The following is a 110,984-nucleotide window of genomic DNA, read 5'->3' as shown; positions in this document are numbered from 1 at the left end:
AATAAATCAACATGATACATGGATACTCGGACGGAAAAATCGCTCAAAACGTCACTCTAACTCTCAGATTTTGCTAGATGAATCTTTTCATCTTTCACTTGCAAATTTTAAGTTAGTAAAATTTAGTCCCAACCTAGATTTTCTAACAACTTTTTAATCCGAAATTACCACGTGATTCACATGTGATCAATTTTTAAATACAAAAAATTCATATCCCACTTGTTTAGGTGCAAAAATGAACATGGATTAGTTTAGATCTTAGTTTTTTAGGAGGAAAAAAAAATGAATATAATGCGGGTCAGATTCCATTTTTTTAGAAGTAAAAATGAATATGGATTGAATCATTTGTTTTAACTCTAAATATATCTAATCTTTTTGCTCTTTAAAAATGACCATGTGTAAATCACGTAACGGATTCAAGATAAAAATAGTGATCGAAAATCCAGATTGGAACCAAATTTTGCACACTTGAAATTGTAAGAAGCGTAAAATTAACATTGTAAAAGTGAAGAACGAAAAAATTCACCCGACAAAAATGTAAGATACATTTTGAACAATTATTCCCGTTCGAAGGCACATTTAGTAAAATGATTTGATAGATTTTGTTGGGGAGGGCAAAGTAAACACTCATATCTTAGACTAGGAAGTGGCACATGCCTCACACGTGTTTAGTTATATATTAGTAATTAAACTTATATAGAACTGTATATATATATATATGATCACACCCGCGTACCAAAAAGAGTATCATGCATAAATTTTGTGCGTTTCTTATCACCTCAAGTCATGTTGCTTGTCTATTCGACCCTTATCCTTTTCCTCTTTTTGGCATGTTCATTTTTAGTTGATTTTGGTTCCTGTCGCTTGCTTTTAATACCTTGTACATTGACTTCGATTTTGTTTTTAGCATATCATGTTTGCTGGGATCCAAATCCATCTAAGTTTTTGATCTTTTTTCAACAAAGAAAAATCCACTTTCGAATCAGATTGAATAAGGATCACAGTTTAAACGACTTGAATAGGCTATCCGGCGAGTCGAAAATTTCAGATTTCAGTGGAAGAGTCTAACTGCATCTTTGCCCAGAAAAACGACCACCATCACTTGAGTGTAATTTTCTTTACATACATGTTTTCCCATCTCTACATATTTCTGATCTGATTCTAGTAGCTACCCTTTATACAATGTCAAAGAAATGAAAAAAAAAAAAAAAGTACTGTATAAATCCTTGAGGAGAAGAATCATTGACGCATGGAAGGATAATTAATGCTAAATAATCAAAACTGCTGCTATGAAGTTGAATGAATCCCAGATTACAGGGAACAGAACTTCAGATCAGTTGGATGCTGAAGGCAGCTTCCACAAATTTTTTGTTCCGACCAGAATTTTCTCCCTCCCATTTGATTCGGGCTCTTTTTCATGTATAGCAACCCTCCATCTTACTGCACGAGCAATGCGAGCAACTTTGTCGATCATTTCCGGTGAGTCTCTGACCACAACTGTACCTTCTGGGCGCAACATCCTATCGATCTCAACCATTAAATCCACAAGGTTACATCTGCAACAGAGTCGCAAACCACCCCACTGATCAGTTTTAAACGAAGACTGCAATTTTTTCTTTGATAACGGTGGATGGTATAGACATTTCAGAGTTTAGCAGCACAGGCACGAGAGTCAAATTTAAGCAGTTTTATCAAGTAAAACAAGTTTAGGTAACTAAAATAGAGTCAATGCTCCCAATTACAAGAAATCTAATGTAAATTTGATGCCCCTGAAGCTTGATAGCTTACAACTAGCCTATATCAGATAAGGACACTTGAGAAACAGAATAAGCACCAAAAACAAATGAGCAAGGTAAAACTGCGGCAGAAGACCGGTTCCAAGTTGTTGCATCATTGATGCATATGACATTACTGTCTGCTCATAACTAAATAAAACAACTCTTTTAAACTTAAACCGCATCAACATGCTAATTCTGCATTTTTAATCTCATTCAGTAAGGCCTATCCTAGAAACATAAATACAAACTTAAACTGTACTCAATAATGATAAATAAACCTTACACAACCATTCATCTCTAAATCTAACCATGCAAAAACGAATCCATTCTTTTTCCTTTCTGGGGTTGGTGACTCCCAATTATCACCAAGTATTCTTGTGACAGTCAAATTCAAGAGCAATTGGAAACCAACAAATGTTCCATAAACAAATAAAAGACGGGAGACTTCACTTAGGGGTTAGACCCCTTTGCATAATGCACAGGATATGGGAATTTGAGGTCTCATAATTTACTAGTAACAGCCTATTTTTATTTTTGTTTATGGACAAACCACATCCAGAGGATTGATCCTTTAGAAAATCTAGGGCCAGCCCTGGCCTGTTGGACGAGCACAGGCTTCTAGGCTTCCCTATGCTCAAGCAATTAACTGGCACCAGTTAGGATAGGTGAAGAAACACTTTCAAAAGAAAGCCTGGAGCCTACACTTTCAAGACAACTATAGGTTCATAAGGAATTAATGTCGCGAACTCATCAGCCCATGTCTTCTCCCTTTGTTGTGTGGAACTAGAAGCAAATCACGTCTGGTTGGTAGCTTATACTAACTGCTGTAAAACCTAAAATTATTCAGATGAATATTTGCTGATAAGTTGACCTAGAGGTTTTTAGGCATGATCTTAAAGAATATAAAGTGCATCTGAACAATAAATATCAAAGATCTCATCAAATGTCATCAAGTGAAAGCATGAAAATGTTTATAGCAATTCCACTATTTTCTTAAGTGCCACCTTTCTTACTTTACCCCCCCCCCCCCAAAAAAAAGTAATACCCTTCTCTCCACCAATGTCTCGATATATGCATCGCAAGTAAAATGTGAAAGCATGTGTATATTTATGAAAACCTTCGTTGCAGATTTACAGGATTTGACCACATATTTACCCTGACAAAGACATTTAGCTCTTGAAATTTTCGCTATCTCCATGTATCTTGAGAAAATAGAACATCCCATAAGGAGCAAAGTCTAACCAAATGGTGCTTCAATAAATAGAGATGTAGCCTTGGGTTTGACATAATGCAAGAGAAGGGACCTCTTTCAGGCTACAACAAATTTCATCAATATAACACAAATAGCAACATCAATAATATCAATAGACTGAAATCATCAGCAACTGCCATCAAACAAGACTGAGGAAAGATTCCTACTCAAGGAAAAGTATGATGGAAAGAAACAGAATCAACATACCTCAGCTTCCCAGAACTAGAATCCTTTATAAGAGATTCAACAGACACTGCGTGAATGAGATCATAAGTCCGGGGATATGTGGAGAAAGGTTCACACCTGTTGATAATCAATCACATGCATAGACTATCAGTTACAATTCAACCATGCATCAGCCATCCTCCTTACTATTATAATTACTAGTGTTTTTACTCTGTTGACAATCCCTTTCCTTGTGTTTCCTTAACTTCTTTAATACAGTTCACCTTAATATATTTGTTAAAGACAAATTAAAATTTTTTTTTCTGCTCGAAGTTATAACAGAAGCGAGACAAATTCTTGCATAATCAGATACGAGAAGAATATAAAGTTTATATTTAAACTTTCTCTTCTTTGAGATAGAAATGAAAGTCAGAAAGATAAAACTACATACCAATCATGGTACATTCCAATAAGGCCTCTGTCATAAATGACACCAAGCATCGAGTGTTGGCGAGCAGGAACGACATTCATCACCCAGACAGGATCAGAAGTTAATGCAGCAGCAAAGCCCCCAAATAATGCATTCATGTCCATGACATTTCTAATGGATGATGTTCCTAGCTTCACATTTAATGATTTTTTATAGTAAGCAACTCTCCTCACCCATCGTCGGGTATCAGCATCAAAGACATCCATTCCATTTCTCCGTGACGTGGCCCTTGAAGGAGCTTTTGTCAACCTTTCTGGCCATTTTGGAATTCTACCAATAGCAAACTCTCCCTTTACAGCAGAAGTCTGGCTAATGCATTTCTTCATTTTGAAGTACCTGCAAATTAGTTCAGTTCAGTTCAGCTCCAGAAATGTAACTTGTCATTTACAGCAAGATTTCATCAAGTGATTGAAAATGTGAATACAAATCTTACTAAATATTGAAGCTGCACTACTTTTGCAATTTAATTCTTGTTTCAAGATAACAGAGCAGAACATGAAAAGTAAAAATAGAATGACAGACAGCATCGTAACAAGTACCATGCAACATTTGGGTCATCAGATTCATCACAAAATCCCAGCCCAAATTCATTTTGATTTGCAAGACATGATTCCATAGGCTTTTTCCAGATGACAGTGTTCCCATCCACAACAATCAGTTCATAACACAGTGCTCTGGCCACTGCCTGGAGGTCTGCCCATTCCTTATCTTGTTTAGGCCACTGTACAGGGGGGCCAGAGATGACCAAGTACCCTCCTGGGCGAAGTAATCGATCAACTTCCAGGAAGTATGTTGCATCTGCAATATAACATTTTCTTTGTCATAAACAGATTCAACTGGTAAGAGAATAACTCCATGAAAAGGACCATATAGAATGACACCTACTGTAGGCAGTGAAAGGAATCAAGCATCGAGAACAGTGCATTAGATCAAATGAAAAAGCTGGAAATGGAAGTCTGCGAGTGCCAAGCATGGCAACAAATGCTGGTATTCCTCTTTCCAAAGCAAACTGTATTTGTGCTTTATGTGAATCCCTTGGAGCAAATGAAAGAGTTAAAATGTCTTCTGCTAGTAGGTAACCCCCGAAACTTGCAACCTACAGTTGAAATTGGAAATATTGTATCGATAAGGGTCAACTTTCACATAAGAGCAGTAACAAGTACATAGATACATGCAGAGAACAGAAGTTGATACCCCACATCCCATGTCAAGAGCTGTTCTCAAAACTCCACCAGCTATAGGGATGTACTGTTTAAGTTTTTCGATATATTGTACAGCTCCATCTGGGAACATAGTGCCACCACCAGGAAAGATGAAGTATGGACCTTCCTTTTTCATCCATCCCTGGTGACCTTTTCTATCAGCTATTTTATTGTACGGCATATTATCGTGCCATATCTGCAGAGAACAAAATTTATCTTAAGGAAAGAAATATACACACATGCATGTGTAAAGTAAAGAAACACAGGCACACAACAATACCTATGTAAACATGAATATGTAAACAGAAAGAAAGGCATAATGCTGCATGGTACTGATTTTTCACTTGATCTCAGGATATAAGAGTGCAAAATGACCCTAATTTGTGCAAATAGTCCTTTGCAAATTGAAAAAAATCATCAGCAACCTTTCAAAAACTAAATTGGAAACTGACAATCTGAGAATAAGCTAGCAAAATACAGACAGAAAGAATGATTCTAAAAAAGGATATCTACTAAAATTCATCACAATGAAATTATACCTTTCTGCTGCAGGACTACAAATTCAAATAAACAAATACAGCAAAAATTACGATTTCAAAGGACTTGAGTGTCTTACAAGTGTAACGACATTTATACCTATCTCCACAAAACTTAGATGCCTCTTATAGTGGAACTTACAGCCGGAAGAGAGTACATTCTTTAGGTAACTGAAATGCTAATATGGAGGGATTACTATGTTATGAAAATTTAAAGAAAATGTAAAAACTTGAAATGCACTGTATCTCATTAGGATGAACTTTTCATGCTGCTGTTAACTGTTAGATCAATCTGCAAAGAACAACAAAAATTAGAAATTTAAGAGGCCCAAGTCATGAGAAAACTCCAAAACAGCACAAATATGGTCAAGAACAACTAATTAACATAGCCCTTTTTTCCATTCGTATTGTTGAAATTCAAGGCCTTTTTTCCATTTGTATTGTTGAAATTCAAGGGTTTGTTAAAAGTGGGATCCAAGCTTGAAGCCGAGCCAGGTGAGGCAGGAAAGTGAATTACCTGATTTATTCCGCTCAAACGCTAGATTGCTATCACTGCAATACCTCATTATATAGCTCCTAGTTTATCACTAAATGTAACATTATTATTTCAGGACCATGTTTCTGTTTATAAAATAAGATTTAGCAGAAGCAACAATATGAAACAAACAACAAGAAGCCACATGCATCCCCTTGGTCCAACATCAAAATTATTCAAGGGGAGAACAAGGCTAAAATATTAAGACTACTTGTTCCAGTACAAAAACCATCATTGAAACTCAGGGAACATATACCTAATACAATTTACAAAGCCAGATAATAATATTTTACCCTTCTAAAGTGAAAAATTATCTTAATTTTAATACGTACCTCTGTGTAAATGTGTACGTAATACGACAAATTTAACTACCAGGGCTGCACATAGATAATCTCTATCTCAGTTGTTTTATTCATAAAAGACATTCCAAGATTTGACCTTTAGCCTCTGAACAACTACTCAAATTGTGTATTAAAAACCAAAGAGAGGAGAAGTCACAGGACTCACATTTCAGACCTCGAAACCCACTAAACACATCAAAATTGCTCAACATCCTAACCACCAAACGAGAAAGAGTAAAGAAGTTCAAATCGAGTGTCCAAGGTCTAGACATTGCAGGGAGAAGAACTAGCTAATATACACAGTCATAGCAGTTATCTTACGGAAAGCTTAATTAAGTGCTTACACTTATGTATCTCAAGATATTGTAAAGGGGAAATGAAAGAGCTCTTGTTCAACTCCAAAATCAGAACTTTCAGACTTATCTGAATCATACAGCTGCTACTTCATTCTCAGATTGGAAAACTTTAGATTTCAACTTCAGCTAATAAACAGCAAAAAGATTCCTCGAAATTAGATTACAACAAAACCTCAGACTGAAGAAGACATATGACTCTCATTTCAAGCCAAGAAAAATCTCATGAACAAACCTAAACCTCGGTCACGTTCACCTTCCTCAGCACCCTGACTATTAAACCAGGAGGACTTAAAAGAGGCAAACCTAGTATAGAGGACTCCACTCACTGAGAGTCTAAAAGACTAAAACTATAAAACTGTGGGTAGCTTCGGCAATTCAATGTTTATGATATTTGTAATTACCTAAAGCTTACATTAAAGACAAAATTTTTTAAAAAATGCAAGGCAGAAGAAGAAAGAATAGAGCTTAATTCAACTCCAAAATCAAAGACTTTCTTTAGTCAAATACCACAACAAGCAAAACCCAACTGCAAAAATGAAAGCTACTACCTTAAACACCACGAACAAACCAAAAGAACTTCAAAATCCAATCTTGCAGCAAAAACTTGAACAAAATATACAAGTTTAACATAAAATGGCACAAGCCCATATAAGGCAATTTGATCATAAGTACCTTGCGCAAGCTCTCTGGCCACTGAACCGAAACTCGGTACCCCTGAGGGGGAGGAATCAAGCAAAGGGGCGTCTGCTCAGGTGCAGGACAATGCCTTTCCCTATACAAATTCATCTCTCTACTAAGCTGGCTATTAATCCTGGGATCTTCACAGGGCATATGATCCACCATCTCGGCAGGGCAAGAATCAATTACCGGGTTGCCAGTGGATTCCACTAGAGCAACGAGTCTCGCCCGTTGCAGCGGATCGGCTGCACCCATAGAGGAGCGGAGCAGAGTCTGCCGCCCGGACGCGGCCAGAGAGTCCCCCAGTGGGGTAAAGACCAAGACAAAGAAAATAAAAACTGCCCCAAACAGAATAGCAGTGACTAGGTCGAGTAGGCGCCATTGGCGAGCGTTGTTCCGCTGCTTAGATGAGGGTAGATTCAAGTGACCCATCTGGAATTTAACTCAGGATCCGATCAAAGAAACATCATATCATCTCTGCATACATGCGGATGGGATAGACACCTCTACTCCAACCCAACGTCAAAGAGTACGAGGGAGTGGAGTGTGTTAATGCGTGAGTGTGTGTGTGAATGGTGAGGATCTGAGTTTTGGAGATTCGATGATTAGTAGTAAGAGTAGTAAAGGTGGCAGTAAAATTCTCGAGACACGCACACAAAAACAAACAACGGATCCACCCTCCGCTGTTGCCTTGCCGTGGGAATTTGCGGTAGGAGTGGTGAAGAAAAGAAAAGTGAGAAGCAATGCCCAGTTGGGAACCGGGGATATAGTAAATGGGTCTTCCGTCTCCAACTCCAACAAAACCTACTCGTCGGTGCAGCTGCTTATAATTCGCTCTCCGAAGTCATGGGAAGTTTTTAGCCTTAAGTGGTTTATACTAATAGTAATAAATAAATAAATGGAGTAACATATGAAGCTAACAGAAACATTAAATGTAGAAGATTTAGTACTAATTTACGAAGAAGAATCAGACAAGTGTTGAGATATAATTTTTATAGTAATCAATTAAAAAAAATGAAAACTAAGATTTGTCGACTGAATTAGATCAGTTTATTCTCTCGAACGCCTCAGTTCACAACTGCGGTTTTTTTTTTTTTTTTTTTTGTCCTCTCTCTCTCTCTGTTTTTAAGGGATTGAAAGTATGACTATGGTACTGGGCTTCGGGACATTTGGCGCGGAATTTGATGAGTTAGGGCTGCATGTGAATCCAATCGCTCCCATTCATGCTCAAACTGATCAAGTTTGAATTCGAAATCAAATTTGAATTCAAAGATATTCAATTCGTTAATTTATGAATTGACTTGGTTATATATGTAATTTTATTATTAAAAAATTATATATATATTCATAATAAATTATATGTAATTTTATTATTAAAATAAAAAATTATATATATTTATAATATTTTATTATTTATTTAAAAAATTATTATTTTATTTATTTTTTAAAAAAATAAAATAATTATTTTTATTTTATTAAGCTTGACTCAGATCGAATTTGAGGTTGAACTCAAACTCGAATTTAAATTTTACATTGAAAATTCATCGAGTTCGAATTTGATAAAATTAAATCAAAATTTGATTTGATTAAATAAAAGTTCGTTTGTAATTGTAAAAGAGGTGGTGATGACTACGGATTGAGAAGATTTACAACTAGCTTTGACCTATCCTCCAGGCTTTAACGGTGGTTATTGGGTAGGATCCGGGTCCTCTGCAGTTCATAGTGGAGATGGAAATATTTTAAAGGAATAATTTCACAAACCTCTCCTGAGGTTTCTGACACTTGCACTGAGACCCCTCCAGATTTTAAAAATTTCACCTAGCTCCCTTGCTTTTCAAATTTGGTAACAATTCAGTCCAATTAGAATTAAAATATTACTATCATGATAGATATAACATTTATATTCTATGAATACCCTCTTCCTCCCTATATTAGTACAAGATTGCTTATTAATAAAAAGGTAGAGATGATTATGAGTATTTTATTCTGAATCATTTAATTTATGTTAAATACATAAATATTAGCAAATAAAATTCAAAAGCCGTTACACAAATATTTTTACGAAAGGAAAACTAGCATGTTTTGTATTTAATATAAATGAAGTATTTGAAAGTTAAAAAAAAATGTCCATAACATACCAGTTCTTTACGAGTTTCTTCCATTATATGAATAAAGTACTAATTATTTATGAGTATTTTACTTTGAATCATTTAATTTATATTAAACACATAAATGTTTATAAGTGAAATTCAAAAAGTGTTACACTAATATTATTACGAAAGGGAAACTAGTAGGTTTTGTATTTAACATAAATTAAATACGTGAAAGTAAAAAAAGAAATTACGCACCTTTTACCAGCTCTTTACGGGTTTTCTTCTATTATATGAATAAAATACTAGCTATTTATAGGCATTTTACTCTGAATCATATAATTTATGTTAAATACATAAATGTTTGTAAGTAAAATTTAAAAAGTGATATACTAATATTTTTACGAAAGGAAAACTAGTAGGTTTTGTATTTAACATAAATTAAATACGTAAAGTAAAAAAAAAAAAAAAATTGCCCATAACATATCAACTCTTTTTGGGTTTCCTCTATTACATGAACAAAGTAATAGCTATTTGTGAGCAAAAAGAAATATCCCATAAAGTACCAACTCTTTATAGCCTTTGTCTATTATATGAACCAAGTACCAGATTTTTATAGACATTTTATTCTGAATCATTTAATTTATGTTAAATACATAAATATTTGCAAATAAAATTCAAAAGCCGTTACACAAATATTTTTATGAAAGGAAAACTAGTATGTTTTGTATTTAATATAAATGAAGTATTTGAAAGTAGAAAAAAAATTGTCCATAACATACCAGTTCTTTACGAGTTTCTTCCATTATATAAATAAAGTACTAACTATTTATGAGTATTTTACTTTGAATCATTTAATTTATATTAAATACATAAATGTTTATAAATGAAATTCAAAAAGTGTTACACTAATATTATTACAAAAGGAAAACTAGTAGGTTTTTATTAACAAGCAATCTTGTACTAATATAGGGAGGAAGAGGGTATTCATGGAATACAAATGTTATCTCTATCATGATAGTAATATTTTAATCTTAATTGGACTGAATTGTTACCAAATTTGAAAAGCAAGGGAGCTAGGTAAAATTTTTAAAACCTAGAGGGGTCTCAGTGAAAGTGTCAGAAACCTCAGGGGAGGTTTGTGAAATTATCCCTATTTTAAATTAGATGGCTAGAATTGAATTTATGAACACAAATTTTAACCGGTGATAAAAATTAAAATTATCGTTTCTTTGCAGATGGTTAGTACAGCTTCTACTTGAGCTGCATGGCCCGGTTCAGTTGGAACATTCTTACCGCTAAGATGTTTCCATGTTCATTTTGCCAAGCATCTCTTTTTTTTTTTTTTTTGGTCAAAATTTGTCAAAGCATTTCAAGAAGCGGATGAAATCAGTTGATATGCATTCCAAGCCATAGTTACTTTAATCATTATTGATGCCTGCCAAAAATGGAAAATTCAATTTCGATTCCCAGAAGGGTAGGTTGAAATTTTACATCACTGGCCTTAGCCTGATTCAAAATCCCTCGCATGCTCAATTTTGGAAAAAATTTGGAACTAACAAAGGCTTGACAGGCTCCACCCGCCAACCACAAAATCAGATAAATCAAACTTGCCAAACAACATTTGCAGTATAGCCCTTAAAAACAATACAAACAAACACGACCGGCACACACATTCGCAAGGGAAAAATCAAATCCGATATTCACAAACGCAAATCAGAGTTATTAAGCATCTAGCCAAATATATGTACCGAACAAAGACCGCCAGAGACAAATATATGTACCAAAGGCTGGCAACTTGTGTAATTAATGATCTAATTAATATTAACACCAAGTGAGATTTTAAATGTTTGAATGTAACTGAAGGACCATTTGCACCCTACCAATGCCAAACGCTATTGAACAATCAAAACTGATTCACTGGTCCAACATGCTTGATCCTTTCTTTTCCTCCCCTTCCCACTCCTGGGGAATAACTTTGCTTAACTTCACCAGTTTGGTCATCCGCATGCTCCAATTTTACAAGTGATTCAGTGCTGTTTCCTTGATGCCTTGAGAGCGTAATCGTGCTTCATGAGACTTACTCTCAATAACATAGCCCTCACATCCCGGTCAAATTCACCACCCGTCTGCAGCACCCTCTGGAACGTGGCATTTCTCTGATCCGCATGCCGTGCATAGAGAACTTTATTGTGGGAGTCAATTCGAGCCTGCAGGAACAAGTCATTTTAATTCCAAAATCCCAGGATTTAGCCCCTCTCTTGACCTAGGTCTGACAATCAGATACAGCAAAACAAAAAAGGAGTGCCAGAGTATTGCAAAGTAATTTAGTGTGTTTAAATAAGAGATTATTTGGAATAATTTTTTTGGAAAAAATATTATAGCACTTTTTATGATGTGATGTACGTGAGGTAAAAAGGTGGTTGTAAAACATGCTTATGATGCAATCAAATAATTATTTGAAAATAATTTACCTGTATTTGATTTTCAGTAATCAAAGCTTCAAGCTCCTTCTCAAGTCCAGCAATACTAGTCTTAAAAGCATTGGCCATCATACGCAGATCAACAGAGACGAATGGGTGAGTGTACTGTATGAGAGCTTTGTTACGGATTTGATCATACAATGTCTCCACATGGTCATGCAAATGAATGTCAAGCAACAGGTTAGCTTTCAGATTTCCCAAGTACTCCAGACATGAAGCGTAGTGGCTGCATGACAAACAGAAAAGAATCCAAATTAGCTGATCAAATACCTGTGGATAACGCTACAAGCAAAAATTAAAAAACAAAAAAGTCTATCCTCTTATCTATTAACAGTAAAAGGGAAACAGTGTTTCTGCTTCTACTGCATAGGAGATGTGACCATTCAAAACAATCATATTATACAGCCCAAGAAGAAAAGGTCATGGCATTTTCTTTGGAAGATTATACCGAACAATCAAAGCACCAACATCAAATTTAGATCTTACAACTAGGCATCGTTTACATCAGTAGAACACAATTACCCTCATACCACTCAGTGAACTATGTCTTAAAAGTGAACTATGTCTTAAAAGCAAACATGAAGTGGCTGCTGGGACACCTGAGGTGTCATCAGCAGATTATGAGTTTCTAAGTTAGAGGAATAAAAGCTCCCCTAACATTAGGCAATATAAAAGTGCAAGCAGTTAGGAGACAAGAGAGTGATGTTTTGGAGTAATCATCTACAATTTTCACTTTTACTACTACTGAATTATAGATGTTTATTAAATCCGAACAAAATAACCTCCAACATGCAACGTGCATAAGGTGCTAATAAATAATGACAGACATTTGGAGGAAACAACAATATACCAATAAACAAAGTTTATATTCCTCCTATATGTATAGAAGAAATATGTACGAGAGTACATTACTAAAAGATCAGAGAACACCAAGAGAGATCAATGGCTAGACAATAAAAAGAGCAGAAAGTAGTTGTTATTGACTCGAACCGTGAACAAGGAGACTGAATCAAGCTCGATTTTATTACAATCTTACATCTGAACAACAGATTCCAGGCTCCAATAAATTATTTATGTTTGCATCTGTATGCATCTAGCTGGAGTTTTCATACCACTCAGAGAACATACAAGGAAAAGTAAAAGTAAAATAAAAGTTTCAAGACACTGATGCAAAAAAAATGGCCCCAAACGGCAAAGGTGAACATAAAAAATTGAATAGCATTTACCTTGCAAAACTACTTTCATCAACCAAGTTTCATGTACCAATATGTGCTGCCAATGTCTGCCTACTTACCAAAGTATAAAACAGCTATGTATTTTTATTGCCCTCTTATGTGAACCAGAGAAAAAAGGGAAACCACATCCTACTCGTAACTGAAGCAATGCTAAAAAGCTGCCTGACACGTAAGAACATCAGTAGATCACCTTGTATAGAAATCCTGAATAAGTTCTCTTATCTCTGGTACCAGCTCTAAGAAATTCCTAAAGTTACTGTTGTCTATAACTTTGCTCTGCAAATATAGCAATATAGTTAGGAAGTAATTCACAATTTCAAGAAAATCTTCACCAGAAAACAGATGTGCAAAAGAGGGGTATAAGTAACCTTTAGTTCTGTTCGGTCAAAACTTGCAAGAGCACATAATCCACCATATGTTGCAACATCCTGAGCCGCTATTACTTCTGTATAGTTATTACCCAATTCTGGACCAGTTTCCAAGAACTGCAAGGATGATAGCCACCGTAAAGTGATCATAAGTAACAAATTAACCATCCCAATCACATGTAAATCCCACTCGCGAAAAAGTACTTAAAGACAAAATTGTTTTAGTCAAAAAGGTGACATAAATCACAAACCTTGCGAGCAGCAAGCTTGTACTTTTTACCCTCCAAGTGCGCTAACCCAGCGGCACAATGCAGTTTTGCGCTTGTAACAGCATCCACAGCATCTGGACTCTGCTCTGCTTTGCTGACGTAACTTGTAACATGTGTGAATTGGCCCATCTCAATGCTAACCAAAATTGCATTCAAACACATATGAACAATATGCTTTGAAGTCGTACAGTAATCACGAGTACGCACATAATTCTTAAATGCTTCTGCAAGTGCACCATGTGCATAGTAAAAGTCACCAAAATCATTGTATCCCATTCTAATGCTCTCTTTTATCAAATTTGTCTGCAAATAAAGATGAGAAGGTAAGCAACATAAAATTAACATTAGGGTGAACTTTTGCAAAACCCATGATATGGGTCATAAAGACACAGACTTCTCAGAAAGATAAGACAATACTGTACTATGTATTACCCATCCCTCAAAAAAATGGATAGAGGGCGTCTCAGGAAAGTCAAGGGGGGAAAAAAGACACCATTTTTTGGTCAGATTACATTAGTAATCCCAAATCCTAGTTAGCTCCACATATCAACAACCCCACAGATTGCAGATGCTCCAAAATCCCACAAGAAATAAAGAAAATCCATGTATTGCAATGGCTATGTGCTACTCGGGTAAAACTAAGGTTATAATGTCTAAACAAAAAATATGACACTCACTGCAAATAAGAAGCTGTATTGGTTTAGTTGGCTGTCGCCAAGGTGATTAATATTGCATTTATTACAGTATATTGACGCTAATCTGCAGCCAGTGAACTTTCAAAGCAATTCATTCAATTTAATCTAGGTAGTTTTCATTCGATCTCATTGACGAGTTAATTTTGTTAATTCAGTAAGACCGGAAAATAGAGACCCAATGGTGGTAGAACAGTCTTATAATTGGTTAATCCAGTCCCCCCAATAATGGGATGCATCTCGAAGATTTTAGCTACAAATACCATTTAATCAGCCTATTTCTCCAGTAGACTGATACATCTCAATCAGTACGCTGAAAACATTTCTACTTCCCTCAGTTCTTCATCTTCATCTGCTCTTCCCCTAGCAGTTCAAGGTGTACTCTTCTACCACTAAGTCAAGAAATATCCCATAAAGTCAGCCCCTAGCACTATAACAGTAAGCACATTTAGCTGAGAGCTGCCAAGTTCTTCAACTACAATCGGATCATGCACATGCAACACAGACTAATCATCCTCTTGATGTTGGTACTTACAATGCAAATATCTAACTTGAGTAACAAATGTAATCAAGAAAGCTCCTATTAAGGAGGCTATAGCTAATATGCAGTGAACCATCCCCCTCATAAAACTAATTATAGGATGGTCAAGATTCAACAAATGATCAGGCTGATATTTATCATTCAATTCACACATCAAGAAAGGTCCACATCAGCATAGCATCCCAATCAAAAGCCACAGCCAAATTACCTAATAATATGCTCAAACGTTACCCGTATTCAAATCTCCAATCTCATTATAACTGTGCTATAAGGAGATGAAAGAGAAAACAAAGTGACACCCATTATAACTTATACTATTATCAGAAGTAAATTCCAAGCACTTATTACTTATTCGAGATTGAATAAAAACCCCGTTAGACACGCAAGAATGCCATTCTGGACCTAACAGAACAACCTACTTAGCTAAACAGTACTTTTAGTGCTTTTCCTCCAAAGCATAAAATTAGCGGGCTATAGCTTTTATTCAAAGTCAACCCTATATGAGGTATTCTCAGCTGGTGTCAGCTTCTGCTCTTTAGCTTTATCTAATTTCAATAAGCAGAAACTATGGAGAACAAGCCCTCATATGTATAATTGTATATAAGCAAGCTTGCACAGATACTAACAAGTATGGATTTTACAAAGCAAAAGAAATAACTAAATCGACAATGCACACCATTAAACCCCAAACAAATAGGCAAATCCAACAATACTAAAAATAGTTAGCATATACCCTATAAGCATTAAGTTCGTTCTCGAGCTTCTCCCTCCTCTGCTCAGCACGACGATCAACCGCATCAGCCCATGCTGGGTCCGGGCCGTAATTAGGGCCCAAACGCCCATCAATTTTCTGAACAACATCCCTGAAAATATGAGTATTCTCTCCCTTTTTGATCTCATCGTACGCCATTCTCAAAGCTTCCAATTGCATAGAAACATTGTCGCATCGCTCGGCGATGAAAAGAAGCCGCATAATTTTCGTTCTCCCGCTGTACAACGCCGCATACGCCTCGACGTCGAGCTGCTCTCCGCTGATTATTGGTCTCTGACGCTGCGGTTCCCCACCGGCGCCGTCGCCGCCGTTAGCATAGATCTCGTTCTCGTCCATCATATGTCTCCCGATGTCGTCTTCGGCTTCCATCCTTTGTGGAACGACGTCGTCAAAAGCTAGGGTTCCGTTTAAATCACTGTTCCTTTTTTGCCTGCTCAGTTGTGGCCTCTGAGCGTTCGATAATTTCCGACTTTGAGAGCGACGCAGACCAGAGGGGTTTAAGATACTACCACACTATTGCGGTAGTGTAACGGTGTCGTTGCATTGAATTGGGCCTTCAACGGGCTACAAACTTGGGCCGAATTTATACATTTTATTTTTTAAGCCCAACGTCTTGCGTCACACAATTTGTTTCCACTTCGCAGCCCAAACGTTACTTCTGTCATGTAGGCCGACACAGACTATCTTAATCTTTTCCAACCCAAGTATCTCTTGAACAGACAAATTAAAAAAAGAAAGAAAGAAAAGCAAAAGAGAGTTAACCAAATAATGAAATTAAGCTAAAAAAAAATCCTAATGAAATTAAGCTCGAGCAAGATTCATTATCTATTGATCTGTTATATTTAGCTTTATAAGCATAAGACATTCTATCTAGGTGTAAATATATCGAAACATTCGAGTTTTGCTCAAATTTGACATGATAAAAACATACGAATGTTGTTATTTTAATTATCCATATTCTTTCTCTTAGATGGCATGCTTAATTGAAGAGAATTAACAAGTTTATTTGGATATATACATGGATTTTACCTATATTTATATCCAACTATTCTATAAATCTTTATATATATATTTATTTAAATACATTTGAATTGTTTGTTGTTACGGTTCCTTTCTATTCTAATCATATCATCTTTTTTCAATACATTTCTTATATTTTTTTTATCCATAAGTATTAATTTACTGTAACAAAAAAATTAACTATTACACCTATAGATTCACCAATATTCCTAGAAATTGAATATTTGTTGATGAAGAATATAAATTACTGGATCTTTTGTACTTAATTAACTACAAATATGTTGTTTTGGCTAGGATTATGGCCATTAAAAAAAATATTTATTTTACAAAAGAATAGCCACAAAAAGAAAAGAATATCTATCGATTCTCTAATATGCATTACAATATTTGATGAATACTATTATATTATAGTAAAAGCATGTAAAAATGTTTTTAAAATTAGTATGATAATTAAACATTTAGAATATATCAAAATTTTAAAATTAATATGAATGAACATCTGGAATCGTTGTTAATTTTTTTAATTTAAATTATTCATATTTGCACAAATTCACAGTAAATAAAAAAAAAAATAGATCGTGCTAAGGTACGAACAAAACATTAGTGTATCCAACTCAAAAATAGTATATTAATAAAGGCAATTTCTAATAGCGAGTGTTTTATGCTTTATAAGAAACCAAATCAAGCGTGACCATTATTATATCCAACTCAAATTGGTTGGGTATAAAGCCAATCAAGACATATGTTCTAAGAACTCAAAGAGCATTTGGTAAGTACCTGAGTAGCGTCTTTAACTTTGGAGTTCTCCACATCCATTACAGAGGCCCTAGTGCTTGCTAGTCATTACGTTCATTTGTCGTAGCAGTTGGTCTTTTCGATTGTCTGGACCAAATAAGACTTTATTGCCAGCTTCCTAATTAAGCTACTACTTACTTATGCACATAATTATTAAAACCAACTCGAACATCAACCCGACAGAGGACTAGGGTTGGTGGATAAGTGGTTCAATCGATGGATCACACTATACAATAAAAAAAAAAAAATATATATATATATATATATAATTAAATAAACATATAAATAATATATAAATATAGAAATTCTTAAATATTAACATGCCATAACCTATTCATATTTCAAAGTTCATACACACAAGTCATACTCATATGTGTTTCTTAGTTCATGAATTCATATTGATATTATACACAAATATAAATGATAATTTTAAGTGTCAAAAAAAGAAAGAAACCCTAATTTCCAAATTCCTTTTCAATTTTTCTCATCTAATTATCAAAAAGACGACAATACCCATGTGTGGTGTAGCTGGTCAAATTAAAAAATTGGATAAAAAGATAATTTGAAAAATAAAATTAAAACCCTTCGAGTTCATAATGTTTAACGGGTCACCGGTTCAATCGTCTGAATCAAACAGTTCAAAGGGAGTCATCTGCAATTCTAATACAATTGCTAAACTAGCCCGATTCTATGACAGATCCACCGGTTTGATCAGTTCAACCGTTGGATCGGACCGAATTTAATAACTATGCTTATGCATCACTCTACTGTCCATTCTTTTGCCTGCTGGCACTCTGTATCTGCCAGCATAGGATTGGAACAGCATCCCATCCCTTCTTGCTAGAGTAGGCGGTGATAGATTCCCATGTACATCACTAGAATCCACCACCTGCTCACCAGCTAGCTGCTCAAAGCAACTACCAAACCTGCAAAAACCTCGATGAGAAGAATAGAAGTTCCAAACTTTCACTTCTCCTAGTCGTTTCAAACTAGTACTCCATTAGAATATAATTAATCATCTAACAATTCTTATTCCAATTATTAATCTGTAAAGGAGAGTGCCATGTTCTAACTTGTTCAAGGAAATTCAATATTATAGTGGTATAGGTGAAAAAATGAGCTGTCCTAAGATCATAAGAGTAATATGAGAGCGCAAAACTGACCAAGCCCCGATAATGATAATAAAACCTATCTTTTGTTGTGTATGTTTAGTGTCTAGCAATTTTTTTTCTGCTAATATTTAAAAATTCCAAACCATACAAATAACTTAAGTTTTATACACGTCTGGATTACTTTGAAAGTTACAATATCTATCGTACTACTAAAATTTTAGTGAATCATGAGTTTATATATATATATATATATATATATATATATATATTTGTAATTTAAAATTACAGTACAGTCTGTGATATTACTAGAATTCCAAAGTTAACATGAGACTTTTTAATGGTTGAATTGTCAAAAGACAAAGGACCTTCAACCTTTTTGACCCCCAATATCAAACATCAAACTCAACATTGCTGTTAAAATCAATGGTGGACCATCCTAGCCATTATGCAGGGTTTTCAGGCAGTTTCTGTTAAGCACATCTACAAGGAAGCAAAATAGGTGTGCAGATACTTCGGCAAGATCAGGTGCAAGGCAAGAGCAAGAATTCATCAACTATACTTGTACTCCTTCTTGTATTTTGAAATTGTTAGAAGATGACTAGAGGATTCTGTCTTGGTTTTGTAAACTCGAAGTTGTAAACCCTTTATTTTAAGTTAATTCCAGTCTTTCTTACCCCAAAAAAAAAAAAAAAAAAAAAAAAAAAACAACAACAACAACAACATTGCTGTGGCTATACTTGGAGCCATTTTATCTCTTCTGTCATGAATTTTTTTTTTTTTAATAAGATTACGTGTAGCATTTAGTAGTAGCCCATAACTGTGTTTGGTCATCTGTCTCTTTCGTGGTGATCTTTTTCTAGAAGATTACAAGAAAGTCAGAATTGTTTCTGTCATTACTTTATTGACTTATTATATAATGTTACGTATAACTCACAACTCATTCAAATCGCAACTAATTCCAAATTTGGCTGAAGACTTGGAAGTTACTTTGAATCTTGGGATTTCATTCTTGAGCACCTGATCAAAGCCTTTATATTACATCTCCTTTGTCATGATCTCATGTTACATGTTCCGGTTTTCGGTCCTAACTCCTAAGAAAATTCGAATTCAGATAATTCCTCAACTTACGGGATCCTTTTTTTTTTTTTGTTGTTTAATTGAGTACAGAGAGACATTCGGTTGGAGAACCTTTTACAAAGGAAAGTTCATGCTTTTAATCCAAGAAATGTGAATTATTTTATCACAAAAAAAGAAGAGTTTCTAGCACGGCAGCAGCTAATATTGGAGTATAACTGAGAGATGTCGGATTCGAGCCTGTTCAATTGTACTAAAAAAAATAAAATTACAAACAAAAAGTGTTCTATTCCTTTATTGCCTGACAAAAGTACCAATTGAAACACAACAGGCGCAATATATACCTGTTGGCACTGTCAGCATTCCACCAACGATACCAATTAACTGCCTCATCATTAATCAGTACTTAATCTTTTCCTTGGTCTTGAAAGGTGGTGTCGGGTGAGGAGGAGGGAGATTTGGTCGGACACAAAACTTTTTCATTGCGTCATGTGGGAAATGTACCTTTTTTTTTTTTTTTCTACTAAATGGTTGCTTTCCTAGCAATTAGTAGTAGAATTGACTGGTCAAATATTAATGTCCTCCAATTTCAATTAAAAATTTTGGGTTCTTTCCCTATGGAGAGAAAGTGAAACACATTTCATAGGCATGAGGATGGAAGCACTTGACGAGGGTACGAGTAAGGGGAATCACAAAGAAACAAGCACTTTAATTAAGATATGGCATCCTCAACAATTGCCTGGTGAGCTTGCCTCAATTTTTAACACCATAGATCATGCTTGCCGCAATTTTTAACATCATCCTTTTGTGCCACTTGTAGTTTTTGGTACATAGTCATTTGCCAATACAAACTCAAAACTTCACTATTGTCTCCGATCACTCTCTAGAATTAAGTTGTACCTAGCTGTCTGCACTTGTCAAATGGAAGTGAGGAAGCGCTTTGACACCATCAAGACCTTTAGAAGCATAATACCTGACGTATTCATTGAAGCTGGTTTCCCTGTATATCTGCGGATTCTTGTCGGATAGAAGCTCCTTCACTGGCCCGTACGGCTTGGATTGATTCTTGTTTCTTGGGTAAATGAAACATGCAACTGAGCGTCTTGGACCGACTCTTTTAGCTATCACCCTGTGTTCCACACTTGTGAACTTATCGTTGGTAATCAGCTGCAACATTGACCACGGGAAAACGAGATACACTTGTTAGAATTAATCAAATCAAGATAAAGGTCAAATTAGCGCTGGAATTGATCAAACATATATGTACGGCGTTAATAACAACATTGTAGTGGTTGTTGTATATGCACCTGCAACAGATCTCCAGCGTTTACCAAAAGGGATCCTTCAACAGGAGTTACATCCAGCCATCGGTTCTTGTGAAGGATTTGGAGACCCCCGATGTCATCTTGCAGGAGGATTGTGAGGATGTATGGGTCGGAGTGCTTCATTATGCCTATGGTCAAGTCAGGCTCGGGACATGGTGGATAATAATGACATAGGAGTCTCTGGATGTCGAAGCATTCCAAACTGGCAAGGTGGTCCCTGGATAGGCCCAGAGCTTCGGACAATAACTCAGCCAGCAGGTTTTTCAATCCATTCAACCGATTCAGATAATCACCAATTTCGTTTCTGTATTTCGATTTTAATTAGTGATCCATTCAAAAAAGGCAAAAATCAGATCTGTGAAAACATGCAAGCAGTAATTAATTGAAGACAAAATTGGCTAGTAAAAAGAATGAAAGAACCAAAGCAATGTCGTTTTCTGCATGAATTAGGCTGGCTCTCCACTGCTAGCAATCCTCGGGCCATGCAAGTAGTAACTAGATTGATGCTAGGGAGTAGTACATGAAAATTACCTGCAGATGTCAGGGAAGCTTTCCAAGTCGATTTTACTGGTATCGTCGAAATCGCAGGAGAGGGTATCTTTCCACTGAGCAACTTTTGTTAGATAAAGATCCCCGGTGGAGTAATATTTCACCTTCCTCGTAGGATCACGGCTGTAGAATTCCATCCTCGTTTCCTCGGGTTGCTCATGAAATTCCCTGGTGCTTCTCAACAAGTTGTCCAACACACCCGTGGGAATCCCATGATTAACCATTTGGAAGAAACCCCAGGTCCCCAGTGCCTGACTAATTTCATCAACAATTTCGGCCCTTCTTGATGGGATATCAAAGCCCTGAAGGTCTATGGTGGGAACCTGCGGGAGGGGACTGTTGCTGCCATCATCTCCCGTTGTTTTGTTAGCCTCTGGATCATGACTCTCCGGTGGACGGATGAAAATTCTTGGGACCTTTGCCACCCCGGAATCCAGGAGTCCTCTTACACCAACCTTCGTGTCATCGAACTCCTTCAACTCTTTCACCTTTCCATCAAGTTCTGGAAAAGTAGTCATGATTCTTGCTTTCTGAGTACTGAAACTGAAGGGCTTTTTGGCTCTTAATTATAGTCCTCAAATTAAATAAAAGATAGTTAAGATGCTGATTTTTGGACGTCCGGGTGGGGTTTTATTATTTTATATAGGAGAAAGAAACTTCTGTTCCTGGCTGCGTGTGAGCTGCCAACTGTCCAAGGAGCACCACCCTAAAAATCATCGCACAAATTCATCTGCCACTTTCTTTTGGCAAGATCTGTACTAACGCAAGACCTAAATAAACTAATAAAGAAGTAGCATAATTCATGGATTGATGGGACGCACGTAGTTTCCCGCCAAAAAAAAAAAAACAAAGAGGCTGACCAAGAGTTTGAGAGATGAAAGAAATGAATTATTATTGTATAAATGATAAAGACATATTATTATTATGTAGTGTCGGTCCAGTCGGAGGCCCGTTTTTAATTGAATAAAAAAAAATTCAAGGGGCATTTTTTTTCCCTTGCGAAAAATTAAGGGGCCTCCTTTTTTTAATGCTTTTATTTAATATCAATCTTTTCTTTTTCATTGTAACTATGCAGCTAAAAGCTTCACATGTTTACATTTAGTCGTTAGAAAAGTTTAATTCCTTTGGCCGATGATCGGTTTTAGTGTATTTTTTTCCACAGTTTTGATATTATTAGCAATCTTTTTCCCCCTTTGCTTTAAGGTAACATTTTTTACCTTCTCAACGGCTTTTTTTTTTTTTTGGTAATTAAAGATGCATTAAGAACAAAATAAGATAAGCTTTTACGTTGGAGTTACCGTAATGCAATCATCCTACGAATAGATAATCCCTTAAATCATCCAATAGAAAGGGAATTAACAAAATGTTTACTATGCTTTCCATTTGAGAAAACGTGGCATCTCCTTAGCTTCGATTTGTTTGGATTGTAGTTTAGATGCAATTTTTTATTTGCTTATATCATTAATGCATTTTTTCAATCATCTTTTTATTTCACATATATCATATCAAAAAAGTGTTATAATATATTTTTTGAAAAAATTATTCCAAATAATTTAATATGCAAACACATTGTGTATTTCTTTGTAAAGTAACAAAATGATTATTTCATTGAATTTAAAGCTGCATTAATGGCAGCAGATTGATAATGTACAATTTTTCCTTTTATAGAAAGGAGATTCATAATACTAAATGCCCAAAGTCATATGTGATAATAGAAAACTTCATCACTTTCTATCTCGATAGAAAGAGGGTTTCTAGAACATTGCATTGGACCACCATGTTCAAACATCAATCACATTCTCTAAATCTGGGTTGGAAATGAATTAAATCGCTCTTTAATGCTGACAAGTTCGCTCGGCTCAAGTCAAGCTTGATTCGACAAAGTTGAGTTGTCGAACTTGAGTAGAGTATAGAAAAACTCAACTCGTTAATTTGCGAGTCGACTCGAATATATATTTTATTTTAATAGTAAAATTACATATATATATATATCCTTAATATTTCTATTATTTATTAAGAAAAATGTCTATTTTATTTATTTAAAAATATATTAATTTTTTTATTTTTTGAACTCGAGTAGGTTCGAACTCGAGTTCGACAAGGCGGCTCAAATTTGAGAGTTTTACATTAAAAGTTCGTCTTGTTCAAACTTAGCAAAATTGAGTCGAGCTGGTTCGATTAGACCAAAACTCAATTCGACTTGACTCATTTGCAATTCTATTCTAAATATTTTTTCCAACACCTTTTCATGATTCATCCAACTCTTTCTCTCTTCTCCAACAATTATCTTCTTTCACACTAGAAAATTGTTATTCTACTTACTAATTAGCGATTGAACACGTTAGTAATACGACACCTTCTTTTCATTTTGAAAAATTTCTTGACATGATTCGTACATTTTTTAGATTTTTAAAATTTCGGTGTTTTCTTCTATCAAACTCATGGGATTTAGAAAATCTTAAAATACGAAACAGCTCATGGGAGTGCATGGTACACCACACGTAATGCCTACTCAAAATACTCCAAAAGTCCAAATTAAGTTGTTTACGAAAAGAAACTACCATAAAAAAAATGAAAATTCAATTCTTTGAGTAATATCTATAATTGAAGTAAGTATTTATTATATATTTATAGGCATCTTTCTCACAATTCAATGCACTAAAATACTCCGAAGTTGACGTTGATTAGAAACAACGAACATCAAATAAAAAATCTGCAAGATGAGCAATGCATCACTTATCACATCAATTTGATTTTTGGTGGACAAAGAATAAAAATATCATATGCAAACGATGGCTTTTGTAAAGTTTTCAAGGCAATGGGCTGGTCGTTTACGTTTTCACAAATAGCGTCAAGATCGCAAGGCGTTTTAGATTCTATTGAATAGTTCTGGCATTGGTTGTTGAATTTTTTAGCAAATGAAAGGATTAAATACGCTCCTCCGTTCAAATGGAATTAGTCACCAGCCTCGTTGAAACATTACCGGTACCAACCCAATATTTGTATCTATCGAGTACAATATTCATTTTTTCCGGTTATTTTACAGCCCAATTTTGAAACCTCAATAAAAAAATAATTCCGGAACCTTTACGACTAAGCCCTCATGCAACCTTTTTTATATATATATATATATATATATTATCATTGATTTCAATAGTTTTCTGCTCCCAACTGCCAGACGGCAGGTGTACGATATGATTACGTGAACTATTATATATACTAATTAAACATGTATTACTACAATGTATCAGAACATAACTGTTGACTGCTACAAAATTAATCCCATTATCTGCTATGTCCTCATATGACGAGTCAAACTTGGCAAGAGGCGGCAGCAGAGAAATCTTCTTTTTTTTTAATCATAAATCATTAAATGAATGAATGAATGCCTCAACTAGTTACAAGGACTACTATACCTGTGATATTTTTTTAATTTAATTGATGAGCTCAGTTAAAGAAGATGTTCTACCATTTCAAAGTAGGTGAGATGGATCCAATGCCAATTGTTCAAGAAAGTACCCCTTTTTCTTCTTTTTTCTTTTTTTTTTTTTTTTTAAAAAGAGAAATTGAAGCAAATAGCTCTGACCAACCTTTTAACAAATAGAAAACCTCTAGAATTAGTCTTGCTGGCAATGGTGATGATGAATGCTCGGTGGACTATGTGGAGTAATTGACTAATTGGTCGCGAGCGGATGTTAGCATCATCAACTGAACATCAAAATTGATTATACGTACCCGTACTCAGTTGAGAATTATGCCATTATGAAAATCATGAATGAAAATGTCATATTTTGTTTCTTTATCATGTTCTAAGGGACCCAACGTCCCAGATTGATACTTCATTAATGATATTTTCAGACGCGTTAATAAATTTTGAATTACTTAATGTATAGCCCACTCCTACTTCTATCGGGAGCGGGGGAGAGGGGAATCTACTCTATGGGAAGGCCCAATTGAGCCGAGGAAAACTGACAGGGACTGAACCACCATCAGATCAGATGGGTGTACCACAACACCCATATGAATTTAGAACAAACCTCGTATCGAGGCATATTGATAAGAAATAAGATTTGAATCATTGACCTCTCTTTCCAGTGATTTGAACTCTGCCAATCTAAGCCAGTGATCTGAATCGTTAGGGTGGTGGATTTCAAGATATTCCAATCTTGCTTGATATTCTTCATCCAACCCACAAATCTCTTGGAATTTTGCTCTAGCTAGAAGAAATGTGCAAACTTGTGGTGTTTCTTGGTGAAGTATTGGTGGAAAGTCTTGCTTACAACTAGGGTTTAGGAGCTTGAAGAGGTAACCACTTCATCCTTCTTTAATCTTTAATCTTTCATACAATATTCGTATTGAGTTGGTTCCTTAGGTAGTTAATTAGGAGTACAGATTTCAGCAAAACATGTAACAAATGTGCATTCATGATACTAATTATTGTATGTTGTTTTATGTCTTTATTTGATGTACATTAACAGTTTAATGATGATAACCCATGTTAATACTTTAATAATAACACGCAGACACGAAACTGGTGTATATATGGTGATAGATATGATGGAGACAATGCAAAATTGAGCCGCGTGAGGTAACGTGCTGGACCAAGTTGTTTATTCTCAGTTCCTGTACGTGTTTGATGGCATAATTTTCCACCATTATGCGTATGGCATGAGATTTAAGATATTTTGAAAGGGAAAATGGGGAATCATAGCTTGCTGTTTAAGGTTTTTTTGTTTTTTGTTTTTAATCATTTGATGATGTATCTACTTGAGATTGCCACTTTGCTCATGAGGACTAATCTTCATTAACCTAATTGCTTTTTAATTCTTTACGGTGCTTATTTGCAATAAGAATTGACCAGAGGACAGTTGGATCTGGTCAATTCAAGTACAAAGAAAAAGGGCTGATGGCGTATGAGCTTTGATCGCGGAGAGCAACTTTTGAATGTATCTATCATTGGCAGTTTTCTGCAGGACAAACTCCACTTTGCAGTTTGTTCCTATGAATTTATATCACTTTTCACTTTGTATACTAAATTTCAACGCAACGGATCTTCTGTCCCACGAGGTGAAAAAGCAATATAATAAAAAGTGGAACAGAGAGTGGCACAAGGTATAGGACAGAAGATCCGTTGCGAAATTTCAATTTTGAACACTTTACACTATAAGCTCTCGAGTTTGTTTCACTTAAATTCGGCCAATGACAATTTTTGCAAAATTAAAGGCATAGAGGACTCAACAAATCAATGATAACAAACTGTTAAATACTTAATAATCCCTTCTCAGATTATGTGCCGTTTCTTTTCTTCATGGCTGGCTGCTAACTTGATCACCATCCGTCACTCCACGACAAAGAAATATATGTTGATCCGCGTCAAACGAATGCTAATCTATTGGTCTCAGCTTAATTATTTTTGCACGTATCGAACACGACAGATTAAGAAATTGACATTCACGGAGACAAGACAAAATTGACATTTTTGACATTTAACTTTTTGGAATGGAAGATAATGATGTTCAAGAACCAAACATGAAATTTATTTGAACTACTCCAATTCAATAAAATTTGACATTTACAAGACGCCAGAGTGAAGATGTTCATATCCTTCTTAATCTTTTGAAAATGAAAGATGCTCAGGTTCTGCAACCAATCATGAATTACATACATAATTCTTGATTGTTTTCACATGCGAGCAAAGCAACTTAGCATGTGGACCGTGAAACTACCAATTATGAAATTGACACCACACCATACTCCATAGTCCACGTCCAGAGTGACAGTCCTCTGCATCCATGGAAACCACTGCATATTTGTCCATGGCTGAATTTCTTCTGATTCTCCACCTCTTGACCCACCGTTTGCTTCACAAGTTACAAAATCTCTACTTGCTCAAGAAGAAGAAATTCCCTCTCCATAAAGTCCTGTCTGATGTATCCAGAAAGTATAGTCCAGTACTTGCACCTCTAGTTTGGTTCTTGGCCAGTCCTACTCATCTCCTCTCCCTTGCCTGCAGAAGCATGTTTTACCAAGAATGATCATGTTTTTGCCAATCGCTCTCCCTTGCTTGTTGTAAAGCTCCTGAGCTACAATGTCACCACATTAATTTGGTCACCTTACGGGCAGCACTGGAGAAACCTTTGTCGAATTGCAACCATTGAAATAGTCCAGATGTTATCTCCAATCCTGGTGGATGAGGTGAGAATCCTGATCCGAAGGCTCTTCTTCCAAGTCTCTGATAGGAATCTAGAGAGGATCTTTGACATAAGATCATCCTTGTATGAACTTGCATTCAACATGACGATACGAATGATCTGCGCTAAAAAAAATACTACGGGTTGAGCGAGGAGAATGGAGAAGATGCAAAGATGTTTCGAGGGCTTGTAGAAGAAATTTTGAGGCAGGTAACGAAGTCTAGTGTTTTGGATTTCATGCCATTCATGCTGTGCTTTGGATGGTTAAGAAGTTGGTGGAGTTAAACGAAGAGAGGGGTAAGTTGCTGCAAAAATTGGTAGAAGACAGCAGGAGGAGGATGGTGACTGATGATCCGGCCGCAACTGATCATGCTCAGGGAAGAATGAGAAGCATGATTCAAGTATTATTAGAATTGCAGTCTAAAAAACTAGAAGGCTATCCCGATGAAATAACCAAAGGCCATTTCCCCTCTGAGGATTGCAATGTGGAAGGTTTTCGCATTCCCGGTGGAACTATGCTGTTGGTTGGTTAAAGCATGGGCCATACCCCATGATCCCAAAATATGGATAAAACCTGAAAATGTTCATGCCTGAGCGATTTGAAGGCATAGAAGAAACCAAAATGGGTTCAAGCTAATGCCTTTTAGATCAGGCTGGTGAAGATGGGAGAAAACTCGGCCATTGGCTCCACTTTATTGACATTGGGTTCTTTACTGCAATTTTTTGACCGGGAAAGAATCAGTGGTGAACAAGAGATAAACATGAGTGAAGACGGTGGACTTCAAGAGATAAAACACTTACACTTCACCCTTGATGGTTTAAGTGTTTTCCTAGACCAAACATGGTCAGCCTTCTGTCTCAGCAATGAATCAAGCCTCCTCAGAGCCCCAGAAAATTGCAACGTCTAATCAAATCTAGCAAATCAAATGGAATATTAGCACATTGTGGTATTCTTGTATGAAGCAAGAATTTCTGATATAACTTCTACAGATTGCTGCCGATAACTGCCAAGTCCTGTAGAATTGCAGTTACCGAATAGATTTCTTGAAACAAATGCAAAGGAAAGCAAAAGTAAAGCAGTTTTAGAGGGTATGTATGCATGTATGAATAAGTATATTTTTAATTCACTTTGATTAAAAGCATAAAGAAGTTGAGAAGAATTCATTGAAGAATGTGCAAAACAGTTTGCCATTTTCCAAAGAAGACATGATCCTAATTAAACGACACGATTACCCCATCAGTTTTTTCTTTTTTTTTTTTTTGACACGGAGACTAGTTTTGATTAGTACTGAGCGAACCTCTTTTGTCTACCGGTGTGATCTGCTTTAGTAAACTTTGGCCGTGAAATTCTATCCTTGTGTTGTTGGAGGCGTTCTGTATCACATCTGCAACAAATCAATGTGAAAGGAAAACTCACAATCAAAACATTCTTGATTATTCTCTGATTGATCAAGAACCTTATAAGCACAAGAATTTTACCTGCCCCAGAGGCTAAAGAATGCGTCAACATGAATGAAATCACGAGTTCTAGGACAAGAGCACCTATTTAAGTGTAGTTCACTGATTTGTACTGCAAGAAGATTTTTCTTATTTGAATAACTGCTCATCATTGTACAAGAAATGTTATCAACTCAACTGATAATCACTGTTTACACTAAGTTACAACTTTATCCTGTAGTAAATGGATTTAAGATTTGCTATTAACCACAACGAATCTAATGAATATATATAAACTTAATACTCCTAATCCTGATGAGTAAATTTATTAGTTCTTACAGCTGACTAGCTTTAACCTTTAACAACTCCCAGTTTACTGAAACTTGACATGTAGGAAACAAGACAAGAATGCCATGGAGAGGATGCTCCGATTCTTCTTGAAATTCTGAAATAGAAGATGCTCGTACTTCATGACAAAATGTGAAAGTCGTTGAACAGCTCCCAATTTAGTAGAACTTGGCACTTATTGGCAAAATGCCAAGAGAAGATACTCATATTCTTCTAAATTTTTGTATCCATGAAAGCAAGATGCTTCTATGAATTTCCTCGGACCATTTTAAATTTTCAATCGTTGTCAATATAATTTACCAAGTTGGTTAGTAAAGGTTAGAACTTCCCGAGCAGAAGACAAAATGCCACAAGAAGAAGATGCTCACGTTCAATTCTTAACTTTTTGAAGATGCTCTTGTTTCTAATTAAAACTCGAAAAACTCCATCTCCAAGTGACAATATCCTTTGCATCCATGGAAACTATTTCATATTTGTCTATCATTGTATTTCTTCTAATTCTCCATGTCTTGACCAACCGATCCCTTCACAAGTTACAAAATCGTCCGCCAACCCCTTTTCCAACCATTCCCTTCACCGGCCATCTCTACTTGCTCAAGAGGAAGAAGAATGTCCCCCTCCATATAGCCCTGTGTGAAGTCTCAAGAAAGTATGGTCCAGTACTTTACCTCCGGTTTGGCATTCGCCCAGTCGTCCTCGTCTCCTCTACATCGGGTGCCGAAGAATGCTTTACCAAGAACGATATTACTTTTGCAAATCGCCCTACTCTACTTGTTGGGAAGCTCCTGAACTACAATTCGACCACTTTGGTTTGGTCATCTTACGGCCAGCATTGGAGAAACCTACGCCAGATTGCAACCTTAGAGATATTGTCCTCCAACACAATTCACAGGCTATCACCCATCCGCGTTGACGAGGTAAGAGCACTGATTCTGAGTCTCTTCCAGGAGTTCTCTGATCATGAGAAACAACTGGAAAGGATTGTTAAAATAAGACCAGCATTATACGAACTTGGAATGAGTGTAATGAGAAGTGGAAAACGCCACTACTATGGTGAGAGTAGTGAGGAGAATTCTGACTTTGCAAAGCAGTTTCGAGGGATTGTAGCTGAATTTCAAAGGAGGCTGTGAACTCCCCTATTTTAGATTTCATGCGATTCATGCGCTTCTTTGGATACGGAAAGGTTGCGAAGACGTTGATGAAGTTAAACCAAACAAAGGATAAGTTGCTGCAAACGTTAATAGACAAATGTAGAAGCATAGGGACTGACGATGATCCAGCTGCAAAGGCTGGTCATCAGGCTCAAGGGAGGAAGGGAAGTATGATTCAAGTCTTAATGGAATTGCAGGCAACCGAACCAGAAAGCTTTCCTGATGAAATTGTCAAAGGTCTTGCCAATCCAAAGAGGATTCTGGCCCGAAACAATTGTCAGGCAGCATTGTATTACTTTCTTTTCAGCCCTTGTCTTTTAGTATTAGTTCTCTGATTTTGTGGGCAAGCGCAGGTTCTGTATCAAGCAAGTAGTGAGACTACATCTATTACCATGGAGTGGGCATTTTTCACTCATGCTTGCTTAGCCATCCAGAAGTTATGAAGAAGGCTAAAGCCGAGATCGATACTGTCATGTTGGTGACAACCGTCTAACGGTTTCATCTATAGTGGAAAGCTGACTTACCTATGCATGGTGGGAAGGAAATTAGGACAAAACAGCACTGTGGGTCTGGGCGAAGAAAGGTTATTAAAAGTCGTGACTGGAACCTGGTAGAAGAAGTTTCACAAGGTCCATTGTACTTTTAGGAGAAATAACATATATGCCCCTCAACAACTTATGGACATTTGTATGCACCCAAAATTTATCATTAATTCGGGATTAGCCCTCCATGCCTAATTGGGGGGAAACAAGTTGCAAAGAGCAGAAAGATTTGGAAAAATTGGTCAGATGCAATAATCCTTGGGATGATTTGGATGTGGCTCAACAGCCTTACCTCCGATGCATCATCAAAGAAACTCTCAGACTTCATCCGCCAACACCACTCTTACTGCACCATTATTCGTCTGAGGATTGCACCATGGGCGGATTTCGAGTTCTGCGCCGAACTATGCTTTTGGTGAATGTATGGGCCCTGCACCATGACCCCTGCATATGGACAGAGCCTGAAAAATTCATGCCTGAGAGATTTGAAGGCATGGAAGGGACCAAAGATGGTCTCAGATTTTTGCCTTTTGGATCAGGCTGGAGAAAATACCCAGGGGAAAGCTTGGCCAATGCCTCCATTGCATTGGCATTGGTACTGCAGTGTTTTGATTGGGAAAAAATCACCAGTTAACAAGAAATGGACATGATTCAAGAAAGTGGATTTGTAGCACGTAAAGTTCAACCCTTGATGGTTAAGTATTATTATCCACGACCAAATATGATCATAAATTAGACAGACATGATTGATCGAAGGCAGTGGATTTCCCAAAGTCAAATTGCAATGTAAGCTAGAGTTTCCAATTACAGACATAAGGATCATATCATGAAATTATCAGAATACACATAGAGCAAAGAGCAGAACAGTTTGCCATTCTTTCAATAAGACAAGATCCTAGCTTTAGTTATTACCCTGTAGGAGAAGCCATTTTTTGTCGAATTTCAGACTAGTTCTGCCACAAAATGAACCTATTCTTTCTTTTGATATATAATGCATTTCATATTCCAATGTTGCACCGGCGCATATTACACATTGTACTCTTAATTCTTTACATAGAGATAAAAAAAACACAGAGAAAAAAAATTCTAAGTTAGCATTTTGAAGAGAGATAAAAGATGTCTCTTCTGATGTATAAAAAAGCCAAGGTACTCGAGAGGCAAGCCAAAAATCGTTTCTACAAAGAATTATCAACAGGAGCAAAAAGATGATCTTGAAAACTCTAAGTTAGGATGGGCAAACAAAGCAAAAAGTTCTAAGCTGTTCTTGACCCTTCTTGATCTTCACTTGAGGCCGGTGCTGTCCAATACTGCTTAACTGCGATTAGTAGCTTCTCCCTAACATGAGGACCACCTTCATGGTCGACCATTCTGCTATCCCATTGAAGCTTGTCTATGACGCTCTTAACATCCACTAAAATATCAACATCGTCTCGGATAATAACACTACCTTGTGGGCGTAATATTCTATCCATCTCTAATAAAATGTCTTCCATATCACATCTGCTAGACATGTATGAAAAAAAAATTGATTAGAAATCCCAAAATATTCATGACAAGTTGTTTACTTTTTGAGAAACAAAGCACAACCACATTACCTATCCTGGTAGAGGCTAAAGAGCGAGTCAGCATGAATGAAATCATAAGTTCTGGGATAAGTTGACATGGCTTCGCACCTGAGAAAAGTGTACTTTATCAGTAACAGCAACATGTCAAAAACTGCTATACAATGCAAGTCTCCACACAATTGTAGAAAGAAAAAGTCTGAGACAACGATTATAAATTCGAACACAAGTAAAAAGACGCGCACAAACCCAATAATTTTCCGCTAACTGAAAGGAGATCAGAAAATCAATTTAGGCATGAAACTTCATGATAACAGTTAATTACACAAAATATGCAGAATCAACTTCCTGTAGGATAGACACTGGACTTGTAATTGTGAATTTCGGAGGGGTCATTATATGAGAACTTTTTTACATTGAAATAGTGGACTAGTTAACATGCACTTTCACTAGACATAGTAGAGGTAACTAAATTAAAATTATTGACTTAAGTTACTATATTAGTGCAACAGAAACTTGAAAAATCCACTGTCGCATCACTAAGAGCATGTTAATCTCAAAAAAAAAACATACCAGTTCTGGTAGGTTCCAATTAATCCACGCTCATAGATGGCTCCTAGTGTATTCAATTTTGCCTCAGCCGGAACAACATTCATCACCCATAGCGGATCATTCACAAGAGCAGCAGCAAAACCTCCCAAGTGAGCATTCATATCAAGCAAGTTGCGGTACCTTCCAGGCTCTGCTAACTGAGAATCCAAGACTTTGTAGTGCTCGACTCTCTTCTTCCACAAGTATGTATCTTCTTCAAAGGTTGCAGCTGTAATCCCATCTAAACTTCCGCTGACAATTCTTGGAGGGACTGCTGTAAGTCTCTCTGGCCATTTTGCTAGCGGTCCACCAGCCATTTCTTTTGTCTCAGACACCTCAGGCAGAGGAGTCAAGCAGGCCTCCATTTTGGTATACCTGCAACATATGAGTCACATGCAATCAAAGGATACATTATGTAGAAAACGACGGCAAAAGTCATGAAATCTCAATTTGTAAATAGTTCATAGTACTCTTGGGGAGCAGCTATTTAGCCTTTATTGCTAAGAGAAACTCAAGTTTTTGGCAATGAAATTTGCTTGGCAAGATACTGGAGCTATGTAATCTGGTGAGCAAAAAGTTTATGTCGACATCAAGGTAAACATCATCAACATGTTACAAGCAGTGGCCTTGATCTAACAGGTTTTGGTATCACTGTAGCCGCAGCAGGGTTAAATGACAGTGAAATTCCCCTTTTCTTTTCCCCCTTTATTGTCTTTTCATATTAGTGCATTACTCAAGCCCGTATGGTTCAATGCTCTATGACTGAGAAGTTTGAGAAGGAAAGCATGGAGCAAAATAAAGTCCGAATTGCCATAAAACAATAAGCATAAGCTTTGACACAGGAACTAAAATCATGAATATGTTTCAGCTGTGTACACAGAGTAAAACCAGAACTGTCTATCAATTTGCTCAAGTCTTTTATCTTATGATACGAGGAAATTTTAAACTGCAGAGTAAATATCAACCATTGGCAACATTACCATGCTTTATCTGGGTCTTGTGCCTGGCAAAAAGGTGGTTTCTTGAATGCCTTGCGATAAATTTTGCAGTGAATATGATTAGAAGGTTTCTGCCAAATGGCGAGGTCATTTTTTTGTACCAACTTTTTCCAGCATAAGCTTCTCGCAACGTTCTCAATTCCATCTTGCTCTTTTTTCAAATCTTGTGCTGTTCTATTCCAGCCTTTCCAGTGACTCTCCCAGTTTATGGGAGGTCCAGATAGAACCCAGTAGCCACCAGGACGTAAAATCCGATCAACTTCAATCAAATAAAGTCCATCTGCTCAAAGCAGTTTTATGAGTTTCCATGTAATTCCAAAACTTTTTAACAGACAGATAATATGTTAACAAAGTGAGATAACTCAATTACCAAACTTTCCCCACGGAATGAGACACCGCGAACAATGAGCAATATCAAATGCTCTTGAAGGATAAGGAAGCCTAATGGAGGCTAAGACACCAATTAATGCAGGAACTCCTCGCTCGAGGGCAAATTGTACTTGTGCTACATGGGTGTCTCTCGGTGCAAATGATACACTCAAAATATTCCTAGATAGCAGATAGGCCCCCCAACTGGCAACCTGCAAGACATCAATAAGACTACCACAATTACTCAATGTCCAATTTGGCAATCAAGAACTTGCTCATTCCTATGGAGTGACAGATGCTGCTCGATAAACAGCCCAAATCATGTTCGTGTGACCACCATCCAGTAAACAGTTCTCGCAAAATGCTTTTCTTTATAGCATAGATAAAATGACGAATTTGTTTCACACTGAATAATTTCTCAAAGAATATGGCAAAAACACACCATTAATATTTCAAGCCAATATCAATTATGCCTCGGCTCAAGATGCAGCCAGCCCCTATAAAGTGAAAACGTTTACTTCAGAACTGCAACAAATGCTTATGGGCAGAAAGACATTTAGGTGAACTTGGAATGGTATTGACCAGCCTATTGGTTCCGCCAATCACTAGACAATCGGACGTTGTTGTAAACTGAAGTCCAAGATGGATGCCAATAATTTCCAAAGCTAGCAACTAAAAGATGACTTTCAAACACAGAAAACATTTCCAAGGCTGGTCAACTAATACTCGTCACTGGATAGCTTTCCCATTTCAATTAATTCCTACGGTTGAATAAGAAGCTGTGATGGATGCATGTCTTCTCATTAACATAGGAAATATAAAGTAACTAGTAAAGAAAAACTTTCTTTTCGAACCAATATGGTGTAAAGAAAAGATTCAAGTTCCAGAATTCAAGCAAGGCAATACAAAAACTCATTCACAGATTTCAAGGATTTTATTAAATGCCTACATATCCTCTTCCAGCCTTGGAAATCATGAAATAATTACTCAAGACATAACAACCATGGTTTAAAGACGAGTCAAAGTTGGAACAAAGGAATTTTGGCTATACGAATTGGAAATGAAGAAATCTTTTTTCGGTTTGGGGGAAGGTGGGGTTGAGAAAGTTTGCCTTTATTTACTTTGGAATCAAGAATAACAAAACAATCAAGGAATTCTATTCATACACATTTATTCTTGAAGTCTAACGTAAGTAATTGTTGAATTTTAGGTCCCATTCGATGTATGCTTCCATCTACCAATTTTAGCAACATTCCCTGCACAACGCCAAGAACCAAAAAAGAAAAAAAAATATATCTTGATGCAATCTTTCTTACAACCAATCCAATTTCCAAATTGCTAACCGACCAAAACCAATGAATCCAACCAAAATTTTCAAGGCTTTCTTTCGCCACCCTAAAATCCCATATCAAAAAAAAAAAAAAAAAAGCAAGCCCCTAAAGGAATATCCCTTTCTTAGACTAAGAAAATAACCCAAGAAAAAAAAAAGGAAGAGTACAAATCAAAAGTCAAAAGGCATTAAAAAAAAATAAGCAACCCCTTCAAAACGTTAATCATCTGTACCACGTCCTGGACTCTCTGACCCGTTCTTCATAGTCCATAGTTCTCATCATCTTAGATAATATTAACAGAAGATTATCAATTAAATTTATTTATTTCAAGAAAATAAAACCAAGCTTTTCAAATATTTAATTGAATTATTATAAATGTAATTTGTTGTTTTACTTACCCCGCATCCAGTATCGATGGCGGTCCTTATAGACCCATCTTTGAGATTTATGAATTTTCCGATATCAGCAATGTATGAGTCAGCGCCACGTGGGAACATGGTCCCACCACCCGGAAACTTAAACCGGTCGCCCTTAAACTGGACCCAGTTTTGTTTAGCCTTCTCCACCGTCAAATGCTTATGTGGCACGTTAGCGTACCAAACCATGTCCCGGCTTGCCGGCCACCGGAACGGCGTCTTGTACCCGTGAGGGGCCGGAATTCTGCACTTCAAAAGCTCATCCTTGTCCGGGCAATGCCTCTCTCGGTATATGTTTCTGTCTCTATCGAACTTGAGTGATCTGTTCACGTCCTCACACGGGGTGTACTCGGAGAATTCTGGTTTGCATGGGGGGATTTGTTCGGCACGCGCCGATGAGGAGAGCGGGACAAGATCATCGGCGTTGTGGCGGGCGGTGAAGTCGAGGGTGACAGAAGAACTGCCGCCGATGGTGGTGAAGTTTTTATTCAAATTGTTGCATGGGAGTTCAAGAAGAGTGCCCATAGGTGACTTGGCGGCGATTTTTAATCCGCCGTGCTGCCAAATTCCGATGAGGTAACTCAGAGAGCATAGAACAGTGGTCACGGCCATGTAGAAAAGACTGGTTTTCTTGGTTTTTAAGGTAAGGTAGTAGGGTAGGTTGGCCCAAGTCGCCATTGCCACCAACCCAAAGAAAAGAAAGAAAAGATATAGGAAGAAAGAACGGAAGGAGGGATGCTGATGTACTGTTCTTTGTACTTACATATATGAGTTTGTTCTTGTCCTAGAAATCTTGTTTGTTTGCATATGTGTGTGTGTGTGTGAGAGAGAGAGAGGGGAAAAAGGGGGGGGGGGCGGAAGAGAGAGAGCCGGGAAGGGTGTGAATTGTGAATATATGGAAGGAGGTGAGAGAGAGAGAGAGAACTAATTAGAAATAATTAGCAGATAATTTTAAGGAAAGTGCATTAATTTATTTTTCATTTTGGTAAGAGGGGTGTTTGATATGTTTTGAACTTTCCTGCTGGTTACCATTTTTCTTTTGAAAGCATATAATGGGATTTTTTTTTAATTTGATTTCCCATTGCACATAGTGATCCCGAAAGTTACCATTACCATGCTAATAATTTTTCTAACCACTAGAATTATGTGTAATTTATCATATAAATGTACACATTTATAATTATTTTCATCGAATTAATTTCACCTTTATAAAGAGCTACCACCTAAGTCTATCTGAACGACAAGTCCTTTTTTTTTTTTTTTTTTTCTTGGATACATGTCACGTTGGTGCATAAGCATTAACAATTAATGTATGAATTAAGAGTCTCTTTTCTTTTTAATTAAGTGAGTCAACTTTCCACATGTTATTCCCCAAAAGAAAGAAAAAAAAAAAAAGAATGGAACGAACACAAAAGGTCGGCCTAGACGACAGATACAGCGGCCTAAGATGACATAATATGGCTTCTTTTATTGGGTAATCAAATATGACTTCTTGGGGGAGATGTTAAGTGAAATGGGAGGACTGGGGAAGATCAATCTTCCAACTGAACGTTGACGACGGCGGTGGGAGATACGGGCACGCGCTCACGCGCGGACGCTCCCCTCGTGAAAATTGACAATGCACGGCGGGGTTGAACTCGAGTTGGGGTGGTGGCTCTTAAGTCTAAGAATTCCAAAAGCCAGAGAAATGGAAGCATTTATGACGGTACGTTGTCCTATGTTTTTATGGTAATAAATAGCAGAATGTCCAGTCTTGAGACCCCCTGATTTGTTGCTTCCTTTTCATACATAACAAATGCTATGCTTTTGTAAGAAAATTTTGTTACTTTTCTTGAATTGGGTAAATTGAGTGTAAATTAAAAGGTTAGGCAGTCGTAAGCAGAATTTGGTTGTTCATCATTCTTGGCGTATGATAATTAGGTCGAGGTTTGGATGCAAACTCCAATTTTTTGGTCTGTAGCGTATCATGTGAGTATGAATTAGCCGTTGATGACTTGGGGAAGGTTTGGTTGCTAGACCCATTAAGAATTAAAAAAAAAACAAAATTACAAAAACCATTACGGAATCTTAGGTTGCTTCTATGAGTTATCATTTAATGAAAGACAAGAAATTAGTGGTTCAATTTTCCCCTGTCCCATTCCGCAATTTTTTTTTTAATCTATCATCGTTCTTTATACTCTTCTTATCCTTAACTACTGCTACTCACTGTTCGTCGTTCTCTGTACTCTTCTTATCCCTAACTGCCAGTTCCGAGTTCTTTTACAAGAAATTAATAATACTAAGAAAACAAATGTTCGTATTTAGATTCCATTACTAGCTAATTTGTTAAAATGTCATCGTTATTTTTTTGCGGCATCTTGGGCTCCTACTCAACTAAATCATTCTGAGGATTAATTACCATTTCTTCTTTTACTCTAGGGTATGGAAGATTAGCCAAAAGAACTAGCGTTTAACTTTTTCCGGATATTCAATGCTTCTAGAGTTTTTTGTAGAAAAATTACTATAATAATTTGATGTATGTGAGGTAAAAAGATGATTAAAAATTGTGATCACAGAAAATATAAATTTTTTTTGGAAAAAAACTTCAATCTAAACATGTTAGATCAGTTTTCTCCACAATTTTTCTGAACACTATGTCATGATAAGGTATTCGTCATCAATATTCCTTTCATTTATTTCTTTTAATTATGGAGTGAAAAGAAAAGAGGGTCTTTAAAAAATGAAATTGAGCAAAGTATCATTGATACTCTTTGTGCTTCTTTTCTCGGTACTTTTGTATACGACCTTTTTCTCAGTGTGGATTTTAATTTTTATAGGATAGCTAATTATTCACTCGTGCATTTGTATGGGCAGTTTTATGCTTTAAAATTATTTTTTTGAACAAAAATTGATATAAAATAACTAAAATATTATTTTATAAATTTTAATATACTATTTGAAAGGAAACAATTAAATTAAATAGATTAAAAATAGTTAATTCATAATAACTTAATAATTAGTTTCAATCAAATCTTATCCCATGATTCAATTATTTTTACTCTAATTAATTATGGTATGTCGAGTAAAGAAGATATATTAAGAAATAAATGCACTTAATATTCGATTCTTTCATGACTAAAAAAATTTAAAAAGCAAACTAATAGATAATAAACTTATTATTTGATCAAATTATTAAAAACTAACAAAAGAAAAGTAATTTAGGAGAACTTTTACTTTCCGTGTTTATATGGATACCATTTTAGCCTATATTGAATTCCAATGGAAAGAGAGCATAAAAATTAATAGGAAAAATTTTAGAAATAGAATGACTATTTATACAATTCAAGTGAACTTATATGAATGATACGCTAAAGTTGCGGAATAAAAATTCATTGACAAATAAAATTTGCCAAAAATTTAGAATTACAAATAAATAATCAAGTCAAATAATAGAAATATAGTTAACGTAATTGAAGAAAATTTTAAAAAATAGTGTTAATGATAAAAAAGAAAAGCATAAATATCAATGTAAATGTATATAAAGTAGAGAATTAGTAGATTTAGATTTACTATAAATAAGGAAGTATTAGAGTGATAGAAAGAAATGAAGGTTCATCCAAATTTTAGTAATGATAATAAACGATCAATTCAATAATAGGAACACAGAATGTGATTGTAGAGAATTAAAAGAGGAAAGCTATTAACAAAAAAAATAAGGCATAAATTACTCAAACGTATATAAAGTAAATAATTAATTGATTGTTTGAAAGTTACTATAAATACAAAAGTAATAAAAGACTATAATTAATTGTTAACAAAAAAAAAAGAATAAAATCCATCAATAAACATAAGCAAACACAATTTTTTCCTAAAAGATAGAACTTCTACCTAATCGGAACGGCCATTTTTTTTTAGAATAGCCACCTTAGTAACCTACCAAAGGAAAAAAACTATCTATGTAAGCATTAATATAGCATATTTTGTCCAAATTTTAGTAATGATGATAAATAATCAAGCCAAAAATAGGAATAGAAAAAGAGGATTAAAAGGAAAGATATAAGTTGATTGACAAAAAAATAAAAAGGTATAACTAATACAAATTTATATAAATTAGATCATTAATAGATTGGGTGAAATTGACTATAGATAAGGAACTACAAAAAAGTCTATAATTAATTGTGACAAAAAAAAAGGAGAAAAGAATAAAATCTACAAAGATATAAACAGACACTTTCTCTTACAGCTTAATTTGTCACGTGGCAGGAAGATAAAATGTCCACTTGGCAGAATATGAGAACAGCCAAATTAGTAACCTACCAAAATATTATTGTTTCATAATATAAATAAATAAATATATATATATATATATATAGACACACACGTATGATTTATATTATTTGAATCCTAGCCCAAGGTGCTGATCCGTACGATGCACAATTAGTTGGACGGACCTTAATAACAGTACTGTTGCTTATATATATTTATCTCCTTATCACAACTTATTTATTTCCTTTTTTTCTTGTTATCTAGAGCTACGCCTACTTAGGCAGCTATTATATGAACAATGCTAAGTCATATTTTATCAAATTCCAGAGAGACCACAGACTAGTCTAACGTTAACCAATTCAATGGTCAATTTCCACGAAGTCTAACCCCCTTCTTGCTTGCACTAGGATTGCGGGAAGTTCAATTTTATTCATTACAGACACCAGAAATCTTTAAAAAAATAAAAAAAAAATAAAATGGCCCATGATTATGACAGTTGACTCTGATATTTTCTTTTTTCTCTTTTTGGATTTTCAATTTTGGAGTCTATTTAATTATCCTCAATTTGAATCTTCATAGAATGGAAATGGAAGTAACATACCGGGATATACAAAAGGCTTGACTATAAATAATGCTCTCTACACGTTGTCTTTCGAGGCAAAAACATCAACATACGTCAGTCGAAATGACGAGAGGTTGTACGTTTTTTTTTTTTAGCCGTAACATTAATATTCTTATAACCTAATCTATTCTAATTTAAGGGGAGGAGGTGTCGATGATGACGGTAAAAAATTCACTAAATGAATTCATAAACCTGATTTTAAAGACATAAGTTATACTTTTGAATAATTGAATTTGCAGCTGAAAATTCATTGAATAATTTGTAATTTATTGCGTGTGAATTTAAAATAAACATCTGATATTTTTTATTAAAATATCCAACAAAAACAAAAGCACAGGAAGAAGACTAAGGAAGAGCTTGACTCGAGAGCAAGATGGCCGTCCCACAAACTCAGTCCAGATATGACTTGTAAGCACGGAATATCACCCTCTTCCACTCCAGATATTAATGGTCCCTTTTCATGGCCTTAATCAACCAAGCAATTACTGGACCGTTTGACAGTTAATTAGAGCTCCACCCGCTCTCAATATTTTCCAATTCTTAATTAAGATGGTGACCTGCATCAGTAGTCTTTCTAGGAATGATGCCATATGCATATATGCATATATCTGGGGTAGTTCTGGAACGGCTTTGGGTGATAAGTTGGTGGGTCTACTTACCCTCAAAGTTATGTGGTGGTTGTTTTAATAATCTTGGTAACAACAATAATACTGCCAAAACATTGACTTCAATTGTTTAGTGGGAGACAATCACTGATCTATTCGTATTTGATGAAGTGAAAAGCTTGATGGAATACGTACGGCCCTCATTGTACCTCGAAATTTCTTGATCTTTGCTAGTATTAGGATATTCCAAATCGAATTAATTTCTTGGTCTCCAGAACCCTTTTTTTTTTTGGGGTTTCCTGAACTTAAGTGAGCTGTTAATCATGAGATTTTTTTTTTATTCAAAAGATTAACGTTGTCACTAAGTGGAAAAGGAGATGCAGATCCATCTCAGAAAGCGGCGTAACTAAGTGGGAAGGTCAATGAAGCGTACCTGCTAAGCATGTGGCTAGTTAGTTAAGTGGACCTAACGTTACTTCAATATCTTCTTGCAAAGTAATTAAACGGTATCAATAATATCATCCATCCAATTCTTAGTGTACCCACAGAAGCAATTTTGGACAAAACAATAATAATATTCTTTTGTTATGGGGATAATTTCAAATACCTCCCTCGATATTTCTAACAATTGCACTTAAATACTCTCTAAAATTAAAATTTACACTCACCTCTCTTTGATGGACACATTTGCTAAATATTGCAGTCCCTGTCCTGTCACTAAAAGAAAGTTACAAAGTGGGAAAAAGGTACGGGCACACAAGTTTTTTGCCAACTTTACCCTCTTTATATTTTGAACGAAACATTTGCTACTTTGTTTCTAAAAATTAATTAAAAAAGAGAAAAATTATGAAAATAGTAGGGATCCTCTCAGTACAACAAAGAATACGTATACAATTCTGCACTTTTGACTGTTAAAAGTAATAAGAGTTGGACAAGTTGCAACGGCTCTATCTTGGCAGTATATAAGATGGATAAAGTGTAAAAAAAAAAAAAATTAATGCTATTTTAAACTCTTGGCATTCTTCCTCTGTATGGCAATTGAGGAATAATAAAATCAATTTTGCTTCTCAGGATAACAGTCGAGAAATGACAAAATCAATTTTTCTTTTACAGATGCTTGCACCAAGAAACAAATAAAAAATAATAATATTGTTGTAGGCAATTTTTTTCTCACATTTTTGCAATAATATTAGCCACAACATTTTGAGGGCAAGTTGGTCATTAGGAGGTTTTTGGTGCAGACATGTTGTCACATCTATTCCAGAGGGGAGGTAAGTGTAATTTTTAATTTTGGAGGATATTTAAGTGTAATTATTAGAAACCTCAAGGGAGGTATCTGAAATTATCCCTTTGTTATAACATCTTCTTTTTTCCTCTTCTATCCATGTGGCCGGCAATTGTTATAAGGTCGCCTCGTCATGGAAGCCTTGATTCTAAAGGCCAACATTATTATCATTATTATTATTATTATCTATTTTTGTTCCTTTCATAGAATGACCAGCACGCTTGAAACTCTATTTTGCTCTATTCCATTCAGTGCCAGTTCGGGAAGTCAATCGTAGACCAATTAGACGAAAAATTCTGCCATTAGAATTTGGTTACAAGATCTTAAATTTTTGTTTATGGAGCTTTTTCAGGCAGAACATTTTTATTTTATTTTCTTTTCTTTTCTTTTTGATTGATCTTCAACTCCTATTCCTATTCTCACCTATACCAGAGAAGGAGGGTTCAATTGAGTTAAGACGAGGATTAGAAGAAGAAAATGGAAGATTAGAGGAAGAGAATTCCATCTTCTATCCACCAACACACACGTTTTGAATTTTATCATAGAGGTTTGAATTCTTGACTTACAGTCAGACATACACCTTATGCTTCACTTGGTGGTCAACTCGTCAAAAAAGAGTTGATTTTCGGTAGAAGATCCATTCTCTCCTAAGTGAGTGATTTGGGGTTTTGAAACATGATGGCTTGCTTTAAGATCTAAGCCCGTCCCATCAACGGAAAATAAAATAAATAAACCAAAGTCAATGCGCTTTACAAATGAAAAGAAAATGGAGTTTTTTTTTTTTTGGATTTCAGTACCATTATTTTTTTTTATTTTTGACCAAAGCGTTACCATTATGTTGAAAGGGTCTCCTTTTTTTTTCCCAGTGCTACCCGTTATGCTAAGAATCCAAGAAGTTTTAAGGTACCTTGGGGACTTTTACGTAATTCACCAAAAAATATAGGATTTTGTTCAATTATCTTACTTCTGTTAGTATCAAAGGCTGAAATTTTCTTTCAACAAACAATCCTGTAAGCGCAAGCTTTAAGGACGCAAAACATCGAGGTCGTCTGATACTTTACGCAGATAGAGCTTAGCCCAAATTAAAGATGAGTCTCTCGGCCCAGTTTAGGACTAACCACGGTAGCCTATTCAATATCTAAGCCCAAAGCTGCGATGCCATACCGCGTTCCAAGGTCCAATAGCCGACTTGTCTTTACCCTTTTCAAACAAGGGTTCTATTGATGATAAGAGGTGAAGTCGGTGGGTTTTTTTTGTCGATACGATAGCTTACTACACTATGGGGAGGGGAGTGCCTGAAGACGTCCTGAGATAGGCCGGTGATTAATTGTCTGAATAAATAAAATTATTATTTTTTGGCTGAAGTTTCTCCAATTGAGGAAGGAATGATAACGTTTGAAATTTATAATGGATTACTCCTATGTTTTGTATGCTTATTCACAGTAGTAATAACCTAACAGGTTAAGCTCCACTGCGAATTATCTTACTCTCTATGTACAAAGCATTGCATGAGTCTTCTTATGCTGTTAACTTTTTTTTTTGGGTTACTTTTTTAAACTACCTTTATGACGAAGGATAAAATGGTCCAATCATATCTAAAATCATTGTCTTTTTCATTAGAAAATGCTATATTTATTTATACATTTTTTATTTTCATGAAATTCTTTAAAAAGAAAAGTAATTTTCAAAGTTTAGAACCAAATTCTATGAAATAAATAAATAATGATATAATTCTTTTTATTACTTGCGTGCACGTAGAGCGTGTTGCTGCTTCCTTTTGGTAAAATGGGTCAAAATTAGACTAAAATTGAATGACGATTTTGACCATAACCGCAGTTTTGTTTGCACGATCGACTCAAGTTCAAGAAGGGAGCAAAAACATGATTCCAGCAAATTTCGTGGGTGATGTGACGCTACTTGCTTGCCAAACTATAAATGAAGAACGTGGTTGACGGGTGCATTCCAATCGAGTTGAATTGAATTGAGTTCAAATAGTGCACTTTTCAAGATCGATTCGAGTTAAAACATTTGGTCTTGAACTTGTCAAACTTTTAGAAGTTGAAATCAAGCTCGAGTTTGATTTTAGTTCGCTTCCAGTTCGAGTTCGTTGATTATATATATAATGTTCGATCAGACTCATCGAACTTAAGAGTTTAGAAATATAATACTGGATATTGAGTCATATGTCTTATTAAGCAACTCAAATTCGACTTGAGTTTGATCAATGTCGAACTTGAGTCGAGTAATTGACCGAACTACTTGTGAGTTCGAATCGAATAGATTGGTCAACTTATAGCTTAGGCAGTTCTAACTTCTAACTTAATCCTCACTTTTCCAAGTGGTGGTGGGAACTGATCAGCATATATGGTAGCGAGGGCTTTTGTCATTAGGGTTTATTAGAAACCGATCGAGGCAATAAATGGAGCATGACGATGACAGTAACGCCATGGATTATGGGTTTACCTCTTGTTTCTCTACTAATAAAAATTTCCCCACAACCTCTTACAATGTTTATGGCCTTTTCAACTTTTTTCCTCAATTTCTTTCAGTACTGTTCATTCTCAATTCTTCCACAATTTTGTTTGGAAAACCATTCTTAGTTATCGGTCTAATTATGATTCAAATTATACTCACACTTATTTTGAAAATAGGAAGGACAATGGTTGTGATATGCAAATTGTGGTGGTGTTGAAATTTCTTGGTCGGCTTTTGGGGAAGAGAAGAGGAGACGATATGCAGTAGGAAGTCATAAGCATTAAAACACTCTTTCGCCTTGGCTTTTGCTCCTTAGCCATGGCCAAGAACCAAATACTTACTTCTGTATTTGCACTTAAATTATTCCTCATCTATAGTTGCATTTAGGAAAAATCGTTCAAAACATCCCTTTCATTTTGCAAAATAACTTTTTTCATCCCTCACTTTTAAAAATGTAATTTTACATCCCTTACAAATTTACATTGGTCAAATTTGGTCCCTACTTAGGTTTTTGACTAGTTTTTTTGTCGGAATTCACCACGTGCCTTGCACGTGATCATATTTTAAGGGCAAAATTGTCAAATTAAATTTTATATAATTCGATTCATGATCCTTCACATTTCATAAAATAAATTTTTTCGTCCCTTACATTTCACAAAATGAATTTTTTCATCCTTCACATTTTTCAAAATGATTTTTTTCATCTTTTATTGATCATGTGTGTGAATAATTTTTTTTAAATCCATGTATACATCTATTTGATTTCACTTGAACAGTACGAATAGCATGTGAAATCAAATAGAGATATATTGCATACTATTCGTACTGCTCAAGTGAAATCAAATAGATATATACATGGATTTAAAAAAATTGTTAGTTTTTCACTTATATTCATTTTCTTTTACTCGAAAATTGAAAATAAAGAAGACATTTAATCCTAAATATTATCGAGTGTTTATATCAAATTAAATTTGGATAGAAATAGTAAATAAAAAGAAAAATACGACAAAAAGAAATAAGTGATTGGCACTTTCAAATTTTAAGACAATCACAAGGCAAGTAATTCAACTGTTGGTCATAAAAGTGTCGAGTAGAAATTTTAGATTTAAACTGAAATTTGTTAGCACAATTATAGAATTCGAGTTAGGACCCATTAATTAGATGATCTTATTATACAACTCAATAAATAAATTATTACAAAAAAAAGAAAAGTCACAAATATTGAATAGGTTCAAATGGTGAAATCATATAAATATATACATGGGTTTCAAACAAAATTATTAGTTTTAAACCCCTATATATATCTATTTAATAGCATGTGTATAACTACAATTAGCATGTTTAGATGAAATTCAATAAAGATAAATTATATGTTATTCATACTGTTTAGGTAAAGACAAATAGACATATACGTGAATTTATAGAAAAAAAGCTATTCGTACACATGATCAATGAGGGATGAAAAAATTCATTTTGAAAAATGTGAGGGATGGAAAATTTCAATTTTTGAAATGTGAGGAACAAAACAATTCATTTTGTAAAATGTTAGGGACAAAAAAATTTATTTTGTGAAATGTGAGGGACTATGAATCAGATTATGTAAAAATTTGATTTGACAATTTTGCCCTTAAAAAATAATCACATGCAAATCATGTGGCGGATTCTGATAAAAAAACTAGTCGGAAACCTAGGTAGGGACCAAATTTGGTCAATGTGAATTTGTAAGGGACGTAAAATTATACTTTTAAAAGTTATAAACGAAAAAAGTCATCTTGTAAAATGTAAGGGACGTTTTGAACGATTTTCCCTTGCATTTAAGTTCTCTGTCAAGTCCATTGCCTTTCAAAAAAAAACTTTTTTTTTTTTTTGCTATCTATGAGACCAAAGAATTTCATCTTGTGGAACTCATGCCCAACCGTTTTCTTCCAGAGGGGATGTAAGGCAGTTGAGAAACCTGATGAATACGCTTCAACTGTATCTATTTGATTCTAAGGTTTATAATTGAGTCATGTTGAAATATTCACAGTTTGAACAAGAGGAAACGAGGATAATGACTATGGTTCTGATGAGCCCGATCGAATTAAATCCAGATAAATTGCTCAAGAAGATAGCGGAAAAGAGGTGAAAAATGACGCCAGGAAAACTGATAAACACAAGAGACCAAGTATAAAAGACCAAGTATCAAACCAGGTTTTTAATTTTCAAGTCATTGTTATAAGGTCTGATGGCTTTACTAACTGGTCAAAGACTAATACATGTAACTTGTTAAAGACTAACTGATCAAAGACTAACTGGTCAAAGACTAATACATGTAACTTGTTAAACTGCATGAATGCCCCTGTGATGGAGGAATTGGAGGTTGAGACTGACCCTCTTGAGGTAAGTTCACTATGGCCCTTTCCCCCCCTCCCCTCTTTAAGGATCTAAAAACTACTACCTGTTATTTCCCTGATGGAAGGTAAGATGGTTTAGTTTTGGTATCTTTTTCAACTTCCAAACTGGTTCAGTCATTATTAGGCAGTCAATGAATTGATTGTAGATGACTGTCAACAACTGGAGAGCAACTTCAACAAATGGCAAAAAACATGCGAATATCTAACTTAGTGATCAGTGAACAAATTACATTCCCAATGAGTAGGTATTTGAGAAGTATGTTCTCGAAAATGCTGGTAAAGTAGAATTACCTTATTATCTCGTTATATTTTAGGATTCTCATGGTATCCAGTTCTGCAACTAGTATATTTCTACCTCAAATTTTGCAACCCCCCCCCCCCCCCCCCAAAAAAAAAAAACACCTTCTTCTCCTCTAGTACATCGATGCAGTAGTGGCTTTGTTTGGTTCTCCATTCATTCGGACACTCACGGAAATCCAGATAGATATCATTGGCCTTCCTGCCATATCTAGGTATCAATCACAACACTAGAAAACTTGCGTACAACCAACACACACTATGCAGTTAGTTAATCATTTTCCAGCTTTGGAGTCGCTCATGAATTGGCAAAATTAACAGAGGGCAAAAAAAAAATTATGTACTTTTGGTCCTGAATGTTAGCATCAAACATGAATTGGCAAAAATGATTCCTACTTTCTTGGTAGCACTACTATATAAGGCACAGTCGAACAACATCCCTCAAAAATTTGAGGGATGTTGTTCGACTATTCATTCGGATAACTTATTCATTTGGATAAGCTATTCATTCAACATCAAGTTATAAAGTAGTACTCCCTCCGTCCCACTTTGATAGTCCCGTATTCCTTTTTCATCTATCCCAAATTATAGTCCACCTTCCAATTGAAGAATGTAGTTGTATTTTAATTTTCCTAAAATACCCTTATTCAATGCAAGTAGTTGTTACTATAAACCTACCTCATTTAATGAGAGTTGATTCTTTTTTTACCATTAATTCAAGTTCCCATAAAATTGTACCATATTTAATGTGAGGGTATTTTAGGAAAATAGTAATCTAAATTTACTTTTCCAACAAAATTAGCTACTTTTTCTTAAACTGTGTGAAAAAAGAAACGGGACTATCAAAATGGGATGGAGGGAGTAGTATTTTTTGGAAATGCAGATAAGACACTATGGGCCTTCCCAACATCAATAGGAAACTTGCATGCACCAAGACATAAATTCATAATTAGCATGCTCCAACGAAGTCGAACCACACGAATTGGCCTTCCCAATGTAATTTTGGTCCCCTGTATTTGTATTTGAGTGGCGAACCAAATTTCTCTGACTCTTTAGCCAAAAAGGAATTTGGTCCTTTAGATATGCAGCTGGCCTTACATGCTACTCCCTCCGTCCCGTTTTGTTAGTCTTGATTTTTTTTTCACACAGATTAAGAAAGTGTAATTAATTTGGTTGGAAACATAAATTTAGATTAATAATTTCCTAAAATACCCTTATGCTAATCACGAAGAGTGCCAATTAATATCAGTTACTGGTGCCAATAAATATCAGTTACCGCCAATAGTGCACCTGATTGTTTCAATTACCACCAATAGTACCAATAAATAACAAAGATAGACTTTTCATTTATCTATGTATTGGAAAAGCTCAATGTATTCAATGTAGTGGGTTAGTATTTAATAACAATGTATTAATAACAAGATATTTAATAAGGGTATTTTAGACAATTTGAAAGATTACTATATTCCTTAATGGGAAAGTGGACTACAATTTGGGACAGACGAAAAAGGAAAACAAGACTAACAAAATGGGACGGAGGGAGTAGTACTTTAATTGAGTGGCGGACCAAATTACAAATAATCTCCCATCAAAACCGATAGGGAGAAACATCTCGAAAAAATTCATCAAAGAGATCAATATGTAAGTCAGGAATTTTACTCTGATCCAAAACTTTAAATCATTAAGTCTCAAATCCTTACTTACATATTAACCGCTCTTTCTCTATCTCTCGGACCAATATGGATTATAATCCTTTATTCTTGAACCTAACAAAAACCAACAAAAGAATGAGATTGAGGTCTGCCCGGCTTAAACAGCAACTTGTAGCCGGTGCTGGTAGGCCTTGCAGGCTACTACTTTATAGACAAATCGTCAGCATAATCAGCAAATCTAGGATCATACATATTATGAAAAATGAGATTGAGGTCATGCCTTGCTTAAACAGACAAATGACTGAATGAGCAATCGCACCCAACAATATACGCAGCACGTTGCTTTAACATTATCGGGAATGTAAGGTGACTCGATTAGTAAAGTTGGGATACTTCTTCAACAACAATCATGCATTTGAATTTTGGCATTGATGTAAGGATTGCGTTAACGAAACCATCTATAAAAACCCTTATAAGCGACTTATGATTGATAAGAGATGCTCCGACTTGGGATAGTGATCAAGACTGAATCCACGCAAATTTTTGATTTACCCAAAAAGAATTGCTTGAACATTTCCAATACGGCTGCATTTTCGTGCACGTAAACAGTACTGGTGTCTGGAATTGCCACTGCCTGGGTGTGTATGGAAGGGAAGGCACTTCTTGTCTAGAGCTCGTGCTGACTCAGAAAAGTGGTCGCTTTATGGAAATGTGTCCCTTCCTCACCCCCAATGGCTCATTTGCCGTGTCATGTGATATGGACGTTGATTAGCATAATAATTTGCAGAACCAACAAAATTTTATCCATACTTCTAATTGGGACTAAAATAATTAAAACTGTTGAGGGTTTTGTTTAATTTGGCCGGAAAGTCGTGGTTTGAAAGGAGAATCATAAAAAAGTTGCGTTAAAAAATGGTCACTTTTTCAGTGAAAGGCAAAAGTGCAACTATAGTGGGGGAAGGATGAAGGGATGGTGAGCATTTTGTAACAGCAAATTGCATTTAACGGGCCTGTGAAGTTGTTTCAGGAGGATAATAATGTTTGAAGGATGACAATCTTGCTTGGACAAGGATGGCATTGTATTTTAGCACTTCATCTCGTAGACGAAAGAATTCGTTCTTGTTTGTGTCCTTTAACGAATGCATATATACTACTATTCATCGGACGTTTGCCGTGTGCAAAAAACTGAAAGAACGACATCCACGAACAGCCTTTGTATTGGTGGACATCCAAGAAAATGAAATTTGCATGATATTACTATAAGACTTCTCTATTTTGTGCCACACCCCCACATCAATAATGAAACACACAAAACGGAGAAGATAAACCATTCACAAGTTTCAAACATCTATACTTTATATAAAGAGGAAAGGGATTTTTGTGTGTAATCCAAAACCTATTACTTTGTGATACTTTTATGTTACCCTTTATATATAATTGCCCGCTACTATATCTCCTTTCATCTCTCTCATAACTATCAACTGTCAAATAATAGTTTGTTTATGCATCTGTAGTATATGTAAGGGGGGAGGGTGCTTTTTGATTTCAATTCAAATCTGTCACTTTATGATTTTCCTAAATTACTTTTCATATCTAACTACGCACTACAGTATTTCCTTACACCTCTCTCATAACTATCCATTGTCAGCCTTTCATCTCTCTCATAACTATCAACTGTCAAATAATAGTTTGTTTATGCATCTGTAGTATATGTAAGGGGGGAGGGTGCTTTTTGATTTCAATTCAAATCTGTCACTTTATGATTTTCCTAAATTACTTTTCACATCTAACTACGCACTACAGTATTTCCTTACACCTCTCTCATAACTATCCATTGTCAGATAATAGTTTATTTGTACATTTTAATTATATGAATGGGAATTTTCTATGTATGTATAAAAAATATATATAATCAATTTTTATAAAAAATTATTTCAACCAATATCTTTAAAAAATTGAAATATATTTTTGTAGTTGCACACACATCAAGTATGCCTTCAACGCTAGTTATTATTTACCCTTTGAATTGCATATACTTTTACACATACTTTTGTGTTTCGAGAAACTGCAAGTTAAAAAAAAAAAAAATAGGGCTGCAAGTAATTTTCAACTTTTTAGGCTTCTTGATTATCTTTCATATGTAGAGGGACCAACTAAAGCGAAAGAAACAGTTTTTTTTTTTTTTTGGAGGGAGGAAAAGCAAAAGAAATAGAGTTTGGATAGAGTGTTATTTGAAATATTATTTGGAATAATTACTGTAACACTTTTTGTAATGTAATGTATGTGAAATAGAAAAATAATTGAAAATATAAAAAGATAGGTTGAAAAATGTATTTATAAAGGGGATAATTTCAGAAACCTCCCTTGAGGCTTCCGATAATTGCACTCGGCTCCCCTCAGGTTTAAGAAATTACACTTACCGCTCTTAACATAGTAAAATACCTATAATGCCCTCCACTTAGTAGACAATCTTAAATTTAAGGCAATAAATTTACAAAACCTAAAAAAATATATTTTTTTTATCTCTTTTCTATTTTCTAGTTAATATAACCTCTTTTTATTATATTCATTTTTGTGGATATTAGCAAATTGAAATTACAAAATCTACAAAGGGAGTAGATTATGTGTCAAACTAAAAGGAAGTGAAGAGACTCACAATGATAGATAAATAAATAATGAAATTGATGATTGAAATAGGAAGAAGAACTAAAGATGTGGAATTTATCATATTTTATTTATTGTTAAGAAAAACTTTTATAAAATATCAATAATTACATAATGATTTCTTTCATTGGATTAGAAATTTTTTATTATGATTTATTGTGGAGGTAAGAATTTATTCTCAACTTTTGAGATATTAATATTTTTAAGGCCATATAAGAATTGTAATGATGGTTCTACGTCAAATTAACTTATATTGAAAAGGTATTTGAGTATTGATATTTAATTTGAGGGTATAAAATTGGTTATCAATGGGGTTTTGTGTGTGTGTTTTTTTTTATCGCAGCAAGTATTAATATTGTATATGCAATTTGGGATCTTTTGGATGGATACTTGATTTTAGAACTTATTTTTGGATAGTTGTTAGGGATTTGGCTTGTTGATTTATGCAAAGTGTGGAAGAAAATGATTGAGTATACTATATTTTTCTTTTTTAGTTTTGTGCAAAAGGGCAATTTAGGATTTTTGAAAAAAAATATAAGTTCTTGGACCTACATTGTTACTAAACAGTAAAAATAAGGGGAGGTATAAGTAATTTTTAAAACCTGAGGGGGCTCTTTGTAATTGTGAGAAATCTCAGGGGAGGTTTGTGAGATTATCCCTTTATAAAAAGGTGATTGCTTCTCATTTTTAGTCCAAGAGTATATATGTGTGTGTGAAAGAGACGGATTAGAACGTGCTTCTTATCAGAGAATGTAAGCCACGTCCAACAGCAACACATGTCATCCTTAGCCAATAGAAACGAAACAAAATACTTTGGTTGCATTCAAGAAAATGAGGTATTTGACTCGGTATGAACTATATGATTCATCATCGAGAAAAAAAGGAAAAGAGGTACGTGATTTTGTAATATGTAAGCAAGTTGGTGTGAATCAATTTATTTCCCAACTGAAGCAAAATAACGCGGTAATAAGAAAATTGAATACAAGTGGAGATTATGACATTTCCTTCATTATCCAATATTCAGAAACATTTATATCAAAGAAAAAAGAAAAAACAATCGATTTTTCCATGTAGCTGCCAAGTCCGTCTTTCTTATTAGAATCTTTTGCGCCAAGTGGCGACCCTATGAGGAAATTTTTAGGCAACTGGCCGCTTATCTTTGCAAGGAGAAATCGAATAGACATCTCATTGCAGACCGTGTGATCCACAGCAAGTCCGTATAAGCTGCAGCTCATAACCTCCTCCTCTTCTTCTTCTTTTTTTATGAAAAAGTTTGGATAAATTTGGCTCCGGTCACTGTTAATCTGAGTTAGAACATGCATTATACAAGTCATTTACAGGATTTCTTACAAGTCGTTCATTAATATAACTCTTAGATTAATGCAGAAGTAATCTATTTTTATCAATTAAACCAACTTCTTTTGACAACCTTCTTCTCTACTCTTGCTAGTATTCCTTGTTTTAGCGGGCACGCCAAGAAAAGTATAAAGCATCCCTCCTTTCACCATCGTCCTATAAGATTTGAATCTCTCTTTAAACAAAAATAAATGAATAAATAGCAATTATAAATATCGTAACATCGATTGAAGTACATGATGTTCATCAAAAGCTCTCGTATGGAGACTTGATCAGGTGATAATTGAAATTTTATCAAGACATTAAGCGTGTACAATCTAATGAACTTAATCGTATAATTAAGGATTAATGTTGCGTCCACTGTCAGTGTAAAGATTTTTTACACAACCAAGTATAGATGTATGACGCATGGGTAAAAAGTGAATTTAAAATTTGAATAGTAATGATATGACATTCAATCTAAATATGTTTGTATAAAATATCTTTACACTAACAATGTATAAAAATTATTCCCTATAAGTAATATGAACAAAATATATTTTAAATTTTGAACAATATCTTTCTATATATAAAGTCTAAATAGGGTATGGTGTAAAAAAATATCTTTCTATATATAAAGTCTAAATAGGGTTTGGTGTAAAAAAAGTGTCATTATTTGTTTTTACCAAAGATACCCTTCTAATATTCACTATTATCTAATCCATATCTTATTTATTAAACTTCTCACTCCTACATAACTATCACTACAATAAGCACACACAAACACATATACGGACCCCCATTTTATTAGCCCAGCAAAAATTGCAGTGAGGCAATAACTGGCCACAACTTCCTATCCAAAACAAAAAAAAAAAGGAAACGAAAGAAAACACACAATTCTTCTATCCATACTTCTAAAACAAAACCTCCAATAATTACTAACAAATTTAATATATTTAATTTTTTTTCCTTTTAGATTTGCACACACATAGGACGTGACATTCCTACTAGTTGAAGATAAAATGGTTTGTCAAGTTTTGAAATAGCTTTATTAATTTACATTTTGCTCATATTTTGCCAAAAAATTAACCAAGGGCCTTGTGTTTGTTGCTTCGCAAATAAATGAAACAAATAAAAAGGTCTAAATACAGATCAATTTCTCAACCATGTAATTTTAGTTTCTAATTTTAACTGAAGCACGAGTTAACTAAAATAATTGTAAGAACATACCATCCTAAAATTAGGGATTTAGTAAATTACATGACAAAATACAAAAAAAAAAAAAACAAAAGAAGATAATTGATCAGTGACTTATCAGCATATATGTAAAAGTCGTTTTATGACATTAATTATACTTCCTTTTCATTCTCTAAGCAGCTTTTGAAAAATCAATAAGCCATTTCCAAACTTCAATATAAAACTAGTAAAATTAGTTAATTTGACACATGATTCTTGAAGTAGAAAACATGATTCTCAAGTCAATTCAATATACTAGCATGCATTGCTGGTCAGATATTAACACCTATATATGCATACAATATATAACGTGGGAATTTCATACAATCACAAAAAAGGTTATTTGCTGCTCCCAAAATTGCACTTACTGCATATTTATCTGAAGTCAGAACTCATCCACACCAACTTATCCAGTTATCCAAGAAAGAGGTTAATTCTATTTCTCTGACTTTGTTCAGATTTTGGTACTCCACTTTCATCACTTTTAATTTCTTTTTTCCTTTCATTTGTTTCTAAAAAATGTTAAATTTGTACAAAACATTTTTGTATTAATTGCAAGCATATTGAATTTGTCTTAATCACTAGCTCAGTGTAATTGCTACTGTCCTTGATACGGGTTTATACCTATCTATTTTGTTAGCATTTAACATGATGAGCCAAAAAAAAATTGTATACAACTATATAGCTCTGTTTGCATCCCCTGTTTTTGGAGTGTTTTTCAAAAACTATTTTTTCAAATATAATAAGAATTTTTAAAAAGTACTCTAAAGGGTAATCTAAAATTAATTTAAATTAGTTTAAAATTTTAAAAAATATCTCAAAATACATTTTAGAAACTCTTCTACTCTTAAATATTCCAAAATATTTTCTAAAAATATTTTCTAAAAATATTCCAAAATATACTCTAAAAACTTGAAATAGTAACTTCACGCAAGATGCTACTTCAAAGTTTTTCAAAAACACCCCAAAAATAGTAACTTGAAAATTAGGATAAGCAGTTACAATGAGCACCAAAAGTTCCTCTTTGCTGAATGATAAATTGGTAACTATGTTTCATGAATTAATGCTATAAAAATAAGGGTGTGTCTGAATGGACACTCGTTTAAATGTATTTCAGGTGTTAGATAATTAAAAATATAAGATTGATTAGGAAAAGTATATAAATACAAGAGACAATAATAATTACTAGTATATGTATATACATGATATGTTAGAAAAGTTAATAATCATTTAAATACATATATATGCACGGTAGATTAACATTAGGTGAAACTTAAGTGTGAATTTAGTTGTGTTAACGAGTAGCTGTGAGGAAAATCTAAAAATAATAACCTTATATTAGTGCGTTTGGATTGTAAATTATTACACCTTATTTATATCTTATTTACACACACTGACTTGCTTGCATTATCAACACACAATTTTCAATCAACTTTTTATCTCACGTAAATCGTATCTCACCTTTTTGTCTTGAATTGACTTAAAACAAATTGTTGCCTGATATGCAGAATAGTTACGGATAAGATTAAGTGAACAGCGGTAGTTAGTGGATGACTGGATATTTCCAAATCCGACACTCCCCCACGGAAACCTCCTGATAAGTGATAACTACACCAATCCCTAACTCCACTTATCAACGCAGAAATAATCTGACCGTGCATCCCACTCTCCAAAAAACGCGTCCACTGCATTCCCTCCCCCACTTCCACGTCGTCCTCGACAAGAATCAAGATCCCGGCCTCTGCAAACCGCCACCCCACCTTGCCTTTTTCGGTCCCCCCAGTCTTCTTCCTCCTCCTGAGTCCTAACTCATTCCCAAAATAGACCAATTTGCCAAATGTCCTCTCCTCCTCCCAACACAACCGCCACCCAAAAACACACACTTACACACTACCACCCTCAAGTGGCCTAAAAATTCGAAAACCCAGAAACCTCTTATATTGTCCTTCTCTGATATCCCTTTTAGTCTCCTCTTCTGTTTTCCAGTGACAATTAGTATCTCTGCATGTAAAATGGGCGCTAATGCTTCTTCCATGGAACAATCAGACCCAAATGGGCTGCTGCTTAGCCCGTCACTGAAAGCAAAATTAAGTGACATACCGGAATCTTGCGTGGCTTTAGTCTTGTCCCATCTGGATCCCCCGGAGATCTGCAAGTTAGCCCGTCTCAACCGGGCTTTCCGGGATGCTTCCTCTGCTGACTTTATCTGGGAGCCTAAACTGCCTTCCACTTATCCCTATATCCTCAAGATATTGCTTCAAGATGAACCCTTTACTCCTCTGGGCAAAAGGGATATTTTTGCGCTGCTATCCAAGCCCAATTCTTTTGATGCTGGCACAAAGGTTTCAACTTTATCAATTTCTGAAATCTTTTTTTAGTTGCTCTAAATTTTACTTTATTTTATTTTTCGCACAAAACTTGCGTGAAGTAGCATATTGTTTCATTGCTTGTAATAGGAGGTTTGGATTGATAAGAAGACTGGAGGGGTATGTTTATCAATATCTTGGAAGGCGATGACCATAACGGGAATTGATGATAGGCGATATTGGAAGCACGTTGCCACTGATGAGTCTAGGTCAGTTAAGTCACAAATTTGGGATAATTTTAAGCTCGTAATCTGTGTGTGAATTTGAGGATTTGTATTTCATGCCTGTGTTGGTAATTATGTGTTATTTGTGTTTTGAGGGGTGTATTTGTGTATATTTACCTTTGTATTTACTGAAAAATAGTGCCTAAGTTACATGAAGAAATAATGCGCCCATTTTTCATTTTTACATGTGATGTGCAAAATTATTTGCAAAGGATGGACTACCCTAAATAGAAGGGTATCAAGTTTGTGAATTTCTTCTTGAATAGGTTTCTTTTGCTGTCCTTTTTTCAGTTTTGTTTTTCCTTGATCTTTTTTTTTTTTTTGATGCTCTGTTTGCAGTGTCTTCGGTCAAATAGTATGTCGTGTTTGTGTTATAACAACAAAAGATAATTTTGTGACTTGGTGAAAATTGAGGTGGATGGGAAAAAGAAAAACTGGTGTGAAATGGGTCGTTTCATTTTTATGTTGAGGTTGAGGTTTTAAATTTCAGATCTGACTCCACCATCCATATTAGATGCCAATAGTTTCTTAGCTGTGCGTGTAAATCTGCATTAACTGTTGGATCAAGGACAATAAGAGATGCTCTTGGAGATAAACCGGCAGGTTGTTGACCATTGATGGAAGTACGAATGTCATACGGAAAACTTGATGAAGAGTTTTCAGAGACTTCACAAGTGCCACGTTTGGTAGGGCCTATGAGGAAGAGTCGACAAAGGCAAGGAAGGATGAAGTTTTCCTGTTTAAGGTTGCAACTAAATTTTGCTTCAACATTTGAGATGCCAGTACTTTGGCATATGTGTGTGAATGGATGCATTAATTGTACCTTCTAAGTGGCAAATATAAGGCCCCTTCATATGATGGTTGGCTATGTGATAAGATGGGTAAGGATGTTCATCTCGATGCAACTTCTATCAGCTGTAGTTGCAGATATCTTAATTGTCATATCCACCTCTAAGTAGTATATGCATGTGTTGGTTACACCAGTTAATGCCCAACATGATCCACATAATTGAAAGCATATTTAATATATGTCTAAGGGCAGGATGAGTTCTACTTGCCAAGTGTTCTTAACTGTTTCGTCCTGAAGAGTCTCCAAACAGTGTCAACCATCAGCTTACACCTATATCACATGCAGTTAATTTGTCAGACTTCTATTACTGATCTTCTTTCTGCTCTCGTGAAGCTCTTTGATAAGCAAATTTGGCCCAAAAGACTTTCTTCACATATATTCTTTCAGAAAATGTTTGCTAGGCTACCAGTACGAGCACATTGTTTCTTGAGCATGTAATCAGAAAACCTGTCTATGACTACTTATTTCAAATTACAGGGGAAGTTTTTTCTTGATTGCAACAATTTTAGATCCATGACACTCATTTAACAATGCGTATACCATCGTCAATTTTCATAGCAACGATCAGTTTCAACTTGTGCTGAGGTTTTACTTTCTCTCGTCTGATTTGCGGTCATGTAGCCCCAGTGACATTCTAGATGGTTGTAGTGTGACCACTAAGCTTTATTGGATACCTCTTTACATGTTATGACCACCAAGGGTAAAGTATGTCTTTCATTTTGAACATTTGCGGGAGGGGATCCACAGAAACTATGCCCTTAATCACGATTCGTGATTGATGAATCATCCTAGAGTGAGGGCCTTCTTATGAATCTTTATGACCTCTAAGCCGTGTAACTGAGTTCTATATTTTACCATGCAACTCTTATATGGATCTTCATTGTGAATATCGTATTCGTTTGGCTGAACCGGTTGCTCTTTCCTGTAGATTCCAAACTATCGCCTATCTTCAACAAATCTGGTGGCTTGAGGTAGTTGGAGATTTCAAATTCCAGTTTCCAGTAGGCACCTATAGTCTGTTTTTCAGACTCAAACTTGGAAAGGCAACTAATAAGAGACTCGGAAGAAGACGGGTGTATGCTTCTGATAACATACATGGCTGGGACATAAAACCAGTGCAGTTTCAGTTTACAACTTCGGATGGTCAGCATGCTGTGAGTCGTTGTGTACTGGATAATTTGGGAAGCTGGGTAAACTACCGTGTAGGTGACTTCATTGTTGAGGATTCCAACGCACTGACCAGGGTAAAATTTTCACTCACTCAGATTGATTGCACTCATAGTAAAGGAGGTTTATATGTAGATTCGGTTTTGATATGCCCCTGTAATTTAGGAAAGAATGTAGTAGATCTTTGTTGTAGACCGTGAAAAAGCTCCAGGTAATACAATTGTGAAAAAGGCCCTGTAATTTATAAAGATTTTTATTAGGAAGAAGCAATCCTGTTTTTGTTTTCCCTGTGTTCTTCCGTTCTGTTGAATGGTTTTGGTTTTCGCCAAGGCTTTGTATTTTTTGTAGTGGTATATTCCTGTAAAAATCTTAAAGAGGATGACGCTGTTTCATTTGACATGGAAGTGCTGCCTTTTTGTTTCCATGTCATTAATTTTGATCCACAAACTTTAGGTTTATAAAGTTTTTTTATCTCCCCTGATGCTTTTTTTTGAGGTTCCAGAGTAGTTCGGAAGGAACTGAATCATCACCGGACAATACAGATGCATTACGCACTCACCTGAATTTTTAAGCCACTTTAATGTGACAAATTGATGGGAGGCAAGGTTTCCACCAAGCTTTAATACATTAGTGGTGGCCACCAGCCCAATGACTTATGCATGGAAAGCATTTTATAGGATAGGAAATATATTACCCCATTATTCGATCATCCTATTTCTTGATAAATGGATGGATGGCAGTGTGAAAACTCTTTATAAACTGGATGAAGTAACATATCCGATTTCTTGTATTTTAAAATATATACTATAACTCAATCTGGTTTAAGCTTCCAGTTCCTTCAAACTTCTACTAGGTTCCATAATCTAAATTATTAGTATTATCTTGGCACATAGTTAACATGCATTACAGCAAATTCAATACGGATAAATTTATGATTTGACATCACCTGCCATTTTTACATTGAACTTTTTATTTCTTATTTTACCTTACTTGAGTAAGGTTTAAAAAATTATTATAAATACATTACTGGATAGGTTACAAATAGAGCTCAATCGAGTTCCCGAGTTTGATTTTTTTTTTTTTTTTTTGGTAAATATCATCATTCTCTTACTTATAAATGTAATTCAGCAATAAAAAATTGAAAGTTATATTATATACACTATTCATACTCGAGTTTTAGTTTTCTTTACTTAAAGTCAAGTCAAATACCTTATTGAGTAGTTTGAACTCAATTTGAATTTGATCATTATCTAGTTTGAGTCGAGTTTTCAGGCCATACTGTTAGCAATTCAAGTTAGAGTACCTTGGCTCTTAGCCAAAAAAACAAGAGAGATATGTTTTGTAATCACCTCATTAAGGGATGTATTGTAAATTCAAAAGTACTGCACCAAAAAAAATATATATGTTTTTTCCCCTTCCACACGGTCTTGCACCAAAAAGTTGGTCAGGCTTTGTTACACTAGCAATTTGTAGCAGTAACTAGAGACCAGAGTAATACTTTTAAAAACAAAACACAAAAAAAAAGTTTAAAAAAACTAAAGTAATTCTTTTATATCTCCTTGATAATAATAATAATAATAATAATAAAAGAACTATGTAAAATACACAAAAAATCCAAAAATTAATGGATGAAAGACTAATAGAGCCCAATTAGATACAAAAAGTTATTAAAAAGAAAAGAAAAAACTACTGCTGGCTTCTCGATTCGATTCGAACCTTAAGTATGCTTATCAGTTATTATCATAACAAACTCCCAAAATTGAACCTCCCCAAAATTTGCCCCTTTCTCTGCTGCACTACGCCTTGCTTTTATTAGGGTTAATTATACTTTATACCCTTTAATTTTGACTAATTCACAGTTGCGTTATTAAACTTCAGAGTGGGACACTGAACCCCCTAAACTACAAAATCTGTCCCACTCAATTATAATCCTTGATGAAATGTAGAAAACTAACAAATAAGTTGTGAGATTCTGTTAACTAATTATTATAACCAAAATAATCTAAATTTATTGAGGACATAATTGTAAATTCATGAGACCAAAAAGGAAAAAGAATAGAAAAAAGCCTCTCAAATCTTCAAAAAAAAGGTAAGTTTTCTTCTTTTTCTTCATCCTTTATTCGTTTTCTTTTCTTCTTCTTTCTTCATTTTCTTTCTTTCAGACTTAAAAGAAAGATCCAAACTCAATCCAAAATCTCATATTGAATGACGAATCCACTCAAAAAATCTAGCTGTGCCATCTTATCAATTCAATTTCCAATCTCTAATAGGCTACGTAAAAGTTCTTATCTCCAAGAATTGAAGACAGAAGTAGCGTCTTGCCTCCGAGTATAGATTGGGACTTTAAAGGGAAGCTTTTTAGTTTTTAGAACAATTATTGAAGACTAATGTGCTCAATAGCTTCTTTTTTCTTTTTTTGTCAACACAGAGAATATCCTTTCGGATTAATCTCCCTGCGCTTGTGCACCCACCTCCCAAGATACACAAGACGGTAGAGGGAATCGAACCCTGATCACACGGTGCTGGGACCTAATGAGACAACCCTATCACCAGCCGACAGACCCCGAGGAGCTCAATAGCTTCTTGAGATCCAAATTGATGGGATGAAAAACTGCCACCTCTAAGGTTTTGGAATAATATGAAGGCTCTAATTCACTTCACAAAGATCAAGAAGGTTTGACGGGGCAACAAAGAGCACTGGCTCAAAATGGCCGGAATTGCCAATTCCAGCCAGATTACTAGAATTGGTTAACAAAAAAAAAAAAAAATCATGGATTTCTGAAAGCTAAAACCAAGGAACCAAAGTGCATTTTATTCTCTAATCATTAGACTTTATTCAGCCATGGAGAAATCTGCATATGCATTATATTGTTAGATCTATTGATTGAAGCCGTTGGCCATGGTGGTAGATCTGGATTTGGAGAAAAGGAAGAAAAGGAAAGGCCAAAAAAGGAGAAGGAAGAAAAAGAAAGAAACAGAAAAAATTCCTTAATTTAAAAAATTGTAAAAAATTTGTAAGGGAATATTCTTTGAAATTTCTAAGTTTACATTTATATCCCCAATAATTTGATTTTTTTTTTTAAAGTTGCAATAAGAGGTTAACTGAATATGCCATTTAGGGGTAGCTTGATTTAAGGGTTTTGGTACTTGGAATTACAATAATTTCAATACTGCGCGCTTGGTCCAGTGCAATGAAAATTAAAATATTAAAATCATACCATAAAATTTGGTTATTCATGATTCCCGATCAAATTGGGAGGAATTGACCAAAACTCTCATTAGTGGGCCTTCTAGGAATTATTCTATTTCCCTTTCCAATTTCAAAGCAAGAACCAAGCGCCCCTTATAGTTTTCAAGGGGGTTAAATGTCTCACTTTGAAGTTTAAGGATGTAAATGGGAGTCGGGCCTAAATTAAAGGGTGCAAAGCAGAATTAATGTCTTTTATTATCTCTGTTTACTCATCCCCTATAAAAGAACTCGTAAGAGAAAAACTTGCAGGAAAAAACTTGGCAAAAAAGCTCGTTTTGCTAAACTGGGCATTTATTCTCCTAGGTTATCAGACGTGCTCCTATTTCTGCCTTCTTCCGATTCAAGCTGGTATGATTCTACCCTGTTCTTTTCTTGGTCTATACTCTATTACGCTGCATTTGCCCAGGATTCCCTTTTTGTCCGCAATTTCGTGTGAAGTTGGGAGTTAATTGTGGAATAGATTTATGGGGTTTTCTTTTCCTAGTTGATTTTTGCCTAATTCATGTATTCGATGATAGGATGCATTTTTAGCTGCTGATTTCCTGATTACTGTCGCTTTCTGTGGGTTCCTGTTTGTAATTTCGTCATTGTTTGTGTTTAGGGGAGGTTGGAAGCCTTAAATGTAATGGCGCGATGACTGCATGATGTGTTTTATTTGGTTCTAGGGGTGAAAGCTAATGTCTTGTGTGTGTGTGTGTGTGGGTGGTTTGGGGGGGGGGGGGCAAAGATTTGTCCTTTTCGGTGGTTTTCCATTTTTGGCGTCTAATTCAATTGGATATGATAGTTTGCTACTGGGTTTTTGAATTTCTTATGCTTAATTGATTCAGGTTTGAGGGGTTGAATCATTGAAAGAATTCTGATTGTGATTGAGCTGATCAGTGTAAAATGGATGCATGTGTGGATTTCGTACAATCCCCTGTAACTGACATGGTTCTGAATATCTTCGAGCGTTTGGATGACCCAGCAGATTTAGTCCGTGCTAGTGTTGTGTCTCATTATTGGCGAGATTTTGGTGAGCTATAATTTCTGAGATTTCCATATTGCTGTTCTGGCTTTCCGTTAAAAAATTGTTTGCTTGCTGACTCTATTTAGATATGATACTGCATGTGGTTGAATTAGTTTCGCTGTTGTTGCATGAATTGACTGATTTATTATTCCAATTTGGGAGAGGCTTGAGAATAAATGGTGATAAATTTGTTACAAACTTATAGTATGTCTTTATCTTGTTATTTTCCAAGTTTACTTGTTCCTTGTGCCAAGTTAGGGTTCACAGACTCTCATCATGCTTAGACCCAATATTACATAGTCTGTTAGCATGCTTTTTGTTAGACAACTTACCCCGCATAAAGAAATCGAGTAATTGTTTTTGTTTGGTTTTTACATTATAATTGTTTTCCTTGTTCTCTTTGGGACTTATGCTCATAATTTCTGCTGCAGTTTTAAGATGTAGGCAGGTTAGGCATTCTAGAAGGGGGAAGGGGTTGCTCAGTGTCCTTCATGAGGCAATCATGTTTGGACAAAGGAGCTACAGAAAAGGAAGAGAAAATTTCAACTTAAAGCATAATCTGTTACTGCATTCCTAATACTGCATTACAAGTCTGGTAGTATTTTCTTGAATTTATGATTGAAACTTCATGCTCAGTGGTGAGATAAAAGTTTTTCCAAAAGTTTCTTATTGTGTTATAGATGCATAAATGTTGCTCATTCTCCAAATTGATTGGGTGCACTAGTCAGTGTGTTGTTTAATCAGATGGGTCTGGTTTATAAAGTCCTTTTAAGTCTTTGGTTAAGGAAATAAAGCAAATAAGGTCAAGCCTTGTATTAGAGTTACTAGATAATTTCTGAAGAAGCAAATTTATAGAACAGATAAATTTGACGCACACTGTTGACTTAGTTTCTTATTGTGATAGTAACATCTAATTTACTACCTATTCTCTGTTACATATCTTTAAGAAAGCAAGCAGATATACTTGGCTTTTCTACAGATATATGGTAGCATGGTATAAGAATCCAAAATTACTTGCCTATATAATTTTTTTTTTTGTCTATTCTGTGAACAACAATCTTGAAATCCAGAAAACAAGTTGTTTTGTTGCGTGGAAATATTAAAGTTTATTCAGAAGCATTTCGGCTACTTAATATGACTAAATCTTGTCAACGGCTCTTCCAAGAAAAATTTGATTTTGCCTTCTTACTCAATTTATTTTGGAAGGTCACTTTTATAAATACAAGCTTTAGAGGGTCATTGTTACATAAGCACGAAGCCAATGGGTAAAATTTTTTGCAGAATTATTTTTTATTGCAGGAGTTATTGCTGTTGGAGAGACGAGTTTAAAAGAACCTTTTTTTTTTGGGGTTTTTTTTGGGGGGGGGGGGGGGTTGGGGCTGGCTGAAGAAGGAACAGGAAAATTTTGGTACTAATATCATATAGCTGGTGTGAGATCTTTGTAAAGTTGCTTTTTCACTTTTGTCTTGTATCTGCATATGATGTTGTGATTGGTATGACGGTTGTTGAAGTCATCAATCAACATATTCTTGCACCTATTATTCTGAGCTACTGGTTGCCAAGTGCTGTGGTAATAGTATGGAAAACGTGAAGGAACATCCCCTTTTTAAGCAAGCATGATATGTAAACTTGCATATGCATTCATTGGTGAAACCTTTGTTGCTGAGTTGGTGAAGCCCATAGTGGTATGACTGGATAATAATCTACAGGGAAAAGGTTTGTCATTTGCAGATGTCGCTTAACTTTAAATGTATAATATCTGAAGCACGAAGTATGAAGCAATAAAGATGAAAATTGTTTTGATAACAAATCTATAACTTTAAGGGTGTAATTGAACTGTATTTCTCATGTCAAGAGATTTAAATCTACATATAGATTTGCATTGTATTCCATCCAACAAATAGGAGGCTAAATTTAGGACTTGAATTTATTGGGTATCTGCTCTTCTGATATTTTCAACTTAAAAATGCAATACCATAGCCTGAAATCTCATGTTATCTTGGTTTTTCTCAAACCTGTATATCAGTATGTTGAAAATGATGAATGAAAAGAATAGATGATTAGTTATCACTTGACGTACATATGCATTTTTTGATCTCTACGTGATTCTTCAAGTATTTATTGTTCATATTTGGTGGAATTGCATTGGACCTGTATATTATATAGGTGGATCAATTCTTGATTTAATAAGCACATTTATTTACAAGATGATTCTAGATTTATAAAATCTTTCATTAAAACTTTTCACAGGAAATATCTCTTTCTTGTTTTAGAATCAATTTTTCTGGTCACTATCTTGTAAATTTAAACCACTTAGCGGTGGCTTTCAAAAGAAGAAAAGGTTATGCAGCGTGGTGGAACCCTCCATATATCATGTTCCATGGTCTGAAAAGAGAAGATGGAGAATTAACTGGAATAGGAAAATCATGTCAAGCCTTCTGACAATTTTATTATCTTCTGCAGTAATTGCCAATGGGCTATCTAAGCAGCTGTGTGTGGAATTTTATCCTCAATTAGCAAATGTTGAACGTGTAACTGAATCCAATTCACAAACAATTACACTGAACCATGCTGGAGCTAGCAATTCCATGGAATGGGATATCCTGGAGAGAAATCATAAGGTTTACGCTTCTCTGTCTCAAGTTCTTACGAAACTGATATCGTCACCTGTTGAGTGCATAGCAGAGGCATTTAGTGCTTCCAGCACAGATAATTATCCAGATGAAAGCATTGTGAATACACTAGATCCAAGAGACAGGTTTGCATTGAGAGCTTCGTACTGGTCAAGTAAAGGGCATAAAGATCCTTCTGTGCCTGAGACACTGATCTACAAACTAAAAGCTGATTTTTGTGTTATTACTGAGATTGACATACAACCATTTGAAGGTAAGTTCGGTATTCTGCCTATCTAACGCGCTTTTCTTTTTACTTCCTTGTGGCCCTTTTGGGGAGGGAAAGGGGAAGTGGAGAACGCTATCTGTTCTAGCTCCTATTCCTTCTATTTTCCTGAGTAAATTTTTGAAGAAAATGAAAGAGAATCCATAAAGTAGGCATTCCTCTAATGTTGTTGTGTTATTTGTTCCAGCCTTTTTTCAGCCAGGCGACCCAATATATTCTGCCAAATCGGTTAGGTTTCGAATGGGACATCCCAAATCACCAACAGACATAGAGGATGATCTTTCATACTTGCCATTGCAACAGCCCGCTGATGACAAGTTCATATGGACGTACACTTCAGAGGAGTTTGCAATGACTCAGGTACTCAATTGCATTTTTTTTGTTTTCAGTTTGATGGTCCTTTTGCACCCTATGTTTGTGTTCCCTTATTCCTTTCTTTCCTTTTTCATTTTTAATTTAGATGTGGGAAATTTACTTGGCTTGATGTTGATTTACTTTTGAGTGATGGCATGAGCAAGTTGTCAGGGTTACTGAGCTGAAATAACATCTTACATGCAGGAAAACCGGTTGCAGCATTTCAAGTTTTCACAGCCTGCTCTTTGCATTGGTGGATTTTTGCAGATCGAGCTGTTGGGGAGGGTTCAACAACAAGAAATGGATGGATTACTCTACATATGGTTAGTCTTTTTGCCTTTTAATTGATAAATGCTGTGATACTCGTGGTGACACGCCAGCTGATCATGTCCTCCTATTCAGTGTTTCTCATGTTAAAGTTATGGGGCGGCCCTTGTCTCCTGCATTTCATGTCGAGATCCTTGAACCATCAGGGAAATTTTTGCTAAAGTATTGCCCTCATGCTCTTCAACACACGTTACAAAGTGAAGAGCCTGAGCTTGCACCAATGCCGATAATAGCAACAGAAGATGTGTTTTGGGGACGTGTGGGCCTGTTGCAGTATTTGGTGGGCGGTAACCAAGAAGCCGATGGCCCCTTTGATTTGGATGACGAGGAGAATGAAATGGATCAATTCGTTCTCTGATTCTTGGATGGTTTTCTATTTCCTTTTGTTTTCTTTCTTAATAAATCCTTGTTACCATATCTGTGTAGTTTTTTGTCTTTTAGAGTTGTCAAACAACCTCTGCCTTAGAGGCGGAGAGTTGATCTTGTAGTGCTTCTTGTGGGGGTTTTATCTCCACAAGTGATATAACCCTTGTAAATGTGATCTTATATGTGATGTATGCAAAAGTTCAAACCCTTTTCATGTTACAAGTACTTCTGGCAATAAAGGCCAAGATGGAGGCTGGGGTTTTTTTTTTTTTTGTGGGGGGGTTTTGGTGTTGTGGTGCGGACTAGCTTTCAACAAAGGCTAAGATGGAGTTGGCTCGTGCCTGCGTGGCCTAGATTGAGTTGAGACAAAGCTCGAAGATCAAAAAGCTTGAAGCAAACTAGATCAAATCAATCACTCTGATCAGTAAGTCAATTGAACACGGGATGGACCAGACCTTTCAGGACCAGTACAGGCCATCGTAAAGGCCTCCATTCTATCAAAGCAGTAGTATATATATGTTCATGGCCCTCAATAGCACGGGAATTTGGAGAATTTTCTGCAGCTAGTAACTATTTTTGGCCCATTAATTGCTTTTTCTGTCAAACGTATAACTTCGGGTGACCTGCTTAAAAGGAAAAAGACAGAAAGATCAGAGGCTCTGGGCTTTGCCTTATGGGTAGAAAGAGGGTCTGAGCTGATAACGTGGAATTAAATGATTCAGGATTGACTGAAAAAATATATTGTTGGTCATGGCTGGCGGCTGTTTGGGAACGATGCTGGATGTAGTATTAAATTAAAATAGTTCTCTTCTATCTGTTTAACAACTTGCATCAAACTAACATTTGAATATCTTTGCACGCCCTTGTCTGGACAGTCATTTTTTGTTTAAAAATTAGGCATTTTTTATGATCATATTTTTTTATTATTTTTTTATTTTATATGCATCAAATCGTTACAGTAATTTTTTATAAAAAAAATCCTAAAAAATACCATCCAAACACAACCTTAATTTTCTAGTCATTTAAGAATCCCATCATTTTTCACATCCATGTTCGGTTCATCTCATTCTAGTCCCATGAATATGGTCCCATCAGATTCTGGTCAGCAGTCCTTGTACTCGAACGTATATATCCATTATCTACACCCGACGAGTGAACTCGAACTACTGGTAACCCAGGTCCCATCTCCCTCCGACCCTCTTCCTCCTCCTAATCAATCCTCGCTCCTCTTGACGAAGGAAGGGCTTCCTAACTGACACCAACGCCATCGCCATCGCCATCGCCCGCGTCCCCGATAAGCATCAGGTTTACTTGACTGTGTAACCTTTTGGGCTGAGGAATTTAATATTGTTCTTATTACGGTTTCTTGGTTTCTTGAGAACGATCAGGTCAATCGTTACCTTCTCTTTAATCTTTTCTTGTCGCTTTTTCTATCCTTTTCTTTTCTTTTTTGGTTTTTTAACTTTTGCATATCACATCACTACACACGGATCTCTGCAAGCTTTCAACTTGATTTCTTACTTTGATTCGTATGTATTGCTTGTGTATTTTAGGGCAGTAAAACCATGAGTTCTGCAAATGACAATGCGGAGTGCCTTGGCTGGGCAGCAAGAGATCCTTCTGGGCATCTGTCTCCTTACAAATTCAGCCGCAGGTTTGTCTACCTCATCATTTTCTTCTTGTGGAAAGGAAGATCTACTTGAGTGTGCATTTGCATGTGTATACCGTCTAGCCAACTTTCTTGTCAGCCCAAGGGGAGAGTTTTTGTGCCCTTTTTATTATTACCTTTGCTCGTCAGGATTGGCGGAAAAGCTTGTAAAAGTTGGTTAACAGTTGTACCATCTGCAGCACATTGGTCGTTTCACAGATATATGTATATGACTCATGATTTCTAAGAGGAATCAGAAACATGCTTAGGTAACTACTGATGGACTGTAAAGGGAATTCAGAAATTCCATGGAGTAATCATTACATCTGATTTCCTGGATTTGTATTATCTATTTGGAGCTTACTGTTTGAAATATTCCATAAGAAAAATCTACAACCTGGTAGCAATCAGGGACTCATGTTAGTTTGTATTCCACCTTACACCAATTTGTTAATTGTCCTAGGCTCATTGCTACAGCAATTCCAATTGTGCATTACTTCTCTCCTTGGCTTTCAGTGAAGTAATGTGGAGTTGAATTTAAGAGAGATGTATTTATTAGGAGAACCACAGGTAGTTTAGCTTAATAGGCTTTTAATTGTGTCCAGACATTTGTTTTGTTGTACATTCCTTTGGCTAATGAATCATGGCCACGAGCTTCTCTCTCTCTCTCTAAAGAAAGATATTTCTGATACTTTGTACTTCGAAGTTATTCAAACTCTTTGGTTAAAACCCTGACAACTCAACAGGGCCATTGGGAGTGAAGATGTTTCACTAGATATCACACACTGTGGAATTTGTTATGCTGATGTTGCCTGGACCAGGAACAAAGGGGGACATTCTAAATATCCTCTGGTGCCTGGGTAGGTACTAGATCACACAAAAGACATAATTGTTTCATTAGTGTTTTATATTTTGCCCCTTTTGAAAAGTTTATGAATCTCTCTCATGGCTAGACACGAGATCACTGGGGTCGTAAGACAAGTTGGCTCCCACGTTAAGCACTTCAAAGTTGGAGACCATGTTGGAGTTGGAACTTATGTTAATTCTTGCAGAGAGTGTGAGTATTGCAATGATGGATTGGAAGTTCACTGCTCCAAGGGGCCAGTCCTCACTTTTGATGGGATAGATGTGGACGGTACAGTGACCAAAGGAGGATATTCTAGTTACATAGTAGTCCATGAAAGGTGAGTGTTTACTGCTGCTAAAGATTTTTGACATTTCAGAAGGCAGAGAGGGGGAACTAGGCTCTTTAATACTAATATTCTTTTCTTACTCAACAGGTACTGCTTTAGAGTACCTGATAATTACCCACTGGAACTGGCAGCACCTTTGCTATGTGCAGGGATAACTGTCTACACACCAATGATACGGCACAACATGAACCAACCTGGAAAAACTTTGGGTGTTATTGGGCTAGGTGGCCTAGGACACTTGGCAGTGAAATTTGGAAAGGCTTTTGGATTGAAAGTCACAGTGTTCAGTACAAGTTTATCCAAGAAAGAAGAGGCAGTGAGTCGTCTGGGAGCAGACAATTTTGTTGTCTCATCTGATGAACAGCAGATGAGTGTAAGCAACCATCAGCTTGTCAACTGTAGTCCCTTGCTTGCATTTTAGCAGAGTAACCAACTCTTTTTGGGTTGAATTGATTTTAGCTAAAGCAGGAAAGTGTTGATTCCTTACCAATTTTGACTGCTTATCTTGTGCAGGCACTAGCGAATTCATTGGACTTCATTATTGATACTGCTTCTGGAGATATTCCATTTGATCCATACCTTTCACTGTTGAAGACTGCTGGAGTTTTTGTTCTGGTTGGCTTCCCAAGTGAAGTAAAATTCAGCCCGGTAACCCTAATCCTGGGTACAGTCTTAACCATTTACATATATACGTTGTCGTGGCACAGTTGTCGTAGAACCTGCATTGTAGCTTATAAACTATGTGACTTCTTGCAGGTATGAAAACTGTATCTGGGAGTGTAACTGGTGGAACAAAACAGACGCAAGAAATGTTGAATTTCTGTGCTTTGCACAAGATCTACCCAGAGATTGAAGTAGTTCCAATTCAATATTCAAATGAGGCTCTTGAGAGGATGATAAAGAAGGATGTTAAATATCGTTTCGTTATTGATATTGCCAACTCCCTCAAGTAAGATGCGTCAGATTCTGTTATTGCATTGAGTTGGATTCGTTAAGCTTGAAAACTGAAGTTGCATATGGTAGCAGATGCAGGGTTCAAACCTATTATTATATCCTATGGAGTAGGGACTATATATCTCCTCTAGCATGGTCTTGACGTAGGTCCAGGCCAGAGCAGAATACTCTTCCGTGGCAATCGTTTCGCACAATGATTGTCCACTGCAATTTCACGAGTTGTAAATCGTTGACAGAACTTCTAACCAATTTCATACTACTGTATTTCTCTTCTTCTGGCATTGTCTAACATTCTACTTTTCGTTGCTTACATATAACTTTTCGTTGATGTAACGTGATGCATACGAGATAAAAAAATATATGGTGATGCAAACAAATAAATTTTTGCAAATAATCAACAATCTAACAAACCCCCTATATAGTAATTTTTTGCAAATATCTTGACTCGTGGTTTTTTGATCATTGTAAATTTTAAGGGTCCCATTTTTAACAAAAGCTCCACAAGATTATTGTAATATGTTATGAATGATGAGATTGACCTGACACATTATGGAACATCAGGTCTAGTTTTACTGTAATATTCCGGTTCATCTCATCCTTGGTCAAAAAGGAAGATGTCACGGATGACGCTGCTGGTGAAGTTGAACGAAGATTATGAAGCAACTAATAGACGTTTCCAGGAATCCGACAGCCCCTCTTCCTTCTTCGATTCAGTCCTCACTCCTATTAAAGGCATTCCTAATTAGGACCAAACAACGCTCTTTGTCTTTGGCGCTCACTCTTTTGAGTAGGGAAATTGTTATTGCTCCTCTTACTTCGTTTTCTTGACTTCTCCTTTTGATTCTTACATGTCTCTTTAGCATTTCAAGGTTTATAAACAATAATGACATTTGCAAGTGATCATGAGGACTGCCTCGGCTGTGCAGCAAGAGACCCTTCTGGGGTGGGTCCTGTCTCCTTGCAAATTCAGCCGCAGGTTTGTTCGCCACGTTAATTTTCTCTTCTGCAAAAGAAGTTCGAGTGGAGTGTGAATTCGCATGCCTATCCCGTCTAGAGTTAATTGTGTTGTCGGCCCAAAAGTAGAGTTTTGTGTATTTTTTCTTTTTCACTGCCGTTGTCATTTAGATTGCAGGAAAAGTTGGTTTGTATTTGTACCATCTGCATTCTGCAGCCCCAGGGGCGGATTTAAAGTGGGGCACGGGCCTCGCTGCCCCTTAAAATTTTATAATTTTAATATAATTTTAAATGTGCTTTTAGAATTTTTTTTAAAAAGATGTAAAAGAATTACGTGATTTTTTAAGTTAGTTCATAAACTAAAATTCTAAAAGATGCGTGGGGCACAAATTACATTTGAAATAAGCTAAAAAAAGCCTTTTCATTTTAACTAGCAGGTACCAATCATATATCATTCACTTTCTTTGGGTTTCACTCCCCAATTTCCCTTCCCTCCTCTGGTCCCCTATTTTTCCTCCACAACCGAGAGCCACTACCTTCCACAACCAAGCAGCTAGTTACTCTTTCTCTTGATCAATTTATCCAATCATATCATTCACATCCTTTGTTCCCACTTCCCAATTTCCCAACCGAGAGCCATTCTTACTTCCACAACCAAATCAGTTATCAAAATATAAAAACTCGCAGTGAGCAATTGTAAATAGTTTAGTTTGTTTTTTAAATAAAATTATTATTACATTAATAATTTTGAATTTGTCTTTTTATGTTTTTCATGGAATATATACATCATTTGTACTTGTTGGTGAATTTTTTTTTTGCTTAAAAAAATAGAAAAAGAGTAGATAAAAAATTTTAGTGTTGTTTTTGCCCCCACTAAGAATTTTTTCTAGCTACACCCCTGTGCAGCCCATTGTTCATCCTTATGGATACACTTCCCCCTTAATGGTTTGCAAGGGGAATCAGAAACAAGAATAAACATAGTTCTTCAATGAATACTGATTGATTGCAAGAAAAATCAAAATCAAACGGAGTAAATGAATTCCTCTGATTTCCTAGTCTAATTCATATCATCTGGAATAATCTGTTTGAAATATTGCATGGAAAAAACTGCAGGCTGCTAGCAATCAGGACCTGCTGTTAGTTTGTATTTCACCTACGGCAATCTAATTTTCGTCCCAGGCTGGTTTGCTAGTGATAGCATTTACTTCGAGGTTTCTTGGTCTCCAGGATTTAAAACTCTCTACAGGGCCATTGGGAGCGAAGATGTTTCACTGGATATCGCGTACTGTGGAGTTTGTTATGCTGATGTTGTCTGGACCAGGAACAAAACAGGATATGCCAGGTATCAGTATCCTGTGGAATTGATCACGCAACAGATTAGCATTTTTTATTAGATAATTTTTCTATTTTGTCCCCTTTTACAAGGTGCAGTATTAATCATTCCCAAGGCCAGACATGAGATCACTGGGATCGCAAGACAGGTTGGCTCCCCCGTTAAACGCTTCAAAGTTGGAGTTGGAACTTACGTTAATTCTTGCAGAGATTGTGAGGAATGTCAGAGGATGGATTGGAGGTTCGGTGGTCCAAGGGAGCAGTCTTAACTTTTGATGGTACAGTGACCAAAGGAGGATATTCGAATTACATAGTTGTCCACGAAAGGCAAGTAAATAGTGCTGCTAAAGATTTTTATAAATTTGGAAAGGGAAATTTGCCAAATTGGTCCCTAACATTTACCAAAAACACTATTTTAGTCCCTGACATATAAAATCAGCCAAAATGCTCCTTCACATTTAAATTGTGAGCCAATTTGGTCCTATTGCTCGTTTTTGCTCATTTCTCCGGCTAAAAATAGCACGCCCCTCTCACGTAGTCATATTTTTAGGGGCAAAATCGAAAACACATTTCATTACCAGTTGAAAGTAAAAGGATAGGGACCACCACCAAAATACACATTTCACCTTTGGCTCTCAAATTACCCTTTACCCTCTATTTTTAGCCGGAGAAATGAGCAAAAACGAGCAATATGACCAAATTGGCTCACAATTTAAATGTGAAGGAGCATTTTGGCTAATTTTATATGTCAGGGACTAAAAAAGTGTTTTTGGTAAATGTTAGGGACCAATTTGACAAATTTCCCATTTGGAAAAGCAGAGAGGGTGAAGTAGGCAGTTTGATACTACATTCTGTACAACTCTGCAGGTACTGCTTCAGAATACCTGATACATACCCGCTAGAATTGGCGGCACCTTTGCTTTGATCTGGGATAGCTGTCTACTCACCAATGATGCGACACAACCCGGACAATCTTTAGGCGTTATTGGGCTAGGTGGTCTAGCACTGGTACATCCAAGAAAGAAGCAGCAGTAAATCTTCTTGGAGCGGACAATTTTGCTTTCTTGGAGATTATTTTTTACCTTAGGATGAAGTTACAGATTATGAATTTATTACCCCGTTTTGTTTTTGCATCTTTAAATAACTGAAACACGACAGTCCCAATGAATCATAAGCGAGTGTTATTAACTCTTCTCATGTTTATCATAGTTTCCTCTACCTGTAATGTAACATAATTATTATTTCCCGCAGAGTTGAGCGCATCTGATGTTTTGGTTTTAGCACTATTTGGCTTCATGTGTTTAAGTTCATATCTTACCTTGGCACCTAAATAGTGCAGCAGATTCAAGCTGGTTTGTACAGGGCAATATGATGAATGTAGGATACCATTTCATACTCGGCTGACTACAGCAAAAAAAACTAACCATTTCATACTCATCCCATTTTTTGCAAGTAATAACTTGATGCATTTAGTTTACATCCAATCTTCAAATTAACAAGATGTAAGCGTACTTCAGGTCAGATGTACATGGCAAGATGATTGTAGAATACCATTGCATACTTGAATAACGAGTGAATACAGCAGACTGTTCTTTTACCAGTAACCCGCATACATCTTTCCTGATCAATAACATCTTTGCATTAAAAACATAACTCAGTTCTATCCCACAAACAAATTCCCATCACAGGCATGTATGATGCAGGCAACAGAATTTCTTTTCACGAACTAGGCGAAAATAGGATTCTCCTGCACGGGATGACTCTAGTTGCAATACTCTAACCAGCCAGACATGAAGAGATATCAAAGACATTCAAATACAGATTCTGTAAACTGTGTCATTGAAGTGTCAACGTTCTTAGAAGAATTGACTGTTTTAACACGAATTGTGATCAAGTTCCACAAAAGGATAAATCAGAAAACTTAGATGTGGAAGGTTACTCTAATAAAGCAACAGCCAATGTGATTTTCATGTAAAACATCATTATTAGAGATTCATATGGCAAAATGAAAGGTGGTTATAGTGCAGCTTCTAACCAAGGGGAAGACTAACGTCAATCATACAGCCACAAGTTTTTAACTCTCAGATATGAATAATAATTATTTAACTGAGACAGACACCGGCTGACAATCAGTCCAACTTCAAGGCGTCTTGGCCTTCTGCGGTGAAGGAAGCAACTGCAAAACAGAAATAGAATATCTCACTATCTCGACAACTTGGCAAATGTACAAGACAGATGACATCAGGAAACTGAATAGCTAAACCTCATGCATGCTTCAAAGCCAGAATCTCATACTAAACACTCCCAACACTTAGAAAGAAAGCACATACCATATGAAAAGGATGAAAATGCTCTAAATATTTTGGAAGAAATGAATTTACTACACTAAAGACATGAAACATTAATTAAATTTTGGTTCAGACAAAAGATGCTCTTACACGAGAAAGGAAGTTGCAAGAGGATGGAAAAGCCCATTTCTGGATTTATGTAGAAGCATTCTAAGAATACCTTCTTAGTTTCAATTGAACTTGGCTACTCATCACAATTGGGACAATTAAGTTTCCATTGGCATGCGTTACTCTTTCATGCTAGGAAATTCAAAGGCAATCAACGCACATATATTAATGAGAACTGATAAACATCAAGTACCTGATAACAAGAAATCAGAGAGGTAACAAAGCCAAAGGCTCCTGTTACACGGGGAGTAACTTTCTTCGGTGCAAGTTGAAGCAATCCAACTGCAACAACTATGTCCATTCCTGCTTTAATCAAGGCCAGAGACCTTTCATTTGACTTCTGTAGTTTGACACGGTATTGCTCATTCTGCAAAACAAACGGGCCAAACAAAATAATAGGAAATTGGTTCCCAAGAAAAAGTTAAGGTAAGACATCCAAGCAGATGCTTCCAGAAAAGATGAACCTTATATTTATCGGTATTCTTAAGTTCCTTCTCCAATTTTTTCATTGATGCTGAAAGCCTCCCGAGCTCCCCTAGCTGAACTTGCAGAACACCAAAACATGTATAGCAACTATCAACTGTTAGCTGAAAAGCAGAATAATGGGAGAAATAATAATTAACAAAATATGAATGCAACAGAATCAACAGACCTCAACCAAGGTGGTACAGATTGAAGAGCCCATCCAACAGAAGAGAGAGATCCTGCCAATCAGCTCAGTACGCTCTTTGTTCTTATTTAAAAAGAATTTAAGTTACATTAGATATTTCCAGTGAAATTTCATGTCACACTTGAATATTAAAGACCATATACATAATGTTCATTCCATACCTTATAGATGCCTGTCCTACCAAGCCATACGATTTGATCAAGGAATAAGAACGTTGACAACAATGCATTTTTAGACTGCAAAATACAGTATCAAAAAGATTTAAACAAAAAAAAACACACACACACACAAAAAAAACAACTGTGATGAAATGCAAATTTTCATGAAACCATGATTGAGAAGTGAACTTCATACCTTTCCCAACAAAATGAGTGAAAGTGGAGTGCCTGGAGCATTTGGGCTAATAAGACCATGCAAATCATTGATAAACTGTAAAATACAGAACAGAAAAATGTCAAGAAATGCAAAAGAACACAAATATGTCCACTATTACCATCATTGAAACATAATAGGAGCGTACAAAACAAAATTATAAGAAGTTCACAACAAGGCTGAATAAAAGCAATGGAATAAGAAACAGGTCACAGCGTAAAGCACATATTTATAAGCCATAAGAGATATTTATAATCCATCTTGACCTTATATAGACGGAAAACTTTCCGAGCCAAGCTGGTTGATTTGTCAACATTCTGGGCAGTGCCAGGCTCTCCATTACTCAAGAATTTTGAACCATATTGAATTGCCCTGCATATTTTGTCCCTGGCTTCTGATTTGTTCAAATATAACACTGCAAGAGCAAGTTCAGCTCTGCCTACATCTAATGTGCTCATACTTGTTGGAATTTACTGGAAATCCAAGAAAGAGATGCATCAATGAGGATCCTAAAACCAATAACTAATAGCAATGTAAGACAAAACTGAAAATTCAACACTGCTCAATGCTAAAATCATGACAACAATATACCAATTAGTAAGGGCAACGTTGCACATTTTAGTATTCCTTTGCAAGACTCATATCAAGATACATGATATTCGACAGTCTACATCCTTTGTCATCTCCCTACATTTCTATCTTCCATTTTAACAGCAGCCAACATGACTTGTCAACCATGTAGGTTTTAAACGATCAAGAACCTATCTTGCAAGCCCATAATTTTCCCCAACAGCAAAGTACACAAAAATAACTACTCGAAAGATGAAGACAAAATTTTATATCTGACTATTAACAGCCAAAGGTGGACCAAGAAACTTCTATCAGGAAGCCAAGGGGACAATTCAGGAATACTTTCTATGACTTCAGAAATGGTCAGTTTATACTCTCTCAAAGACTAAATTACACAGGGATGTTTGTGAACCATCTTTGGAATTTCTTGCACCTTCTGAAGATCATATAGATACAATTAATGTGCAAAAGCAATGGTTTTTCATGAAGTAATTCAACTAAAAGCACCAAGATTGAACTTTGTCCAGAGTACAGTCAAGCCAAAATAACAAACAACATAAGAGAAGTCTGTCTCTTTAGTAAGCAATATCACAAGTATGTTTGACTAACTAGAAACCTAACAGAAGCTCAAATGCCCTAGAATCTAGGTGAACTACAACTATGATATTCGTCTACCATGTCCTATATTTGTAGACACACATGATGAGACGTAGATTTTTATCAACTCAGGCTAATGATAAAAATCTATCAGGCAAGAAAGATGCAACAAATCTTTTCTCATACCACATCAAAAGACATCCAATAAATAAACAATAGCAGCAAACATGCTATTGTATACGCTAATGAATCTCAGAAAAGGAAATCACCATCTACCTTAATAAATTCAAACAAAGATAAATCCTTCACTTAGCTCAATCACCCTTTAACTTCAGTTAAGTTGACTTCAAGACCCCAAACCAACTTTGCTGTTAGCACAAATTCTTTCTCCTTCAATTCATCTTCCAACAACCCTCCACCCCAAAAATTAAGACAGTATTCATAAGCACCAAGAAAACAAATAAAAAGCAAAATTCCAACAAATCCAACAAAATAATTTATTTAAAAAAAGAAATCATAATCGAACAAAAACCCATCAAAGCGTCCACGAATTCTCAACTGATGACAAGAAAACGAAGTCGACCCGTTCCCCAAAAATCAAAACAGATGCTATTCACATAGAAAAAATTCAAACTTTTCCGATTTACCTGAAGCAGGTACCAAAATTATAGTCAGGCCAAAAAATACAAGCCCTTCACCAATTTCACAGATAAGCTACCGCGTGCGTGTGTGCAAAGGACAGAGCATGAAGAGGTAGGAGAGGATTATTAATAGTACTAGTCGTGTTACAATTACCGGGAAATGTGCCCAAGTCTTCTTGTCTTGAGAATCACAATTTTTCCTCCTTCCGCTGTAATATGTCCTAATGACAAAAGTGAGGCTCTTTTTCCCTTGGGTGAATCAGCCTCGATGATAGATAGGGAAGAGGATTTGTGTGACCCAAAAAATCTTACTACCAAAAACTGAAGAAAACAAAATGGAATTTAAGTAATTTGACCCCAAAAAAAATAGTTGTCCATATTTTTCCCTCTCATCATTTCCCTATTATTATCTTCTCATATTTAATATTTATCAAAAAAAATTAGATAAGGCCAACTTCTTGTGGTTCAATTGGCAAACATACAGTCCCTGTGTTAGGAGCTCTCAGATTCAGGGTTCAGATCATGTGTTTACCAGATAGATCAAACAATGTCATTAATTAATGTGACTCTATTAGTGGTAAACAATTTACCATGACCTTACAGTGATTAAATCATCTTTCCTAAATTTTTTATCATCCAAAAAAGAGACATGAAAGAGAAAATTGATAATTGTCCAGTGATTAAATCGTCTCTCGTAAATTTCTAAATTTTTTATCATCCACAAAAAGAGATATGAAAGGAAAAATTAAAAATTGTCGATGATATATTGATATGTTACTCTTAGGACATTCTTGTAAAACATCCCACGTTCATTTGGTACATTGATACTAAATACCTTTCTTTAACTTATTTTTGATCAGATACATTGTACTAAATGGTAAGAAAATGAAAAGGATAATGCTAATAGTAGTTTAATAAGTGCATGGAACCACAAAGGTTGACTCCTCTAAAAGCTGTTAAATTCAGAGTTCGAAGCAATTGGAGATGAGAAAAGTTGAAAGAGGTGAAAAATTAAACAAAAAAAAGAGTAATTAAAAGAATTAATCTTCATACTGATTGTATATATATTGTTATCATTTGATGTATGACATACAATTTGAATTTGAAAGTTAAATTATATATATATATATATATTTATGCATTCAACAATCCAAATATAAAGTGTATATACTATAATCATTATAAGATTTACTCTAAAACAATGTAATGCATGCAGGGATGTGGTGTGGCCTGTGCTGGAACGGAAAGGTGGCGGCTTATTGGATTGGGCTTCAGTCGCAATCCAACTCATGGACTTTGTTTCGTGGGCCCACTTTTTTTACACGGTAGATTAATTTTGGGTAAATAACATATAATCCCCCACATTTATATGTTATCTTACTTTCCCCTGTAATTTTGTTTATTCCACTTCAACACTTCTTAAACTTGGATTATTATACTTCAACCCTTGTTCACATTTATTATATTTCAAACCTTTTCAAAACCTTGATAAATTAAAATACATAATTGATTGTAACATTTTTTTTTCTGTTAATAACTATTCTAGTTGAAAAATGTTTTAAATAATAAGAAAATAAATTAAAGAATTTGGTTAAAAGATAATAATTGATAACCTATTGCAATACAAGAATTCTTTTTAATTAATCACTTAATTTTTATATGACATTATGTTGCTTAAATTTTGAAGGCACAATAATGTGCACAGCTAATGATCAATCCATTGCTCATCATAAAAAAAAATATTAAATAAAAAAAGACAAGAAGATTAAGTACATAAAAAAAATTTATTCCTTCTATGCAAAGGAGAAAAACATGCTAGTATTTCATAGCATAAAAAATGAAGAAGTAAAAACAGAAAAAGGTTAGCTACTGCAAAAAGTATATAATGGCATGGGCATATTCATCTAAATTTTTACAAATTAAAGAAATGGCAGTTGTCTTTATGAACAAAATATAGACAGCAAAGTGAGTCAAGCGTATAAATACAGGGGAATTAAGTGTAATTTTCCATTTTATATGTTGCACATAGTAAAACACAGTAACTTTGCGGTTTTGAAGTCTTCTGTTCCATATACAATTGTTTTGTCTTTGTTCGTCTTAAAACTTAACGCGGATAAAAAAAGATAAGCATGTACGCCAAGTGCAAAGTTTTGAACCAATCTTGGGATCGAAAAGGGAAAAAAATTGACAATGAACCAAGTCAACTTTTGTGTTGTCCTACCCTCGAAGAGGAAAATGAAAATCTTCATCGTCTAGCCCGATGTCTCAAAAATCATCTTTATTCTTTTAGCTTTCCCAGGTGAAGTTCCCTAATGGGAGTGTTTGGATAGGAGATTATGTTGTGTATTTTAATAAAATCTTAATTAGTTTTTGGTCAAATCTTTACAAGGAGTTACAATAGAATTTATTGGTGAGTTATGGGAATTATAATTGTGGGAGTTACATTGCAGTTTGAATGGAGTTATAATTGTGAATTACTTATTTGAATAAGAGTTACAAAAGAATTATTGTGGGAGTTACAAAAGAATTATTTGAATAAGTCTTTATAACCCATTCAAATGTGAATTAACTCTTTGGGTTACTAATTCTACCAATTAACTACAATTTAATATGGAAAAAACCGTTACACATTGGATTTTCTTTTACTTAAGGTCTTGTAGCCTATAAATAGTGGAATTCTCCAAAGAGTTTGATACACACACACTTCTCTCAACAAAATACCATTCTAAAATACTATCTTCTTCACACTCATTTCTTTCTCCTTCATTCTGTTTTCTTTGGGCAAAGAAAGATATTGGGAAGCTTCTGCTTCTCTTGGTTGTGCAGATCAAATGGAAGTAACAACTATAGAGTTGGGTTGTTGTATCTTGAAGGCAGCGCGCTAGACCTTCTGCATCGGTTTGAAAAGTACCGTAGGAGCGCGTAGTGTCTTAAAAAGAGCGTTCTACACGCCTCAGCCCTACCGAACTTTTTAGTAGTTGTCAATTCCAATGTGGTTATTTTTTGAAGATCAAAGATTGTTCGTGTACTCTCCTCCAACAATTTTAAGACGGCACTCAAATGGAGAGCAACACTAACTCTACTATCCCTACATCCGTCGGAAGTTCTACAGATCTCAACAAGCATTTCAAGTTCAATGGCGAACATTTCCAAAGATGGCTAAAAAAGTACTTTTCTACCTAAAACTCATGAAGGTAGCTTGGGTACTTACGGCCAAAAATCCAACCAAAATCCGTGTTGATGACATGGATGAGCAACAGAAGCAAGAGTACGAACAAAGTGTTCAAAAATGGAGAAGTGATGAAGAAGGTTGTAAAAACTATCTTCTTAATTGCTTATCCGATGAGTTTTATGATTACTATTCCACTTCTTATTCCACAGTTAAAAAGATTTGGAAGGCTTTGCAAAAGAAATATGATACTGAAGAAGCTGGAGCCAAGAAATACGCTTGTAGCCGCTACTTCAAGTATCAAATGACAGAAAACAAATTTGTCCTTGTTCAAATACATGAACTACAAAATATAGTTCATGAAATTCAATCTGAAGGCATCAAGGTGGATGAACAAATATAAGTGGCCGCTATAATTGACAAATTACCAAACTCTTGGAAGGATATTCAAAAGGGACTACGCCACAAGCAGTCGGAGATCACTCTAGTCAATCTCATGGCTTGACTTAGAATTGAAGAGGAGGCAAGGAAGCAAGATAAGTCTGAGGAGACAAATGGCAATGGTGACACTAATAAGGTACATTTTATTACTTCAACTGATAATGTCTCTAGAGGTCAGAATTCTAAGAATAATGCATACTTGAGACCTAGAGGAAAAAATATGAAAAATAAGAATAGACCACAATATCAATATAAAGGACCTAGAAAGAACCAAGAAACCCCTTCTACTAATAATAAAACTCTTAGGGGTCCATGTTTTGTATGTGAAAAACCTGGCCACCAAGCCAAGGATTGTTATTTTAGAAAACGTGGACAACCTAAAAAGTATGGTGATAAACCTCAAGCTCATGTAGCTGAAGAGCCTTTAGTGGCTATGATAACTGAGGTGAACATGCTATAGAATCATGAAGGGTGGTGGGCAGATTCAGGTGCTTCTAGGCACATTTGCCATGATAAAGATTGGTTCAAAAGCTACACTCATGCTGAAGAAGGTAAAATGGTCCTACTTGGTGAGTCATATAATACTAAGGTGGTAGGTGTTGGTGATGTGGATCTAAAATTTACCTCTGGCCGTACTTTAACTTTGAAAGATGTTCTTCATACTCCTCAAATCAGAAAGAACTTGGTTTCAATCTATCTTCTCAACAAAGCTGGATTCAAGCAAACTATAGATTCTAATCAATATGTGATTACAAAAAATAATGCATTTGTTGGAAAAGGTTATGCATATGATGGTATGTTCAAATTGAATGTTGAAATGAATAAAATATCTCTTAGTTCTGTTTATATTGCTTCTAGTACAAATTTATGGCATGCTCGACTTTGTCATGTTAATTCTAAATATTTAAAGAATATGAGTTATATTGGATTGTTACCTAAGCTTCAAAATGATTTTGAAAAATGTAAGTATTCTAGCTTGACAAAAATCACAAAACAGCCACATGTAAAAGTAGAAAGGAGTAGTGATTTACTTGAATTAATACATATTGATATTTGTGAATTTGAAGGCACTCTTACACGTAGTGGTAAAAGATATTTTATAACTTTTATAGATGATTTTTCTAGATATACTTATGTATATTTTATGAAACATAAAAGTGAAACACATGAAAAACTTGTAACATATGTACAAGAAATTGAAAATCGTTTTGACAAGAAAATTAAAAAGTTTAGAAGTGATAGAGGAAAAGATTATGAAACTTTGGGACTAATTGATTACATTAAATCTTTAAGAATTGTTCGTGAAACTACTCCGCCTTATTCACCTGCATCTAATGGTGTAGCAGAACGTAAAAATAGAATTTTGATAAATTTAACAAATGCAATAATGGTGAATGCAAGTGCACCAAAGAATTTTTGGGGAGAAGCAATTTTGACAGCTAATTACATAATCAATCGAGTGCCTAGAAAACAAAATCTTTTAACACCTTATGAGTTATGGAATAAAAGGAAACCAAATTTAAACTATTTTGTGTGTGGGGTTGTTTGACATATGTTAGATTAGCCGATCCAAAAATTCCTAAATTAGGAGTTAGAGCTAAAAAGTGTGCATTTGTTGGATATGCCTTAACTAGTAAAGCTTATAGATTTTATGACATAGAAAGTAACATTATAATAGAATCACTTGATGCAATTTTTCATGAAGATAAATTTTCATTTAAATTAAGAAATAGTGGGGGTGAAAAGGAAAAAATAATAAATGAAACTAGCTCTACACATTTAAAAAATTTTGGAACTAATGAAAATTTGAGAAGAAGTGAAAGAGTTAGAGTAGAAAATGACTTTGGACCAGATTATTTAGTTTACTCTGTAGATGGTGATCCAAAAACTATAGAAGAAGCCTTAAACTCACCTGATTCTATTTTTGGAAAGAAGCTATAAATGAAGAGATGAAATCTTTATTGTCAAATAAAACTTGGAAGTTAGTTGATTTGCCTATTGGTTGTAAAACTATTGGATGCAAATGGGTACTTAGGGAAAACTAAAACCAGATGGTACAATAGATAAATATAAAGCAAGACTTGTAGCTAAAGGCTTTAAACAAAAAGAAAATGTAGACTTTTTTTATACGTATTCACCAGTAACAAGAGTTACATTAATAAGATTGCTTATAGCTATTGCTGCCATTCATAATATTAAAATTCATCAAATGGATGTAAAAACAGTTTTTTTTAATAGAGATTTAGAAGAAAAAATATATATGGATCAACCACAAGGTTTTGTACAACCTGGTCATGAAAACAAAGTGTGTAAGTTAACAAAATCTTTATATGGTTTGAAACAAGTTCCTAAGCAGTGGCACGAAAAATTTGATAGGAGCATGATACCAAATAATTTTAAAATAAATGAAAGTGATAAATGTATTTACTATAAATCTATTGCAGATACTCATGTTATCCTATACTTGTATGTTGATGACCTTTTAATTTTTGCGACTAATTTGAATATTATTGAAAATACCAAGGGGTTACTAAAAAATAATTTTGATATGAAAGATTTGGATGAAATCAATGTAATACTTAGAATGAAAATTACTAGAACCCTAGAGGAATTATGTTAGATCAAGCACATTATATTGAAAAAATACTTAAAAAATATAAGTATTATGATTGTAAACCAGTTTCCTCTCCTTTTGATTCTAGTGTGCATTTATATCCAACTGAGAATGATGCAATTGTGTTAAATCAGCATGAATATGCAAGCATAATTGGAAATTTGAAATATGCCACTGATTGTACTCGACCAAATATTGCTTATGCTGTAAATATTTTGAGTAGATTTACAAGTAAATCTAGTTATGATCATTGGAATGCTATTACTAGTGTCATGAAATATCTTAAAGGTACTATAAATTATGGTTTACTTTATAAAAATTACCCTGCCGTCCTAGAAGGGTTTAGTGATGCAGATTGGAATTCTCAATCTGGTGACTCATTATCTACCACTGGCTATATTTTTATTTTGGGTGGTATAGATGTGTGTTGGAGATCTAAAAAACAACACATTATTGCTAAATCTACTATATAAGTAGAACTTATAGCTTTAGCTTATGCCGGTGAAAAGGCCAGTTGATTAAGAGATTTATTATTTGAAATTCCCGTTTGGGATAAACCAGTACCATCTATACTTTTACATTGTGATAGTACTGCTGCAATTGGTAGAGTACATAACAAATATTATAATGAAAAATCCAGAGTTGTTAGAAGAAAACACAGTACTGTGAGATCATATTTATGTGATGGTGCTATAAATATAGACCATGTGAGATCAAAAGAAAATCTCGCTAATCCATTAACGAAAGCTCTAGCTAGAGAACAAATTTTTCAAACATCAAAGGGAATGGGACTTGAGCCTAAAAAAATTTTAAATTGGAATCATCTATAAGGATACAACTACCTAGGGATTGGAGATCCCAAGAATTAAGTCAGGGATAAACGAATCATAGAATGGTTTGGGTGAAAAGCATGCATATATATTAAATCCCTTCCCATAGTGTAAAGCATACTCGTGATTCTATGACAAAGAAAAGGTTAAGATTTGATATAAATCTTATAATGAGTTCTATAGCCCTTTATGGGTGGCATGCCTTAGTCATGGGGGCATTCTTGATAGACTCACCTATACGAGTGTGGAAGTAAAAACCGTTTCCTATGAGAATTTGGCTAATTTTCTAAAGCATTCATGAATCTGGGATAAAGCACAAGGCCGAAATGTGCTGGCCTAAGAAACATATTAATTAATATCTTGAATGTCATGTGTGTGATATAATCTTACATATCTTAAAGTAGTCTTAGTTTCAAGGCTTTAGTCCACTTTGACTCTAATATGAGGATTATGGAAACACTAAGTGAAGGTTTCAAGGCAATGCCACTTTCACTATGCATGATATTCTCACTTTGTCCAAATTTGCTTTTATCTCTTTCAGATTTTGTTAAAATAAGTGAGGGAATGTTGGTGTATTTTAATAAAATATTAATTAGTTTTTGGCCAAATCTTTACAAGGAGTTACAATAGAATTTATTGGTGAGTTATGGGAATTATAATTGTGGGAGTTACATTGCATTTGAATGGAGTTATAATTGTGAGTTACATATTTGAACAAGAGTTACAAAAGAATTATTTGGTCAAATGTATTATTGTGGGAGTTACAAAAGAATTATTGTAGGAGTTACAAAAGAATTATTTGAATAAGTCTTTTATAACCCATTCAAATGTGAATTTAACTCTTTAGGTTATAAGTTCTACCAATTAACTACAATTTAATATGGAAAAAACCGTTACACATTGGATTTTCTTTTACTTAAGGCCTTGTAGCCTATAAATAGTAGAATTCTCCAAAGAATTTGATACACACACACTTCTTTCAACAAAAGACCATTCTAAAATACTATCCTCTTCACACTCATTTCTTTCTCCTTCATTCTGTTTTCTTTGGGCAAAGAAAGATATTGGGAAGCTTCTGCTTCTCTTGGTTGTGCAGATCAAAGGGAAGTAACAACTATAGAGTTGGACTGTTGTATTCTGGAGGCGACGCGCTAGACCTTCTGCATCGGTTTGAAAAGTACCGTAGGGACGCGTATCGTCTTAAAGAGAGCGTTCTACGCGCCTCAGCCCTACCGAACTTTTGAGTAACTGTCAATTCCAAGGTGGTTATTTTTTGAAGATCAGAGATTGTTCGTGCACTCTCCTCCAACAGATTATTTGAAATAATTATTATAATATTTTTTATAATTTGATGTGATGCATGTAAGATAAAAAAAAGCGTGTTAAAAATTATATTTATGATACATGTAAAAAATTTTTGGCCCAATAATGGCTATGCAAAAATATCTATTATATCTACAGATGGATTGGCTGGACCTTGTTAAAAAATTTCTACATAGGCCAAAGAGTAATGCAGATTAAGAATTTAACTTTGTTTGGATATTTTATTTTTTCAAATAATATTTCGCTTGCATTGTAAACACATTTTTCAATCCATTTTTTTATATTTTAATTACCTTTTTATCTCATATACATCACATCATAAAAAGTGTTACAGTAATTATTTCAAATAATATTTCAGATAATACTCATCCAAACAATACTTAAACTTTGGCTTTAAAAAAAAAAGGTGTTAAAGAAGTGCTTTCTAGTGCTAAAAGTTTATGGCTACATAATTTCATTCAAATTTTCTCTAATAAGAAATTAGCCCCAAGTCAGATAATCACATTAAAGGTGAGGAAATCCATGATACTTGGGATATGGCAATGATGCTATTTATCATTTGTTAATGCCTATTTTTAAAAAAAAAAATCATTGTTTGTGGCCTAATCCACAATTATTTAGATCCAATCAGCAGATTCCACGGATCTCAAGGACATTGATGCGTTGACGGACGGCCTTGTTTGACTTATCCGCGACAAAATCAGCTTTTTCGGCCTGCTTCCTGTCCTCGACCCGACCCAAACTCGTCGTCAAACCCTCCAGCACTTATCCAAGTAATGTGCCAATATGAGCCCATGGTTGCAAACGACTAACAGTTATTTCAGTCCAGCCCATCGTCTTTCTAAAATTTCCAACTACTTTCCTATCTTTATCAACAAAAGAAAAAGAAAAAAAAATGAAAAATAATCCGATCCAGAAATAAAATAATCCACTATTAAACTTCTCAAGCCACCCCAGCGTGTCATAATTTGGAAGAGAGAGTTTTTTCATTTTTTTTCCCTAACTTAGTTGAACAAATTAAAATATTGACGCAGGAATACCGTTTTTTTTTTTTTTTTTTTTTTTTTACTACACATGTAATCTTAACATTTTTAGAGGTAGTTTATTTCCAATGACTATTAGGTAATTAATTTTGGAATTGAAACTTAAAAAAAGGTAGTCTAACGCACTTACTATAAACAGTAAAATTATTATACCAAGACTCCAAAAAGAAAATTACTTTTTACGTTTAAATTTCCTTTACATGAATGTTTCAAAGGTAAACCATTTATAAAAATTTATCTTTGTTTTGGAACATACGAGTAACTTGACAAGAGTGAGAAGGCTTTAGTCTAATGATTAAGGCTAACGCCTCAAAAATTAAAGGCGTTCAATTCTTCCTGCTCCCCTTCTCCCGTAGCAAGTTTTTAAATCCCAACATTCTCTGACTTATTAAAAAGAAAAATTCCTAAGAGGCTCAAGACATTTGATCTCCAAGCTGCAGTGCCTTGATGCTTTCTCATTTTGACAATTATCATCTCATTAAGGAGATACTACAAATTACCATTTGCCAAAAGATTTGTAATTCTTGAACAGGAACAGGAGAAATTGACTGTCATTTGCTTTTGGTCTCAATTGTCATTTTCATGCCTATATTCTTGTCTAAATCCTTTCATATCATCAACTCTAAATTCTTTTATGTTATAAACCCCTTTGTTTCTGAGGAAGAGTCGCTTTAATCCTGTACGATTTGGATCCAGTGACAAATGATTATCAAAACACATTTGAGGAAAAGTCAGTTTTATGTATGATATAGCAGGTAGTAATTATGCCTTTGCTTTGTAGAAATTATCAGCTCAATTTGCTAGCTCAAAAGCTTCGCAGACAACTGATACAAGAAACACTGGAATTAACAGGACCTGAATATAAGAAATCTAATGAGAAATGGTGGTGGAGTCCATTTCTCCCCTAGATGTGGCAAAAGATAAAACTTAAGAATTATTTGTTGTCCACATTTTCTCAAGTATTAAGAATTATTATATCACTTGCTAACCTTTGATGATATCACTCAAAAAGAGATCACTACACAAACAATGTTGCCAAATCTGACATCAGTTGTTTGATGGAACCAGAAAAGCCACACCAAAAATTTTGTGGGGTTAGATTAGAAACACTCAACCAAGTGTATCTGAGTGCTGATACTGCTGCTTAACAAACCATATTTACAGTGATGTCAGGTGCAGTGTAGCTTTCTCTATTATTGAAATTTGATTGGAACTCATAACAGCAACAAACTTTTGAATCTTACCTACAAAGACTTAATGAGCAAATATTTTGGCTGAAGGCCATTTAGAAATATCACTGATCAAATATTGATCACTGAAGACTAGTACCTTAGCCCTCTGTGTATTGATCCATATCATGACACTGAACACCACCACCTGTAACTGAACCATTCTCTCACCCTAGCTACAGACCAGGCAGTGATAAATGCAGAATCAATGATGTTTTTTGCGACAGTCGAACCATTCGGCCTGATGAAGATTATACCTGCTAACAAAACATTGTTGTAGTAAGGGGAAAAGACTTTGCAGTATTGATGTACAGCAGAGTTTCTTTAAGGCTGAGAGAAGATTCTTCAACAAATTCATCAACTAAATATCTATTGAAATGCAGTAAAGGCAGATACTTGAGTGGATGGTAGGAGAGAAATTATGATGTTTGACTGACCGTGTGACTGGAAAAGATCCGAGTATGCTGTTTTGGTTCTGGCTTGGAACCTGTGTTGTAATCCCACGAACAACTCTCGTCATAATTCGTTGAAGAAACCATGGTGTACAGGGAGTAATAGCTGGTTTCTATCTGGTGTCTCAAGTCTGTTCTTGTAAAAGTGGAAACTAGCGAAGCTGACATTAAGAATCAATCTGACCTTTAGATCTCTCCATGGATCAAACATGATACAGGAACACTTGCCTTATGGCTAGTTAATGTGGCTAAAAGCATAACAAGAAAATATATCTCCTTATCCATTACAAGGTTCTCCAGCTATGATAGACTTGGACACTGCATGAACTCATGGGGAAATCTCAACCGGAAACATGAGAGACCTTATTTAAGCTATGTTGAGATGTCAAGATAGCGAGCATATTTATGCCAGAAATAATACATGTATTTGTCTAATACCTGCAATGTTCTTGTACATATATTTTAAGTAGCGTATGTATTGGATGGTAGCAGCATCAGGTAACTGAAAAGTTCAGGAAAGGAGAATTTACAGCAGAGACTGAAAAAGTTGAACAGAATCTGCCGGAGAAATGTTAGGGAATCAAGCAATCATTTCCATCTGCTAAATAGAAAGACTGAATAAGATTTTTTTCTCCCATTAAAAAGGAATGCCAAGGAGGCTACCCGATTGCTATAAGATGAAGATGAAGCCAAAAGAGCACCATCAATGAAGATGAAGCCCAGCAAGGACTTTCAAGTACCACACAAAAAGCCATTTATGGAACAACTATCTGTACAAATGATAGAATTATTACCGATACATAATGAGACAACAATTGCATTAATTTGCAGCTAGTTGATTTTACTCCATACGAATAAAACTACTATTTTGTTTCATACAGATTATGAAACAAGATGAAAGATGAGTTTCTTATACATGGACGTTCAATTCTCCTCTATTTTCTGATGAACAAACTCTTCAATTTCCCTCTTTCCAAACGCTCAAGTAGCTTCTTAGCTCCCGGGATGTCCATCTCTGTAAGCTTCTTGAGATATCCAATTGCCCCATATGAAATCATAAGCTTCTTACATTTTTTGCTCGAGGAGAGCAAGGCAAGAGAAGAAACTGCATATTTCTTGGCAGTATTTTGAGGGCTTGGGTCAAGTAATTGCACTAAATTAGGCACACTTTTGTCATCCTTCTTGACTTCTCTGCAATTGTGCGACAAGGTCATTAGGCTAGAAATTGCTTGCGCGGCTACTTCCCTCACCCCATTTGCTTTAGCTTCGAGCATCTTAACAAGCAGAGGGATGCAACCAGCCTCACCAACTAGTCTTTTTATTTCTGTGGAGCTACAGATCCTACAGATTGCAGATGCTGCAGCCTGCTGAGCACCAAGTGATCCAGATTTAAGCACATGAACCAACCTTGGAATGACACCAAGTGAAACTAAAATCTCCATGGAGACTGAGCAGACCAAATTCCTAAGTGCTCCAACGGCAGATTCTTGTGGCAGTGGACCATCCAAATAAGCCAACAAGCTTCTGATTCCACCCTCCAAAATAACAGACTTCCGTAGACTATCATTGCTGGAGGTAAGATTTTGTAAACATTCAGCTGCATACTCTTTGGATCCCAATAGAATTCCACAATCCAGAAGATTAATCATTACTTTTACAATGCCTTCTTCAGCTACTGTTTGCCGCACCTCTGGAACAGAAGATATGTTTTTCAATGTACAAGCAGAAGCAGCCTGTGAAACAGAATCACCAGTTCGACAGATCTCAATAAGAGGTCTAACACCACCATGTCCAACAATAGAACGGGCTGTTTCTGCTGACATCGACAACCTCTGGAGAGAAATTGTGGCCTTCTCTTTACCGACTGGACTGCCAGATTCAACAAGTCTTATAAGAGGTGGAAGAACACCTTCAGAAACTAGCCAATTCTCACAACTACCAGATTCTGCAAGAGAGCATATTACAGTGACAGTTTTCTCCCTTATTCGAGGAGATGTGGCAGTTAGAAGTTGGACTAAAGCAGCAATGTTGCTGCGACCTAAAACAGCCAAGACATTCTTTTCATCTTCTTTCATAACCTCAACAAGGCTATCAAGAGCTCTATGTTTAGCCTCCAAGTGCCCAATCTGAAGCCGCGCCAGCAATTCTCGCATATTTCCATGCAGTGCAGCCTCAGGCTCAGCCGAAGTGCTACCAGCAGTAGATGGCAAGGTCACCTCACCAAGCACACCAGTTTTGATCAAGAGACCACAATCACGCAAATTCAAATCCAATTTGCCTGATAGTGCATCAAGATCACTTTGCATCCGAAGTTTCCCTTCATATTTCTCATGTATACACAACTCTGATAGTTCATTTGCTTCATATAAGGTCTTTGATACTGCCTGCAACTGCTCCTTACAAAGAGCATTTTTCGAGAAGCAAGGATGACTAGACAAATCAGATAGTGTTGCTGGGATCTGCTCCAATTTTGAGACTATCATCTTCCACCTACCAGGGAATACCTTGACCTCCCTAGCCTTCTTCAGTGCAACAGGAACAAGCTCTTGTGCGCGAGATAGCCACTCCTCAGCCGAAAACATATCAATGCTGGCATCCATTCCATTTCCTGCATCCTCAACCATGATTCCTCTACAACCCAGTTGCAAATCAAGCTTTCACCAAATCCAGAAACAACTGAAACAGAAGAAACCAAATCTTAATAACTTTGTCCCAAATGACGCTAAAAAAATGAATCTCCCCACACGGATGAACCAAAAAATGGACACTTACACTTCAAACCCAGGTAAGAAACTTGATAAAAGATTCAATCTTTCAGAAAAACCAAATAGTACCATCAACTAGAGTCGCAGAGAAAAAAAAAAGAAATGAACTAGACAGAAGCCAAACCTTCCAATTTTGCGGTTTAGATGAGGAAGATGTTTAAAAATTGTATACCTTTGCATAGAAAATTTAAAGCTTTGGAGCAGTTGCAATCATCAATCCTTAAAAAAATTAGGCATTATAAAAGCTACAATAAATAAAGAAAGAGAGAGGGAGGTCGAGATTAGTAGTTTCGAGAATCTTATATGATCACACAACACTCGTTTACTGAAAACAAGACCAGACAGGCAATTACTTAGTACCTAATGAAGGCCCCCACGAGGTTACCCAAAAAGACTAACGAAATGATGATTGAATACCAGTGAGGCACATTAAATATTAGCCAAGTAAATGCACAAATAATTTAATGTTACGGATACAAGTTACAGCTGATGAAAGTGAAAGAATGAACTTTCCAACAGCCATTACACACAAAAATCCAATAATGGCAGTCGGTAGATAAATCTTTAACATGACCAAATGCCCCTTCTCACAAGCTAAGTATTTTGATTGCAAAAGAGAAAATACAAGGGGACAGTTTAGTAAAGAAAGATAAAAGTTGGTATCTTTACTTTTCTACTGTGGAATTGATTGCACAATAGTTGATCAGTGATGAATTTTCCATAGGCTCCCCTGCTCAATTGGAGTAGATCTAATATCTTGACCATAAAAAGAAATTTCTTTTGCAAAAAGGTAAAGGCCCACAATTTTCCGCCCCAAATTCTATTTCTACAGTTATCTACCAAGATATGAGGCAATTGGATATAAACAATAAATATATACACAACAGAAACTGAAAGAGACTTTGCTTTGAAGAGAAGATAGGAGTCTCCATCTCCAGTTGTACATTGTATGGAGTGTATTGAAATTTTGTACAAGGGACCAACAGCCGCAAAGCCAAAGAATTTTCAAAATTATAGTGCAATAAATATGAAAGAAATGACAAAGGATGCCCTCAAATTGCTTTATCTTTTGCCTATCATTCAAGTCACTCCAAATAACTCAATCAGCAGCCACCACCACTTACCACCCTTCTGTTTCTGCAAGCAAAACCAGAGAGATAAAAATATCCCGAAGCAATGACTAAGTATCAATGCAGATAAGTTCTAATTATCAACTACAGTCTCGTTAAAGAAAAAAGAAGAAGAAAAAGAAAAATCACTTGTTTTGCCCGTCCAAAAACCAGACCTGCAGAGAGCAAGAAAAGACAAAGAACCAACCTTCAAGACTCAAAAACAAGAATCCCGGCCTTTTTTCTCCAGAAAGCAACCATACGTAGCTTGATCCTCAAAATTCTTTCTTTATATCCCCAATCCAAAATATCTTGCCCAAAAAGAAAATAAAGAATAAAGAAAAGAACCCAGGGAATGCTCAGCCTTCAGAACCCAAATCCCTCTTTTCTAACCTTGAAACTGTGGCAAGAAATGAACTTTATCCCCTGAGAGTGATGGAAAATTCTCAAAGCCTTGACCTTGAAAACAAACTTTTTGCACCGGGCCACAGACAAGACATTGACCATGAACAAGAAATGACTTGTGAGTTGCAAGGAAAAGGAGAAGTACCCAAAAGGCTGTAATGTTGCCACTGTATCCTAATGAGACAAGAAGACATCAAACGGTCGAAAATCTTTTAATCATAGAAAAAATGGAAGGCAAGAAAATCAGAAGAATCTTGGGAGAGCAGTACCAAGTTTTTGAAAATAAGCTTACCCAACTAGTGAAAGTACCCAACTGTTATCGTTTTGAAAAAAAAAAAAAAAAAAAAAAAACTAGTGAAAGTACCAAAGCTTCCTCCTTAATTTTTTTTTCCCTAACTAAAAAACAAGAAAATACCAAAGCTACCAAAACAGGACACAGCTGCCCAGAAAGAGAGCAATCCACGTTCAAAAATCAAAAAATCAAAACCACATACAGTCACACGCTGGCTCTTTCTCAGAAGAAAATGTCAGACGAGTCTTTAATATAATACTTCGCAACAAGCATTAACAATTAATTCATTGTATTGATAATTAAATTAATTAATTGCATGTACTGGCATAGCAGTGTACGGCAAGTGGCAACTTGTCAAGATCCCTATTAAGTGTGTGAGTGTGTGGTGTTGTGCTGTACAGTGCGGTACTAGAAAGGCAGTGGGACTGGATGGTTTAATTTTTATTTGAACCCGGAGTCTCAATAATCATACACACAGCTAAGAATGATAATTCCCCGTATGGCCGTATAAATGTCACTTTAGCTTAAAATCAATTTTATAGATAGCGATATAATCGAGTCGAGCAAGTGTATCACTATACTCAAACTCGCGCTCGAACAAACAACAGAAATGGAGTTTGAATTTAAATTTTAAAAATAATTCAAAAACTCGAGATCGACCCACTTTTCTTACTAGTATGATCGAACTCGAGTATTTAACTCGACTGAATGAACAATTCTAATAATTTATACAACTTCCAATCCTAAAATAGTAAAATTGTAATAACTAAAAATATAATTTTTAATTAATTACTTTGTACTAGATAAAGCTCGACAAGCCACTAAACTTGAAAAATCACTACTCAAACTCGACTTAAATAATTATTAAATTATTCGGGCTCGACTCGTACTCGAACAAAATCGAATGCGAGTCAAACTTTTGATCGAATTACTTGTGAGCTGCTCGCGAGTAACTCGATTCGATTACATCTCTGATGTAGACAAACATATGTTATTTATGGAGGTAGGTACAATTTGCAAGTTTTAATGAACATAAAACATTTGTGACGGCTTATTCCATTAATCCATTTTAATAGGTATATATACAAGTGAAAGCGAGGTTAATAGAAACCATAACTCCATAAAGAGTGTAGATGGAATTAATAAAGGCTATCGCTGTAGCGTTCAAAATTGGTTTTATTTTTTAAATTTGTTTAAAATTATAGTATTTTTTTTTTTCCCTTTCATCCTTTTTCACATCCTTTTTACTCTCAATTATTGGATTTAGAATTCAAATTATAAACCTAACAGCAGAAAAAACTATATTAAATGTCATTCCCTAATATCAGCAGCAAAAAAAAAAAAAAAATGCGGTGAGTACCGTCAGATGAAAAGGAAGATTGGTGGGTTGACGGTTCAGGAGAACGGACGGTGGATATTGGGGGATGGAACAGGGAATTTACCGTTGGATTGGTTGAATTTTGAAAGTGCTTTTCAAATTTTGATTGCACGTCATTCGAAGCGAAGGCTGACATGGCAGATTAATTTTGCCAAATGTAAATGGGGACCACTTGCGGAAGCTTTTGAAAAGTTGAGTTCGATTTCACGGTGGACTTTCCATGCACGTGTTGCAGAGTTTTTGAGTCATGACGCGTGAGGGCTATTTTTTAATCTTTTGACAAAAGAGTGAAATGACTAAAAGTTCATAATTGAATATGGGAATTTAAAAGAGATTGACCATTAAAGCCGATGCTGGAGGTCAGGGTTCAATCCTTGTCTCCCACAAATTTATCACAATTTATGGTGGTCTTAATTGACCTTCATCGATGGAGTTTGTACTCACATCGAACCTCCTCCCCTTCCTCTTGGATTAGGCTAGATTAGGTTATAGGACATCTATCGTTTCGATAAAAAAAAAAAGAATATGAGAATTGAATATATTCAATCAAATAAATACATATGAAACAAAAATATAACCAAAACACAGATGGGAAACGAATTAAAGAATCAACACAAATACGCTTTAGAAAAAAGGATTACTAGTAAACTTTCAAAACGTGATCTGCTTCTTTTAAGATTAAAGTGGATGCTTTGAGACAAACATTATAATAATAATACATCTTCCATATTCCTCTTGTTTATCCTCATGAATCTTATTTATATTCACATTATATTATGAAGAGACAAAATCCCTTTTCTACCTCTAAGTCTTTTAACGTAGCACATTGTTCGAATTGTAGATTTCGGCAGAAAAATTTTTATGTTTTTTCACGAGCATATTTTATAATTATTTTTTTTCTCATATACATTAAATCATTATAATTTATTTTTTTACAAAAATTCTTAAAAATAGTAATTGAAACGGGAATGCTATGAAAGTCATGGGGAAAGGGATTCGAATATTTAGCACATAAAAATATAAACACTAAAAGAGTAGCCAGCCGTTTTTTTTTTTTTTGCTGACGGAGTGGGTGTCCAGGTCAATCCTTGCGGGGCCCGACTAATCCCACTCCGACCAGGGAGGAGAGGCCGTTAACTAACTACTTTTAGAGTTGTTGGCTACCAGTGAGAGCCTCAAGACTCTCCATGGGTGCAGGCATCATTTGACTTGCATTCATTCCCAAAATTTCTTGTAAGTTTTACTAGTTGCACCTGTTTTATTCGGTAGTGGTTTAGTCTCTTCTAACTTTTCTCTTGACCCATATGGACTCACCCCCTTTCTCTTAGTATAAGGTAAGAGTAGGAGTATAATAGAAAAGCTATCCCGTGAACAAAAAAAAAAAAAACTAAAAGAGCAGCCGTTTGACTCGAAATAACAGGAAAAACCTTTATTACCCAATCAGCCCCAATCGTGCTTGCCGGTGACTCTAAAAAGTCCTCAGGACGACTCCTCGTCAATCTAAGAGTAATTAGTTTTCGAAAGATGCAAGGGAATAGTACATCCATCAGCAGGCGCAAAGAAAACAATTTTGGTTCGGTGGTGATTCAAGTCATTTCCACCCTTTTTTTTTGGGTTCATTTGGACTCATGTCTTCCCCCATAACATAGAATAGAAGTAAGAATAAAATAAGAAAGTTATCGATAAAAAATAAATAAATAAAAAGGCTGCCGTCTGACCCCAAATAATAAGAGGGTCCTTTATTACACAAGCAGCCCCAATTGTGCTTGCCGATGACTTGAAAAGTTCTCAAAGTGACTCCTCATCAATCTAAGAGTAATCAGTTTTCGAAAGATGCATGGAACAGTACATCCATCAGGGGGTGGGTGTAAAAGCATCCGTTTGATCCGATAGTGATTTAGTTATTTTCAACTTTTTTGTTGGCTCATTTGATTTCACTCCCTTCCCCTTAATATAAAATAAGAATAGATGTAAAATAGGAAAGCTACGTCGATAAAAAAAAAAAATTTAAAAAAGAGCAGCCGTTTGACTCCAAATAAAAGAAAGGTCCTTTTATTACCCAAGCAGCCCCAATCGTGCTTGTCGGTGACTTTGCAAAGTTCTCAAGGCGACTCCTCGTCAATCTAAGACTAGGGATGGCAATGGGGGCGGGTGATCGCGGGTACCCACCCCGCGGGGGGCTAATGGGGAGGGGGTTGGGGCGGGGGCGGGGGGAATTTTTTCCCCCCGCTTAGAAACGAACCCCGCTTTAAAAAAATAAATATATAAAATATATATGTATATAATTATATATATAATATATAATTTAATTAGTTACAAACTTATGATAATGATATTATTAGTTATATGTATTATATAATGTCTATTAGTATATATAATATAATTGATATTATTAATTATACTAATAATTATATATGTGTACTAATACAAATTATTAATTAGTTATACTAAATTTACTAATACATTTATGCTAAATCCCTAATTAAACTTACTACAATAACATTTTTTTCTTAAAAAAAGCACAAGTACAATAATGAATTAGTGATTGTATTTGTGTCAAAAGTGAAAACTTGACTACTTTAGTTATATTTATTTCATCACGTTGGATTGTATTCAAATACTTTTTATTTGATTGTTTTTACAAGTTTCAATTGTAAAATTATAATGAATAATAATTTGATGATGTGTTGATATTTTAATACTTGATTATTTGCTAAAATTTAACTATAATAAAATTATATAACAAATTTTTATTAGCCCCGCAGGGGAAACGGGGCCAGACGGGGCGGGGGGAGTTTGTAAGCAGCGGGGCGGAGGATGGGGGAGGGGTCCCCCGCCCCAACCCCGCTCCGTTGCAATCCCTATCTAAGACTAATCAATTTTCAAAAGATGCAGGGGAATAGTACGTCTGGATAAATCCAAATGACAAGAAAATTTTGATGATGGAATTATTAAAGTAAACCAACACCCGAGCCCCTAGATGCAAAATGCCAAATCAAATAATTACAAAAATCGATTGGCACACGGATTTGATCATCAACGGGCAGCCGTCTGCTTGTGAGTAAACTAGTCGAATGAGCAGACCGGATTTATTTTCATTTTTATTTGTTTAGTTCAACAATTTTGCGAAATTACGTTCGACAAGATGTAAGTGATTTTGTTTATATCATAAGTAGTTTTCTAATTATTTTCTTATATTTTTAATTAAATTTTCATCTTATAAATATTTATTATTGCACCAATGTATTGTGCTGACTGCTGAGTTCAAAATGGAAGAACAGCAGCAGCAACCCACCACAATACGCGGAGGGGACTGTTGGGACCGGTGTAAATATTCCGAGGAGGCAAAGGCGCTCAAGGTTCAGATATAACGACAACCCTCATTGGTTCGTTGCTTTGAAATTTTCGGTTTGATGCAATCCTTCTAGTTTTAGCATGATAGATTTGCTCAAGCAGGAATGCCTGCTGAACCGGAACCAGTCCATCGCAGCCTTTTCGAAAAGGCTACTACAGGACAGCAGCAAATTTTGTAGAGCCTGGATGAGTAGCTGCAAATACCCCAGTCAGCTTTTGAAGTTGCCGGCTGAGGGTTTAGGGATGGGTAGATAATCTTCAGAAGTTGCCGACTTTCTAAGGTTGCTCGACGATTCGGTTTCTTTATGCATTCTTGAGTTCGTTTAAGAAAATGAGAGAAAAAATACCCCAGTCAGCTTCGAGAGAAGGAGAGAGGCGAGAAGGTTTGTGGGTGGGTTAGGGTGGTCTAAGGTCCTATAGGAGGACCTTGGCGGGTGAACCAAGAGACGCGTGGGATGGGGTGGGGCGACGTTGGCTTGCTGGAGTGGTTGCAGGGACGTGACGCTGTCTCCTGTCGGCTGCATTAACCGATGCCTACTACTGCTCTTTTCACTTTTTCCCGCTGCCACCCATTATCTATCATCACTTCTATTACTTTTTGCGTACAAATTTGTACTCCTACGCTGGGCTCCGTTGTCCCGTTGCATTTTCTTTCCTACCACTCTACTAACTTCTTCGTGTGTTTTTCTACCATCGATCCTTCTACAGCTGACGTTTCACCCGCAAAAAAAAAAAAAAGGGTGTCATCTACCCAGTTGCGAAATCCCACTTCTGCATACATCTTTCGTTAACCATTCCTCAGTTTAAAAGTATGGTTTGTAAGTGGTTGATCATCTTTAGACGAGAATGCCGTCATGCAATCGCGTTTCAATACAGCTTTAACATTTAACGACCTCAAATGGAAGTACCTAAATACAGCTTTTGGCTTGTATCCAGGTACTACTATTCAAGTACTTTTAAGCAACCAAAGTTCTGCATCGAGTGAAAACATGAAGCAACTAAGCAGAGCCAATTGCTAATTGCAATCAAACTAAAAACGTCCATGACCCTTTTTGGAAAGCGCAAAAGATGGGGATGAACTATTATGACAACAATGTACCGGCAGCTTATTGATCAGCGATGAAATGACAGGCAACAAAATAGTAGAACCCGTCACCAACTGTCAAACAAACTAGAAGCGCGACGCGATGCATCTCAGACAAAGATCACAACACTAGAAGCATTCAAACAAAAATATCAGAACACTAATTTAAGCATTCAAAGGATAATAATCACAAGTCAAAGTAAAATTCCAAGAAATCATATAGAATCTGTCTACAGATACTAAAATAGAGCAAGTCAACTAACTAAACTAGGTCCACAGACAGCACAAGCACTACAGATTGCGTTGCTAAAGGACATGCAGAGAAAGAGTTGAATTAGATGTTCGTACAAACTGCCACTTGAAACTTCCCTTCTCAAGAACGAGATCTCTCCCGTGGTGGCGGTGAACGACTGCAATAGCCATAAAGATTTAGATGTAGCATCATTACAGGGCCACACCAACCATATAAACCATTATGACATCTTTTTTTTTTTTTTTGGTTAAAGCCAACCAGAAGCAAAGAAGCAACGAGAAGGGAGGAAAAGAGAGTCAAACCTGTGATATCTTTCATTGACGGGACTCTCAGCTCTACCATAGTCAGGACTTCCCCGAGGCTCCGCTCTTGAACTTGGGATTGATCCATGACCATAATCAGGGCTTCCCCTATCCCTGCGGTACGGACTGGGAGATCTCCCACGACCATGCCCTCTTCTATCTGGGGACATATCACGGCCTCGTCTATCAGGGCTGTAACCATTTCTTCTGTCGTCATCATCTCGAATTGCGTACTCAACCGAAATAGCTCTATCCATAAACTTGCTGTCAAGCAAAGTGAAAGTATCCAAATGAAAAGGATCAATGAGACAGTAATAACATATCAAACTATTGTCTATCCCAAAAAGGTCAATTGAGATGACGTGTGGTGCATGAAATCCTACACAGACCAGTACAGAAAAGCAAAATAAAGAGTTGAAAACTATCCAAACAAGCAACATCGTCAACTGTAATGACCTTTTTAGCAAAAAGATCAGCATGTAAAACGAAGTTATTTTATTTAAGTGCTACTAAAATAAATGCATTTTTTTTCCTCAATATTACTATCTGAGTAACAAACTCTGCATTAAACTTGCACCAAACAGGAAATCAAAGGCATATTTTCCAGACTTCTCTTAACAGGGGGAAAAGGGAAACCTCATATGTAGTGCTTCCAATGCTCTAGTGGCATCTTCCTGCAACTCAAACTGCACAAATGCAAAATTCCTTCTGATTCTCACATTTGATATTCTTCCATAAGGGTCAAAGTGCCTCTCTAGGTCCCTTGTCCTAGTATGAATCGGATCAAAGTTTATAACAAACAGAGTTTTTGAAGGTCTTGAATTAGATGAAGATTTTTTTGGGCTCCCACCAGGCCTTCTTATACCACGTTCTTGCTGCACAAAAAAGATTTAGCAGGATTGGTCCTAAGCTAACACTTAAACCAGCTAGAATGTCAATAACAATTCCAGTTTACAAGCAAAGCACCAACTTGGTAAAATAAATGTACAAACCTTGGTCCATTCAACACGAAGTCTACGCCCCTTTCTACCAAACTCTATCCTGTCAAGTCTTCTAATTGCATCATCAGCATCCCGCTCATCTTCCATGTACACAAAAGCAAAACCTGTAGAATCGACACAATGAGAAACCAAACAACAGGTCTCCAGTTTGAAGGTAGACAGTAAAGCTAATTCGCTAAAGTTTTCAATCATTATGCCTCCTTTGTGGGCTCCTGAGACTACTAAACCACAATTACTAAATGGAATTACCAACCGAACCAATGATTCAGAGTGGGGAAATGAGAAATTTGTTGGAGCAAACACAAAACCTGCCATTGGTACCGAGATGATCATGATTTCTATGTGGAACATGTTGGGAATTGAATACTTGACAAAGCATGACAAATGGAAAGGGGCAATGGTCTGAGGTAAGTGTGGGATGGTAGAACCATGGTGGATCATATTGGTCCTTTCGGAAAAACATTAACATGTATCTTGGGAACAAGCCAGAAAAGGGATGCAGAGAACCATCCATCCAGGAAGATCATGGAAAGTCCAAGTAATCCTGCGCCAAAGAAACTGTTGAGCTTGGCGGTTTAACTACAAGAAATACTTGCATTTCTGAAATAAAATCAATAGATTAGTGACATTAAGAAGTTACTATTTGAAGAAACATTTGACCCTTGAAGCTGTCAGCCAAGAGCCCATATGAAGAGTTATGGGCACAATCTTATGTGAGATGCCCAGATTTCACACACACAAAAAAAAAAATCAATTTTAATTCATGGTGCAATTCATCCAAATAACTTAAGTCTAAGCAATTTACACAGACAGAAGATCCCAATCTGTCCTACATAATTCATAAAATTGAATCTAGTCCCATACATACTTTTAAAACTGCTAAAGTACAAAAGATAACAACTTGGAGGCAAACGAAGCTCATACACCATACGATGTTAGACAACAAGACTTGTTATGAGTACTAGTTTGTTATGCACTTCTACATACAACATGAGTATGACAAACTTCAGCATACAGGCAAATTTACAAGTGTTGCAAGTTGCTACAATATTCAGTCACCATGGAGACCATCCAACAACCTCAAGAGGTTCATAATAGGAACCTTCAACCACCAAGTGGTTAGGAGTAAAGAAGAGCCCTGGATTAAAATTAAGACAGATCATGAACTGGTTGGGGAAGTTTTAAGGGTTCCAGTCAAGTAGAGAAGAAAGATTGTATTATAGTACCTGATTTCATATCCACCCTCTCAACCTTCCCATATTTTCTGAAAAGTCGTTCAACATCAGACTGACGTGCATCGAACTCCAGATTCCCACAAAAAATTGGCCTCATATTCCCTGAAGCTCTCAAAAAAACCTATTTCAATCCAGTAATAAACACCCTATTAGACAAATAATTTTGGAGAGCATACCCAATGATAACAAAAAGAATATTCCAATTCATGCATAAAATGATTCATGAACCATAGCTAGTCTCAAATCTACATCAATAAATACAAAAAATACAGGCTCTCTAAACATCCTATAGAGGCAAAGCTTTTCATCTTACTAGTCGGAATACAAACATCCTACCCAAGAAAAACCATGCATTGTACCAGCGAATAATTTGGGATAAACTTTACGATGAGCAAACCATTCTCTCATTTTTGCACACCAATAAGCAACTTAACTGATATACTGGAGATCCCAAAAAAGTCCAACAGGATATGAGATAATTTGAGCAACTACACAGCTAGGCCATATTCCAAGAATGACTACACATTTATATGGAAGTGAAAGCATTATTGCGGTGCAGGAGTCTTCCAAATTGCAACTTATGTTTCATCAAATATATAACTAAACATAACAGAGGCAATTCAAATTTAATAAAGACTACATTCACTATTTATTGCTGTTCATTTTGCTTCACTAAAAAAAAATCTCAAATTAATCAACTACAAGAAACTATTCAACTCATCAAGTCAAATACGTATCACTAATCCCTTGGCCTCCAAACACTTAAAACTTTCTGAGATTCATTCAGCTCTAATTCTCTCCAGGAGATTTTATATCCTTTCAGATTTGAACACTTACACTTCCTTTATGTAGTAAAAAGAAGGGCAACGGAAACAACAATCATATGCATATTCTTATAGCCCCTGCGTTCCATCCAATCAGCCCTCTTCCGCCATTTTGCACTCTTGTGCTAATCTTCCCCTTCCCAAACCCTAAAAATCCCCTTCTTTTTTTTTGCCTGATTCTGCTTCAGTCGTAATTCAACCACTGTCACTGTTTTGTTATTAATTGCATTTATCAGTCCACTTGCATCCTCCGTCTCCACCCAAAAAGGGCATGTAAATCAAATACATTCTAATTTAACTAAAAAAAACGGCGCTAAATCCAGCAAAAAAAAGAAACTTTGACAAGAAATTACATCAAATTCAGAGATTAAAAGTCAAATTTGATCCCAGATAAAAACCAATTGTATAATCAGCAGTTCGCTTTTTAAAGTTGAAAACGGCCAAAAAAAAAAAGATGCTGACTGCACAGAAATATAAAGCCCGAAAAGGGATCCAATATTATTACCGAAAGAAAGAAAATTTTCCAATTAATCGCACGATCTGAGTAGGATCGTTCAGCCCTCGGCAGGACCTGAAAATATTGACAGGATTAGATTAAAAACGGATCTATATTTTTGTTATATGTAAGATTACAGAGAAACGGAAGGAAGCTATAAACCTTTGCAGCAGACGGATTCAGACGAACCCTTGACGGCTGGAGCGGAGATCGCAGGCACAGAGTGAAGAGAAAGATAGCGGCTTTGGCAGATATTTTTATTTAGTGTTCGTATATTTCAGTTAGGCCCATGATGTTTGCAGAAGATAACTTTTTTAGACCCTCATACTTTATAAAGTTTCATCCAGGCCCTTTATTGTCTTGTGCCTCTTGGAGATCTATTGGCAAGGATTCAAGGAATATATAATTACGAGTAATAGAAATGGCAGGTGATGCATTGAAGTGTCGTTGATTAGCCAATAATGGAAGAGTAATACGGAAAGAGTGTAGTGATAGTTATCTAGGAATAGGAATAGAAAGTTTTGTAGATAAGGTATGAGTAGATGATAGTGAACGTTGAAAGGGTATATTTGAAAGAAACAGATAATGACACTTTTTTTTTTTCTTTTTCTTCTTTTTCCTACCACCAAACCTACTCCAACTTTTTATATGTTGAGGGATACTTAGTGTAAAATATAGGGTTAATCACAATTCATACCTTAAAGTATACCTCATTTCTCACTTTATTTGCTAACCATTTTTTTGTCTCACTTTATCCCTCATTGGACAAAATTATTCATCTATTATTCTAAACTCTTATTTTTCTCTTTTATTTTTTTCCTTTCCCCTTTTGTGTTCCTTTATTTTTGTTGCCTCTTTCTTTATTTAATTCTTCCTCTTTTCCACAAAAAATTTTCATCTTAATGATTGAAATTAAAAAAGAGAAATTACAGAAATCTATTTTCTCTTTAAATGATTACAAAATATTCAAATCACTTTCCTAAAATACAATTTTTTTAGCCTTTCAATTCTTTTAATTTTGGTTTTTTCTCTTTTCTTTCTAGATTCTCATTTTATTCTCAAGAAAATATCATAAGATGAAATTGTGACCTGATTAATAATCATCAATTGAAAATTGTGACACGTGGCATCATACAAAAAATCAAAATTAGTTTTTTATGCCTTTTAAACCTTCACCCAAAAATGCAATTACAAATTCAAGATAAAAATTTCCGTTGAGATGGAGTTTTCTACTGGAAATGATGACAGAGAGAAGAAAGAAGAAAGAGAAAAAGAAATAAAAGAAAGGAAAAAAGATATATGAAAAGTCAAAATAATGGAAGGGTAATTTTGTCTTATAGGAGGTTAAGTGAGCAAAATTAAAGGTTATGGGGTAAAGTGAAAAATGAGGTATATCTTAAGGGAATTAATTGTGATTAACCCTAAAATATATTGGCCAATTTAAATGCTTAGTACGTATGAGCATTGATCGTACTGCCTTTAAACTTGTGTTTGTTCATTTATGAACTCAAATTCAAACTAGTTTTTACCTTAAACTTTGTATATATAATTTTGATTTTAACAATGCTAATAGTGCAAAATTTGAATTGAGATTGAAACTTTAACAAACACTAAAACCATTTATGTTTGACTTAATTAGTCCGAGAACTAAAGTCATACAATCTCTATAGTAGTATTGAGCAGCTTTTGTTAATCTTTAGACTTTATTTGTTAAATGATATGGTTCCATTTAAATTGCTATTCTTTGAAGTTTTTGTAAAAAAAAATACTGTAACGATTTGACGTATATAAACTAAAAAAGTGATTGAAAATGTGTTTATAAAAAATATAAGTTTTTTTTTGGGGCAAAACTACAATCCAAACATAGCCATTGATTCACAAATATACATGTGACAAAAATTCTAAATCAAAAGATTAATCCTTTTTGTTCCTAGAAAAATGAATTTCAGCATTCTATCGTAAGGTAGAAACTTCTATGTCACCCTCACCCTAATGTTGGTAGCTATTCATCACTTTCGTTCTCTTGTCTGTCGCAAAAATGAAAAGGTCAAAAGCAGCTTTATAGTTTATCCTTAATTTATGGAAAGAAAAAAAGAAAAGAAAAGAAAAGAAAAGAAAAACATCTATGCTTCTGAAAGGTACTTGTAAACCAAAAAGTTCGGCTTGTCTTATAGTGATACAATTGTTTATGGGCTGCTCTGAATATTAGTGGGCTGGGCAAGAACGTATTAGGACCATCACATTTGGGCTTATCGATTGGTTTTCCGATGTTGGACTTAGTCGGTTAGGGAAGCACTAGGCTTCCCACCATTCATTCAAACAAAGCATTTTAACGAAGAATATTCTATCCATTTTAGAAAGCTACGGCATATATATATATATTAATGGTACAGACCTGTAGCATTCTTTTCAATCCAAATATTTATTTACTAATATTCTCTACTGATCTCTCCACATTTGTCCAATCTGCAACAATACCTCTTAAATCCTTAACAATACGTTGAACTATGATTTTTAGGGGATAAACGAAGTGCAGGAACAACGCATAACCATTTGTCTACTTTGAATAGAGATGTCAAAAAGGGTGACTTGGGTGGGTTTGAGCGAGTCATAATTGGGTAATGGGTATGTTGAGTCAATTCATTTATATCTATTTAAATAGATAGGTATGGATTTACTGAATTGCTGACTCATTTGAAATTCTACTTTTTATTTTTTATTTTTTATTTTTTTTGCATATTATTTGACCAAAAAAAACTGTATTTTATTGTTATTAGATCAGTAGGAAATTCAAATTTATCTTCTTAACACTTACTAAAAATTGATTTTAAATATATAATTATTTTTAAATGGATAAAAATGTATAAATCGAGTCAACTCACTGCCCACAAATTAAATGGGTTTAATAGGGCACTCATTTTTTTGACAAAAAAAATTAGGTACCCATTTAGACCCGTATAAAATTAATTGACAGGTTTATATGGGTTATTAATAATCGAGTTTGGACAAGTCAATATAATTGGATTGTGATTGAGATCTTTTGACTTTAAAGCAGTGGCCTTACTAAAAACCAAACATCTACGTTGTGAACCATTTCCCAAATACATGCTGCGTACGGACAGAGGAAAAACATACGAGAATATAAATTCCAGGACCGGAAGAGCAAAAGCAAGACATAGAATCCACTTCGAGACCACCCAAGGATCTAATTAGTCTATTATTAGTGCTCAATCGCAGTCTACAAGCAAGCAAGAGAATTAATGAATGTTGAAGAGGTATTTTTTGGACCTGCTTGAGTGAATCGCGAGTTGTAAGTGCTCTAGCTTAGAGAAGTCACGATACCGGGGTCACATGTTCAAGCTAAAAGAGGGGTTGAATCCCCCGGTATAGCTCCGAAACTTAAGTTAGTTCGGGACTGAAGAAGTAATTTAACGGTTAAGAAGATTAATATAGCCTGCTTTACCAGCAATTGATCATCCCCTTTCTCAGTGGAAATGTTAGGTATTTATAGGGGATGGATAGGAGAGAGGGACGGCTGGTACAGGTCCCTAGAGATCTGATATAGACAGCGTATCAAGTTGATTTGATTGGTTCCTGTGAAAAGGCGCGCCGAAACAGCTGCCAGAATCAGGCGGCGCATGTATCAGAGCAGCTTTCTGTCAGGTATCAGATGTGTCAGAAGTCACACCCCCACCCTTCTGCGGTTGTCAGACACTTAATCGTCACTTCGGCTCTATGACGGGAGGTCCTAGCTGAGGTGACGAATGGGTCGAAGTCACCTCAGCAAATAGATTGCCGAGGCAGCCCTTCCAGGAGAACCACAAGGTGCGGCCCCAGTCTATCCGAGCCAAAACGACCATCCTCACTAAGCCCCCCAGGTTTCGGAAAGGGCGAGATCGTTGTTTCTCGAGATCGTTACTTTCCGAGGCTGATAAGTATGTAGGACACGGAACACAGACACGTCATGACCGCGTGGATGGAATTAGGGGAGAAGCGAAATGACGGCTGTTAGCTTTAATGGCAGGTTCATGAATAAGCGCGAAATCAGCAGGCAGGCGAACAGTCTTTTCATTAATGAGGAGAGAGAACGCGCCCTCGAGAATCCCAAATGTATCGCCTCTTCATCTTTCCCCCGTTAGCCTATAAATAGGAGTCCCTTTTTACCGTTTCACTTTTTACCAGAAATCTAAAATCACCCCAGAGCTTCGTTTCCGTCTGTCTTTCCACTTCGGCCATTTCCTAAACCGCATCTTCTGAGTAAGTACTTTCTTTCTTTACTAATGGTTAGGACAGCTCGCACACATAAAGAGACAGTGAGACCCGACTTCACCGAGGCAGAGAGGCCCGACCCCTCCGAGAAAAGAACTGCCTCCGAATCGAGGGAAGATGGTGCCAGAGCGTCCCACTAGACCGGGTCACTCCAAGAGCAGGACGAAGAGATAGAGGTCGAAGCTGAGGTTCTTTATAACGAAAATCTCGGCGACGAGGTTTCCAGGGATGAGGGTGTGCAAGAGCCGGCCACCCCTCCGGATCTATCAGCACTCAACTACGGCCAAATGCCTACCTTTAGCAGCATCATGAATCAAACTCTGGTAGCCGAGGTGGTTTGCCGATATCCCTGGAGGAGGAACTACAGCCTCTATCCGCCTCGGCCAGATCAATCAGCCGCACTACCACCAAGGGGTAGGGTGGCTAATTATGTGGATCAACTGGAGGCCGGACTCAGGATGCCCATCACAAGGTTTTTTCGAGACTGCTTGAGGTATTTGGGGGGTGAGAATCACTCAACTCACCCCCAACGCCATTCGCGTTCTCGTCGGCTTTCAACTGCTCTGCCGACATCAGGAAATAGACCCCACTGTCAACCTCTTCCGCCGGTGCTACTCGCTCAAAAACAGTGAAAGCGAAAAGGGTTGGTTTACTTCGGGAACAAGATCCCGAAGTTGGTGGTGGATGCCCCCACTTCGATAAAGGAGTGGTTGGGAAACTTCATCTTCGTTCCAACTGAGGATTTCCCCAGAAGATTCTGGTGGAGGCCTCCCACCCCGGTCAAAGAGACATCTCCGGGCAAACTGGAGGAGGGCAACTTCAAGAAGCTGACGGGGTCGGGTCTCAGGATCAACTGTTGGGATTTTCCCGAGACAGTTCTAATTGACGGCGGAATCAGCCGAGTTTTGATCAGCAAGAATCATCCCGTCTTCTTCTCCTCTAGGTTTCAAAAACCTTGTACTTTTTCATTCCCTACTTTGTTTGTTTATCCTTGATTCTAACTAACTTTCCTTTAGTACTTTGCAGTGACGAGAGTTTCTGACTTGATAACCTCCGGAACGGCAGCCGAAGTGGCCAAAAGACCAAAGAAACGCAAGGACACTGCCGAGCCCTCCACCAGGCCGGCCAAGAAGGCTGCCGCGACAACGGCGAGCCGCGAACCTCCCGTGGTGATCGTAGGGGATGGCTCACGCACCTCGATTACTCCAGGGTGCTCCTGAGCCTCGGCCATTCCGGTGGGAGTCCCCATTCGAGGAATAACAATAGTCTCTCTACCCCGAAGCCAGGGTGTAACACCTTTTCCAGATCACCCCGTCACGGGGTTCTCGTTGTTCAATTTCCACCACGTGCCTGCTCAAGAGGTCGGGGAGGACAAGAGGCACTCCGGAGCACAGTGGTGCCCGGAGTGGAATATCAACGTCAACGACCGCTGCAAAAATTCCTTGGTTGCACAGGAGCTCCTCGTGCATTCAGTGCTGCCGCTGGACAACACTTATGCCAGGAAGCTGACCCCTGGCG

The 110,984-nt window shown here is 35.8% G+C and overlaps 12 protein-coding genes and 2 long non-coding RNA genes across 31 annotated transcripts; 6 read left to right on the top strand and 8 right to left on the bottom strand.

Moving 5' to 3' along the window:
* Nucleotides 1–1,075: 1,075 nt before the first annotated feature.
* Nucleotides 1,076–8,127, bottom strand: LOC113733125 (probable pectin methyltransferase QUA3). Its single transcript, XM_027259299.2, has 7 exons — nt 7,328–8,127; nt 4,880–5,083; nt 4,571–4,781; nt 4,225–4,483; nt 3,647–4,021; nt 3,238–3,333; nt 1,076–1,556 (listed from the first exon to the last, which is right to left on the bottom strand). Exons 1-7 carry the CDS (start codon nt 7,763–7,765, stop codon nt 1,334–1,336), a joined length of 1,806 nt encoding a protein of 601 aa, XP_027115100.2. The 5' UTR covers nt 7,766–8,127; the 3' UTR covers nt 1,076–1,333.
* A 2,998-nt stretch (nt 8,128–11,125) lies between these two features.
* Nucleotides 11,126–16,269, bottom strand: LOC113733124 (COP9 signalosome complex subunit 1). The gene is made up of 6 exons (XM_027259298.2): nt 15,745–16,269; nt 13,761–14,081; nt 13,510–13,626; nt 13,332–13,417; nt 11,898–12,132; nt 11,126–11,633 (listed from the first exon to the last, which is right to left on the bottom strand). Exons 1-6 carry the CDS (start codon nt 16,150–16,152, stop codon nt 11,454–11,456), a joined length of 1,347 nt encoding a protein of 448 aa, XP_027115099.1. The 5' UTR covers nt 16,153–16,269; the 3' UTR covers nt 11,126–11,453.
* Nucleotides 16,270–20,464: 4,195 nt separating this feature from the next.
* On the bottom strand, nt 20,465–22,406 carry LOC113733123 (1-aminocyclopropane-1-carboxylate oxidase homolog 1-like). The gene is made up of 3 exons (XM_027259297.2): nt 21,641–22,406; nt 21,092–21,413; nt 20,465–20,951 (listed from the first exon to the last, which is right to left on the bottom strand). Exons 1-3 carry the CDS (start codon nt 22,174–22,176, stop codon nt 20,685–20,687), a joined length of 1,125 nt encoding a protein of 374 aa, XP_027115098.1. The 5' UTR covers nt 22,177–22,406; the 3' UTR covers nt 20,465–20,684.
* Nucleotides 22,407–27,173: 4,767 nt separating this feature from the next.
* LOC140037087 (uncharacterized) lies at nt 27,174–29,669 on the bottom strand. 2 transcript variants are annotated; one of them, XR_011841046.1, is made up of 4 exons: nt 29,329–29,669; nt 29,148–29,234; nt 28,651–28,763; nt 27,174–28,562 (listed from the first exon to the last, which is right to left on the bottom strand). It is a non-coding gene; the product is annotated as an uncharacterized lncRNA (long non-coding RNA). The 2 variants fall into 2 exon arrangements; XR_011841045.1 differs by having other exon boundaries at nt 27,174–28,763.
* Nucleotides 29,670–30,089: 420 nt separating this feature from the next.
* LOC113729483 (cytochrome P450 81Q32-like) lies at nt 30,090–30,764 on the top strand. Its single transcript, XM_027253777.1, has one exon. It carries the CDS (start codon nt 30,090–30,092, stop codon nt 30,762–30,764), a length of 675 nt encoding a protein of 224 aa, XP_027109578.1.
* A 29-nt stretch (nt 30,765–30,793) lies between these two features.
* Nucleotides 30,794–31,961, top strand: LOC113729482 (cytochrome P450 81C13-like). Its single transcript, XM_027253776.1, has 4 exons — nt 30,794–31,022; nt 31,139–31,143; nt 31,294–31,395; nt 31,509–31,961. Exons 1-4 carry the CDS (start codon nt 30,794–30,796, stop codon nt 31,959–31,961), a joined length of 789 nt encoding a protein of 262 aa, XP_027109577.1.
* Nucleotides 31,962–32,278: 317 nt separating this feature from the next.
* LOC113733122 (probable methyltransferase PMT15) lies at nt 32,279–37,442 on the bottom strand. Its single transcript, XM_027259296.2, has 6 exons — nt 36,577–37,442; nt 34,849–35,059; nt 34,461–34,758; nt 33,463–33,855; nt 32,923–33,000; nt 32,279–32,827 (listed from the first exon to the last, which is right to left on the bottom strand). Exons 1-6 carry the CDS (start codon nt 37,270–37,272, stop codon nt 32,581–32,583), a joined length of 1,923 nt encoding a protein of 640 aa, XP_027115097.1. The 5' UTR covers nt 37,273–37,442; the 3' UTR covers nt 32,279–32,580.
* A 19,598-nt stretch (nt 37,443–57,040) lies between these two features.
* On the top strand, nt 57,041–60,294 carry LOC113733121 (F-box protein PP2-A13-like). The gene is made up of 3 exons (XM_027259294.2): nt 57,041–57,745; nt 57,860–57,978; nt 59,772–60,294. The coding sequence occupies exons 1-3, from the start codon at nt 57,416–57,418 to the stop codon at nt 60,208–60,210; spliced, it is 888 nt and encodes a 295-aa protein (XP_027115095.1). The 5' UTR covers nt 57,041–57,415; the 3' UTR covers nt 60,211–60,294.
* Nucleotides 60,295–63,469: 3,175 nt separating this feature from the next.
* On the top strand, nt 63,470–68,433 carry LOC113733120 (F-box protein At4g00755). The gene is made up of 6 exons (XM_027259293.2): nt 63,470–63,608; nt 64,088–64,272; nt 66,730–67,152; nt 67,352–67,524; nt 67,723–67,841; nt 67,921–68,433. Exons 2-6 carry the CDS (start codon nt 64,146–64,148, stop codon nt 68,201–68,203), a joined length of 1,125 nt encoding a protein of 374 aa, XP_027115094.1. The 5' UTR covers nt 63,470–63,608; nt 64,088–64,145; the 3' UTR covers nt 68,204–68,433.
* A 938-nt stretch (nt 68,434–69,371) lies between these two features.
* LOC113733118 (probable cinnamyl alcohol dehydrogenase 1) lies at nt 69,372–72,279 on the top strand. Of its 7 annotated transcripts, none has more exons than XM_027259284.2 (8): nt 69,372–69,516; nt 69,765–69,865; nt 70,606–70,719; nt 70,813–71,043; nt 71,140–71,425; nt 71,566–71,716; nt 71,809–72,001; nt 72,079–72,279. In XM_027259284.2, the coding sequence occupies exons 2-8, from the start codon at nt 69,777–69,779 to the stop codon at nt 72,146–72,148; spliced, it is 1,134 nt and encodes a 377-aa protein (XP_027115085.1). In that variant the 5' UTR covers nt 69,372–69,516; nt 69,765–69,776; the 3' UTR covers nt 72,149–72,279. The 7 variants fall into 7 exon arrangements, with proteins under 7 accessions (XP_027115085.1, XP_027115086.1, XP_027115088.1 ...); XM_027259285.2 differs by having other exon boundaries at nt 69,372–69,599; XM_027259288.2 differs by having other exon boundaries at nt 69,459–69,599; nt 70,912–71,043.
* A 1,799-nt stretch (nt 72,280–74,078) lies between these two features.
* LOC113733119 (uncharacterized) lies at nt 74,079–75,489 on the top strand. The gene is made up of 2 exons (XR_003458970.2): nt 74,079–74,302; nt 74,392–75,489. It is a non-coding gene; the product is annotated as an uncharacterized lncRNA (long non-coding RNA).
* A 747-nt stretch (nt 75,490–76,236) lies between these two features.
* LOC113733117 (peroxisomal membrane protein 11D) lies at nt 76,237–79,975 on the bottom strand. Of its 3 annotated transcripts, none has more exons than XM_027259281.2 (8): nt 79,753–79,975; nt 78,057–78,263; nt 77,773–77,847; nt 77,580–77,654; nt 77,401–77,481; nt 77,213–77,287; nt 76,942–77,115; nt 76,237–76,468 (listed from the first exon to the last, which is right to left on the bottom strand). In XM_027259281.2, exons 2-8 carry the CDS (start codon nt 78,246–78,248, stop codon nt 76,433–76,435), a joined length of 708 nt encoding a protein of 235 aa, XP_027115082.1. In that variant the 5' UTR covers nt 78,249–78,263; nt 79,753–79,975; the 3' UTR covers nt 76,237–76,432. The 3 variants fall into 3 exon arrangements, with proteins under 3 accessions (XP_027115082.1, XP_027115083.1, XP_027115084.1); XM_027259282.2 differs by lacking the exon at nt 79,753–79,975 and adding an exon at nt 79,605–79,746; XM_027259283.2 differs by lacking the exon at nt 79,753–79,975 and adding an exon at nt 79,234–79,519.
* Nucleotides 79,976–91,436: 11,461 nt separating this feature from the next.
* On the bottom strand, nt 91,437–95,331 carry LOC113733116 (uncharacterized). Of its 6 annotated transcripts, none has more exons than XM_027259273.2 (2): nt 94,782–95,331; nt 91,437–93,375 (listed from the first exon to the last, which is right to left on the bottom strand). In XM_027259273.2, exon 2 carries the CDS (start codon nt 93,321–93,323, stop codon nt 91,635–91,637), a length of 1,689 nt encoding a protein of 562 aa, XP_027115074.1. In that variant the 5' UTR covers nt 93,324–93,375; nt 94,782–95,331; the 3' UTR covers nt 91,437–91,634. The 6 variants fall into 6 exon arrangements, with proteins under 6 accessions (XP_027115074.1, XP_027115076.1, XP_027115075.1 ...); XM_027259275.2 differs by lacking the exon at nt 94,782–95,331 and adding an exon at nt 94,134–94,582; XM_027259274.2 differs by lacking the exon at nt 94,782–95,331 and adding an exon at nt 93,825–94,029.
* A 5,893-nt stretch (nt 95,332–101,224) lies between these two features.
* LOC113733115 (serine/arginine-rich splicing factor RS40-like) lies at nt 101,225–105,554 on the bottom strand. Of its 4 annotated transcripts, XM_027259267.2 has the most exons (8): nt 105,360–105,499; nt 105,207–105,272; nt 103,869–103,998; nt 102,951–103,186; nt 102,634–102,746; nt 102,278–102,516; nt 101,642–101,905; nt 101,225–101,496 (listed from the first exon to the last, which is right to left on the bottom strand). In XM_027259267.2, exons 4-8 carry the CDS (start codon nt 103,081–103,083, stop codon nt 101,460–101,462), a joined length of 786 nt encoding a protein of 261 aa, XP_027115068.1. In that variant the 5' UTR covers nt 103,084–103,186; nt 103,869–103,998; nt 105,207–105,272; nt 105,360–105,499; the 3' UTR covers nt 101,225–101,459. The 4 variants fall into 4 exon arrangements, with proteins under 4 accessions (XP_027115068.1, XP_027115069.1, XP_027115066.1 ...); XM_027259268.2 differs by lacking the exon at nt 102,951–103,186 and having other exon boundaries at nt 105,360–105,554; XM_027259265.2 differs by having other exon boundaries at nt 102,634–103,186.
* Nucleotides 105,555–110,984: the final 5,430 nt, after the last annotated feature.

Source organism: Coffea arabica, chromosome 2e, assembly GCF_036785885.1.
Source record: "Coffea arabica cultivar ET-39 chromosome 2e, Coffea Arabica ET-39 HiFi, whole genome shotgun sequence".
Taxonomy (NCBI): domain Eukaryota; kingdom Viridiplantae; phylum Streptophyta; class Magnoliopsida; order Gentianales; family Rubiaceae; genus Coffea; species Coffea arabica.
Note: the sequence above shows the minus strand (reverse complement) of the source record. Positions and strands in the feature narration are given on the sequence as shown.

Excerpts from the sequence above, each read along its gene's own strand:
- LOC113733125 (XM_027259299.2), bottom strand. The coding sequence starts at position 7,765 with ATGGGTCACTTGAATCTACCCTCATCTAAGCAGCGGAACAACGCTCGC. Across the intron at positions 4,782-4,879 it reads CTCTTGACATGGGATGTGGG|GTTGCAAGTTTCGGGGGTTA; the intron begins GTATCAACTTCT and ends TTTCAACTGTAG. Across the intron at positions 1,557-3,237 it reads TCTAGTTCTGGGAAGCTGAG|ATGTAACCTTGTGGATTTAA; the intron begins GTATGTTGATTC and ends ACTCTGTTGCAG.
- LOC113733124 (XM_027259298.2), bottom strand. The coding sequence starts at position 16,152 with ATGGAAGCCGAAGACGACATCGGGAGACATATGATGGACGAGAACGAG. Across the intron at positions 13,627-13,760 it reads ACAAGCTTGCTGCTCGCAAG|TTCTTGGAAACTGGTCCAGA; the intron begins GTTTGTGATTTA and ends TCATCCTTGCAG. Across the intron at positions 12,133-13,331 it reads ATTCAGGATTTCTATACAAG|CCACTACGCTTCATGTCTGG; the intron begins GTGATCTACTGA and ends TTTGTCATGCAG.
- LOC113733123 (XM_027259297.2), bottom strand. The coding sequence starts at position 22,176 with ATGACTACTTTTCCAGAACTTGATGGAAAGGTGAAAGAGTTGAAGGAG. Across the intron at positions 21,414-21,640 it reads AGCTTCCCTGACATCTGCAG|AAACGAAATTGGTGATTATC; the intron begins GTAATTTTCATG and ends ATCGAAATACAG. Across the intron at positions 20,952-21,091 it reads ACGCTGGAGATCTGTTGCAG|CTGATTACCAACGATAAGTT; the intron begins GTGCATATACAA and ends TCAATGTTGCAG.
- LOC113729483 (XM_027253777.1), top strand. The coding sequence starts at position 30,090 with ATGGAAACTATTTCATATTTGTCTATCATTGTATTTCTTCTAATTCTC.
- LOC113729482 (XM_027253776.1), top strand. The coding sequence starts at position 30,794 with ATGCGCTTCTTTGGATACGGAAAGGTTGCGAAGACGTTGATGAAGTTA. Across the intron at positions 31,396-31,508 it reads AAAGTCGTGACTGGAACCTG|CCCTCCATGCCTAATTGGGG; the intron begins GTAGAAGAAGTT and ends ATTCGGGATTAG.
- LOC113733122 (XM_027259296.2), bottom strand. The coding sequence starts at position 37,272 with ATGGCGACTTGGGCCAACCTACCCTACTACCTTACCTTAAAAACCAAG. Across the intron at positions 33,856-34,460 it reads CAAGACCCAGATAAAGCATG|GTATACCAAAATGGAGGCCT; the intron begins GTAATGTTGCCA and ends CATATGTTGCAG. Across the intron at positions 32,828-32,922 it reads TTTAGCCTCTACCAGGATAG|ATGTGATATGGAAGACATTT; the intron begins GTAATGTGGTTG and ends CATGTCTAGCAG.
- LOC113733121 (XM_027259294.2), top strand. The coding sequence starts at position 57,416 with ATGGGCGCTAATGCTTCTTCCATGGAACAATCAGACCCAAATGGGCTG. Across the intron at positions 57,746-57,859 it reads CTTTTGATGCTGGCACAAAG|GAGGTTTGGATTGATAAGAA; the intron begins GTTTCAACTTTA and ends TGCTTGTAATAG. Across the intron at positions 57,979-59,771 it reads GTTGCCACTGATGAGTCTAG|ATTCCAAACTATCGCCTATC; the intron begins GTCAGTTAAGTC and ends TCTTTCCTGTAG.
- LOC113733120 (XM_027259293.2), top strand. The coding sequence starts at position 64,146 with ATGGATGCATGTGTGGATTTCGTACAATCCCCTGTAACTGACATGGTT. Across the intron at positions 67,153-67,351 it reads TGACATACAACCATTTGAAG|CCTTTTTTCAGCCAGGCGAC; the intron begins GTAAGTTCGGTA and ends TATTTGTTCCAG. Across the intron at positions 67,525-67,722 it reads AGGAGTTTGCAATGACTCAG|GAAAACCGGTTGCAGCATTT; the intron begins GTACTCAATTGC and ends TCTTACATGCAG.
- LOC113733118 (XM_027259284.2), top strand. The coding sequence starts at position 69,777 with ATGAGTTCTGCAAATGACAATGCGGAGTGCCTTGGCTGGGCAGCAAGA. Across the intron at positions 69,866-70,605 it reads CCTTACAAATTCAGCCGCAG|GGCCATTGGGAGTGAAGATG; the intron begins GTTTGTCTACCT and ends ACAACTCAACAG. Across the intron at positions 72,002-72,078 it reads GATATTGCCAACTCCCTCAA|ATGCAGGGTTCAAACCTATT; the intron begins GTAAGATGCGTC and ends ATATGGTAGCAG.
- LOC113733117 (XM_027259281.2), bottom strand. The coding sequence starts at position 78,248 with ATGAGCACATTAGATGTAGGCAGAGCTGAACTTGCTCTTGCAGTGTTA. Across the intron at positions 77,848-78,056 it reads AAGTTTTCCGTCTATATAAG|TTTATCAATGATTTGCATGG; the intron begins GTCAAGATGGAT and ends TGTATTTTACAG. Across the intron at positions 77,655-77,772 it reads CACTCATTTTGTTGGGAAAG|TCTAAAAATGCATTGTTGTC; the intron begins GTATGAAGTTCA and ends TGTATTTTGCAG.
- LOC113733116 (XM_027259273.2), bottom strand. The coding sequence starts at position 93,323 with ATGGTTGAGGATGCAGGAAATGGAATGGATGCCAGCATTGATATGTTT.
- LOC113733115 (XM_027259265.2), bottom strand. The coding sequence starts at position 103,083 with ATGATCCACCATGGTTCTACCATCCCACACTTACCTCAGACCATTGCC. Across the intron at positions 101,906-102,277 it reads TTGGAAGCACTACATATGAG|CAAGTTTATGGATAGAGCTA; the intron begins GTTTCCCTTTTC and ends TTTGCTTGACAG. Across the intron at positions 101,497-101,641 it reads GTCAATGAAAGATATCACAG|TCGTTCACCGCCACCACGGG; the intron begins GTTTGACTCTCT and ends TGGCTATTGCAG.